Consider the following 144,179-nt stretch of genomic DNA (forward strand, 5'->3'; position numbering starts at 1 on the left):
AAACTCCCTACATTGCTGTGGTCTGGTGTAACAGTGTTGTGTGGGACGAGCAGTGCCTCCTCAGCCTAGCAGTCTGACCCTGCCCAGGAGTAAATGACTGCAGCGGCTATCAAGTAGCTACAATAGAAATTAAATGTTGCTGTTAACACACCTCTCCTCCCTATGATTCTCAGAATTCAGCCAGACAGAGCAGCTACTAATAGTTTTTCTGGCTCCTCTCAGACAGTCTTTGCAGCAGCAGTCCCTGATTTTAATCGGGCTATGGAAAGATGTTACCCTTTTCTGAACCATTTGTTAGACCTGCTCACCCCCTCAAATGGTGACACATGATTTTACGGCACAGAAGCCAAACATAACAAATCAACAAATAACTCGTGGTATCTGATAATCCAGGCGACATAGGTATATGATTGCCTAGAAACTTACAGGAAGACATTCAAATGCCGGGGTTTTTTGATGGTGACAAGCGCATTGTGAATATCAGGTTGCATGCTTTGGCTTTTTGCAGGAATGGAGATAAAGATTTGAGCCCAGGACATCTAGGGCTACGTCAGTTCAAAGGTCCCTGACAAGGGTTTGTCTCTGGGAAGAATGTGCTTCACTCCCCATTAAAATGGTCCTACGTGGAGACACCTACGCTGCGCCAGGACGCTTCTGCTGGGGGGTAAGGCTGGCTACGCCAACCCATGCCACCCTAGAGGTCCTGAATCCCCCATGAGAACACCCGTCATTCGTGGGTCATGAAGTCAAAGAGAGGCAACATAACCCTCTAGTCCGGTATCATGTGCAGCACAAGCTGGGTGGCTTATTAGTTTCAACTAGAGCAACTCTTTTTCAGAAAAAAACAAGCAAACAAGCCAAACATTTGGGACTTTATAATTTCCAGCAATGGAGAGCCCACAGCATCAGTGGGTAAGTTGTTCCAGCCGTTAATTATGCTGATGAAGTCAATGGAGTTACTGTAAACTCAAGTTATACCACTGTGACTGAATACAAAATTTGGCCTAGTTACCCGAAAAGAGCATCACTTTGAAGTCTCTGTCTGTCTTTAGATAAAATTATTCTCCAGCGGAAGATGCAGAAATGCAATACTTTTCCTCTAAAGCATACTACAGCAGTCAATCCATCTCCAGTATACTGCTGGAATATTAATAGCAAATCCAAATTGTACCCATGTTTAAGACAGTTAATTGGACTTATTTTATACATAAGTCTGTCTGTCATCGTTAGGGCTATATTGCTGCTGGCTGTGATAACATTTTTATCTGTTAACTTCCAAGCTGCTACGACTAACACCAGCTACTCATGAAATGAGTCAGCTAACTTTCCTTTTAACCGTTTGTTCTGCTCCCTGAAGGTGTTATGAATGTTGTGGTATGACAAGCTGGTTGACACTCGTTCCTTTAAAGCTTATGTAGCAATTTTATTGTCACAATAGGCTCTCTAAAAAATGGGGTCATAGTTTTGCAGCAGCTGGGCAAGAAACAGATCCTGCTTCAGTGTGAAGACCTAAGTGAAAACAACTGTTTTGATTTATTTAAAAAAGCATTTTATGATGGAAATTTGTGTTACAAGGTTCAGGTTTTTGCTCCCATACAAACAATTCTTACAGGTTATCTGAATTATCCAGAAACTGCCAAGGCAGATTTATACTTAAACTGGATTACAGGGAAACACGCTGCAAACCACTGTAACAAATCATTGCTAATCACAATCAACGGCAATGATTAAAGCTCTGAAATCTCTCCCGAAGTTGCATTAACGAATGAGACATCGCATGCAAATGGCACTGCAGTTCTTGGTCCCAGCCAGATGCTGTGCCTCTCGTCCCCCTTCTTGCCCAACACATTGGAAGGTTTTCCCTTGAGCCGATGTCCCGATAAACAGCTTTTCCATCCCAGGTGAAATCTCCATGGGAACACTGGGGACATTTATCCCCAGGGAAGAGGAATGCTGTAGCTCATTGCACCCTAAAAAGATGTTAACTCCCATAGACTAGTCACGCCCTTACTCAGGTAAAATATTTTCAGACTAGCTAACTTATCTCTTCACATGTAAAATGTCTGTGGTATTCTTCTTAACTTCCTGTGCCTAACTGCTGGTGCTATGGTTGCTATACATGGCCAAGAAGCTACACTTTCCCACCCCAGACGTGAACAGAGAGCTTCAGTATACATTTATCTTTTTTTGCACACTTCACAGAAATATTTTGAAGCTTAAGAAGTCTCTCGGATTATGTTTGGTCGGTGTTTCAATAATGTCCTGTGAAAATGCTCACAAAGGATTATTATTCTTTCTGGTCCGCAATGATTTACTTATTCCTCCAACTCAATGTTTGCTTTATGCTGATTATAAGGGCCATAAAACCATGGCAGTGAAATGCATAATTTCTAGGGGCTGCTCACTCTATTTGCTGGGAGAAAATGAGGAACCACACCCCAGAGGATGCTTCCCAGATGGAGGACTGAGCCTGCGCTCCTGGGGCTGCAGAGCTGCAGAGGGGCGACAGATGCAGCTGTGCCAGAAGCCCACTGCCTCCAGGGCTGGCTGGGACCGTGACGGATGCCCCTAGATATGTTCATGGCTGACAACATCTGAGGAAGGCCCCATACAGTGTAATCCTTAATCTGTCTCCTTGGAAGCCCAGAAAGGTTGATGTAGTTGGTGGGACATGGATGAATTTGAGCCCTTTGAAGTCAGAAGAGGATGACAGTTCCTCTGTGCTGCACTGGTGTGAACGTGGCCTGCAGGACAGAAACCTTTTATAATGTCCCTGTGTTTTATCCTCACCCAAACCATCCAAAGTAAAAAAAGAAGTCCCAGATTCCCCAGCACCCACCTTCCTGTGCCCCTGAGAGACAGATGTGAACATCTGCTGCCTGCTCTAGCCGGGAAGTGGAAGATGTGCCTACAGACATCGGTGCGTGAGCATGGGAAATCCGTGGTGTAATTGCTGAATGTCAAATACCAGTTTATCATGTTCTGTGATCCTTCACAATGTACACCCACTTTATATACTTCTTTCCTGTTTAGAGGAGAGATTATCTCAGCCCATAAACACCCCTGTAGCGTGATAGCTTTGTGCAGCCTTCCTCCATGTGCCAGAGGTAATGGTGAGGATGCCCAATGTAAGGAAACTTGTGCACCACAGGACCCGTCCTCCGGGCTGCTCTGCTGCTGAGTGCCCTTTTGAGGCCGTCTCCTCCAGCCTCTGCACTGCAATAAACCGTGCCCACACCGTGCCTGCAGCACTGAGAGCACCATCAGCTCAGCGGGGTTTCACAGCTGCTAGAAGAGGCAGTCCTGAGAAGAGATGTAAACACCTGCTTTTGGATGCTCCCATATGCCAGCAGAGCACAGATGTCCCTCAAAGGCTGGGAGAGGTGACCCAGATCCAGTACATTGTATCTCCCCAAAGGGTGTTGCTGCAAAGTGGTGCTTCTTGATGCAATTTCTTCTTAGTAACAGGAATGAGGTAGGTGTGTTTTAATGAAGAGCGGCTTTAGCTTCACCACGAGTCCCTGCGTGGGAGGATTGCTGTGCTGTGGGTGGCTTCACCCTACTCCTCTGCACAGCCACTGGCCCCAGGCACTGCAGGATCACCCCTCTGGCTCTGGCCAAAAGTCACCTGAAATCTCTCCTTGCTGATGGTGCCGGTGTTGGTGAAGGAGGCGATGAGCCAGACTGATAATTGTGTCTTCTGTAGAACAATAGATAAGCAAATATTTGAGGAGTAAGAAGCTAGTGAGAGGAGAAAAAGAACCTGTATTTCTCACAGTATCAGGATACTAGTGCTTGGCTAACAGGCCAACGTGAGCTGGGGCTGTTTCAAGCCAGAATGTTTTAACAGGGCAAAAGGGCCAGCTCGTCTTGGAGGCTGATCTTCTTCCTCCTTTTGTAAAAGTCAAAGGGCTGTCTCCCCAGTAGGTCTGCTTTGATTTAATACTCACCTGAAAGGAAGCAGGAGTGCCTCCACAAGCACCTAATGCTTCTGTGAGTCTACAATTCACCCCTACAAATGTGCACACAGTTCTGTGTGTGCCAGAGTTTCAGCTCATGGGGTATTACAGAGCAATTTCTGCTTCATTTTGTTCATAGTCTTTATAAGAATTCCCTATTTTTACCCTCAGCTGTTACCTACTGAGTGAAAGGGATGCACTTGCAGAGGATAGCAATCCCTGGCATTCATCCCAGGTTACCTGGATGGCTGCCTGAGAACCTTCATGTTTTTTCACCTTCATGAAAACTTGTCCCATGGTATAGCTTCTCTCAGAGAAACGTGGCATCTGACCCTAGCATTGCTCCTTCATTCCCATGAACAGTTTTATGGTTTGCATCTTCGAGGCTGGGTTCTTCTTTTCTATCTATCTAGTTCACAAATACTGCTGAAATGATCCTCTAACTCTGAGCTCACCGTGAGGTGCTGTGTTCAGCAAAAGCAGGTTCACTTTTCAAAACCTTTCCTGCTGCCCCTTGGTGCAGCATTGCTTTGCAAATCAGTGTCTCACTTCTAACAGTGAAGGGTCCCATACATAGTCGAGATCATGTTTCTGGCGCTGAACATAGCTGTCTTCTGAAAAGTCTCTCCTGCTCCTCTTTAATCTTTCCCTTTTTAACTGTGTGGGTTTGTGCATGGTCCACTTCTCAGCGGGTACCAGAAGCCCTTGTCTTAAGACTTTTGCAAAAAGGTTTTGCTTCTTTTAAGCGAAGCAGATCTTTGGAGAGCCAGACGCTGCTAGTGTGTGTTTCTTTCCATGCTTTAGACAGTATTCCATGCCATTTTTCATAAGTTCATTCTTGGTACTTCTTGCCAATGTCTTCCTGGACCCTCAGTTTGTAACCCCTTTCTGCACACATTGCTTTAAAGTAGTTCTTCCTACCTTCACAAAAAGAAAAAAACTCCTCTTACCATGGCCAGTGCATTCCTGGGATGCTTCGATGCCCTGGAATCCCTGGTTGCTGCTGTGAGGTTCCTGCTCTGCTGGTCACCCTGCCTCCCCATCGCTCTTTGTCCTGCCTCCACTCCTGATACGAAATCAGAGTTCTCTGCTGGTAGATAAGGTGAGCCCTGCAGCAGAGTGGCTAATGAAGATGAGTCTTTGTTATAATAACAGGTTAACAGGTGAAGGGAGCAATGTGAGAGGGGGAAATCTACCTTGCCTTGTAGTACCAGTACCAGCTGACCCCATCTGCAGCTCTTCCAAACAAGAATATTCTGATCTCCTAGAAACCATTGGTAATTCTGACTGTGGTCCATGCAGGCAGATCAGACTTTAAAGTCCTTGTCAGTCTTCTCTCCCTTTCCATTGATATCAGCCCATTTTCAGGTCAACATATTAATTTTTAAGTTGCTATTAAGTCTACAACACTGGCATGGTGTTTTGAAGTAAATTCAGTAGCAGAGGTTGAACAACACTCACAGATTACTGATTTATGTAGCTTTTATCAAAGTGAAGTACAAAGATGCTTTTAAATAATAGTCTTTTATTAATACCATCACTACTATTATTGCACAGTACTAACAAACATACAATTTTACATTTAGCTGCGAATTTATTTTAGAGAAGATTGTTTGCAGTTCCAGCTGAATATCCTTCTGGTTACGAAGTGGTGCTGTATATAGCATGGCTGCTGCCTTCAATTTCTTGTCTGGAATGATGTGATTCACCTTTGTATAAAGAAAATGCACGCTCTCTCTGTCTTCACTGCCATTGGGCACCTGTAAGTCACCTCAAAACTTAGCAATATGTGAAGGCTTTCCATCCAGAATTGAAGCAATAGTGCTAGCCAACACATTGGCTTAAAACACAGAAACTGCCTCAAATGTATCAGTTGATATCTGACATAGGTTGGATCAAGCATTTGACAGGCCTTAAGAAAAAAAAGGCAGTTGATTGACAATTGTGAAGGCAGATTACTTTTTTTAAAATACTGCTTTGAGGGAAGGCTTTCTTGGTCAATGTCCTGTCAGTGGTGTGACTATAAAGTTTGAGCCAGAGCCAAAGCTTGCCAACCCTTTTGCTCGTTGACTTGTTCTGATGTCTGATTTTGTGAGGGTTGGGATTACCCTTAGAGAATGAGCATGGGCTATTGAAGCAGCTGCACTCATACCTCTAGCAGCCTGCAGGAAGGGTGGGCTTTGCACCCAGTTGTGGAGGTGTTAAGGTAACCCGTGTTCAGGTCAGCACTAGCTACTCTACATTGTTCCCATCAAGTCAAAACAGAGGACTGCTCAGGTCTCCTGGCTTACAGGCCAGGCTTTGGATAACTGAATTTTCTCTGTCTGTTTTTCTTCCTCAACTACAAATAGAGCTGAAGGTGGTTGGCAAGGACCTAAACATTAGGTTTTAGATGCCTGAGTCATGGCAGGTGAATCCTACCCACACCTCAAACTGCTAAATGAAGCTGCACGCAGGCTCTTAAACGCCCATCTCCCTAGAAGCCTTGGACAGCACAAAAACAACTTGAAAGCCGCTCTTCCACCTTATGACTGGGAAGATTGCAGGTACTTTCCCCTTTGCCTGGAGATATTGTTAGAAGGCAGCAGAGGCCCGTTTTACCGCCGTAACAAGTTAATTAACTCCATTTTCCCCCAACTAAGCTGAGCAAAGGTTTTGTGCAAGCCACATGCACTATATTGAGAAACGGGCCTTTTCTCCCACGTTCTTGCTGTGCCCGCAGTGATATGGCTAACAAAAGCTGTTGTCTTCTCAAAAGGAAAATCATACTTCTGATTTTTTTCCAACAGCCTGGGTTGCTCTTTTGGTTTCTAACAAAATCGCTGCATTAGAAGAAATCCCCATCGCAAATTGCCTGCTTTCCTCACCAAGCCCTTGTGAATCATCCATGAGGGAACAACACGGCGCTGTTATCGTGCTGAGCGCAGCAGCTGCCAGGCTGCTCTCCTTGTCTGCTGCAAGATGATGCCCAACATGAGCATTCAACAGCTTTCGTGGGTCGTTCATATGACACTCAAAATTTTTGGCCTTTTTTTCCCCCAGTTGATTCAAACAAGATACGCCACCAAGGTTTTGCAAAAGAGGTTTCCAGATCCCTTTCCATAGCAGGGTTGCCTATGACAAGAAGTGTAAAAAGCTTCTGCAAATCAGGAAACTTCTTCTGCAGTGCAATCTGTGTAGGAAAAAGTTCACTCACCACTTTTTGTGCTTGGCTCTGCCAGTGCAGATTCAACATCTCGCAGCTTCGATTCCTGTGAAGCACTCTCAAAATATTTGTCACAGACTGCTTTTGCTCAAAACCTACGGGAGCAGAGCAAGCTGTGCAACACAGCATGCCAGCATGCTTGCGAAAAATCCCTTCTGGATGCCTGTCACTGCTCTGCTTAGCATTTACCTTTGCACTCACCATAGCCATTTTCTTGACCTGGCGTTTACCTCCATGGCACTTACCCACTTCCTTGCTCAGCTGTAGATCTTGTTGGCTAGCTCAGACATCTCTGCACATGCAGCAGTCTGCCAGCTAGAGAGTAACCCCACTGAGGAAGAGACGTGCTGATTTCATCTGACATTGGTACATGAATTTGATTAAAATATCAAAGAAAGGATCCATTGACGTAGGTGTTTTTGAAGACCCGTTTGCACGACTTCACAGACTTTACTCAAATAGATGTTTTTTCTGACCACCATAAGGAAATCTTGGGTTTGATGGTGGAGGAGGAGTCACTACCCATGCTGTAACAGTGGTGCTTGGGATGAAGAGTTGTGTAATCAATGTGCCAGTGCTCCACAGATGATGTTTTGTGAGCTGCTGAGCTACTCCGGCTGCTGATTTTACAGCACTAGCAACCGCTGAGTCTCCTTTGACACCTGCAAGTGGATCAAGCTGAAAAGGAAGGGTTGGATGAAGGTGATTTGGGAAACTGATTCTGCAGCCTGGGCTGTGTTAGGCCACAGAGTACTCTCTTGTCCCTGGAGAAACAAGAATCGAGGGCAAAGACACTAATGCAAACCCATAATGCTGCAAAACTGCAGTAGGGAAAAGACACATACCTGAAGATCTGTCAGAAAAGCAAACAAAAATGAGAGCTGTTCTGGTGAGTCAGAAATATTTGGCCATCACCGTCTGCAAGCTACAGCCTTTGAGAACGAGGCAGCTACTGAGAAATCTGATGTACTCAACCACGACATCTGCAATCATCTCCCCTCTCAGCTACCAGACTTTGATATCTTTTTAGGATTACAATGACAACTTTTTGGACTTCTTTGCCCTTGTCCTCTCTCTCTGTTGTCTTCTTTTCTTATCTCAGCAGTTAGGCCCATTCTTGAGCTACCTTCCCACCCTTCACAGAGACCTTCATGAGATGACTGAACATCGCCTTCTTCACTCTTTGTCCCTCTCTTCACGATGCCAGGTGTTCAGCACTGGTTAAAGTTGGTGCCCTGGAGGGGTCTGAATGATGTAGATGCCAACACTGTAAGATAAGTGTAAAATGCAGTTATTGTCTGTTGGTCATTCTCCACGATGACAAAGCTGGAGGCTGTTGGTGATGAACTAAGTAATCTCCACAGCGCTGGGGCTCCAGGTAAGTCCTTTCCTCGTGTCTGTGCTTTTTAGCAGGTTGAGACACAGGGCCTGCCTGGTTTGGGGAACTGACTTTGAACATGTTACATGCTGCTGTACAGGATTTTGGGTGTTGCTCTGGAGGAGGCTGTACATTGGCTTCACACCCTAAGTGCCCCTCTGCTAACAGAGGGGTGAGGAGGAAGGGTCTAGACAGGGTCAGACCGGTGCCTGTATTTGCACTCCTGGTTTAGTTCTGATATTGAAAAAAAAACCTCATTAGATTCACATGATGGAGCAGCAAAGAAAGTGCCTATTTGTGGAGGCTGAGGAGAATCCACAGAGATGTGGGTTGCTGTTATTTGTCTGAATGGCGCCTCCTGACATCACGAGTGGCTGGAAAGGCTTGTTCAGGAACAATGGAGAAGGCAGCTCTGCCTGGCTATGTTAAAGCCTTAACACAATACTTTCAGCATGTAGAATTGCATTTCTTGTCTTTCATGATAGAAGTCTTATTTTGCAGGAAGTTTCATGCACAGAGGGGGTAATGCTTTTTGAGTCTAGTGAGAAAAGTGTGCTCCTCCTTGTTTGCAAGGTGACTTTTTAAGCACACCACAACGATTTTACAAAGAGTAGGATTAGGTGTATATGTAGATGAGAAAAAAAAAAGCTGTAAGAAAAGGCTTCACTAAAAAAAAATAATAAGAAGATATCAACTGAAAGGAAGACACATCTGGCAGATCTGGAAAAGTAACAAGCAGTCCTGCTTTTCTGCACTGAAATTCCTGAAATGTAAAAATGCAGTTTGGCAACAAAACTATACAAGGCTTAAGTTTTTAACAAACCAGCATTTGTTAAGGGATTTTTAAAAAGTAATTTTGGTCCCTTGTCCATTTTATTTTGACTCCTGAGTCCTTCAAGTGTGTATCCAAATGCTCAGTGGCTATTACTGCTGGGTCCTCCTGGGCAGAACGCTAGCAAGAAGCGCTGAGGGTGCCTTGGCATTGATTCAGGTGGGTCAAGGAGAGAGCAGCTGGCTGCCTGATATATCACTTCATCAAGAGCTGTCAGTGGCTGGCATCCCTGAGCCTGTCACTTGATGTGTTTTGCCTGGCTGTTAGGGACGGAGAACCACGGGGCAAGGGCTCCTTTGCTGGCTAACTCCAAATCTTGTGTCTTTTTGCAGCACCTCCTGGCTTTGCTGGAAACACCTCAGGGATGCGCAGCCTGGGGGTACTTACTGTAGACTTGTGGGTGCTGCAGGGCAAAGTCAGCTGTGACCCAGGATTAAAGGGAAAAGAAATGATGACCAGCTGACACGTGGCAGAAAGCGAGGTGCAGGACCAGCTTTGCTTGACCAGATGAACTTCACTGCAGTGTAAACTGAGGACCTGCAAAACTACTTCCGACTGCACCAGGGGCAGGAGCTCTGGATCTGTTTGCCCATTAAATCTCCAGAAGGCACACTGTGGTGGTGTGAATGTGGCCAGGGTGATCCCTCTGGAAGACACCCGTACAGACCTGCCCTGGACACCTGCGGAGGTTGCTTGTATTCCCTTGGAGGCACAGCTCTGGAATGACAGTGCTTCAGTGCCTTTTAAGTATTCTTGTGTGTTCTTTGTTTCCCAAAAGCTCCAATTTGGGGTGCTTTGATACTCATCCTCTTCCTTCATACACTGGCCAAGTCTCATTTCTCTCCTTGTCCATGCTCATTTTCCTCCTCTCTATCTTTTTCCTTTCTTTTCTTGCTGGTTTTTCCCTTGTTGTGAGTTCTTTCTGTGATTTCCTTATCTCCCCCCCCCCGTTCCTTCTTGTCTTTTTTCTCTCCACTTACCCTTTCCCTTCTGCCCCTTCATTGCATTTCCCATTCTCCAGAGGCTCTGGCACCCATCGGAGAGGATAAGGTGTCCCTCCGAGGCTGTGCCTCAATGAACCAATCCCCACCCCAGCAAAGAGGGGATACCAGAGAGTCCAGTTGCTGTCTGAGACTCCACCTTGGTTTTTGTTTGCTTGGGTTTTTGGGGGGTTTTGGGCTTTTTTTGTTGCAAGCTGCTTCATCAGCCAGTGAGGTTGATAGCCACAACTGGAGCAAAGAGTGAAAGTGGGTGGCTTTCAGGGAGCCACTGCTGATTTCTTTGCAGCTGCAGCAGCATTTCTATAACATGTGGGTGGATGGATCTGAACAGTGCCACCATTTAGCCCTTTGCACCTGACGCACCTCGAGCTCCCTCCTAAATCTCCTTGCAGATCCCCATCTCCTTCTTGGATAAGAAAAGTCACCAAGCTGCCACCTGATACGTACCTTCCTATTACTGATCACGTGGCACAAGCTCGTCTGGTGCCGGTTGAGGTTCACTATTTGGGTTTTGGCAGATGCAAATGCAAAATTGAAACTACTGATTGCTCTTCTTATCTGTGTTCAGGCTGGTACGTGGTGTACCTCTGCCTTCAGGCACAACCTGCTGCTGGGACCTTGGTGCTTTCAGTTTCATCAGTATGTTCTCCTTGCAGGCCAACGTAAGCAAGGTTTGCATTTGTAGCAGCAGATCTCAAAGCACTTAAACTTTTAACTAACGGTGTTGTAATGGGCAGACATTTTTTATACCCATTTTACAGAGAGGTAAAAAAAAGCACAGAGTTACTTTGTTTCACAAGAAGAAAGAGAGTAGCTGCCTGAGGTCGTTGTCCTTCTGCTGTAGACATTTACACCGTCAGCAGTATTTGTACACTACAAATCTTACCTATTGAGCATCCTGCCCAAACACTGCCTCTGTAATGTGTTAGTCACCAGCAGCCTAGGAATATATATATATGTGTAAAAACAATGTCTTACTATTATTGTTTAACCACGTGTCCATCTAAATAAACCTAGCATAAAATGTATATAACAATACACATCTGTGTAGTGTATACATAATGCACTAATTTGTATACAAATACAGTTGTATACTCTTAAAAATATTATTTTCAAGCACAAATTCAACAATGGAAAAATATATTTGTTTTTAAAAGTAAGACTTTAATATGCCACAGTCTCCATGTTGGTTCTGGCTATAAAATATTTTTCTCTTTGATGACAGGTAGCTACCAGTTTTCCAGTGAAACAAAGGAAAAGAAGATTAAATAGTTGTCAAGCATTGCATTGTACCATGCCATGAATTTTCCTTCCTACAGGCTGAAGAGAAACCACTGATTATACCGTAACTGTCTAGCATCCTGTTTTTAGTTTGTTGCTCAAACACAATAAAATTATTTAATATACAAAAGCTATCATGTGAAGCCAGTCAGTTTTTCCTCCAGCAATATATCAAGGAAAACAAGAAATGAGAAACGCACCTGAAAATGTTGAAACATTGACCGTAGGATGTGGGAGAATATTGTAATAGATCGTATTTACGACAAAACAGAAACCCAACACCCTGGAAAACATACATACCACTTGAACTGTGTTTACTTCCAGGCACATTGGCCTTTGCATAGGGGTGGGCCGGGTGATTCAGCTGAATCTGAAACCTGATAAACTCTTGCCTTCTGTTTTTACATCACAGCCAGTGATTGCACATGACACATTAAAAACAGATATCGTTACGTAGACACTACCTTTGGTATTTATTGGGACAATCCCAGTAAGGATCATTTCTCGGGCATATAGTAGTTCAGTCTTTCACTTATGGATGTGTATATGTGGGTGTGAGAGAATATTTGTTTAAATGGCAGGCCTTGAGCCTAGATTGTGAGTTGAGAGATGAATTAGTGTCAAATATTTTCTCCAGTTTACCTTCTTCTTCTGTTTATGAAATGTGGCAGCAGACTGTGGTTCCCGGTAACGTATGCCTCACTTGAGCTTATTCAGTGAATATGGTTTTGTCCAAATGTTAAGTAAGAGCCCCACTTAGCAGGAATTTGAGCTGCATTAGTCACACCAACCAGCAAACTCATATTATTATTTCTTTTCTTTGACTGGAAAAACATACAAGCGCTTCTGATGTGAATTCTTGCACAAGGAAATTTAAAATTAAATTCCAATTCCTTCAAATAGTGCGACTTAGAAATGGTTTCTGTGAAACCTTGCCCTGAAATCTTAATTGTTTACATTTTTGCAGATGCTGAGGACAAATGAGGTATGAACAACATCAAAGGAAATTGTCCAAAAATACATAGTAAATATTTTTATTAGCTATTTTTAAAAAGTACACTTTTTTTTTTTTACTAAATCCTTTTAAAATTTATTTTACTAAATATTTATTGTGGCATTTCTTTTAAACCAGGGTGGTCCAACCTCAGCAGCCACTAGGCCTGCACTGAGATTTTGGGATCCCAGCCTCCAGCAGGTCCATCTCCCAGCCTAGAGAGCACAGTCCTGCCTTCACCCCTCCTGACATCTCCCTTTCACCCTTCCTCCTGGCAGCGGTGCCTGCTGAGCCCTGCAGCTGCTCCCTGCCACTGAAGCTGCTCTAGAGAAACTGGGGAACGAGGATAGGGTTGGCTGCTGGTTGTTGCTGTCCAGTTTGGAGACTTGCTGTTGATCGCTGACTGAGGAGAAGAGGAGGAGGAGGGAGAGGATGAGGATGAGGATGATGCAGCAGCTTCTGCAAAAGCCCTGCTTACAGCAGCCCGGCTTCCCATGGCAGGCAGTGAGGAGATGAAGGAGATGGCGTTTGACTGTTTGGGCAGCGCTCACATCTCCAACCATGGCTCCCCACCTCCTCTGAGAAGGGGTGGAGACATTCTGGGGGCTGGAGTTGCACCACACCCTGAGAGGATCCGGCAGTTCTCAACTCCGAAATAGGTCCAGTGGCCTCAGTCTGCCTGCCTGCCTGCCTGCAGGCAGTGCAGCCAGCATTTATGAAGCTCTCCTGACCCTAATTTCAGGCGTACAGATGCAAATCCAGAAGGGCCTTTCTGCCTGTACTGGGAGCATTCAGGACTTTCACTGGTGTGTAGCAGGAGGTGGAGCTGAGACAAAGTAACTTCAAACCCTTCACCAGCAAGTATCCTGACAACTATTTGGTGGTATGAATTTTTTTAAGCCTAAGGACTGAGACTTGGTAGCCCTGGCTTCAAAGTCTGTCTCTGCACTCGCTTCCTTTGTGCTGTCCTCTGCATGTTATGCGAGTTCCTGTTAGCCCAATTTCCCCCCTGCAAAGCAGGACTAATCATTTTGCCTTTCTTTTGCCATTTCTCCGCAGTGCCTGGTTAGCCTGTTAGCCCAATGCTGTGCGGCACGGCCTTTTCCTTACTGTTGAGCTCAGGAGGGCTGCAGCCCTTCTAGGGTGCAGAGGCGCTAGCATACATCAGGTAACAAGAAATAACGTAAAAGCTTGTGCCAGGCAAGGCTGAGTGCCACTTGTTTTGCTTGAGCAAGTCATCCCTTGAGATCAGTATCATCCTGCCTTTCACTTCTGGCTTGCACTGAGCCACTGGACACTTTTGGAGCCCTGAAAATCTAACGGACACAACGGCAGGAGAAGCGGCAATTACATGTTTTCCATGTGCTATAAAATGTGATGGGTGGGATTCGCTGGCCTGAAGGCAGCTGGCTGAAAATGAGTGTGAACTACTTGGACTGAGAGCCTGGCATCCCCGTGGCCGGTCAGTTCTGCCATCTGGGGTGGCAAGTCACCTGCAGGGGTATGTGTTTCCCTCCATCAACCACGGAGTGACCCTAAATGCAACACCCACCTCTACCCAGGCCAGCCAGACCCCGACCTGCCTGCGGGTGCTGCTGTGCAAGGCAGGAGGCCAAGGGCAGGATGGAAAGAGAGTAGGGGCATTAGTACCACCAAATCATGGTGAGGGATTAGGAGATCCTTACACTCCCTCTGTGGTTCATGTGGTTGATGGGGAGAAATGTGCACTTCCAGGAGGTAACTCACAGCAGTGAAGTTAAACCCCTGCTCTGAAACATGCTGCGGAGGGGCTGCCTTTTTCCAGCAGCTGTATAAGACTGGTTGGGAGAGCTTCAGGCGCCTTGAACTCCCTCAGCTGGGCAGTCCGAATGCCCCGTCCACCCAGGATATTTGGACATATCCTGTCCAAGCCCTGCTGTGTGGGGAGACCTGCAGCCACCCTGGGCTGGGAGGGTATGTGCTTAATGTGCCACGCCACCCTGCTGATACGCAGACTCCTCAGAAATGCGGACTGCAGGACAATGTCAGTCCCTTCTGAGAGACGCGGGAGGAAACCGGAGGTGCGGAACTCCCCTGTCCTTCCTCAGAAAATAAGCTTCTCCCAGCTCTTATGATACCAGGCACACACTGGTATTTCATCACTGCGTTTTGTTCTGTTAAAGCGTTTGTACTCTCTCACTGCGCACATACGAGTAGAAAAAAGTGCTGTACATAGAATATGAGTGCTTTCAACTTCATGTAAACTGCTGAATTCGATCAAAACCTCAGAGAATGAATTATACAGACAGTAGTAAAAAGACAGTATAGATCCTTTATTTTGGCTGCCTCGAGCCCAGAATATTAATAGAAGGCTGCACTTTATTCCGGTGATGATAAAAGGCAATCTTTGGGTCTTTAATTTGAAAAAAATACAAGTTGATGCTAAGGATGATAGGAGATATTGTATTGTAAAGGAGTGGAAAATGGGAGCAGGAGTAGGAGTAGAGAAATGAAAAGGTGGAGTGTAGGAGGAGGACTGTGGGAGTAGAAAATGAATTGTGGTGCATCCATCAGCATTTCAGCATTGTGGGAGATGAGATAAACTTAACACTGTCATTTGTAGATGCGGTAAAATTTCTTGTGCTGAGCTATCACCGTGCTGAGCTGTTTTAGGAGGGGCAAGCCCCCCTTCAGCAGCTGAATGGGCTTTTTTTTTTTTCATGGCAGCATGTCCTAAGGATGGCCAACGGTGTTGGGGTGCACTGGGAGAGCGGTGCAGGAGAAGTTACAGCACACAGCTTGTGTGGCCCTCGTATTTTGTATGGCATATGTGTCACTTCATTGATTTGACCCTAAAATTGGTTGACATGAAAGGATTAAATTCCCCAATACTTGACGGAAAGAAGAAATCCTATGAGGAAAGCAGAGGATCACGTACGCGTGGGCCGGCGCCTTACAGAAGGACTCACTCACCCAGCGGTTCTGCGGAAGTCCGAGCAGAATGCCTGGATTAGTCACCCCAGGAAACTGCACAGCATCATCTCATCGGCCTCCATCCTTCCTCCAACCCTCGGCAGACCTGGGCCCAGCTGATAGCACGCAATAGTCAAAATCCCCGTGGCACAGCTAAACTCTGCCTGTCGTGTTGTGAGTCATTGGGCTCCACTTGCCGAGCAAATGCAGCGTTTTGAAGGCTCTGGTTTTATCGCTCTCCACCTTTATGTCCCTCACCCCTCACTGCAAACTGCTCTCTCTATTCACTGCTAAGATTTGAGCTGCAAGAACATCAGTGACGTGGGGCACAAACATGGCAGAGCCCCACCAAGAAGGTGAGGTGAGCAACGGCAACACCATAGAGGGCCAAGAGGGGCAATACAACCCTCACCCTGCAAAATGAGCTGGCCTCAACTATGAATGCACCAGGGCTTCCTAAAATCTCCCAGCAGTAGCTTTCTTCCCAGTTTTCACAGCTGGCATCTGACAAAGGAAAGCTATTTTTTTTCAGCATCTGTGTGTACTGATATAGGTCAGGGAATAACATCTCCCTTTTAACAAAATAAAAAAGCAAGGAGTGCAAGATTTAAAAAAAAATCCTTAGAAGAAAGCCTGGGTAATAAATCCATTTCCTTTAGCAGGATAGGTGCCAGTCTGGCTCTTAGACCTTTTTTTTCAGATGCCAAGGAAAGAGAAAGAAAATGTTTCAGTGTTCTCGGGCACTTCTTTTGTTTTGGCTCGCATTTAAACATGTCCATTCGCCGCGCGGCCCTGGCTGCTTCTCACCATTATATAATCTCTGCTTCTTCAAGGCAGGGTGCTCTCCCTTACTGCAGGGCAACTACTGTAGCGGAGTTGTGTAACGCTGCCGGATAAAACTGTTCCAAGCTGAAACGTGGCATGCAAGTTATTAGGTTGAACTAGGACTATTTTGCCTTTCTTTTTTTTTTTTTAACTGAAAAAAAAAGGGGTTTTCCAAAATCTGTAGCCTAAACAATATAAATTTGTGGGTTGAATCCTTTGCAGGATTTGGAAAACATAGAAATGACTTAAAGGCAAAGCAACTCTGAAATTGGATGAGCAGCCAACCTATAATAAGGCATAATAACCTTTGGCATTTGGGAAAATAAACATGACAAACCCAGTGCTTTACAATTTGATCAGTTACCATGCACTTAGACGTATGTTGCACTAACTATATAGTTAGGTGTCATCGCATGTCTTTAAAAGTGTTTTCATAATAGACAGCATGTGTATGTAGACGTATGATCTGTCACTAAATTATATGCTGTGGGCCTAAATCCAGTCTTATGCTCTCTCCTTCATTATTGTTACTCATTTTCAGAAAATATTTTTATAGGAACAATGAAGCACATTTAAATAACATTAACACTCTCTGCCTCCATGCAGAGAGGAGGGAAGAGTAACAGGTTTCCTGGCTCAACGGTGACAGTTACCCCGCTCCGGTGGTTCTTTGACAGGCAACATCAAACGCCATGGCTGGTTGTGAATTCTGTGACTTACTAAGCCGTGTCTGAAGTATGCTTTTTAAAAAGCACTCCTCCTATTGAAAACAAAACAGATTTTCTAAAAGGCAGGGTTTGCCAGTTTGAACAAAGTGTTGAGTCGTCCCGGGGATTGTTTCCCTAGCTTAAGCAGACGTCTTCCTTTTCATTTTAAACAGAATTAACACTTCTGTGTTGCCTCGAACACGTATCTCTTTGTATGTTTATGGGCTCGGGAGGCAGAGGTGCGTGTCCCTGTAGCTGCTGCCTCTTTGGAAGGGGGGGAATACAAGCCTCAGTAAATTGTGTGGCCTTGGCAAACGCCGGGAAAAGTATGTTTAACAGCTGACTTGAAATCATCCCGAGCTCCCGTGCCTGCCCACGGAATACAACACCAGCTCAAGGTATGAAAACACGCTCAGCCGAAGCGGAGGTTTATCACTTCGGGAGGCGCAGACACATTCTGGCGAGGAGCCGGCCTGGAGGGAGGGAGAGAGGGAAGGGGGGCAGCTGTGGCAGCCCCCGGTCCCGTCCTACCGGCGCTGGGGGGCTGCCCCAGGACCCCCATGGGAGGCAGCGCCGCCGGGCTGCTGGTGGGAGCGGGGAACCGCCCGCACTCCCCCCTGCAACACCCCCCTCCCAGCCTGGGGATGCCCCCAGACCCGCGCCGATCCCCGGGGGTGGCGGGCACCGGGGCCGTCGGTGCGGGCGACAGGACCCCGCCGGCATGGACCAAAGCAAAAAACACTCGCGGGGGTATTTTCCGTGGCAACGCCCCCCGCCGCCCCCCCGCAGCTCGCTATGCGTGCAGTTCCTTCCTTCCCACCCGGCGGCCGAAGGGCGCTCGGTCCCGGCGGGGCGAGGGAGCCCCGGCACCGCCCGCGGAGCCCGGGGCTGCGAGGGGGCACGGCCGGCCGCTGCCCGCTTCCCGCCCCCCCCCCCCCGCCGCCCGAAAACAACCGCCCCCCCGAAACAGCACGGGGGCACCGGCACCCTCCTGCCAAACCGGCCCCGCGGCGGGAGGCGGGCGGGCGGCGCGGCGCTGCCATTGGCGCGGCGCGGGCCGTCCCTCCCCGCCGGGAGGAGGAGGAGGAGGAGGAAGGCTGGAGGCGGGCCCGCACGGGGCGGTCGCTCCAGTCGGTGCGCGCGGGGCGGCCGGGTTGCTGCTATTGCTGCCGCCGCGGAGGGCAGGGAACCGGGAACCGGGAGCCGGGCAGGGGCAGGGGCAGGGCGGCGGGGCCGGAGCCGCCAGCGGTTGTTGGCGGCCGCGCCGTCGGGGCCGCCCCGGTCCGCGCCCGGAGCCTGTATGGGGCGGCGGCGCTGAGCCCAGCCGCCCCGCTGCCGCCGCCGCCGCCGCCGCGCTCCCGCCCCGGCCCCGCCATGGCCGAGGCACCGCAGCTGGTGGACATCGACCCCGACTTCGAGCCGCTGCCGCGGCCCCGTTCCTGCACCTGGCCTCTGCCGCGGCCGGAGTTCAACCCGCCCAGCTCGGCCACCTCCAGCCCGGCGCCGTCGTGCGGCGGGCAGCCCGAGGGGGCGGCCGGGGCCGCGGCCGGGGCCGGTGGTGCCGCCGCCGCCGCCGCCGCCGCCTCGGGAGCGCTCAGCGCCGACTTCATCAGCAACCTCAGCCTGCTTGAGGAGAGCGAGGACTTCGCGCCGCTGCCCCCCGCCGCCGCCCCCCCGGAGGCGGCCGCCTGCCGCTGCGGGGACTTCCCGGCGCCCGAGGCCGGCTGCCGCCTCCACACGCCGGGACCGCCGCCGGTACCACCGGTACCACCGCCCGTGGCCGGTCTGTCGCCGGGCCCCGTGGCCGGGCAGCCCCGCAAGAGCAGCTCGTCGCGCCGCAACGCCTGGGGCAACCTGTCCTACGCGGACCTCATCACCAAGGCCATCGAGAGCTCCCCCGAGAAGCGGCTCACCCTCTCCCAGATCTACGAGTGGATGGTCAAGAGCGTCCCCTACTTCAAGGATAAGGGCGACAGCAACAGCTCGGCCGGCTGGAAGGTGAGGGGCGGGCGGTGGGGGACTCCCCGTCGGAGGGGAGGGGAGAGGGGTCCCGGGAGGCGCGGCCGCCCGGGCCGGGAGCCGCCGCGGTGCGAACGGCCGGGCACGCCGCTCTCCCCCCCCCCCCCTCCAACCCCGTGCTCCCCGCCGCGCAGTTTGCAGCGCTCCGGCTCCCTGTTCTGCCGGTTTTGGGTTTGTTTATTTTTTTTCTTCCTTAAAATTGTACTTATTTCACCCTTGCTAAGGGGAAAAAAACGGTTTGCCCTCCCCCCGGTGGGGCGCAGGAGGGGCCGGGGCCACCCGCCCCCCCCAACTCTCCGCCTTCCCCCCACCACTCCCCCCGTCCTGCCCCGCAGAAAGCAAAAGTTCACGCCGTGTCACGGCGCCGTCCCCGGGCAAACCCGGCGGGAGCGCTGCCGCCTCCTCCGGCTCCCCTGGGGCGGCCGGTCGAGGCCGGGCTTCGACACCCGTGTCGTGGGGGTGGCCGTCGGGCGCTGCGGGGGCACGGCCGCCTCCCCGGGGGCTGCCCGGCCCGGGGGGGGGTTGCCGTCGGGCGGCGGAGAGGGGCCAGAAGCAAACAGGGATGGGGAAAGAGCGGAGGCAGGACAAGGGTTGCAGAAATACCGTGTGTTTAATGAGTAAGCCGCTGTATTTGTCTTGATGGCTTTGTTAAACTTGGGTTGCGGGAGCGTCTTTCTCCTGTTAAATCGTGGGACAGAGCGTCCTCCTGCAGCGCAGGCTCTGTCGCCGTTCAGGCGGGTGGCAGTGACCCGCTGGCGGTGGGGTTTTCTGCTCAGCCCTGCGCAGGCTGGAGCTGAGCGGCTGGTGCTGCTCAGAGCCAAGGCCGAAAAGCCAGCTGCTGGAGCACTGCCTCGCCCCCGGGTCCCCGGGGACCCCGCGGGCACTGGCCGCCCTCCCGGGCAGGTGGCCCCGAGCCCGGCGCCGCTTTGCGTGTGGCTGCGTGGCCGCGCTCGCCCTCACCCACCGTGACGGTGGCTGCGCGGGGCCCGTGGTACCCTCCAGCTGGGCATCCCTGAGCGTGGCGAACGCTTAACGCTGCGGCGAGCAAGTCCTCTTCCTCCGAGGCCTCTGTCGAGAACGTGTCGCCCACCTGTGCCCCCGCTCCCGCGGAGGTGGAGCGCATGGTTTCGCGGCACTGTTGCATGAGAGCGTTGTCAGAATAAGCTTTAGCTGTCTGCGTAAAGGCAGAGCCTCCTCCGCCCTGTGAGGGATTAAATGATGGCAATAAACGCGTGAGGTGCACGCACCTAGCACGGTATCAGCACGTCCGGGTGTGTTCGTGACTTCAGTCGAGTTGGGGCCAGCCAAACTCTCTGCTTCGCTTTCTAATATCTGTATTATTTGCCTTTTTTAAGGAAGAAAGAGTCAACTCAAATTGCGTATTTATGTATTTTTAATTGCATATCTAGGAACGTTTGTTATATAAGATTTTTGAAAATGTATTTTTTTTTTTTTTTAGAGGTAAGCAACATCCTGCTAAGGAAATGCAGGTTAATCTTAAACTTGCTTTTAGGTGAAGGCTTTTAAGGCTTTTAAGAAAAATTTGTTAGTTTCTATCGATATGTTTGCCTCAAAAATTTAAAGGATAATTGTCTGAAGTCATCTTTCATGAAAACCTTTCATAGGAGTGAAATGATTGATAGCTGTCAACTTTTAAATAAGGTAACTTGTCACTTGAAAATGCTGTGTTGTTTTTTTTCTGGTGGTATTTCAGTCTCCTTGAAAAAAGCAAGATACTTCAATTTCAGAATGAGTAGAAGAGAACTGAAAACCAAACAAACCAAAATAAAATCAAAGCAAAGAACTCCCAAATTCAAGCGAGCAAGTAAGAAACTCTGCTAGCTGTGTAACTTATTGGGTGCTTCCTATCGTATTGCTGCTCTTCCTGTGGTGCTTCAGCAAGTAAGATGCCTTGCACTCCTCTTTCTGACAGAGCGAGCCCTTCCTATGCCCACATAACTCCGCTGTGATGGGGACAGCCGTTACCGGTACGATTTTTGGCTGTAGTACCCCCTGGTAGGGTGCAGTAGGTACCCTGCCACTGCTAGCGGGTAAATACACATGGGCTCACCTACCGTAATTAAGTAGTTACTGTGTTCTGCGTTGGGCACATGTTGCCCTAATCCCTTCCTTTGGCTGCGTCACTGCCAGGCTCCTCAGAAAGTTATGCGCTTGCAGGTTTTACCACTTCAGCGAGATAAATGCAGTGTCTCTTAAAACACCTTTTCAGGTTTAGTTACTGGCAGCCACCGGGTGTCAATGCCATAACTGATCTGGTTGAGGCGTGCAGCCTGTTTGCCTTGTTTTCCACGGCTCAGCTCGAAGAAGGATTAATTTTTTTTTTCTTTCTTTCTTTTTTTATTCCTTTCTTCCCCCTCCCCCCAGTTTGGGAGCTGTTGGTTTGTTTGTTCCTTGGGGGTCTGGGACCCGCTGTAGGTGCGGGCACAGGGCTGGGAGCGAAGCCTGAGTCAGCCGAGGGCCCCGGCAGAGGAGGAGCATTGCTCAGGCGATGAGCACAGATTAGCGGCGGATTTTCCTGCTGACAGAGGGAGCGCAGGTTCGCATTATAGCCTGGCACTGGTTTAGGGCTGGGAGTACCTTGTGCGCAGTTGTTTCGCAGTCTGAGAAAGAGAGGGTGGTTCTCCTCTCCCTCCTCCCCCCCCTTAAATAAAGCTTCGAGACACTTCTTGGAGTTTGCATATTTGTAAGTGCAGCAAGACGCCTTTCAAATTATACACACAATCTATGAAATGCGCAAGAAATTAAAAAGACCGTGCGCTTTCTGCATAGGGGCAAGGCTGTGTTTCTCACCCAGAAGATGAGGGCTAACTGCTCTAATGCTTGTGAATCTGTACTGCCCTGATTTAACATCCGATGTTGAGCTGCTTTTTCATTGTTCACTGAATAAAGAAGTTTAGCGGTGTCAGCATTATCTGTTGGGAGCTCAGAATAGCATCCAAGTTCTTCCCAAGTAAAAACTTTCAAATAAAAATAGCCTTTTAAATAAGAGTCAAAGTCAAAGGTAGTCACATAAAATTGTCAGTAGTAGCTTATTAAAGTAGGTAAAATTGTTCTCAGCTATACATATGAAGTATTTTATTCCAGACTTTCTTAGCACAAACTCTGCTTTGTAAACACCCCCCCGTGGAACTCCAGGGGAGCAAAGTCTGCCTGACCCCCTGCGCAGTGGCTGCCTTGAGTGAAGAAGCACTTGAGATGTGCTCTGCCAGACCTGCTCTATTGTTGAATGTGAACAAGTGCTGATAGCGACCAGAATTGCTCAGAGAAAGCTGAAGCAAGACCAAGATCTGTTTCAGAGATAACAAAGAAATTGTGAAAGTTGTATGGAAGACTGAAACTTCTCTCCTAGAAGTAGTCAAGTGAAAGCGACGTCTTCCCTTACCTGTGCTAGTGGGAGGCATAAGGCTTAAGACAGTCTGTAGTCCTCCAAGAACTTCACTGCAGCTGTAGATAACTCTTCCTTTACTCAAATCTGATAGCTTTTTGGCTAATCACCGTATATAAAATATAAAACATCTCTGTGCTGTGCATATTTCACCATGTCTGTGCTTCATGGCAGGATTGTTGAGATTTATCATAAAAGGAGCTATCACGGTTAAGCTGCCTTGAATGGGCTCATACTTTTAACCTGCTTTTGAAATGGGTTCAAATGAAAACCTGTAATTTTTCTGAAACAGAAGACACAGCGTTTTGGTGACACTCATCTTGAGGTGGATGGGTTGTTTATTTTTCACAGTGGCAGGTGTTAAGGTCGCATGGGTATTTTCACCTCCTCGACTTTTAGTCCCAAGGAAACTTGATCACCTAAATTTATTTTTTGCTGAAGGAATGAGAATAGATGACATCTAGCTGCAGAACGGTGAATGGGTGTAAGCCCGAAAGCCTGAGGACAAAACAGGTGTGGGACTTGTGCTTTCGGTGGCCTTATCATAGGAATACTCCGCGGTCATGACTCTACACTATAGTGCATCAGTCTCCATGCAAAATAAATTCTGGATTGCGCTGTGTTTGGTTTGAAAGCCACATGTAGCATGAAGTGGTTGAAAGACTTTGAGAAATCAAGAATAATCTTTACAGAAGTTGTCCAAAGCTTTTGAGTCTAGATCAGTGAACAATTTAAACCTTGGAAATGTGTACAATTTATTTAAAGTGAAATGACTACATCTTTAAGAGATTTTTATCACACATTTCTTTTTCTACATGGAAATATAACAACTGAAGATTGCCTTGAAGAATTGCTGTGTGTTCCCTCAATGCCTGCATACTTGTAGGTATTTACCTCTGTCCCTTTAGGTGCTTCCCCAGGTGATTTGTGGACCCCGCTGGCATCATGCGTTGCATTATACATACAGCACGCACACATGCATATGCAAGTATTTACATTTGGTTTTCTATTTCGACATTCTGCCAGGTTAAATGCGATTACAGTCATACCTTTTTACATGCGGCACTAGTAATAGCTTCAACAGCTGGAAGCTGTAGTTGCAGCTGCTCTGCTGCGACGTGATCTCGGCGGAGGCATGCTCGGAGAAATGGCCAGAGCAGTTCCAGTGTCTGCCCACCCCATTGTGAGTTTTACTGTTTAGTGGCTTGCATACCTGCTCACTACCACTGGAAAGTCCTTTGTAGCAGCCTTCCTCTTCTGTCTGAGTCACCCACTGGCATTTCGCTTAGCAAGTGAGAAGCTTCAGGTATGAAAGTTCAGCTTAATCTTTGCAGGTGCAAGGTGCTCTCCTCGCCTGCACCCGAATAACTCACGGCGACGCTGTATCGCAATGCCAGCTAACTGTTTGTTCCTTTTAAACTTAATTCTGTCTCTCCTTTTATGTTTGCCCTTTGGACCTCAGCCCTTGCTTGAAGGAAAAAGCCCATTCTGGCCTCAAACCTGTGTGTTGCTGCACCGTTTTTGGGGCGGCGTCTGGGCTTCCTGGCCCCATCCCACGGTGCTGCAGGCAGGTTGTGGCTGGGGGGGACCGTGCTGCCTCTCAGCAGCCGGGATGCTCAAGATGCCCTCGCTGCCTGTGGCTTGCGCTGTCTGGTGTGACGTGTCCCAGTGTTTGTGGGTGGTTTTGAGCTTCCCATCAGGGCCTTGAATTGTGTTGGAAATACTCTTAATTTTCTTTGCCTGTTTTCTGTTTGCTGCCATGTCTGTTCAGTTATTTCTATGGTTATAGGAAAGATTTAACACCTAAACAAAATGCCTGAGCGGCTTTGTCTACTGACATAATGAACTAAGTTTTCCTGAAGTGCCTGACTTTAAAGAACTTCAACCGAAGTAACTGCTCTCTTTACCACTGTATTCCTTACAACACGCTCAGCTGCTTTCTCAGTATCATTATTTTTGCATCACTTTATACTGTTTCACAAGTTGCCAGTGAAGTTGGTGGTTTAGGGAACTAGGGGTTTTGCTGCCTGGGATGGAAAGGGGAAACAGCGGGGTACAAGGGGATAAAGATGTTTAGTTAAGGTATGTGAGGGATTTTTTTAAATACAGTGATCAACAATAAAATATACAATATTTTTTGTGTTTTAGATTTTTTGTAAGACTCCAGAAATTATGTACTCTTGAGATGTCTGTTCAGACTTTTTTCAGCTTCCAGAGCATAATGCTACCTAAATATATGCTCTTCTGTTTACACAACTGGTGAATATTTTGTAAAATGAGTGCTTGGCTTTTGGAACAAAAATGCTGATACATCTTGCAGCCACAGATTTGTGAAGTATGTAGGGCTGTGGCTACAGAGATTGAACCTTCAGACCCTTCTGTTTTGGGAGAAAGTTAGTATATGAAACAAGGATTTCTAGTGGGAATGACTTTATAATCTTGAGTAATGAATATTGAAGTAATCCAGGTATCTTCAGTATATATAAAGAGTTTATTTTCCTCTTTCAGAAATATGTAAAAGATGGATATATTTACTTTATTGTCAACTGCTATGAAGAAGGAACTTCAAATTCACTGATGCTAGCTGCAGCTAGTCATAGTTAAACATGTGGTAGTACATACTAATATTTTAATGAATTTTGTAGCATTTTGTTTGTAAATCTGGTGTGCCAAAAGGGGTTTTAGATAGTGGGGAAACACTGCTCTGTGTGGTGATAGTCTGCACTTCAGAAATGGATGAAGTGTGCTGGGAAGAGTCACATTTTGAAGAATAGCATCTCTGCTGCTCCACAGAGAGCTTCAGCCTGAATTAAATTGAGTATGAATTTAAGTATTATTTCTAAACATATTTAGTAAATGTTATTCAAGTGTGTTCGTCAAACAAAGGTGCTTCATTCCTGTACTGTAGTTTGTGATATGCAAACATCTTAAATTAGCAGTGTAGCAGTTATATCATGATGTTTCTTGGTAGGTCTCCATTCCTAACGGAGGAGGTGGAGGAATAAAAAGAGCTAAGTCAGCTGCTTTTACGGGATTGATGATTATCTGCTAAGAACTTAGTTAGGCCTCTTGCTTGTGCTAGATTTCAATAGTGGATACTAATCTTTACCAGATCACTTAAAATAATACCTAGGGAGCCAAATGTATTTAGTTTTCAAGCACTTCTGCAGTAAACGGTAAAGGTTTAGCAATGCTTTGCTTTGTGGTACATGGGACCAGAAGTGACTAGGTTTAAAAATGTAGTCACTGAAAACCACCTGGGATTCTGAGAGCTGCTGCATTAGACAGAGATTAGAAATTTGCTGGAGGAGTGGAGAGCAACACTCAATTTGCTCAAGGCAACTTACTGTTGTTAAAGGCATCTTGCATCACTATACAGTATCAATGATGTTTTAGTTCTGTTTGAAAATACATCTTATTTTAGAGTTAACTTAAAGGTACAAGTGTCCTCTTGTTCCAGCCTTAGAAACCTAATTTTTGGGAATGCTAGGAATCCATGCAGCTGGAATTGCATTCGGTCCTGTTGCTGCTTCAAGCCACTGTGCCAGGGATGGCTGTGATGGCATTTCTAAGCAGCCCGTGTTTCTCCGAGTGCTTTCCTGGTGTGTTAACTGCAGCCCAGGCTCACATTGGTGTGAGTGTGTGGGGCTCCTTTTTAATTTTGTTAAGGCTGTTTTTGCAGCATAGGTCTAAGGGGTGTAAGCCTGGCACTTGCGTACTGGAGAGAACGTACTATATATGTGTGGGGCATGGTCTCCAAAATAGTATGTATTCAGGTTTAAATTTGGGTTGATTGCCAGAAAAGTGCTTGCAAGCAGAGGTGCCCTTAACTTGCAGTATTTGCCAACTGAATCATATCTCCTAGATATGCTTTGTAATATGTAAGAGCTCTTACTTAATGAGAATCTTCAATTTTTGTTTTTAATATCTGTCATTCAGAAGCCACTTCATGCCAGGCCTCCATGCTTCTCCTGCATCAGGACGTGAAAGGGTGAAGTGGGCTGCTCTCTGCTTCGTGGATGTTGGCGTCTCCCTCTAAAAATGTTAGAGACACACCCCCCCCACACCCCCCCTTTTAATTTAGTTTGTATCTTAATGAGATTTTAATCATGGGCAGAAATTGGGAAATTAAAAGCTTTTTTAAATGAAATCAGCGGTGTGTATACACGAAGGAGTTCTACATGTAGGCAGCCTTCGTGCTCTCCATGGAAACTGTAGTTTTGGGGAAAGCTGAAGGTTTATAAAGACAAGGGATGCAGGGGGCAGCCGCTTGCTGGTGAGGCTAACCCACAGCTACCGCAGCTCGGTAGCTGAGCAGCCGGGGCACCGCTGTATTGCTCTCCTGCCGATGTTGCAGAGGAGCAAGTGAGCAAAAGTGCTGTCTCTATCTGGGAGGGCGCTGCACCGCTGCTGTTCACCTGGAGCTGGTCTTCAGTCTCTGGGCCGGAGCCGGCTGCGCGTAGATGGGCAGCAGCTGCTATGTGCAGGCTGATTCCCCGGCTGCCCCTTGCCCTTTCTGCTGGCAGATCCATTTTCTGGGGAACCTCTGTTCTTGCCGATGGTCTCTGCTGCAGTGATATGTGCCTCCTGGCATAGGCAGAACTTGTGACCGTTTCGTTTATATGTTGACCTATTTAAATTATACAATTTAATTCAAGTTTGATTTGTTTTCCTTTTTTTTTCTTTTCTTTTCACAGTTACCGTGAGCGGGCAGCAGAGGGTCTTTGACTTTGCTTTCTTTTGGGAAGGGGAGCTCTGGAGCATTGGAATGCGGACATTCGTTTTGTAGAAGAATATTGACGTGAATTGCGTGCTCCTTCCCCCCTTCCTAAACAAGGGCTATGTGCATAGTTTAGAATATGGACTCTAATTGTCCAAATACTGTTGGCAGTCTTGCTTGCAATGAGAAGGTAGCAACTTCTTCAGTTCTTATGCTTAACTCCAGAAACTGTGACGTGGGTGGAGTTTCACTTACCCATCACTGACTTTTCAAACTACGCAGTTAGATAAGACTGAAGCAACTTGCTATAAATGTGGTGACTTGTTAGACCGCATTTATTGTGCAAATGAGCTTACATCCTGCAAGATCAGCAGAAACTCTTAATGTTTGCCTGGATGGAAATTAATTAAAATTTGGCGACTGAAATTAAAGGAATGGATTTGTTGCCCGTTGTGTTATATGAAGCTGCCTTTCAGTTCCCACAGTGGGAGTTAGCGCAATTGCAAATGTTTTTTTGGCATGTGTGAGTTTCAAGTCTGAGTTGGTGCTAAATTCTGGCGTCTGTAGCCTTCTTAGATTTAGACAAAACTTGTTTCACTTCGTCTGCTGCCCTTTAATATATATTAAATGAATATGAAGCTGCTAACGGGAGTAAGGATACTAACAATCCAAAAATACGCTGCTGTGGTGGTGGAGGAGGCTGATTTCCTTGTAGCTTGCATTTGCTTAAAACTGATTTGAGTTAATCTGCTAATTTGAATGTAATTGTTAGAATAAAAAAAAAATCTACCTGTGCTGTGCATATCTCAGATATATATCCAGATTTAAATTTTGATTGCCAAAAGCATACTTACAGACTGAGAGATCTTTAGTGTTTGCCAACTAAATTATATCTTATAGCAATGCTTTGCAATATATAGAAACTCCTAATTAGATATTCAAAAAATGAAGATGCTGTTATTCAGAGATCCTTCATAGCAGGCCTCCGCAGTTCTCCCCTGTCAGGATGTGAAAAGATTTTGTGCTCTGTGCTCCTGCTCGCTGTTAACATGTTGATTTCTCTTTCCAAAAATATTCTCTTCAAATGTGAACCTTCAAATTAAATTTAATTGTTTGCAACCCCCACAACCCCTTCTCCCAGAAAACCTGGCTCTGAAGGCATCTTGGTGGCACGCTGAGGGAAGAGGGATCCTTCCTGTTGTTGTCTCCCTTCTGGAGATGTGTAATTAGCAGGTGTAATTTGTAACTATTGCTTAGTCTGCCTCTTCTTTCCTTCCCCCCTTTGTCCCCTTTCCCTGCAGCACTGCCCTGCGAGGCTCCAGCATCAGAGTGCTGCTGGGCTGGATCCAAGGGCTGCTCCCAGCTGCCCTTAACAGCAGTCCTCTCAGATGCAAGCCTTGGAAGGTGTGAAGAGGTGGGGAGGTGTGAGAAGGCGGCTTTTTGGGAAAGCCTGGAGCCTGGCTTCTGGCCCTGCTGCTGCGCATATTTCTCTGGGTGTTGGAGCTGTGACCTGGTGGCTGCTCCGTGCCGGAGCTGAGCCTGCTGGCGAGGTCCTGCTGACATGCTGCTGTGTGTTGGGCCTGTTCGTGGGTACTTCTCTGTTTGCTGCTCAGGTGTTCCGGGGGGGGGGGGCTGTCAGGGAAGGGAATCACATTTCCTCTTAGCAGTTACAGGGAGAAGTTTGTAGTGATTCAGTGTCTTCAGAGGTTCAGGTGAGGAAAGCAACACTTTTGCTGAAGTGAAAGATTCATGATGGCTGTGCTGTTCCAAAATAATTGTTTATTGATTAGATTCATTAGTATTACTGCTGGTTTGGGTTTTTTGTTTTTTAAAGAGCTTTGTGGTGATGTTAAGGAAGGTTAAGTTGCCAGAGCCAGATCTGGCTCAGGTATGTGCAGTTGCTGTTTGCCTGTCACCACTGCTACGCTTGTCCTACTTCAGCCCTGCCTCTTTGAGCTGAGCTCTGCTCAGCTGACAGATCTGCAGCTCAAACCAGAAGCTATTTGAAATTCAGGGTGAGGATACAGCCTCATGTGTGATCTGATCAAATTGTGTTATACAATTCAAACATAAATAAAAACGAGTACATATTTTTATCTAGCTAGATGTATTTAGATCTTGATTAATATCAAGAAATCTACAGTAAAGGAAGCAATACCAAAACAGGTGTAATTTTTGTTTTAGATGTGAAAACCCAGAGTGTGACTGCATGTTTAACTCCGAGCAGCTTCACTTTTTCATAGCTGTTACGGTATCTTGGCCCTGCCATCCTTGGGATGGCATTAAGGCAGAGGTGGAAGGCACTTCTGTGTTTTAAGTGCAGGTGGCACAATGGTTGGAAACCTTGGAGAGGGCTGAGCCAGGAGCTTTCTCTTTCAGCTCAAGTTGGGGGATTTTTTTTCTGGCCTCATTTCCCCTTTTTTCTTGATGAATATACACAGCCTCTGAGTAAAACTATAGTGTCAGACCTTTATGGTTGAGGGTTTGCCTTTGCTGCAAAAGCTGAGCATCTCTCTTAACATTGTGAGAGTGTATATTCTAGCCAGTGGAGTATTAACGCTGGTCTGGTCTGGTCCCTGGTGCTGTTGGTGTGTCGCACCCTTATGCACAAATGTAGTAAATCTAGTAAATGCCTTCTTGAAATAAAAATGAGGATGGGAGTTTAAAGCAGTATTTTAAAACGCAGCCTGTTGCAACTGATTTTGGGAAAATAAAGAGATGCTATCTTAATGCAGACTTTTCCATGCTTGTTAGGAAACTTGAGTCGCTCTTGAATAATCCAGTTTGTTCAGTCTGTGAAAACCTGATACTGCAGTCTTGCCTATTTCTTCTTTACAGTTCTGTGGCAATGACATAGTAATAAATATTAAAAGGAGAAACCATAATCTTGTCTGCTTGCAGTCCAAGCCAACGCTAGTCATTCCCTGATGCTATGAAGTCATCCTTTGCTTTGAGGTTTCTGAGACGTTGCTCCAAACGCCTGCTCTGCGTGAGCAGTAGTGGCATTAGCGAGGGAGTCCTGGTGTCCTCCTGCTGCCTCCGACCCCTCTTCAGACCATCCTCCTGTGGCCGAGGAGACCAGTTCTGCAAAGTCCACCCTGTCCTTTGACAGTCGTCCCTCCTTCCCCCTTCTGGAGCTCTGGAGCAAAAATGAAGATGTAAATGAATTTGCAATGATTGCACAACCCGGTTATGCAACGAGGGTGACATGGTAGCGTGTACATATGTAGAAAACACATTTTTGAAGAGATGACGTTAAGCGCAGTTTCACCACCTTCTCCCCAAAGATGAGGGCAACTCTGTTACTGGCTTCACGCCCTGGTTGATTAACCTGCATGCTAAAGCACACAAAATATTCAACTTCTGTTGGATGAGGATTATTGTTGATGGAGCAAAAAAATAAGTTGGCTCTTCTGGACTGTTTATTTGGGAGTTTTTTAGCTTGGGGCCCAGAGTCCAGGTAATTTACGTACAGTAGTCAGTCCTGCGGCAGTGTCCTGCACTATAGTGAGTTTTTGTACTGTCAGCATAATCTGAACCATCTAAGCGTGAGTTTTGTTTCTTTTTTTTCAAATGAGTGATGGAGTTTCAGTTGGAGGCATTGTGTGCTAGTCCAACAGGTCCGTAAGCGAGTGCTCAGCATTCCCTGCAGCTGGGAACCCAATTCCTTTAATTTCTCTGGAAGAAGACGTGCAGTACTACTGACTCCTCTCTTTTGTGTGAAGGAGTGGGACTGACGGCACGCTGTTTTAACTGCATTTTTGGGGTAGGCTGACTGGTGAGGCTGCCTTGACACTGGATGTGATGCAGGCGCCAGTTTTGTCACTCCCCTGGCGAGTTACCCTGCGTGCCATGTGGGCTGGTGGGCAGTGCTGCCCTGGGAGCCTGGAGCGGGACCGCAGCTGAGCAGAGGCGTGATGCCCCTCAGTGCTTTCGCTCACCCCCTCGGGGGTGTCGGTTGGCTACCTGTGTCCTCCATGGAGCTGGGGGACTGCAGCTGGGGCTGGGGGTGGCTCCCTCGGTAGATGTTATTACCGAGCAGCTTCTTGCAAATGTCTTGGACATAATTGCTGATGCCTTGGGGCAGGGGGTAGACTTCCTGAGGTCCCTTCCATGTCCTCAACTGAGCAGATTCACGTTCAGCTACTGGGCCTGTGAGAAGTTGTTCTCCCAGCTAAGATGTGCAGTCTCTAGAAACTGAATCCATCCCATCTCACCAGAAATGGCTGGTGCTGTCATTAACATGATGTGCAGCGGCTCTTGGCCTGACATCAGCTGGTACTTTTTTGCTTATATGTGGGAAGATAAACATTTTTGTCCCTCAGTTGCTTCCCTTCTTGCTTCTGTATTAATTCCAGGTAGGTAGAACAAATAAATGACGCTCTCTTCATACGTAATGCTTATTGCTGATTGAAAGAAAAATTCTGCAAACTAAGCAAGTAGACTGACCTGATGACTCTTTATGACAGCTGCCTAGTTTAAGTTAACATTCAGAATATTTTTATCCTAGTTTACTCCTTAGAGGCTAATAGAGTGCTGCTAGAGTAATTTTCAGATGAATCATGCCATCTGCCATGCATGCTTTGCTGTTTCAGCAGTAGGGGACGAGAGGGAATATGTACATAAAGTGGTCTGAAACAGTGTGTTTACATTCACTATAAAACTAATTTAAGTTTCAGAGCTTTTTTTTTTTCCCAGCAGGCATTTTGGTTGTCAGTAGGCTTTGGTTATCAGTTTAACATGAGGCTCTAGCACTGATACTGCTTTATTGGGTGGTCGGTGCCAAACTTTGTAGAGACTCATAAGGTGCAGGGAACGCTTGATCTGGCCTGCTAGTGAGTTTAAGTAGAGCATTGCAAAGTCCTTTTTTTGAAAACACAGTTCAAATGTTGACCCTTGAGATTGCCAAACTGAGTCAGCTGTAATTTGCAGCCCCCCTAGAAATAAAAAATAGTAATAAAAACCCCTGTAGACAGATGAAACTGGAGCGGGTGGCCTGGCAGTGGAGAGGGAAAGGTTGCTTGTGGAATTAGTTCTTTAGGGCTGATGTGTGAGACTTGTTCTTCCAGGAGCCCTTCTGAGCCAGGGGAGGAGTGTCCCCAGCACGCAGCCGTCTTACCTGTGGGAAAGAGCAAGCTGGCATTTGAAACCAAAAATTCATAACCACAGTGGAGCATTGGACATGTCGTGTCCCATCTCATGTTTTGTCCAGAAGCAATTATTTGGGAGACTAGCCAGTCTGTTAGTAAGGCTTATGGGTTTGGATTTGGGTTTGGAGAGGGCTGGAATCGTAATCTTAGAGTTTGTAATTCAACCCTATCCCATCTTTGAGAACAAGCTATGATATTAGATAATGCTTTAATTATTACCAGACATAGTAAATTCTTCTGTTCTAATATATTAAAAGGCTTCCCTTGCTGCCTGTCCTAAACCTCTAATTTTCTCATAAAGTGATTTGGCTGGTGAACTGGTGCACTGAAAAGTACTAATAGATTTTGTGCTTTGTTCATGACTTTAAGCTTTTTACGAGAATTTTTCTCATCTGCTTGGTTTTAGTGCCCTGACAAACTGTATTTGAAGAAATTGAGAGCAGAATATTGAAGTGTGGAGCAATTAAAGTGTTTTCCTCCCTTTTCATGCATTTCAGCCCCGCCCCTCAAGGGAATGGTATATCTGGTGTCCAGAATTAATTATGTGAGGTCAGTTGAAGGTCTGAACAACAGAATGCTCTCTTTTTCAGGCAAGAAAGACAATTTTTAAATGCCAGGAATTAGAAGCAAAGATTGCTTGCCTGTGGAGAGGAGTTGTTGCACCAGATATCGAGCTGACATGCAGGCAGATCTCTGCTACCCTTAGATGAGGATTAGTTTATGCCCTCAAGCAAATGGGTTATTAACTCTTGTAATTTTATTTTAGCATGTTTAACAACAGATACCATTGTTTATAAAACCCATTTAATCCTTTTTTAATCACTGCAAGTTATTTTCCAGTAGTTATCCTGCAGCCATGGGTTCCAATGGTTAGTTATTTACTGAGCAAAGCATAGCATTTGTCTGTGTATTTTTTAAGTCATTCTTTAATGTCTTGGTTTAGAGTTTAAAAAAAAAAAAGTAAAATAAAAAAAGTTGGGCCTCTATTTCTATTACCTTCTCTTCTCTCTTCATTCCCCAACTCTTCAAGTACCTGCAGCAGCCCCTTCCTTTTGCTCTTTACTGTTTGGACTATCTCTGCTGCATCCTCATTACCCTTCAGTTTTCCCTGGCCACTGCTGTTGCTGATGTGAAACACCAGCAGATAATCCTAGCAGGTTTTTATTAGCTTGGGCTTTGCTCTGCACCTCAAGGCATTTATTGATAAATAGGGGCCTTGTATTATGGGATGTATAAACAGGAGCATGTGACTACCCTCTGCATTGGATGTGAGAACATAGGAAATAGCAGTGGTGACGTGATGCTCTTAAAGGAGGCAGTGCCTTTTCTTAGAGCCAAGGGTACTGTGGAGGAAAAGGTGGCAAGCTTTCAAGTGTGCAGGGCGTTCTTCATGTGTGAAATAAAAGCTGTCAACTTCAAAACTAGAAGTTTTGAAGAAGAGAGAAATATTTTCATTTTCAAAGATGATCAGAGCAAGAGCATCATTGGCAGAAGGGGCACCAGGGGAGGTGCCGAGTGGCTTTCCCCAGGGGGAGAGAGATGGAAGCTGTTGGAGCTTGGAGTGGTTGGTGGGAGGTGAGGAAGAGAATATAACCCACCATAGTTATTGGCATCATTGCTTGATCTTTTCCCCATGCTTCCTATCTACTCCTGGGGCAAGAGATGGTATTTGCTGTGTTTTTTGCTGCCATGCCATGCAGCGCAGTTACCCAGCAGATGAATTGATGCTGAAGCCTGTCCTTTGGAAACCAGGCTAAAGCAAAAGTGCACCAAACATCTTAATTTTCAAGTTATAATCCAGGTTGAGACAGGGGTAAGAAATATTTACACCAAAAATCATGTCCCAGGTTAGGTGTCTTTAGCTAGGCATGTTGTGTCGAAGTAGCAGCAAACCGCGCGTGCACAAAATACAACTCAGCCAAGGGCTTCAGGCCTGTTAAACTAGCCCATCTCTGACCCATGGCAGTGCCGTGGCTGCGGAAATTTCTTCTGACGTAGAAGTTTCCAAACTGCTCCAGTTGTTCTGCTCAGCAACAGGGTTTAGTAACACACCCAGATGAATTTGCAGCTGTGGCCCAGGGCGGCGTTTCGTTTTTGCGAGCCGGCTCTCGCAGCGGCATCCCTGCGGTGGCCCAGTGGCTGGAGTCCCTGCCTGACGGCAGCGCGAAAGGCTGCGGATGCGGGCATGATGGGGGACTTTGCTGTGCTGCTCTCTGTAAACTTTTGGGGTGGCTGACTTGAGTCCTGTCTCCGTTGCTAGAGGTCAAGGAAACTGTAAAGGAGAATTTTGCTCTTCTGGACTATGAATGCTTGGGTACAGGTGGATGGCCCATCTGCTCAGAAAGAGAGCCTCAAGCCTTTCCAGGTTTGATGCTCAGTCCTGGCCACTGTGCTGGGATCTTTCAGCATCTTGCAAAATTCTGTCCTCTCCATGCCAGCCAGTGGGACACAATGCAGCAATGCTGCCTTGCACGTGGGGGTAATTTTGTGCTTGCTCAAGCATGTGTCTGAAATGGGGTGCATGTATAAGCCACTTTCCAACGCAGCGTGAAAAATTAGGAATGCAAATGAGACAGTGATAACACTTATGTCTTTCTGGCTGTAGGAGCTTTGCCTCTTGGCTCCGATTAAGCCAGTGTTTAGCCTGTGAATTTTTTTTTTTTTTCTTTTAACATTGGGAGATATGCTATTACAAGAGATTTTGCCATTGGGGCCAGATGGCATAAAGCGAATACCTGACTGACTTGAAATAATTTGATTAGTCTTGTCTTTTGCTGGGAGAATCCCTTGCTGAGGCCTATCCCAGGGATAAAAGAATCATGTGGAGGAGAAATTGAAATTGCCAACCAAAGCTTTAAGTTTGTTGCTGTTAAGTGACTGTTAAATGAGCTTTGCTGTAGGAAATGTGCCTTTTCCTAGAAATGTCTTTAACGTGGTCTGAATTGTACTGAAATGTGAAATTTCCTTCCAAATTTAAAGAAAAATAAAAACGAGAAAGCAAAATATGCTTTTATTGTCAGAAACTTTGGTCGGGTTTATTGCTTGTGCTGCTGATCTGCTGAAGTACCACTTAGACTGAATTTTATTACAAGAGGAATAGAAATAGAGTAGCAAAACATACCTGTACTGACCTGAATATTCCCTCTCCCCATTAACACCTTTTTTTCCTCTGCCATGTAAATCTTGCATTAAGGTTCACATAGGTAGCACCTGTAAGAAAAGTAGATCTTGCTTACCATTTAAGATTTGACTTTCATCTTGTACTGGTAACTTAAACTGGCAACTGTGTGTGTAACTGCTGATAGGAACCAGTTGTGCGAAAATCCGATGAGGTTCTGAGGTTCCTGTGCAGCATCGAAGCTTCAAAGTAGGAAATAGAGGTTTCTTCTTTGTCCCTGACCAATTAGCTGGTGTGTAGACCACAGTCCTCTTCTGAAATCCCTGTGAGATTGCCTGAAGTTAGAAAGCCTAATAGTTGCCTTTAGTTAAGCCTAGCGGTTCCTTTCCATGTGTTGATTCAAAGTACCTCTTGGTGTTGCAAGGGAAGCCCTTGGGTAACAGGAGAAGGGAAAGAAGACAGCTAGATATGAAGAGGGCTATGTAGTCTACTTTTAGCTTAGGAGGCTTGTCTATTTGGGATTGGTAGTTGATGAAGAATAGGTTCCTGCTCTAACTGTTCACATGGAGAAACTTTATCAGGGATGGTGAATAACTCCCTAGAAAGGAGGCAGCCCTTGTGAACAACCCCAGAGGTCCTTTTAGGCTCAAATTATGAGACACTATCAGTTTAGGGAAAAGGCCAAGGGACAGTTTCAAGTGTTGACAAAATAACCTCATCAAATTCAAGCCTGTAGTCCTGAGTGCATGGACTGACATGGTGTCTCAGGCCATGTTGTTTCCAGCTCATGTGAGGACTTTGTATTCTGTCTCCTTAAGGGATTGGCTCAGTTTGCCCTGTTGTGCAGACGTTGGGAGTTAAGGAACCTCTGGGTTTCTCTCTGTACAGCCTAGATTTTGGCAAACTGATTTGGAAACCAAGCTCTCGGCACCTTCTTTTCCATACCACAGTGGCCACTAAAGGACTGGGAATAAGGTTCTCTAAGAAAGAGTAAAAAAGCAAGAATCTTCTAGTCTGTAGAGAAGTCACGGGTATCACATGCAGTAGCAGCAGTCCGCTCCTCCAAGGAGGTGGAAAGGTCTTACACGGGGTGTAACCAGTGCCTGACTCCCTGCTTGCCAGCACTGGGAAGGCTTAACTCTGGTCTCTTAAAGACTGAGCACAACAACACAATTCACACATAGCGTAGGTGTGTCTGTTCTTTCAGATAAATAGCATCACTTTCACGCATATACAGTTTGAGAGGGTTCTCCCCCTTTTCCATTTTGAGAGCAAGACCGGGGATACAGAGCAATATGCTGTGTGTCCCGGTTGCGTATGGTGAAATATGCTCTTTGAGCCAGAGATGGCTGGGGTGTCCGTCAGTCTCGGGCTTGCCCACTCCCAGGACAGACGTAAGAAATATCTGAACTACAAGCTGTTTTGTGCTTCCTAGAAAGTCTGCAAAGGCTGGATGGTTTCAGTATGGGGACAAAGGCGATAACGTGCCAGTAACCTCAGCGGGTTGCAAAGAAATTTCCTTATATTTGGGAGTAGTAGAGTTTTGAAAATCAAAGCAAACAAATGTGTTTTGGTTGTGGTGTTTATAAGAAAAGGCGAGAGAGGAAATGAGAAGACTTTGAAATGTGAGTTAAATCGTGAGTGCCATGACTTCTTGTGTTTTTCTTGTTTTTTGCTTTGTAAAATCCCTCTTTCTCTTGCTAAGGCTTAGTAAGGAAAGTTTTACTTTCTAAAGAGAAGACAATGTGTGTCACAAAGAAAAGGAATATCTTGAAGGTACGTAGTCTGCTACGTAACGGAAGGGTTTGTTATGGAGAAAAACTGCAACAGTAAGACCTTATAGGATTTCCTATTAGTTCAGAAAAACAATATTTACCTGGAAGTGTGAACTCTTCAATAATGTTGTAAATGCAGATGATAATAAATTAAAAAGATACAGAATTAAAGTAACATTATAAACAAGATGCAATTAATCAGAAGGTGACTTGCTATTATTTGTATTTAAGAAAACAGCTATTCCCTTGCAGAAAATTAAATTAATAAAAAGAGTTAATGGAAGACCTTGTGTAATTCAAAGCTTATGTGCTTTTTCCAGCTTTGTTGTCCAGTACAAGGTGTGATGTCTGTCTGCAAGTCTTGCCTTTAGACACATGTGTTCTTTTCCATGATCTTTGGGTCAGAAGGAAGAGATTTTTTTTTTTGTTCTTAGTGGTGCAGGATAGAAAAGAGAAGACTTTTGCTTTCAGAAGTGCTGTGTAATGTCATTGACTGGATCTGTTCACATCACAAGCCAAAACGGAAATAAATTAAAAAAAAAAAAAAATCCAGAACCTTAAAATGAACCATGCGTCCTGCATTTTTAAGGGTTGAAATCCAAAGTGTGAAAGGGATTAAAAAATTCTAAATATGTCTGTGGGGTATTTATAAATCCTAATTTCTTGTCATTCCAAAAGCTGTGTGCTTGTGCTTCCCTGTAGTGTTGTCATCAAAATTGTTTTGATTTACAACACTTTTTAAAGCGTAGCTCTGATGTAAAATGTGGCCCCAAAGTTATGGAAACTTTACTCAGTTTAGAAAAAAACCTTTAATGAGTCACTAGGCAGTAATGAATCCAGCTTCTGTGCTCATCACTGTAATATTCATTATTATGGCTGTCATAAAACTTCACACCCCCCCCCCCCCGCCCCAGCCCCCCACCCCCCCAAAAAAAAAGAAGGTTCAGCTCAAGAGTGAAGTAGCCTCACTTAGGATCTCTTGTTTTGCTCCCGGTGGGTAGGAACTTGGTCAGTCCAAGCTCTGTTGTGGACCTAGTGGACCCCACCAAGGGACATTGTTTAGGAGGGGCTGAAGGGTGCTGTGAAGTTTGGGGGCCAGGTACTGGGGGCCTGCAGTATTTGGGGGCTGCAAAAGATAAAGGAGTGAAAGTAGCTAAGTTGGAAAGGGGGTGCAGATTGTGGGGTTGAGGTTATGCCCATGGGAAGCTGTGTGGGACGTGGTGGTGGTGGTATAAGTCTGCAGGAAACTGGCATGGCTTGTTGTGCTTGTGTAGCTTTAGTGTATGAACCTTTCACGTGCCAATATTTTCACTTATTTTGACATGTATTGAACAGCTGAGAGGAGCAATTGCAAACAACCCTGAATGTACCAGAAACCTCCACAAAATAGTCTAAAGCCTAGGGAGGCCAAAGAGGAGAGGGGTTTCGGTGTCTGTGGTGGTGGGGCAGCTGAGGAGGTGCACAGGACAAAGGAGAGGGCTGGGGCTTTGTGGGGGCTGGTGGTGGAACCTGGAGCTGAATCTGGGACCGTGAGTCAAAGTCCCATGACTCCATTGCAAGACCATTAGTCCTTTTAAGTAGCTGCTTTAAGGGCTGCCAAGAATTAGGGCTGATGGATAGCACCAGAACAGAACTTGAATTATTTGGGCTTTTCAGCTAGAAAGCAGCATGGGGTGGAAAGCAACACTGCAGTGTGCCTCATAGGCAAACTCTGGCATGCTAAAACATGCATGGGAAGAAAGTCTGGCCTGCTGCAATTGTAGCTTGGTCTCCTGACCACTGTTACCCAAAGGATCTTGAGGTTTTAAAGGTCATGATAAATTTGAGTTACCGTAGCGTGCTTAAGAAGCTACAGAAAGGATATGCAAGAAATGGAAACCGTTTATTTGTACATTTAAACTGTACATGTAAAAAACTTGCAGTCAAGAGACACCACTTTAAAAACAACTTTATACCTTTATCTGCATTTTTTGTACAGTATTAGACTTTTGGTCATAAATAAGTTAGTAGTTATTGATTACCACTTATTAACAATAGTACTCTGGGAATTAACGTTTGCTTTTCATACTCCAGTCTAAAGCATTAGTTTACAATTTCACAGAATCTTGTTCTACACACAATGCAGAAAAATGTCAGGGTTTTTTCCTACAATGAAGTATTGGAGAAATTTTATATTCTCAGTACATGTTATGTTAATTTAAAAACTTTGCATTCTTTGTATGTCTAATGTCAATTACTCTATATTTCAAACATGCAGAGTCAAAAAGCTTGCAATTCTTTGAGACTGATATTTCCCCTGGAAACAGTCAGGCCTGTCTTTGTGACGTTCACCCCAGACTTGTCCTTTTACAGTTTGTGCAAATACTGGTCTATTCATGTTTTCTACTATTTTAGGTATTTTTCTTTCTTTGTAAAAAATGGATGCTACTTAAGACTTACATATAACTTGCTTATAGATTTTTCAATATTGTTCTATTTTTTCTATATTATTCTGTGGTTTTAAGTGTTATATGTATATAGGCCACTCTGTGTGTATGTATAAAACTATGTGCTCCAAATCTGAGCTTGAATTAGGCATCTTAATATGTCTGTGCTTTTTGTCTGAGTCCATAACATAGTGATGCTTATTTTCCTCTACTTGTTACAGTTCTTTTCGTTTTCAGATAGTGTAAGGACTGATTGCACTTTGCTTGCAATACTCCTACTATTACATATTTCTGTGTTAGGTAAAGGATGAGTATTTTTTGGATGCTCATGTTTTATCTGTCTCTTAATACTCTTCAGTGGGACAATTTTTGTTCCTTGTACGTAGTGTTTGGGCAGACCCATCAGAAGCAGGGCATTATTTGCTTGCTAGCAATGCATGAAGCAAGAGATAGCACCGTTCCTCTGCAGTTTACAACCGGAGGCCCTGAGTGTGCAAATGCACGACAGAGCAGTTGTGAGCATGTTGCGAGCATTGGAACCTGATTAGAGACAGCTTCTTGGGAGCAAAAGTGCAGGTGAGGTTGGAGCCTAGACCTTTACCTCAGCTCAGGCAACCCGTTGTTTACAGGAGCCAAGTGGTGGAATCACTTTGGCAAAGAGGCTATTTGTCACAAATTACATATTCTTTGGTTGTTTGTGCAGTATTTTTTCTTCTGTATTTTTCCTAAGGTATTGTTTTTGCAGACCATGTTGAAAACATGCTTCTTTTTCTTTTCTAATTTGATTGTAATAAGGGCTTTGTTAATCAAAAATAAGTGCAATAAGGCAGAATGACTTGGTTATTTTTACATTTTCCTGTTTTAAAAAAAAAAAGCCTCAGTAAGTGAGCCACAATGAGCCGTGATGTATTTCCTCCACCAGGATGGAAAATAAGCCATTTATTATTTCAGCTCTGACTCACAGTGAACCTGCTGACACTGAGACATTTTATAATCATAAGGAACAGGTTAGGGCAGTAACTTGGATGCCAGGCTGGGGATTACCTACTTATTACAGTGTTTTACAACCTGGATGCTTTAGGTTTTCTGGCAGAATGTCCTAAACCTCACACTAAACACCACGTTGTTATTGTACAATTACTGCTTGCAGGTCTTGCTGTAGGTGGTGCCAGCTAGACAGATGCCTTCATTATAATTATCCTTTTTACTATATATAAAGATTTCACCCCTTTAATCCATGTAAATTTTACTGCTCTTGAAAGTGACACTAATAGTTACACTTCTCGCCCTTCCTCCTTGTCCTGTGTTGTTCCTAAACCGACCGGGGCTGGGCTTGCTCAATCCAGAAGTGGGAGATTTCCAAGGAGAACCTGGCTCTGCGGGAAGCGGCACTGATGACTCAGTAGACAGCACTGGTGGTCACTGCATAGTCCCCTGACACAGTCTGCAGGAACAGCTAACTCCAGCGTCCTGGCCAGTCTCCAGCTGAATAATTACTTTCTGCCTGCCTTGAATTCCTCTGCAGTTTCAGCTGGAGAAGTTGAGCTTAGTTTCCCTTCTTATAAACAATCCTGTAGTGTTCAAGCGGAGTGGCTGCTTCATTGCACCTTTGAGGTAACTGTATTTTGACATCAGGTGAGTGACTTTATCCTCGCACTTGTGTACAGCCTGAGAAATGCTCTGGTGTGTTTTTTGGATGGTAAGTCCTGGCTTTCGTTCTTTGTATTTGTGAAAGCATCTGTCTCGTCATGTTTGGCGTTTGTATAAATAACTTCAAAATATATGGCCCAGGAATAAAAATAACTAAAATTTTGAGTGTTTGACTGGCCAAGCCAACTCCTAAAGGTGCTCCTTTTACTATGAAATGTATGACGGATCATCTTGTACTCTACTTTTTCAGTAACAGCCTGTGAATGCTATTGCATTTACTGATAAATGAGGGCATCTGTGAAATTCATGGCCTTTTGATAGCTAAATGTTGAAAGATGACTGAGAAAGAGATATTGAGATCCTCATTAGAGAATGAGCTAAGAAGATTCTTCCCACATAGTTATTTAAGTATAGTAGGTGGTCTCTTGCTCTTTGATAAGCATCGCAGTAGATGAGATGTCTCTAATCTACTCAAACCCACAGGTCCATGTATACAGTGAATCAGAGGTAGGAAGGTAGGTCAGAAAGTCATGTCTACTTTGAGAGTGTCTTCAAAAATAAAAGCGTAGCCAGTGCTCTGCTCTGGGCCTTGGTGTCTAGGCAACCTCATCCCACCATACCGGGAGGAAGGCTGGCTTGCTCAGGCAGGTGCTGCACGCCTTTCCATGTACTTCCATGGCCTTGCCAATATTTCATTGCTCTTTCCTGTAACAGCGTTAACTTGAGGCCAGGTGCTTCCTGGGAAGGAGGTGGCTGGTGATCCAATAGATTGGGTACTGCTGATCAGTTGGTTTAATCTGCTATCTGGCTAATGTGTTCCCTGAGCTGCGTAGCTGAAAGATTCTCATCTCAATTTGATTTTTGTCAGTGGGTGACAAATGGAGTGTGATTCAGATGTGCCCTTACACATTTAACACAAGCAAAAGTTACTTGCAAGAAGCAAACTGCAGGTAGTAGAACTGGCTGACTTGACTAAAGATCTTGGCCCCTGGATTTTGTGCTGGGGCCCGTGTGCCCAAGAACTTGAATTGGTTTTTTATGAGGAAGATGGAGAAATTAACTTCAGAGTTAAACTTAGGCTGAGATTTGCTGTTGAGGTCATCTGACAGAGACCAGATAATCTTTTGCTTGCCAGGTATTGAGTACATGTTTGAGTAAAAATACTAAATCAAGATTCAGTGAGACTTCCTATGCAAAAAAGAGCTACCTTTTTGCCAGTTATTCTCCTGAAGGAGTTAGGCTTTGTGTGATCCACTCTTAAACTGCCCTTTAATTGCTTCATCCTGTCTCTTCTTGACAAGGAGTCTACTCGTGTCTTCTTGAAGCCTGCTACTTAACGGTGGCCTGTAGTTAACCATGAAATCCTCTGATCAACACACATTTTACTCTTTTGTCTCTTCCCTCCCTGGGTGCTCAGAAACTACACCAGAGTTGCAGCGTTTTTGTCTTGCAGTATTGGATGTATGCAATATCGGATGTTTGATCAGAGTCAAAATAATTGGTCACTTAACCAATGCAGGTTGCCTGCTTAACTGTGCAGGGTAACTTGAGGAAGGCATCAAAAAGACTGCCTGGTAGGTTTCCATAGCAAATTCTGCTTGGTGATTAATTTTAAATCATCCTTAGGGAGTATGCAGTACCTAATGTGTTGTCAAAATCAGGATGCAAGAAAGCATATGGATTAAAACTTTGTGGAAAGAGTCAGATAGTTTCAGGCTCCTTGGAAATGGCAAAATGGGAGGTACAGGCAGGTCCTCACAGTAGCCCAGGAACTTTCACTAGCTGTGTTGAAGCTCTAGTTTGTGTAAGAATGTATGACAGCTGAAGGCACAGACTTCCTGAGAAAAAAAAGTGACGATGAACATATAGTTTTCTTAATAAGTAAATGTTAATGCTAAACATCATAACTTATTGTATGATAGAAGAGATAGTTATTGGTGTCTTTGCTTTCCTCCTTTTTTTTTGAGACAGGGAAGCTCTGTGTATGAAGTGTGTCTTTTAAGCTGCATCTTCATAAATGCATGATCTCAGCATATTTGCATGCAGCAGAAACTAAAGCACACATTCAGTGTAGTTCTCCTTAAATTGCCCAAGAATCCAAAATCTCACCTGGTTTTGTGTAGGCTTGTCAGCTGCCAGTGCTGTGCATTTGCACAGATCTTCCAAGACGAAGAGGAAATACTAGATTCTAGGCTAAAATACTGTTGTATCTAGTCTGAAAAATCACAGTATGGGAAGAGGTTATACAAAATAGACAAACTGAAAGGTGATGTGGGCCCGAAGGGAGAATTTATATTAAGATTGCTCTATTTTTCACATGAAGCATGTTGGTAATGTCAGTTACTTTAATGAATGATTATTGGGGTTTTTTATTTGGCCCAGACTCATGTTGAAGGGAAAATTGGAAGGTGCAGGTTTTGAGCAGAGTTTGGTTGTGCTGTTTGCAGAACCAGAGAATCATAGAATCATTTAGGTTGGAAAAGACCTTTAAGATCACTGAGTTCAACCATTAACCTAACATTGCCAAGTCCACCGTTAAACCATGTCTCTAAATGCCATGTCTACACATCTTTTGATTACCTCCAGGGATGGTGACTCAACCACTTCCCTGGGAAGCCTGTCCAATGCTTGACCACCCTTTCAGTGAAGAAATTTTTCCTAATGTCTGATCTAAACCTCCCCTGGTGCAACTTGAGGCCATTTCCTCTTGTCCTATCACTAGTAACTTGGGAGAAGAGACCAACACCCACCTCACAACAGCCTCCTCTCAGGTAGCTGTAAAGAGCAATAAGATCTCCCCTTGGCCTCCTTTTCTCCAGGCTAAACAACCCATTCCCTTGGCCACTCCTCATAACACTTGTGCTCTAGACCCTTTACCAGCTTCATTACCCTCCTCTGGACATGTTCCAGCACCTCAATGTCTGTCTTCTAGTGAGGGACCCAAAACTGCACACAGTACTCGAGGTGTGGCCTCACCAGTGCCAAGTACAGAGGCACGATCACTTCCCTGCTCCTGCTGGCCACACTATTCCTGACACAAGCCAGGATGCCGTTGGCCTTCTTGGCCACCTGGGCACACTGCTGGCTCATGTTCAGTCGGCTGTTGACCAACACCCCAAGTCTCTTTCTGCCGGGCAGATTTCCAGCCACCCCTCCCCAAGCCTGTAGCGTTGCATGGGGTTGTTGTGACCCAAGTGCAGGACCCGGCACTCGGCCTTGTTGAACCTCATACAACTGACCTCAGCACATCGATCCAGCCTGTCCAGATCGCTTTGTAAAGCCTTTCTACCTTGAAGCAGATAAACAGTCCTGCCCAATTTGGTGTCATCTGCAAACTTACTGAGGGTGCACTCAACCCCCTCATCCAGATCATCAATGAAGATATTGAACAGGACCAGCCCCAATACTGAGCCCTGAGGAACACCACCTGTGACCCACTGCCAACTGGATTTACCCCCATTTACCACCGCTCTCTGGGCTCGGCCGCCCAGACAGTTTTTAACCCAGCGCAGAGAGCGTCTGTCCAAGCCATGAGCAGCCAGTTTCTCCAGGAGAGTGCTGTGGGGAATGGTGTCAAAGGCTTTACTAAAGTCTGGGTAGGCAATGTCCACAGCCTTTCCCTCATCCACTAAGCGGGTCACCTTGTCATAGAAGGAGATCAGGTTAGTCAAGCAGGACCAGAATAGGATTAACACGCAAATGGCACTGGAGGTCCTGTGTGAGAGACAGGTAGCAGGTTTGGAGGTTGAGTTATGGTCGGTCGGGGCGTTCTTTGGGGTTATCACAGATTATGCGGATGTGTAAGTAGGAAGAGCTGTCTGAGTTAACAAGGTATTTAGAGTAAGAAGTTACACTTCTTTGTGTATGAACAAAGAACGTATAGTAGATGTTCTTGGGGGTTACAAGGTGTTTTTTAAGTAAGATTGTCTTGTCAAGATACATTGTATTTTCTCTGCTGTTGTTAACTTAGTCTGGCTGTAGCACTGCACTGCATGTTTGCTTCCAAAGTCCTTTCCTAGGCAAGCTACATATCCAGCTGAGAGTGTTCTGCTTGATACTTCCCTTTAAACTTCAAAAGACTGATGCAAATAGTTATGAAATGGCAAAGATGATGTTGCACATGTTTTGGGAGAAAAAGCGTTGAGACAAAAAATGAGAGTTGCAGGACTAAATTCTAGGTACTTAAATCCAGGTTAGTAAATAAAAATGTAGGGGTTACTTTTTCCCTTAGATGCACAGTGCTGGATAATGAGCGGCTTTATAGTCATAAAGCAGGAATGTACTGATGATTAACACTACTTCACACATACCAAGCCTCTTTCTACTACAGTTATATGATATTATTAGCCTCACACTTACTATGAAAGGCTGGTTTAAGGCTAAGAATGAATTATATCCTACCAACACCATATTCCCATCCTTCCCATTCCCAAGCTAGATTTGTATTAAGCTCAGGTACGCAGGCCTTTCTCGAGCCATTTGCTTTATGGTAAGAATTTTTGTTGAGAAATTGTAGCTGAATATATATGTATATTTTACCCTATATTTCTGGGGAAAACTTTGAAGTATTAATAAAAACTTGAAATTTTCCTCTAAGAACAAATATTTATAATTAGACCAGTTGTGCTTCTGGATTTGTCCTATATAGAGACTGAAAAAAATCTGTGAGCAGTATTTTGTTAAAGCTTATTTGTGGTGGTTATCCCAAATATGTAATAAGAAGGGTCTTTCTAGGAATCATATTATTTCATTAAAAAGACTACAGTGAGAGCACTGAGCTCGCAGCACAGAGAAAACCCAAACCATAACATGTCAGAAACCATGGCATGGTCCTTATTGCCACTTTGTCTCCGCTGACCTAATTTCTTTGAGCAATTGCTTGCTCTGTGAACCCAGCCCTGAATATCAAGCTAAGAAACCTCTGTCCCCCAGGGTGATATCCATGGAAGGTCAGAGAAGAGAGCAAAGAAGTCTTAAGCAGTTGTATTGCAGAAAGTATTTAGGTGTGGTTTTGAGTCGTCTTTCTTTCTGGGTCATGGAAACAATTCTTTTTAAGTGTATTGCCTGCACGTGGTGCTTTTCTTGGGATGGAGAACTCCATTGCTTTGTGCAACTGTGCCCCCTCCCTTTATTTAAATTTAAAATTGGCTTGTTCTTTCTTGCTACAGCATTCCTGTTACCTTCTCTCTATTATAAAATACACACCCTGAAAAAGTTGATCCCAGAAAGAGGTTCTGCATTGCAGTTAGTAGCATTTGCTTTGAGAAGTGGACCTTCTAATGATGGTCTCTACAGGGCCGGGAGAAGAAACCTCCCTGTGTCTGCAAACGCCAGCCCTTGCGCAACTCATGCAGGGATGTTGGGGACCACTATGGCATGGGTGAGACTTGCAGGGTGATGGCTGCCAGTGTTATCTGACCAGAGGCTGCAAGGACCAACCTGGTGCCCAGATGGCTTATTTTACTTCTCCTTTGTACAGCCCTCTGCAGCATCAGGAGGAGCAGCCTGCATTTTGGTGGGAGGAAAAACCTCTTCAGGTGCATCAGTCATCTCCCCAGCTTTGTTATACTGCAGTAAAAGAAGAAAGCCCAACTCTCAGTGCTGGTACTTTGGCCCTATCCCACTGCCTGCTTTCCCCATGGCAAAGCAACTATCACCAGCTTGGTGCTTTCTTCCCTGCTGCAGCAGCCCGAAAGTTGCCTGACCACAATTAGGGATTGCAGCAGGGCAAGGTGGAGGATGAACAGCTTTTGCGGAAGGACTGAGGCTTGGACAGATGCAGTTAGTTGAGGCTGTATTTGAGAAGATAGGCTGGGCATGCTGCAGTGGGAAGGTGTGTGAGGTAGATGGATGGAGGATGTCATGCTGCAGGGAATGGAAAATACCTTTTTGGGGCTGTTCTCAGCTTCCTACTTACCAACCTGGTAATGCCACCAGATTCAATCTTGCCTACGCTGTTGAGAAACCTTGAGCTGGTCCTATGCAAGTATCAGTCACACGTATTTTGTCTGGGTGAGGGTTTGATGCCAGAATTGCTAATCGGATCAGGAAGTCTGGGTATGCTTTTTTCCTACAGCAATGTGTGGGCAGAATGCTGTGCCTCCCGCTCCCATGGGTGATTGAACTTGCCGGGTTTTATAGCTTTGAGACTTTGGCCTCTATCACATGTATCAGCATGAAAGTAGCGCCAGGCTAGAGCTTCTCAAAGAGGCATTTATGTGGGGAGGCTGAGTTCAAAACCACCCTTGGAGTCGCTGGCTGCAGTAACATGCTAGAGGGGCTGTAAAATATAAGGGAAGCTGCTACCAGAAGTATGAGGATATGCACAGTCAAAGCCCAGTGTTTCTGCTGGGAATTCTCTGGGCAAATGGGAGTTTCGATTGAAATGGGGTAGAGAAACACAAGTGAAAGTTGTATTTTTATTCCAGTATATATAGGGAAACAAATCAGAAACTCTGCTGTTGCCGGAACGGTCATCTTATAGAGGATTTTAAACTCATGTTTATATTGGAATTTCAAACCCTATAAATAAATGACATGAAGTTAGAAATGTGGAAAACGGCATAGACACATGACCAAGCGTTTATGAACATCTGTCCCACCCCAGACCTGCAGTGCAGCATGTGATGTTGTTTCTCCTCTAGCAGAAGGTGAGGGGGGAGAGAGCACAGTCACCAGAAAGGAGTGAGCATGACTTGGGTTAGCATAGTCTGAAATCCTCTCATAAGGATTGCTTTGATTTAGAGCACACGGTACTCTGAATCGTCTAAAATAAATGCATTCATTTTTTAAAGATCCCTTTAAAGTTCACTCCTTATTGCATGATTTCTGTTTTAGTCAGTGTTTAATGGTGTTGGAGACTGCAGCAGCTCTCAAATGCACCATAGTCCCTTAGAAGCCACAAGCCTGTGTTTTGGTTTGGCAGATGCTTTTCTTTAATGGACTAACTTGTTGCCACTGCTGGAAGTCATCTTGGGAGCCAGAGAAGTCTTTCCTCTACAGGAGGTGGTGCTGAATTTTTTCCTGACTCGAGCGAGAGAGATGCCTGAATTCCTCGCGTGGTGCTAAAACATTGCGGAGCAAAGCCTGCTGCGAGCTTTGCAGCAGTGCAGAGCCAAACAAAGCTGACTTTTGTAAGTGCAAATCCTTGAGATCTTTCGTGAATGCAAACGTCCCGCAGCCTGCGCTGTACAGCGGTTCTTCACGCCACTGCGTACTTTGATTCCTTTAAAACAGTAAAGAGCGAAATACATTTCCTCCTCCTCTTCCCTCCACCCTCTGAAACTTGTAGCCCTGAGAGGCCCGTTGCCGGCCAGGGCAGGGTCCTGGTCTCGGCATCGTTTCCTGCATGAACCTCTGCCCTCCCGTCTCGGGGCACCATAACTCTGCGGCCAGGCTGTCACAAGCTCTCTTCCTGCGATTGTTATCCCGACATCTCCCCTCCAGTTTGTTTTACAGCACAATGATAGTGAACGCAGGGAGGAAGGAGTGGGGAGGAGCTCCAGTCGTAAAGTGATTTCTTCCCCCTAGTATTGCTGTCCGTCCGGGGGAAGCTGGGCCTTTCTTTCTCACCCGCTGGGGGAAGGCCTGGTGTACGGGGCGGGAAGCAGGCGGTACCCCGTGGCAGGGGATCCGTGAGATGGAGCTGATGGGAACGGGAAACGCTTGACCCATCAGGCCTAATGTCAGGATTAAAACAATTCACCTGAGTGCACTTATTTGCCCACAGGCTCTGTTTGCTACCTGACCGAAGCTAAACACGCCTTTTAAAGTGGATTTCAGAATATAAAAATGGTCTTTACTGAATTAGGCCTGAGATCCTTCCACTCCAGTCTTTCCTCTGCCTGGGACCTATTGTATTTAGAGTTCAAGATGAAGGCATGCATCTATCCAGTGAAGCACCTTCACATTCAAGCAAGGCTTTGAATTTATTTTGTGGAAAACATGAAATTATAACTTCAAGAAGATGGATAGCTGGAACACACTGAATTTTCAAGTTACACATGCATCTTCATAAATATTGCATTTTAATTTTCTTAATTTGTCATGTTAGATCAAGTGAATAGCAAATAATGCTAATGGTGTGACATTGGGCTCCTAAAATACAATGCAGTCTATCTTTCATTGGTGTGCATAAAATGCTTGTTAAATTTTACAAGCTGTGAATTTTCATCAAGAAGGTACTTGCTGCTATTGAAACTTTCAGTCATGTATCTTGTTAAGAGGAAGAAATCACAAAAACATTAAATAAAAAAGTGAATCCCATTGGCTATCTTAAAAAAAATGCAGTAAGAATCTCTGGTCTTTTACAATAACTTTCACTAAAACCATTATAACTTTCTTAGAAATAATGTCTTGTGTGTACTACCTCAAGTCCTAGAAGCAAGGAGGCAGAATAAGGCTGACTTGCATGTGCAGACATATCTGCAAATAGCAGTAAGGACAGAGTTCATTCGTCAGCTGTGAACAGGCCTTGTGAAGGCAAGTTAAAATACTACGAGTCACTTAATTTAAACCTTTGGTTAAATATGAAGTCGGAGCAAATGTGATGCACAAAAAGCAATTGAAAACACATGCCAGACAAAAATATTCTAGAATTCGTGCGTTAGATGAAAGTAAGTTATTTGAGCCTGCCCCTGCATATTCTTTTGGGGGTGGAGAAGGGGAAAAGGAGGTGTCACCAGCTGTTGTACAATGTAAGTCTGCAGGATGCCTCATCTGAGGATATATGCGCACATATAAGGATATGTGTGTATATATAAATATTAGTGTTTTGCTGCTAATTTGCGTATGATGTGTTTATATTAAAAAAAACCCCAAAGCATGTAGAATGGCCAATACACAAATGATGGTGCTGCTGCAAAGGCAGATGCTTTAATTGCATGCAGCCTTTAGGAGGCATGTAACATCTATATGCTAAAATCCTGTTTCTCCAGCAGTTATTCTCATGTCATGGTTGTAAAAGTGGAGCAAATGCATTGTGTCATTGTCTGAAGATTAAGGTGAATCAGACTTGAGACATTTTTACTGGTGACGAGGTCTTTCTTTTTTGTAGTGTTGCTGCTAAGTTTCCACTCATACAGTTTTTTTTTTTTTGAATAGAAACTTTTGTTGCTCTTGTCTTTTCTCTGTACCACGGGTCAGAGTTATTTTCAGTCTCCTGCACATGGTTTAATGAAGCCCATTTTCATAGGAGATCACTGCATAGGAAATACGCAGTAAGACTAAGTAAGACTTAGACAGCTGTGCTATACAGGGCGTTGTTTTCTGTCCTTATGGGGTTGGCACTGGATTTAATGCACAGCCTAGGAGAACTATTTTCAGTAATGTCTACATAAATAACTTTTCTTTAGCACTGTGAATGGAATGAAGGTATCCCAAGACCCAATTTTCATGCTTACTCCATTTCCTCTATTCACTTTTCACTTGGTCATTAAGGATAGAAGATATTCTGGGAACAAAAAATCATATTCATGGAATTGGAGGGAGGAAGAGGGATTTTTCACTGGATCACGGGCTGTAAATAAGAGTATGCTATAAATTTTGCAGGTAGAACGATCTGAAGTGCCAGAGCAATGTTCACGTGCAGTGTTTTAAAGGAAACTTTGTAGAAAACAAGGCTTCAGTGTGTGGTGCTGTTAATGAAGCCACTAGCTGTTTTGTCCAGAAAACGAATGCCCACTTTGAGTTTTGCCTCTGAAGTGTGGTTTTCTGATGCATAAAGAAGCAAATGTTTTGAAGACAATCCAGTCCTCTTCCCCATGAAATTCACTATGGTTTCTCAGCATGGTGGGACATTGGTGCAGAGTAGATCCTTCCAATTTCTGTCTCCAGATCAATTATGATTTCTGGATAAGCCTTAATGGATAGGTATAGGTGTATCTGGGAGGAAGACTTGTTTCCAGTGTAGTATATGTAGTACATACCCTCCTCAGTCTCTTGCCATAGTCTGGTTGTCCTGGGCTGTCAGCTTTTTGGGTCACTGACTCTGTAAGCCTCTGTGCCTGGCACAATGAGGCCCCTTTCTGCTCAAGGTCTCTGGGTGCTACTGCAGTACAAATATTTAATGATAAAACATGCTTATCTCCCGCCAAAAATCTGGCAACATCCTTATCAAGATATTATTAAATTGTCAGTTCAACCATATGCCGAGCATTTTAGGCGAGCAAATGTTCACGCTGGCTCTCGTGCAATATGTGAAGACTTGGAGAGAGACAGGTGGCTGTGTTTACACCACCAAATACTGCCCGGTTCCTTACAAACAAAAAGTTGCATTAAGTGACTCTTGCTTTATAGCAGCTTAAAAATTTATGGACTTGATATGCTTGAGACAATGTTAATTTGATTACACTTAAAATGTTAAGTGTAGGTTGGTGGAACCTATATGGTTTGCTTATTAAAGATGTCTCTGAATTTTGCATGACAAGGAAAAGGGAGAAGTAAATTTATCAGACAATCCCCACAAAAACCCCCACCCTTGGTTATGAAAGTATGGTTTAATAGTATTTTTTCTTTCAGGGCAATTAATAGAAAAATGCCTTCATCCATAATTTTCATTACTTCTAGTGTTTGCCATTGATAAATGCTCAGAAAAATCCTGGTGCTTTTTTAGATGCACTGTTCTGCCTTTTCCGCTTTCTCCAGATGACATCATGTATTATCTTGGTTCTTGGAATACATGAGCTCTAAGATCCACCAAGTAATTGTCAGCTCTTTCATTTTATCTTCAGTTTGTCTCCTTTTTTTTAGGAGTGAGAAGTGGGGATGTTGTTCTGTCACTGTACTAGCATTTTTTCCCACACTTTTATTCTTGGAGGGTAGCCTGTCTGGCAAAAAATCAAAATAGTCTGATTTTGTGAACATGCTTGGAATTTTCTTTCAGAACTCTGTAGTAATACTGCACAGTCTTAGCTGTGGTTAATCAAAAAGATGTTTTGATTCATTTCATCGTTGAAGATTTTTTTCTCTCCTGTGGTTTTGCTTTAAAAATAAATTAATAAATTATTGTGAAAGCTATCTACTGTGGCAGCTATTTGCATTTCTTTCATTAAGAATTATATTCTGTTCTGGGGGTCTGCTACAGCTTGTGGGATTTGATTCCTCTTCTTTTTTTTTTTTTTTGTAAGGATAGACTTTGTACCAAACTCCTGTAATGATAAATGAGAGAGGAGAGAGATGATATTTCTTCTTGTCTTTATCTGTTGATGGCATATGAATGCATCAGGAGGTAATGAGCTGAAAAAGAATTAGAATTTATACTGAACATTTTCTTCAGAAAAAGAAATGCTTTCAGAATGCTTAATGCAAATGAATTTGAAGGAAGTTGCTGATCTGTCTTTATTGATGGGTACCACTTTGTAATAATTCTGCTTTTTCTGCCTGTGTCATTTTTTGGGGAGAGAAAAGTTCACATGCCAAAAAGTTTATAAGCATCAAGAACATTAATACTTCCAATCTTTGATGCTGTTTTAGGTGAACTTCCCTTACTCATAACACCAGTTGCTTTTCCAACATCTTCACTATTTTTCTGATCCATATATTACTTGCTTTGCAGTCTTTCTTTTGCTGAAATGAGAGCCTCTGACCATAAAGCTGTCCTGCAGCTCAAAAGTACCAGGAACAATGTCACCTAGCCCTCAGTTGCCTCCTAACGGCTTCCTTGCAGGTTGAAGGTAGAAGAGCTGGACACTCCCAATGACAACGCACCCCAGATCCTCTCAGAGGAGCCTTGTGGCTGATGGATGTCCCTGGGGCATAGAGGGAGTGAGGAGCGGCTTGCTGCTCTTTAGAGCAGAGCTCCTCAGATGTATGCTTATTGCTGTCTTCTGGGCCTTTTAAGGGTGATTTAAACTTTATCCACATGGTAGCTGGAATACAGCCTGTAATGACTGCGTCTAAGTAGAGAGGTGGTACTATCTCCTCAATCCATCCTGTGCTCTATGGAGAAGTTGTTGTTTGACTACTGTATTCTTCAGGGAAAGTCCGTTGTCCCACTGAAACCTGCTCCAGAGCAGTGTAAACTAAAGCTGTGCTGGGCCAGCTCTGTTTCAAGGGGTGGACAGAGTACCTTGGAGCTGCCGTGACATGGTTTTGGAAGGCTCGGACAGTGATGAGTCAGTGTCCAAGATGGTTTGGGAATATGAGGCCCCTTGTAATTTTCCATTTAAGTATTTGAAAGTCTTTTATGCTTTTCATAAAATACAGACGGTGCAATTGCTTTGGAATTGCTGCGGGCCAAGTTGTCAAAAGACCACAGAGGCAGAGTGGATCAAAGTGCTGTTTGAGACAAGGTACACAGCCATCCCTCCTGTGGCAGTGCCAGAGTCTCCAGGGTATATAAGATGACCATCAGTGGAGACAGACTAAGGGAGGGATTACAGAATTGCAGGGTAGTTGAAGCAGGAAGGTACCTCTGGGAGATAGTCTAGACCAGCCCCTTGCTGACAGCTGGATCTGCTAGGGCTGTGCTCAAGAGCAGGTCCAGATGGGTTTTGAGTATCTCCAGGGGTGGAGACTCTGCAGCCTCTCTGGGCAACTTTTGCCACTGTTTGATCACCATCACAGTAAAGGTGTTTTTTCTAAAATGGTGATTCCCTAGGGAAAAGGGGAGATAGTGCCAGGGACCTGATGATGAAAGACCAGGGACCTGGTTATGAAAGCAAACGACCACTTTCAGTTTTGGTAAAGGGTCTGAAGCACATTTCAAACAAAGTGGAGATCCCTGTTGAGAAGCCAGAAGCCTCTCTGTGTTTGCATTTTGTCTTCTAACCATGGGAAAAGCACCTTTGCCATGCTTGTGCCCATTCACAGTGTGGTTGCAAAGACGGCACCCCATATCCCGTACTGGGCCATGCTGCATCCTGCCTAACCACCTCCTACCCTCTCCTCTGTCTATCGCATCATATCTATGTGTCTCATCTTCACTTTCAGGGCCTCATTTAACCTCCTGTTATTTTCCCTTCCACTTTTACTCACTCCTGTGATGTTCATACAAACCTCTAGTTTGCTTGTGGTACCTGTCTCCATTCCCTACTCGATTCATCGGTACAAAACCCATTTTGGTGGCCTCTTTTGTTGGAGAGAAACCTTCCACAAAACTGCTTCAGTATCCTCGTTCAAAAGCTCATTCAGGTTTAAAGGTCTTGGTAAGAGGCTGGGTTGCTGGCGTGCTCCTGTTACTCCCTTGCAGATGCAGGTTCCCTTACTGATTCCTTGTTATGCTGCTGTCATATCACTGGTTGTCTGTTGCTACGTTCTCCTATCTCAGGTTGTAACCCCCTGCCTGCAAGACCACCATTCTTCTCCCTCTGCAACAGGCCCAGTAGAATGGGACACAATCCTTATGTTGATGAGATAATCTATAACACGAGAAAATAATGGTAGTTCTATGACATAGAGACCTAGTTTGTTATCTAGGCGAACTTGGATGAACAGCTCCCTTGTGTAGAGAGCCCTGTGGTCCAAAGGGTACAACCAGGTTTAAGGATTAAAGTAAAAAGATATAAAAGGGGACAACAGAAAAATCTTAAGTAGTCTTGTAAGGTGACCTCTGTTAGATGAAGATGTCTGAACACTTCAAAATGCTACAGCCTGGCCTTGGTTTGGGTGGGAGGGGAACAGCTGTGGGGTGATTTGATACCTGCAAAGCTGCTCTGCATCAGTTTGGGCAGGATTACTGAGGAAGATTGGCCAGATGAAGCCCACAGAAAATAAAATAGAGCAAGGTTGTTTGCTGAAAATTTTGGCATAACTCCATGTGCCTGCGCTCCAGTGTACTCCGTCCCTGGCTTTGGGGCAATCCACTGCCCAAATCATTCCTGTGCTTGTGGTGGCATGAAACTGCCTGTGGTTGGGCTCGAGGCAGGGAGAAGTGAAGAAGTTGCTGATGAGTTGATGAGGTCCTGTTGGCTTTGGTGTCATGACGACCTGAATTTGGGGACCAGTGGTGTTACCCTGTCTTGTCTGTGGTTGTTTGTAATGCAAAACACCCACCAGTTGGCAAGTTCAGGTGGCTGTGAGTCTAGTGACGGCCAAAATAAAGTTTTTAGAAGATGTTTTTCCCTTTTGAGAGGTGTAGTATAGGCAACATCGCTGTACAGAGAAGGTGAGTGGTCTTGTTGCATTAACATAGAAAACGAATTTTTCTTTCTTTCTTCTTATAACGTATCATCTATCTGTGGCCTAAAGCAGAAGTGTGTTCTTGCTGTGATTGAGATACTACAGAAGTAAATGACACTGAAGTTAAATGGATCAATTTAAAAGTAAAGTCACCTTTATAGTTGGATGCAGTAAGACATCTCATCACAGCTGTGCTTAAGAGCTTTACTAGCAATTAAGCAAACTTTGAGATATGTTAGTAGTCATACAGACACAGCAACAGTTAAATGTTGGCTTTGAATATCTGATCTCTTTTTCAAGGGTTGCTCCCCATTATGAAATAACTTCAGACTGAACTGAGGGTTAGTGATGCTTTATCATTAAGATTACTGTTACACTGTCGTCTCTAAAATGCTAATTTGAATGTACTTAGTATTTTTAAATGGTTAGAATTTCTAAGAAATATGTTTGTTCCTGTTATTTTTTTGTTCTTATTGCAATGCCCAGATACAAAATTAAGAAAGGTGATAGAAGGCGATTCTTTTGCTGTTAGAAGTTAAGCATATAAGAGCTCACTTGCTTGTCTTCAGCTGCTGTATGGACAGGAGGTTTCAGGATGAATGTGAAGCTGCTTGTGCCTTCCTACAGCTGGTATTTGCATGCACATACGTGCTTCAGGGGTCTGTCTTCCGCCTTTCCCCATACCAAAGGAAGTAATCTTCAGTTTAGCGGTTTTTGAGCTCATCCAATTTTGCTGAACTTTGGCCCCACGTGAGATAGGAAGGGAGAAGGATGCAATAATGTCTGTCTTTGTCATGTTGCCATCTCTCCTCTTTAGGAGGGAGCCTTATTCCCACCTCCCTTGAAATCCAGAGCTTCTGAAGCAGAGTTTGCATTGCTGCGGAGTCCAATAGGACTGCAGAGTTGTCATTTGATTTTGGTTTGTCACTGAATGGCCCTTCCCATGCTTCTCTTCTAAAGAAAAAATATCATGTGGAGTTAGGGCTGTTCGCTTATCACTAGCCATTGAGTCCCTGCAGGTCATCTTGTGCTCATGTAGGTAGGCCCTTATTCCTTATTTGAACTGTGCAAAGCTCATGTTTTGTTTTTCTCATATAACCTATTTTTTCAAGAAAGAAAAGAGAAGGTCTTTAAAGAGAAAACTTTTTTTTTTAAACTGTGATAGAAAGTTTTGACTGCTTTTGTTTGACAAAACTTTGAATTGGCATGTAATACTTCTTGTCCGGAGTAAGCAGGTTGTTTGATAGATCAATGAGTGCTTATTCAAATACAGTAAGTATTTGTGGCAGAGAGCCTTGCCTGTGATTTCAGGCATATCTTTTAGCAGCAGTGATCTGTATGGTCATCTGCAGATTCTGTCTAGTGATTTGACCTGCTCAAAACAAAGTTATATTGGATGAGCATTAATTCAAGCCTTCTTGTGTGTGTGTGTCGTCTTTAAGAGAAATTTGCAGTGCAGCTTAAATAAGCCTTAAATGTGTTGAAGCAACAAAAATTGCACATGACTATCCAACGCAAATAAATGTATTTGGTCAAAGTAAGATGAATATGATGGAGAGCCAGTAAAATGCTGGAAAGTGGTTGAGTTTCTAAAGTCATCAGCTTGATTCGTTATTGTTGACTTTTTGGGGGGCAGAAACTAAGTTTTGGTCTAATTGTCACTTGAACTAATTATACGTTGAGAATAGTGGATACTCTTCTCTAGAAGACTGGTGTGGTAACACCAACAGCTTTGGTTTTTCTTGAAAACTCAGGATCATAAGTTGGAAGCTTACACTATGTCAGAGAATGAATTAACTTCAGTGTGTGGCTTTGTAACTACTATAACCAAAAATAGAGGTGTGTACTGTATCTGCTGATGTTATGAGGTGCTGAGTTTGTTTTCTGTTCCTCTTATCACATTCCTTTGGGCTCTCTTGAGTATGAGTATGAGTAAGCTTTTAGTTTAAGCTCTGATTTTTATGTAATCTCTTAAGCTTAAAAAAAAATAATTCATTAACTTCATCTATGGAGGGAAATGTGGAGGGGAGGAAAGGGAGGGCACTGTTTGCTTTTGTGCACCAGACTGTAATGCTCTCTGGTATCATGAAATGTCATTATCCCATTCTTGTTTCACTTCTCCTTCCTCCGTATCCATATTATATTTTTAAGTCTTTTATGCAAAATACATCAAGCCAGTTATTTAATCATCTTAACGGAAAAGTTTGGTCTCAGTTGAGTGCTGAATTTCAAAAAATTCATATTAGCTTTTTCATTTCAGCCTAGAACTGTTAATGTGTGCCTGCCTCCTACCAAACATCATTCGCTTTGCATAGCCTTTATGAACAGTGTTTGTATATATGAAGTTGGCCATTGCCAAGGAAGACAAGCTAATGGTGAAAAGGTTTGTTGAAGACTCTAGATTCTAGGGATCGGGAATATATTGACTAAACATGTCATTTAAAACAAGGATCCATTTTCTTACTCTTGTTTCAGAACATCCTGGAATTCCCTATCAGGTCAGTAGCTATTGACAGTAAAAACAAAAAAATATGGTAAACATGGTTGTCTGGTTGAGTAAGTTCTCAAAACCAAACAGAGCCCTGAAAGCAGTGTGTCTCAAAACCCAGGAATTATTTAAAAAGAAGTCAGTACTGTCCAATGAACTTCGTTTCTGATTCCCCTTTAAAATGTGAGGAGGAGAAATAACCTGCAGTTTTAAAATTTCTCCAACCCTGTTTATAAGAGTAGTCTGACATCTGTTTCTGCTGTGGTGCAGTCATGCTCCAGTGCTCCCGCCACTGAGGCATGACATGTCTCTGTGCCTTGGTTCACGTGGCGCCTGCCCTGGTGCTTTGGGGAGGACGAGTGTTTTGGGGGTGGTCACAGCTGTGCCTTGGCAGGCTGTGAGACCTGACCAGCATCCCCGACCACAGGCAGTGATGTTCCTGGCCCTGCTTGATAGGAAGGGCTCTCTCCTGCTGCAGGTCAGAGCCCCTGTAGGTGGTGGCCATGCAATTTTGGGGCTGCCCTGATGCTCAGGTTTGAGTCCATCGGCAGTAAAATGGCTGGTCACACCATAGCGTGCCATTTCTGGGTTACGTGGCCAGGACGTTGGACTTGGTTGCATTCCCCCAGTCTCGTGTATTTAGCTGAAGCTCAGACTTCAGAGGCTTGTGGTTAGCAAGTGTCTCGTGTGTGTGGTGAGGGTGGGACCTTGGGGAGGGACTGCCGTGCCCTGCTAAGTGAACATCCAGTTTTTGTTTGAATTTAACTCTTATTTTTGGAACCATGGGTGACTTATTCCTGGAACCCCGTTTTTCAGAAACCCATCTGTACGCAATGTTGCCAGGATTTCTGGTACAAATATTTTGTCATTTGCTCTTGAGACAATCTGTTGTTTCAGTCCTGGATGAAATTTTGTAATATGTTGCTTGAGATATCATGGAAAAATGTCTAAGTGGTGGTGTAATGTTCTAGGTGAAAACATAAGGTTATAAATTTTCTTAGTAGAAAATTGATTGGGTATATCAATGAACAAAATCTATATTTTTTTTAAAAAAACACAAGCCTCTAGTGCCCCTGTTCTTTCCATATCTGATTGCAGCAGTTGGGTTAGGTGTGAGCCACCTTTATTTTCCAAGGAATATTTGGAGTTCTTGCATTTGGTGGTCATTTTGCTCCACCTTTTCTCACTGATTTCATTGTTCAGAGCATTGTGCCTGGAAGCCCATTTGGTTTAATCTGGTGTGTGTCCCCCTCCCTGAGACAGAACTCACTCCCTGCTCTGGTAGTACCTCCCTTTAGTGTATGGACAAAATCTTGCCTTTGCTAGACAATGCTATAGTAGAAGAGTTGGTGAGAACTTTTAGAAGTTGGAGGTTAAAACCAAGTCTCAATCTTTACTTTTGAATGACAATTCTTTATCAGACTTGTGTGATGCTGGACAAATCTCTCCATTTTCCCCCCATACATATAGGTACATAGATGGTACTTTGGTATGTTGTTTTAATAACAAATGGCAGTGTGCTACAAATAAATTTCTTAGGGAACCTAGTGTGAATACTTTTGAGTCTAAAACCAACAACATTGGGTTGTCAGTGTTGACCTTTCTGGTGTTGCCAACAACGTGCTCTTTCCTTGGGTGATCCTGTAGGGGGCAGAGGAAGGTATTGTAGGTTGGTTGCTCGTAGTAACACCATGAGTAACTACATCAAGGGGTAACTGATGAAATTCTGTTTACTTGGATTGGTTTTTTTCACTTTTCAGTCTTCAGATGTTTGTATTATCCTCCTCTTTTTCTTTCAACCCCAAAGAATGAAATGAAATGAAATTCCCCTGATAAGGGGAATGTCAGGAGAACTATTTTTTTCACTGAATGGGAAAGGGGGAATAAATGCAGTTGATACTGGAGTATATATGTTTACTTGTTCTCATGGCTCTCCTATTTAATTGGCAGTCTCTGAAAAGTTAAACCCCCAAACTAGCAAATGGTTTAAGATTTAAAATGAATGGAAGAAAATTCTCAGTCTTTCAAAATAGCCTTCTGGAGGTGCATCTCATGGAACCTGCGGACAGGCAGGTCCAAAACCTTGGGAAACAGCTCCAAGACGCTATGGGAGAAAACTTTAATTGAGAGTTAGGTCAGCTTTGTGCATCTGGGAAAGCTGTTGCAGATGAAGTTGCTAACTTTAAGGAGAGAACAATCTCCTCCCGCTCCAAAACTGGAGCATGAGTTGAGTAGTTGCCAGGTTTATTTTGGCAGAAGCAGCATTGGAGGTGGTGGCTGGTGCTAAAGGTGTGCTAAGAAAAGCTCGTTTCTTCAATGAGCAGCTTTAAGTTTGAGAAAGCTTTGCATATTCACAACATTCATGTAGAGTCCTTACGAATACTGTTGCTTTCAGCACTCACCCGTCTTCCTGTCCCTGTAGCTGGGCCTAGGAGCAGGCAAGCAGTGCTCCTTACTTGGCCATTGCCAAGCAATTCTTTCTCCTGGTGCTTTGCTTGCTCTTGTTTTGCTCTTTGGATACCACATGCCTGGCAAGCTTTCAAGCGCTGGTAGCTCCTCTGTGCAGGAGAGGTGGGCAGGTCTGACAGCACGTAGCTTTGCTGGTGTACTTAACTTTCACTTGTCTTCTCCCTGCAAAATAAATAAATAATTGACGCGTGAAGGGGAAAAGCGTGGGAGGAAAAATGTCAGGAAATTCAAAGGTGAAGCTATTTCCTCCCTCAGTAATATTTTTCTTCTGCATGTTGTTTCTTCTCTTCAAACAATGGGGTGAGTTTGAATCCATTCTTAACTATCAGCCTTGCCATTGTTTATTCATAAATCCTTTCATGTGTGTGACGGACCTCAGGAAAAACCCACACTTCCATTGTGAGTCCTCTGGGCAGGCTCTCTGTAGTACAGTGCCAGCAGAACAGAGCTCTAATCCTTCTTTGGGGTCTCTGTGTGCCAATGAATTAATATTAATGGTGAAGTATATAATGTGTGTGATTTAAAGGTGTAGGCTGTGAAATCTGATAACACTGTCAAAGCCTAGCTTTTAAAAAAAAACAACCATCAAATAGGTCAGATCCTCAGAGCAAGGTTTTCTGATGTTAATTACTTAAGCGTAACGGTGTTTGCTAGCTTTTTGTGTGTGTTCATGTGTATGCACACACTTGCATTTGGGGGAAGGGGTGTTTTGCTGAAACAGGTGAAAGTTAGTTCTGTAGTATAAAACAGGAAGCAGATGGGTACTAATTAAAGCCCTGTTGATGATAAAAGGGTGACTGAGCTTTTGAAGCAGCTGCTTTCCTAATTTTATACATAGCTGGTTTGTACTTGATATAAAGAGCCAGCCTCCCCACACTTCATTGTTTTCTTGAAGCTGGAGGAAGTGCGTGTGCATGTGCGTGAGTGCTGCCATGGCTGAGGGATGGTGCTTGCAGCGCTTGCTGTTTGCTTCCTTCTCTGTGCTAGAGAAAATGGTGTTTTCCGAACGTCTGACAAAGTTGGCAGGCACCTTTTTCGTCTCACTCCTTTCCACACGCGAGTAGGCACCAGGTGGGAGGGAGCACCTGTAGCAGTGGTGCTGTCGATAAGGGAGGGCAGCTCACTGCATACTGCAGGTCTGTGTGTCTCGACTCATCTGGGAGAACTGCATCTGGGAGAGAAAGCTATTTTTCGTGGCTGTTTGTCATTGCTCTGTTAGACTTTCGCAAAGTGGTTAAGAGAGTCAACAACCAAAATACCAGTGACGGTGCCAGTCTCCTCTGTGTGTGACCCACAATCGTTATTATGGTCTTTAATCTTCACAAGTACTCTTTATACTGCCTTTACTGCTTTTTTTTCTTATCTTGGGGCTTGTAGGATGGATAATAAACTCATCTTCCAAAAAAAGGAAACAAAAAGATTGAAACATGTTGTACTGAAATACAGACAAAGGAAAAATAGCAACAAAACAGAGCAGATCTTCATACAGTAGAACTAGCAACGTTAATGGCAGTATTTTAATGCCCTGAATAGAAAATGATAGTCAGACATTGAGAAATACATGATAAAGTTGCTGTTGACTTGAGTAGGGTAAGTTTTGTCCATAATGAATATATTGAATGGTTGAAACCTGCTTACCAGCAGCTTTTGCTACTGGGAATTGGTGTGGGGATATTCTCCATTAGGGAAAAGCACCAGTGTTCAGTCCTGGCATTGGAGACATTGTCATTCCAGTAGAAATAAAGTAAACTTGGAGTGGGCAGGAGGAGAAAGAGGAGGAAGAAAATTTTGGTCAGTGAAGGGCTTGAGTCCAGTAACATGCAGATTCAGGGCATGGCAGTTGATGTATGGAGGAGTAGCTTCTATATGGGGAAACTCTTGTTCCATTGGCCACGTTTCTTAGTGAGCAGTGCTTGGGAATCAAGATTACGTTTGGCTGAAGCTCTCATAGGGATGCTTTCTGGGTGTCTACTTGAAGAAGCAGCCTTTCTGTTTTGATGCTGCTGCTGAGGCTGCAGGTTCCTGATTTCATTTGAAGCAGAAACAGCATAACTTGAATGGGAGCCTCTGCTCTTACCACCCCATAAGCCCACAACTGCCTCGGAGGAGCCAGACAACCCAAAAGTGTTCAGGGAAGCGTTGCCTAGTTCAGCGGCTGATGCTCCTTCCTTCGGTGTCACCGAGTGACTGGTATCTACTGTGGCTCATTGAGCAGCTTTGATGAAACTGCTGTACAATGCGAGTCATAGTGCTTAAATCCTTCTCTGTTTATGCTGTTAGTGGAGTTGTTTCCCCCCAAGTCTTTTCACTCTTGTGGGAAGACGACCACAAACTGGCAGCGCTTCCTAACCTAGGACCTGCTCTTGTTTACTTCCAGCATGTGAGGGGCAGACAGGTCTCTCCATAGGAATGATCCCAACAGCCTCTTGCCCCTCATGGAGGAATGAGAGGAGGCAGCTGAGGAGTCCCTTCTTTCCCTGTCCTTTACTAACATTGCTGATGGGTTTGTGGATGTCCCCTTCTAAACTGTGCAGTTCTCCACTACTGCATCTCTTCCCAGCTCCTGGTAGCTGAAAGGACAACAACCAAAGTGCATGGAAGTGGTCCCAAAGTGCATGCAAGAATGGCAATGTTGCCTTCTCCGCTGGACAATGTCTCTCAGAGGATTTTCTTACTGTGGAGTCATCTGGGTTGTCTAAATTTCTGCGTATGGGCTGAGCTGTGCTGCATCACCACAGTCAAACAGTTTGCTGGAGTTTACCAGGTGCCAGAATCTGGTCTGGGAGAGCTTTCCTTTGTGCACAGACTGCAGGGTTATGAATTCTGCTCTGCAGTATTGGTTTCTTAAATGTTCTGGTCTTTACGACTCCTCAGTGTTTTTCAAGAAGCTGTTGCTGTTTGAGTGTACTTTGACATCGTACTTGTGTTAATCTCCTTTGGCCTTATCCTTTAAATCAGCCTTTTGACAAAGTCTGGGGCCTGGGTTTAATCTTAGGTGGTTCTTGCTCTTTTTCTAGAGTCAGCAGCTTAAAATTGTCTATTTTCTTCCTGTGGTGCAGGTGTATTTAAGCCAGGATTACAGGAAGGCCAGTGCAGTCAGAGAAAGGACACTTGACAGCCATTACCTTCACTAGCTGCCTTCTGAGGGATTTTAAAAGTATCTTGGAGGCCCTAAGAGCCTGTGGGCTTCAAGCTGAGAACAGCTATAGTAGAAAGGATGTGAGTTTGCCAATAGACTTGATTAAAAAAATTAAAAATCTCTATGGTTAATGCTGTTTGAGAAGTGGGCAGCCTCTGTGGCCAAGCAGAGGAGTTATGCAAGCTTATGCAAAGGTTGCGGTGCGCCTTTAGCTGTGCCAGGAAGCAAGCACCTTGTCACTGCTGCTCTCTGGCAAATTCTTTTTTAGGGTAAAAGGCCCTTAAACCTGCTTTAAACATGTTTCTGTGGCTTTTATTAGCTAGCCATACTGTGTAGAAATTGCTGCAGCTGGGGGATTTGTACAAGTCACAGACTTCTCTCCAATTCTCCTTACGGGTGAATGTGTATCTTAATGCTTTGGTGGATCACACTCAGTCCTGAATGTTTTCACGTTTGAGTAGTTAACACAAAAATAGATGGAAATAGGTGAGAATTGTTAAAAAATTCATTTTTTGTGTTGAAAATACCACTTAACTTTTTCAAAGAGCTGTAGAGCACAGAGATTTGTGGTTTTGTTGTCAAAATTACTCAGCTACTACTCTCCTTGGAAAATCAGTCAAATGTGTTGAGCGTGTATGTGTGGGGGGGATGGCAGCTGCTGTCAGGCAAACTTTGAGCAAGATAACTCTGAGCTTCCTTATCAGATGCCCCAGAGATGCCTGGCGTTGAAGGAAGTAGGCAGCGGTGGAGGAGTGAATGAGGGGTCCTTGAATAATTGATGGAGGAGGAAAAAGGAGGATTGAGCCCATGTCCGTCTTGCTAGTTTCCAGTCTTTGAGCCTGACACGTGCAATGCTTTTTCAAGTAGTAGGTCCTGAACTCAGCTGATGCCTTAAGAATTTCATTAAAATGAGTATGTAAGGGGATACTAGACCCTGGTAAAACAGTAGTTGGTGCTTATATATCTTTAAGTTACTAGGGTCAGATCTTTCACTCGTTGCTCCAAAGCTGAGTTTTGGAAGTACCTTTTTTACAAAGCCAGTCATGGAAGAAATTTTCTTTCCTTCAGCTTCCTCTCCTTTCTAGCTAAATGAGGAACATGTAGTTAAATCAGAGCAGTTGTTAATTGTAGTCTTTTTAAGAGATACAAACTTAATCTTGTAGCAAACAACAACTAGCTTGTAAATGTTAAGGTCCAGACCCTGCCCTGTAAGCAGATAATTAGTCTGTTGTTGTCTTCTCTGATTTTATTACTTCTGTTCCAGTGGGGGGAGTAGGGAGTAAGGGAAGAGGAAAGAATGGAGAAGGGGTAGAGTAGGTAAGCTTCCCAATTATTATTTAAGGCCAAGCACTGTGAAGGGGGTACGTTCAATATTGCTCAAGTGTTAAAGCAGATAAACTGCAGTTATTTGTGTTTACTCTCAACTTTTACCAGTGGTTTTTTGAAGCTTCAGATACTAACTTTGTCATACAGAGGCTCCTGTACAATATTGCTCTATTGGAGAGGCTGCTTTGATGTAGCTTTGTCAAGCTGACATACCTAAATTTAACTGAAAATACAAGTAGAGAATGATGCCTGGTGCCAAGCCTGCCATATGTACAACTGGCGGTAGGAGAAAAAGGGAAGAAAAATTAATTGATTGATGGACAAGGTCTTATCTTTAGGAGAACTATCTTCATCCCAACTATTACTGCTCAGTTGGCAATAATTTGGCTCAGCCCAATCCCCAGTTGCTATGTTTCAGAGGCTAACATAGCAGCTTGGGAAGTTTACAGCTAGAAATGGTCCATGAACTCTTCTGATTTGCAGACATGCTGATCTGCTTTTTCTTGCACACCTCTTTGTGCTTTTATTTAGTTACACGTTTGAAATTTGGGGATGGGGAAGGAGTAGTTCTGTTGTTGCTGGTTTGCCAGAAATGTTCTGCAGGTAAGTTGGTAAATGTGTTCCACGCCCAAAAGATGCATACTTTTGGATCACTGTAGCGCACTGAGGTTTGCTTGGGTAGACTGTAGGTGTCTGTGGGGAGAGGGAGCTATCTTGCCAAGCACCTTTATTTTTGAATAAGAAGTCTATTTTCCTAGAAAATAAGGTCTTTCAAAGTTCATATTAGGGGGATCCAAAATAAGGTGGTTTTAGGTGGGGTCATTCACTCTGCCTTTCGAGAACAGAAAGAGTTGGGTTTTTTGAGCCTGGTTTTTGAGCTTGGAGGACTTCATAGAATCATAGAATGGTTTGGGTTGGAAGGGACCTTTAGAGGTCATCTACTCCAATCCCCCTGCAGTGAGCAGGGACATCTTTAACTAGATCAGGTTGCTCAGAGCCCCATTCAGCCTGACCCTGAATGTCTCTAGGGATGGGACTTGAGGCATGAATGTGATGTTATGTCAAAACTCAAACTCTTAAATTTTGAACATTTATTTTTCACAAAGATGGCCAAAGGAAAACACATAGTGAAACAGTCATGTTTCTTCTCTCTTATTTATTGGGATTCCCAAGACTTCTCTGAAGGAGGAGAGGCGGAAATCCTGTTGCATGAGAATGGAATGCTTGAAAGATGATGTCCAACTTCACTCTGTAGAAAAAAATCCTTAGGAAATTCCTGAAATGTAGTTCTGTAATTTCTACTTTGGCACAGAGACTGTCTTGTATGAATTGTGTGACTTTCGGAATGATGTCTCTCTTTTTGCTGATCTAGAGGGCATATTCTTAGGGGCCATGGTGGGTTAGTAAGCATGTCCACAGCAGACCATGATCCTGATGAGTGACGGGGACAGCATGTAGTTCAAAGTCTCTTTTCTAACTCTCTGCCTTAGTGTCAAGGGTGAACGTAGGCAAACAGTGCCTTGCTGGGGCTCTGCCTTTTCAACCTGTGCTGCCTGCAATGCCTGGGTGCATGTGAGCTGACTCCAGAAGAGCTTTGTTGGTTTTCCAATGATTTCAAAACCAACCTTCAGCAAATATGGTTACTTTATATTCTGCTGGGTATTTTTTTATGTCCTGTTTCTTGCTCCTTTTTGTTTGTGTTTTGTTCTGACCATGTTTGTGAGCCAAGTCATAGCTGTGTTTACAGGTTGCAAAGTTGTGTAAAATTATGAATTATCTTCTTGCTGTTGTAAGTCAGCAGCAGACAGGAAGAAAGTTGAAAATACTGAATAGGCAGCATATTGCTGCGTAGGCACTTAATGTTGTTACAATGTGATATAAGTTAAAATATTGCTTATTTCCTCTTTGCTGTTCAAAACAACCTGAAGCATGTTATGACCAGGATCTAAACAATAACTGAAAAAGTAAAAACATTTGTTTTAACAGAGAAAGGCATGGCCTGCCAAATACTCTGTGTAATTTATGACTACATGAATAATCAACAAACAAAATACTTGAAAACACCTGACTTTCTGGGGGAACACTTTAATTTCTTTTTAAAACAAAATGAAAATGTGGAAACATTCCCTGTACTATCTTCAAAATTGAATATAATCCAAAAATTAAACAAGAGCAGCAAGGGCTGCAGTGTCTGCTGGAGTTTGCCCGCAGTTTAACGAATCTGTGGACATAAACCCATAGGTGTATCCATGACCAATTATTATAAAACTTTATAACCAAACATGGCTTAATAATATTGGAAAACAAGCCTCAGTAAACATGCTTGCTTTTTCTGTTTCATCCTTGTTTTTAAAGAAGCCCTTATGTGATCCACAGAATAAATAACTTCCTGTCTCTTGATAGCTATTGCAAATGACAGCTCCTACTGCTAACATTCCTGCTATTTTTAATCTGATGTAAGTTTGTGTCCTGTGATTTTTTTTTTTTTTTGAAAGGAGTGCCCCATTCTGACCTAGGAAGCCAATTCTCTCAAGAAAAGAGCTTGCGCATCTTTAGAGCGGTACAGGGAGCTGTGTTGTCTGAACATCTGTGAGAGGGAAAACTAAACTGTGGTGCTTAAAAGAAGCAAAAGCAGGCAGGAGGAGGCAAATACTGAGCAAGTCCCTGCAGAGTGCATTAAGACTTTCTTGTTGCAGCCCTTTGAATTGTGTTAGGACATTTTAGCTCAGTGTCTTGGCTGTACTTTTGCTGTAGCGCTTTAGTGCATGTTTGGGGAAAGCTAGAGGAGAGCTCCTCTGCTGTCCCCACCTTTGTGCAGAGGCATGGGAGACCCATGGCAGCCTTTGTGATTGAGAAGCTGGATGTTGCAGTCCTTAAATCTGAGTGACTAACCAGGCAGGCTTAGGCTGCTCAGGTACCCACACACTTTTCATTGAAGGAGGATGGGATCAATGATGGTGGTTTGCACCAAGCGAAGATTGTGACCTCCAGGAGGAGGGAGCCTAATCTGACAGTTGGTAAGAGCTTTTTGAGTTTGTGAGATTAGTGAAGGGGGGTGGGAGGCTTTTCAAAACAGTGTTTTCTTCTCTGAACTGATGGCAACATCCTTCCTGGGACACCTTCTGTTGCACCTGGCCGTCCCCAGTGCATGCGGAGGCTGCTTGTGTCAGGCTCTGTCCAGGGGAATGGGAGAATGAGTGAGGTCTTCTCCAAGCAGCCGTGGTGAGGCCAGTGTCCTTGGTCCTTGCATATATCAAAAGGAGAGAAACAGTAACGAGGGGAGATTAATTAAACCTAGTTGGCAGAAAAAAATAGCACCCAAAATGCCTAACAAAGCTTGTTTTTGCATAACAGCATCCCACTCCAGGAAATGCCTTAGTTTGTGTCCAGCATGGTTCTGCACTTTTCTAGCACCAGTGGCATGTATAAAAGGTCCCAAGCCACAACAGTGTTGCTTATCTTCCTTTTTTTTGTCCTCATTGTAATATTTTTGTTTTTGTTAAGAAAAAAAGGATGTTTAGGTATTGCGATGAATGCTGATACGCCAGAGCTCTTGGGCTACCCTATTAATTCAATTTTTGACAATAAAACATGCTTTTCTCTTGTCCTTTTTACTCTTCTTGTTTGGGAAGGAGGAAAGCAAGTAAATAAAGAGCTGATGGTTTAACTCACTGTTGCCAGATGACATTCTATGGGAATGTGGACTTGCCAGTATGTAGATTGTAAATAGTCCTTTGATTTAGTAAGGGTCTGTTAAGTACAGAGCACAGCCTACAGTAGTGAGGGAATAGGAATGCTTCCAAAACTGGTGTGAGGGAAGAAATTACCCTTTAGATTTCCCTACTCTGTGTGCCCAGCTTGCTCTGAGAAATAGTACTTGCCTCCTGAGGCCTACTAAAAGTTGTGAGCGTGTCTGGGGGTAACTTGGTTCAGAGTTGGTGCTACATGTTTTGCAAGATTGAGCGGCTGTGGCTTTATAATGCTGAACAGATGTCATAAAACCCACTGATGAGCGCCAGCATTTCTTGAAACTGCAGCCTGGAGAACGTCATGGAAAGCAGCATTTGAGGGGAAGACGCTGGCATGAACAGTGCAGCCACCCATCAGGAGTCCTCTGAGTCCCAAGACCCTGTTGTGAGAAAATAAACTAAAAACTCTTCAAGTATAAACCATACCTTTTGTGAAAGAGGGTGGCTGCAACTGGCCAGACAGTGGAGAGGGGCAATGCACACACGGAATATAGCTCAAGGCTATAATGAGATTTGGATGAGGGCTTTTTGGGGGCATTGTAGTAGTAAATCATGTTATATAAAATCTACTAGGCTATGGCAGCAAGCTTGAATTGGAAAGAGCTCTTCAAAGAGAGTGTGCTGATGGTCTGGCATGCTTCTGTGGTGGCGGAAAAAAGTACCAAGGCAAACTGTGTTCAAAGAAACTGAGTAGAAACACAATACCTGGTATATGTGCTGCCTTTTTAGGATGTACAGAAAAGGGGTAATTGGGAATTGGTACTTGCTTCTTGTAACTTTGGAAAAAAGAACACAGAAAAAAATGAACAAATATTGCCTGCATAAGGCAATATCCTTTGTCTGTGTGTTTGTAGATGATGCAGTAAAGAGAACTTAAATCAGATCCTGTTTAAACTGTTTTAACAAAAATTTAAGAGCTCTATTTTTTCTGCTAATATTTTGTGAACAAGAAAACGATATTTTATTTTCTTTCTATAGGTGAGAGGTAAAGGGAGAACTGGCTAAAGGAAAAATAAATAGTAAAAACAGTGGTTTTATATACTGGACTGCACTCATGTACAAAAGAAACTAAAGGAAAGAGAAATGTCCCTGTCTTATTTCCTCAGTTTCTCTTGGTTACTACAGCAACATCAGATATTTACAACATTAGGTGAAATCCAGAGAGTTGTTGTTATTTTTAAGTTGACGCAGTCCCCTTACAAATGTGAAACTTTTGGCATTTTTACCACTAGATGCAGTAAAGAATCTCTGAAGATAAAACAAAAAACCCACTCAACTGTCCTATTTTCCTTTTTGTAGTTTTGGAGACTATACTTAAATTTTGCTAGCCTATCCTTGCACTTGCTGTAGTCAAAATAAAGATCAAATGCATAGTGAGATGTAGCATAAGATATCATTCAGCCTGTAAATGGAAGGCTTTGCCCTTCTTTTTACAAGACTTGCAGTTTCCTTCAGCCAGGGATTTCCTGTGGGGCACAGCTAACCCTGCTGCAAAGGAAGCTTGCTGCTTTCATTGACTCTTTGTTTCTGAAAAACTAGTATTCAGTGACACCCATGTCTGGAGAATTTGGCTCCTTTGCTTGCTAAAGGAAAAGGCTCCCTCTGCTATGCGGGTGCAAGTGTAATAAGTAGACTTTTTTTTTTCTTAATCTGCACAAAGACTCAGTCAATCCAATTTTTTACATTATTGCATCTGTACATCCCCCTTGGTATGTTGCTTCTCAAGGTAAGAAATAAGGACAGGCTTGTGGCTTTCCTGCAAACAAGCAAGCATCTCTGCTGGCCTTGTCAGATGAGTTCGTGCATTGTAGGAGTCGCGGGCGAAGTGCTGCAGGTGCACGTGGCTCCGTCCATGGATCCATGGCTGCAAGCTGGCAGCTGCTCCTTCTCTCTGTCCCTAAGTTGAGGTCTATGGCCAGGCAGTGGGTGTTGTTGCAGATGAAATAAGTCCTCAAGCCTCTCCAGCCCGTGGCCAGCCTATGGGCAGCACCGCGAATGGGGCAGGTGTCGTGGACATAGCCCATGTCTTCAGTGCATCCTGCTTTGCTTTACCAGCTTCAGTTTTAAGTTATTTTCCACTGTTATGGGTAGGCCATTGGTTGTCACAACCTGATGGATTTACAATCATTCCAACCATTGAGGTCATCAGTGATTTTGTGAAAGCAAATAGTCTTGATCCATGAAAATGAAGAGGTGATGTGTGGCTCCCTGGTAAAGCATCCGTTTGAAACCAAACATTTAGGGTTAGGTCTGCTTGTGCCTTTACCTAGGAAAATGGAAAATTACTACTTTGGTGGTTATGCAGAGCTTTTAACATGTAAAGCTTATGTGAATCCTGAGTCAGGGACCTTTCAAATTGTTTCACTTACCCTATTAAAGCTTTTGGAGTAATCAAATCTATTTTTAATCTTCTCCCTCTCTTTTTTTTTTTTTTAATTTCTTGGAAGTTCTCTGCATGTCCACAAAGGTCAATGCAGAAAATGAGCCCTGTTTTCGGACTACGATGTTTCTCACCTCTGTGGTTTACACTGACACTTTGGCCTATTTCTCACTTATTGCTTCGTATTGGTGAGAACATGTTTCTAGTGCTTCTTTTAAGATGATCTGCTGGTCTAATTGGTATTCATATATTTAGTGTATATAACATTTGTACCTCTTCATTAGAGCTGACAAATGTCAATAAAAGGCTGCTTAGTTTTAGAAAGAAAAAAAGGGGGAAGCTTTCTATAAACAGTGCTGTAGTCTTTGTGATGAATTGGGTGTAACCGTGGAGAGTGGCAGAGGTGAAGCAGGCTGTCTGTTAAACAGGAAACGAGTGATTAACATTTTTTGTCCTACTGATCATAATTATTCCCACTGGCTGAAAAAAAATAAACACCCTTTAGTCTCTCTTTACTATAGTCGCAGAATAAAATTTTAAGCTATTAGTCATTCTGGCATTGTATGGATGAACTGCTACTTTATTACTCAGCTTATTTATTTATTTTAATAAACTTATAATTGTGATTCGTGTTTTCCTTGCAACAACCTGCTTGTTCTCTGCATGCTTTGCCTCAAACCGTTACCACTGCTGTGGTGCCTGTGTCCCCTCTACAGTTGCATTCCTGGTTGCTGTGTTAGAGCTTGCAGTGAATAATTGTAAGAGAGCTACCTGCCCGTCACAAATAGCGGCAGCCTTTCTCATGGCCTGTTGCACTACAGATAATTTTAATGGTCTTAATCCTTTTGGTGAACACACATAGCAGTGGTGCATGGTGCTAATCTTGGCTGCACTGTCATTCGGTGTGGCATTGGCAAATGTGCAGGTGTTTGCTCGCTTACCTTTCATGAACAAAAGATATATTTTTCTTGTACACATGATGGCTTATATTCTGTGGGACTGTTTTGAAAGACATTAATTATATCCCTGACCTCTGATGGTTTATTAATTGAATCCTTTATTAGCTTTTCTATGATAGCACCTGGGACTGATGTCAGGACACCCAGGTTATACGTATGTCCTCCTGCTTTGCTGTTTTTGCGTTACTGACGCAACTGCAGCACAGGCTGCTTGCAAAGGCTGGAGGTCTGAGAGCGCTTAAAGAGGGAGCAGAAGAGGCCCCAGTTATAGGGGCATCCTGACTTTGAAATGTTCCTCTTCAGTGAGGCCTCAGTGTTGGCCTCCTGCGTCACTAGTGAACTTGGGAAATGCTTCTTCATCATAAGCTCTATATGTACATGTGCATATATATATATGTTCCATATTTGTGGAAAATGGAACTGTTCATTTACACCTATTTTCCATCTGTTGGAACAGAAAGCTTGCATCATCAGTTTTGTAAAGGCAGTACTAGGATTTGACTGGATCACCAAATATATACTTACCCCTGCTAGCTTTGAATCTTGCTCACCTGATATTTATTTCTTCCCTTATTTTCTACACTTCACAAATTTTGTTTTATCCCGATGGCTTTTTTTTTTATTTTGTAACACTCTGCTGCCTTCTTCTTGTTGCCTTTCTTTCACACCTGAAACCAATAGCTTTTAGACAAACCTGTTGGCTGTCTTGGCTTCCCTGATGACTTTACCAGAGGAGGAGGAAGTTCCATTTGACAAATCCCTTTTAAAAATCTCACAATTTTCATATGCATCTTCGTCTGTTGTTTTTCCTAATCAGTGTCACTTAGTTTCCTCGGCTTTGAAATGCTAGCAAATGTTTATATATTTGGTGTATGCTGTGTTGATATTATATCATGCCTGTATTGTGGTTATAGAAATAAATGTATAAAACAGAGTATTGGCACCAATACAGATGATCGTTAACCTGGTTGTGACTCTGTCTCTCTCTTGGAGGTACAGGAAACATAAGGGTGATCATAAGAAGTTTTGATTGGGGGTCATCACATCTGAACAGTATCCAGGAGTGTGCTTGCCCGGTGTGTGTATACTTCCGATTTTATGCCTTACCTTTTAAATTTTTATTTTTTTTTAAATGCTCATTCTTTCTAAATGCCCTTTCTTTCTAAAGTAGGCAGGTGTTATCTCATTAGAAATGTCCAAACTGCCATTAGGGAAAAGTGTTTCAAAGGAGTCTGCCTAGAATGACGAGGAGGGTGTCTGGGGATAGCAGTTGGGAATTACTCAAATGCATGTCAGTAGAATTGTCAGTTCTGACACGTAAGTATGCACAGCCAAGTCCCTTAAATATCAATGTCTGGAGCTGTGCATATATTTTTCTGTTACTACATACCATGTTCCAGCAGAGAAAGCTCCAGTGGTTGCGAAATCCCATCCAGTCCCTTGTGCCATATGTGGCAGCAGGATATAACCTGGAGGATAGCCAAGCCCCTTTGGTGTCCAAAGCTTTTTAGTCTTCTACAGCTATGAGAAGGAAACATAGGAGAGTATAAATCCATGGACCTAACTGCAGAATATGCAGGACTTAGATTAATGCCACTGACATGTGGTCACAGGACACCCCGCTCTGTGCAGGAGAGACATGTATAGCAACCATATAGTGATAACATAGAGTCTGTCCCATTCTTGTACATTAATGCAGGGGACAAGGGATGCATTGCTGAAATCTTATCAAAGGAAACCACCTATGAAAGTATGTCCATGTTTGGAGATGGTGTTTCATGGGTGGTGTCTGGGAAGGACTCTTGCTATGCCACCATCTGTAATGCAGAGCATAGAGGAACAGTGCAAGGTCCCTCTAGTAAGACTGACGTGTTTCTGCACTTTTTCCAGCTGACACTTCTTAACCATGTAATAGCGCAGGACAAAAATGAAGTAAAACAAAAGCACCCCCTCCCAAGAACAAAGGACCCAAAAAAGCATGACCTGTTTAGGAGGAAATCCTGCCCTTCCACCTTCATGCAGCTGCAGGTGGCAAATCGCCAGCATCTTCTAAATATGACTCTTTGACCTGAGGCTAAGTGACATGCTTTCTGTCCATGCTCTTATCTGACAACAGGGAAGGTTTCTGAGCTGTAATCAAAGAATGCTGCAATTGGGTGGCAAAGATAGCTATTTAATTAGCATTTGAAGCCTCTGATGCTGCAGCCACATGTGCGGTTGTGTTGGTGAACACTGTAGCATCAGGAACGCTTTGAGAGAGAAATGTGGCTAAGGTTGTTTTATGAACAATTGTGCTATCTATTGACCAAGTGGTTTTGGGTGTCCAACACTAGCTCTGAGGCAAACCTGAGCTCCGTGTGTAGTATCTACATCTGAACTTCTTGTATCGCATAGTCATTAGGTAAGACAAACAGGGTTGCATTACACCAGACTGCTGTACCAAAGGAAATTCTGGTACATCTGGAGTTGTCAATGTTCTCTTTCCTCCTTAGCCTCCTCACTTTGCCCCTGCCAACTTGGCAGGATGGTTGGAAACCACAGAAAAAGCGGGTGCAGGCAGTGTAACTATTCTCAGCAGACCTGCTTGTTTCACCAGGCATTGTCTAGCTTAGCCTTGTATAGTTGCTATGGGGTGCCACTTAGCACAGTTAGCGGCGGCTGCTGCTGCTGGCTGGCTGTTAATGCTGAAGGAACCCTGAGCAAGTGTGGTGGTGAGCTTGCTGTCCTTGCATACTTTCCTAGGAGGTCTTTTTGTGACTTCTTTTTAGAGTGGTGTTTGCCACTGAAGCTCTGAGAGGAGGGTGATTTGAGCATCTGGACCTGCTATAGAGTCCCCATACACAGACTGAGAGAGGTCTGATGTCCTCTGTAACAGCGTATGGAAATCCTGGGGTCTTCCCTTCTCTGCTGCAAAGCTTTTGCTTTGTTTTGTGTTTTTTTTTTTCTCCACAGAGGGACTCTGCTGGTTCTGAATTCTGCTGTAAGCTGTCAGTAACATGGCATGCTAACACAGCTGGCTTGTGTGCTAGCCACCACTGATAATGGCAGACACCTCTCAACAGCAATGATGTTAGCTGATGGGTCTCTGAACTTCTCTCTTACCAGTTGTTAACCCTGACTTTCTTGCCAGGCATGTTCCTATTGTAATATTCTCAAATGATCAGTTAAAGTAAATAAATAAGCATTCCTCCCCTTCTCTTTTTTTTTTTCTTTTTTTTTTTTTTTTTAATTATGATTGTCTTAGAGGGTCATGGCAGAAGCAGTCTTGAGTGCCATATTCCCTGAAAGTTTCTCTCCAGCTTCCAAATCCATTTAAGATATTGTTTGGAGAAATCTGAGAACTACAGTCAGATACTGCGCCCCATTCTATATTTGCAGCCATTTCAGCTGATGGTAGTGCAAGCTGACTAGCAACATGTGTAGACTGTCCCCTTGGATGAGGTGTAGGAAGCAGTGGACTGCTGAGATGTCTTCTGAATAAAAAATTGGTGGGCAGTCATTAGACTGTTAATTTTAATAGAAATGCCTGACCTGTGTATTATGGAAGCTGACTTGTTCTCATGGCCTCTTATGACCTCCCACTTTGTTACGGCTGCATCTGCCTCCAGAGGCCAACTCCTTCTGCCTTTGTTACTAGTTACTGGTGAATTGCTTTTCCGAGGTGCTGTGGTGTGCCTTATTGCAATACCGTCAGCATACCCACCTTGGTAGCAAATCTACTTGTTTTTGTAAAATGTATCAGCTGTTACGTCCATTCCTTGCTCTCCCTTTGGGTAGCTATCACAGAACTGTGGCTGAATGGGTACTGTCTGTGCCTGTGTGTACGAGGGTGTGAGAGACTGTGGGCACTCATAGGTGATTTTACAAGCTTTGGGTCTTGCGGCTGCCTGGATACTCACAGATCCACAGTTAGATCCTGCTTGGAGAGGTTTGCAGTGGGGTTAAACAGGAGCCCTGTAGCAGGTGCTGTGCTCTGCTCCCCTCTCCCTTGCATGCTCCAAGGACTAGGGTGGAGGAAAGATGGTCTCTCTTCAGTTAAGTACAGGCCTATGATGTCAGGTTTAACAAAGCAACTGTGTTTTTCTGTGTTTCTCTTTAGTAAAACACCAAAACCAATTTACTGAAAAAATTAAATCCCTCAACCAGAGGGAAATTTTTCACACTGAGGACAGTCAACCATTGGAATAATCTCCCCAGGGAAGTGGTTGACTCGGCCACGTTGGACACCTTCAAGAGTCATCTGGACAGGGTGCTGGGCCATCTTGTCTAGCCTGTGCCCTTCCTAGAAATGTTGGACTAGATGATCCCTGAGGTCCCTTCCAACCTGTGATTCTATGATTCTGTGAACTTTAATTGTAATAGCAGTATGATTTTTTTTTTCCAGCAATAAGTCAGGTTAAACTGAAGTTGCATGTTTTAGCATGAATGTCTTTTGGGTTTAAATACAGTATTAGATATCAGCAGAGCTACTTGCACTCAAGGATTAAATATTTGAGACATTTGTTTCTTTAATTGTTTTAAAATGTTTGAATTTATTTGTTGCTTAGAAGAGCAGCAAGCAGGGCTGTGTGGTTCGACTTTGGGAGATGTTGGAATTGCACCTGAATGATATAAATGGGTAGATTCAAAGGAATCGTTTTCTTGGCTTCACGAGTATTATTAGCTGGTATGCGCTCATCACATTGCATTCACCAGATACTGGTTTTGCATATTTTGGCTCTTAAATCAGCTAGTAGAGATAAACATATCCACGGTTCCTGGTCGTGCTGAAGTATGGCATGAAGTTGGTTGCAGACCAAACAGGAGCAGAGGCTCTCTGCACTTTATCTCAAAGGCTGAAACTCAATCCCAGCAAACACCCCACAGGTGGCAGCAGCCCTGCTGCCATCCTGACAAATTTTTGATAAAATTCCAGCGCAGATGCTCTCAGAGCAATTTGGCATGCGTCGCCGCTGCGTAGAAACCCGCCTCAAACTGCGGCCGCTTGCTTCTCGCATCATTCAGGCCAGGTTTTGGGAGGCTTTGCTTCGAAGTCCTGCTGAAAGCCATGGCTGGAGGCGTCTTACAGCCTGCCGGGGCCAGCGGTGCCGCCGAGCGCCCTGGCCGCTGACAGCCGCTCTGCTCCTCCGGCTGCCAAGATCCACTGCTGAAGCTATACTTTTTTATCAGGTCATGTTTGCGTCTGGCAAAGATTTGTAGACACAACATCATTACCAGCAGTGCATATTTTCACAAGATTTACCTCTTCAACACTTTTTCCAAGTTAGTAAATCATAGCTTCTTTAATGTCCTGCTGGCTGCGTGAAAAACAGGAATTTATGTAACAAGCTCTGGGCCGCAAACCTTTTCCTGTTAGGAAAATTTTTTTTTCATTGCTGGCAGAGTTAGGAGACAGCTCTGTTACTCAAAGAGCGACCTCAGATGTCCTCAGTACAATAATACCAGATTATAGCATTTTTGATGACTAAGGAGTAGCAGTGATTTCTTAAATATTTAACACTTCTGTTGCAGAGAAAGAGGGAACTGAGCCTTAGCACGGTATTTTCTCTGCCTGATGTTTTGTGTGTTTGATATGCCTGTTTTGATAGTAAACAGTAAGCCTGAGCCAACTGGGTATGTTTACAAAATACAGTAAAAAACCCGAACTGGCGCAGGAGGTTTTTTAATCAACCCACGTGCAGAACAACTTTCTTGCAACATTTCTAAAGCTGGATTTGTGTCAGCCAGGGATTCGGCTGTGTCCCTCGACTGGAAACAACGGGCTGTGCTAGGCTGGCCTCACAAGGCTTCTCGGTCAGCCCTTGTGGCCGTGGGCAAGTCCAAAGATGGATTTTTGAGCTTACCCTCCCGATGTGTTACCTGCATCTGGTGAAGATAAAATTTCAAGGCCTTCCCTAACACCCTGTAGCTAGAAAGAGGATGGGATTTTTATTGCAGGCTTACCTAGAGTGAAAAGATACAGTCCTACGTTAATTAGTTAATACGAGAGTGGCTTCCTTTCAAAATTGAATAAGGAAATGCTCAAATTGTCGCTGGTGTTTGTTTAACTAGGATAATTTGTTAAAAATGCTTCTTTGGAGGGGAAGGAGAGGTTGGAAAGGCCTCTGAGGTTAGGCACATGGTTTGACTCCTTGCTGTGCTGGTTGGACAGCAAGCTGCCATGAGGCCACATTCTGCCATCTTCTGCTGTTGAAGAGCACCTTGTGCCCCTGTTTGGGGTGAAGCTGCACTGCTGGGGGGAAGAGTCTCAGGGCCCTGCTGTCTGTAAGGTGTTATGGGACTGTAACACTTCCTCATCTGCTGAAGGTCTCCTCTTTGACCCCAGTGTAACCATTCCTGTTGAGCTCTGCAGGTTGGCTGGCTGGCTTTCCATGGTCCACAACATGTCCTGGCCCTTGCAGGGTATTTGAGCCTGTTGTCTCTGATTTGAGCTGCGCCCCATGAAATGACTGGTTTCACCTGGCATGCCTCCTTATGGTCTTTGCTCTTTTTCTTCTGTCAGCTGGATGTATAGGCAACGGAGAAAGATGTGCATCTTTGAGAAAGCAGATGTACATGGGAGGACAGGTAGAGTAGAGAAGGTGAAGGAAGATGTTTCTGGAGATGCTGTCACAGGCAGCACTCTGGGTTGGGAAATACAGCAGAAGTAGCCAAAGACCAGAGCAGTGGGCTGTGTCCCTCATCCTCTGGTTTGCCTCACAAGGCATGCAAAGCTCCATGAGCTGCATCATCCTCATGGTTTGGTGCTGTGTTAGGTCTTGGGAGTCAGGTTAAAAACTTAAAAGAAGATAGATAGGAGGAAAAAGGTGGGAAAACAGGAAAGACAGAACAGTGTTTTTATAGGTGTGGCAGCCATTTAGTGTTTTGAGATAACTGGCCTGCTGGTCAAGATCAGCCTTACTACTGCTTTCTAGAAACAGCTTTTCCATTTCTGCTTCCACAAATTCTTCTTTAGACAACCTGCTAAAAATGACTATGAATGGAAGGCAGCTAATGCATCACTGATTTCTCTGCCACTGAGGTCTAATTTCTGGTTTACCCATTTCATGTGTTGTTTTGTGGTTCCCTCCTCCTTGTTCTGCATGAATTGCAGTCCTAGCACAGACCATGGGTCCCCATGTAGACTGTGCTACTGTCCCACCCTCCTACCAACATCTGTGGCTGCCTGGATCATCACTCTCTGAACTTGTGGCCTTTTGTTAGCAATTATGTCAAAATATAGGACAGCTTTTCTGTTGATATAATGTTCTTTACATGTGCTCAGCAGAAAATTACATGAGGAAAAAAAATGTTTATCTACAGCTTGGTTATGCAAAGGGTAGTCTCTTGTTAACAGGTCAACCTGTGGGCTTGGATTTTGGATTTTTGGATTTTTTTTCTTCCTTTTTTTTTGATTTAAGAACAAAACATGAAACATTACTCATGGCTCAGGAGATAATGAAAAGCTTCAGTACCTCTGGCCAGTTTTGGCACAACGTATCTTGTGCCCTCAGGTTTTAGAAGAGTCAATTTGACATACTAAAATGTTGGTTTTGAAAGAGAACGATAGTTTTAAGATTGAGGTTTTAAATGCATTTTTTTCTATGCTGTTTGCATTCCTTTCTCCCTTATGATTTCTTAGGCAACTTGTGAAGTTTGTTTATAAAAAATAGACCTTAATCCTCAGCTGGTTTTCTATATGCATTTTCTCATGTAACACAAGTAATATAAACCTTACTAATGTTCAGTGGCAATACTTGGGCTGGCATGTTTGCAGGGTTTAGGGATATGCTTGATGAGATGCCATTATAAGGACCATAGAAGAGGATCTAGCGTTCCTGAAATTTGCTTAAAATAATAAAAATATAAATCCCTAAATGCAATCAGGTTCAACTTGTTAGATGAAGCTGATAATGAGATCTTCAGTCATCTTTTGGTCTTCTGGTACATTTTGTCTCCTTTATGAGGAATTTGTATTTCAGAACAGTTCCTTCAGTATTTTAACTTGTTATAATGTCAGATGTGACCAGGCCACATGACAGACAAATCGACATAGCAACTCTCCACAAGCTCGTTTCAGCCAGTTCTGAGTGGTGTGCTCATAAAAGGTGTTTCCAGACTGGCGTGTTTTCCCATTTCATGATTATCCCATGTTTTCTAACAAAATGGGAGTATGTTTGCAAAGACAAATATTAGTACACCATAAAAGCAGCATGTTTTGTCCATTTCTTACACCTTGTTTTGTTTTTCAGAATTCAATCCGTCACAATCTGTCTCTGCACAGCAAGTTTATCAGAGTGCAGAATGAGGGAACAGGGAAGAGTTCCTGGTGGATGCTCAATCCTGAAGGAGGAAAGAGTGGCAAATCTCCTAGGAGGCGAGCAGCATCCATGGATAACAACAGCAAGTTTGCCAAAAGCAGAGGCAGAGCTGCCAAGAAAAAAGCATCCCTTCAGTCTGGTCAAGAGGGAAGTGGTGACAGCCCCGGATCACAGTTCTCGAAGTGGCCTGCAAGCCCCAGCTCTCACAGTAATGATGACTTTGATAACTGGAGTACATTTCGACCTAGAACTAGCTCTAATGCTAGTACGATTAGCGGAAGACTGTCTCCTATTTTGCCAGAGCAAGATGATCTTGGAGATGGGGATGTGCACTCCATGGTATACCCATCATCAGCCACCAAAATGACTTCTACTCTACCCAGCCTTTCAGAGATGAGTAATTCTGAGAACATGGAAAATCTTTTGGATAACCTTAATCTCTTGTCACCTAATACGTCAATGACTGTGTCAACCCAGTCTTCATCTGCTACCCTGATGCAGCAAACACCAGGTTACTCGTTCGCGTCCTCAACCACAAGCATAGGTTCACCAAATCCAGACTACAGGAAATTTACCTATGCTCAAGCTAGCATGCCCCAGATTCCTATGCAGACTCTTCAAGACAGTAAATCAAGCTATGGATCCATGAGCCAATATAACTGTCCCGCAGGACTTCTGAAGGAGTTACTGACTTCCGATTCTCCGCCGCACAATGATATCTTGGCATCAGTAGACACTGGTGTTTCCCAGGCAGGTGGCAGGGCGCTGGGCCAAAGCGTGTTAATGGTTGCTAACTCGGTGATGCCAACTTATGGCAGTCAACCACCCCACAACAAAATGATGAACCCTAATGCCCGCCCTCACCAAGGGCATAACCAGCCAACACCTGCAGTTAATGGTCGTGCCTTGTCACACACAGTGAACACCATGTCACATACTTCAGGTCTAAATCGCTTGTCGACAGTGAAGACTTCGTTACAAGTGCCTATGAGTCACCCGATGCAGATGAATGCCATGAACCCATATGCCCCTGTTAACAGTTGCAATGGCTACGGAAGGGTGGGAATTGTTTCCCTCCACCAGGAGAAGCTTCCCAGTGACTTAGATGACATGTTAATTGAACGGTTGGACTGTGACATGGAGTCGATTATCCGTAATGACCTTATGGATGGAGAAACATTAGATTTTAACTTTGACAGTGTATTGCCTAACCAAAGTTTTCAGCACAGCGTAAAGACAACCACACACAGTTGGGTGTCAGGCTAGGATGTAGTAGGAGGTAAGCTGTGCTTTTTATAATAAATCTGAAAAACAACTCAAGGGAAGAGATGTCAAAATGCTTAAAATCTGGGTGGTCTTCTGTGCTGGCATGCGAAGTGCCTCTATTACAGTCAGTCACTTTCCAGTCCTTTATTAGTTTGTAAATCAAGTTTGCACTGGTGCATTAGGATTGCCATGTACCAACTACTGTTACTTCATGTGGAACACTAATGTTTTGCCATTGATATTTCAAACAAAAGATTTGCTGGTAACTAGCAACTATTGATTTTTTTCCCCCTGTTTAAGTTATCTTAAATCTAGTTTGAGCGTATTTTAATAGATGTAACCTTTTGTTGTGAATGTTAATTTGTTCTTTTTGTTGTTTTTTTTTTTTCTTCCTAGGCTACGGTTAAATTCTCCAGACTTGTCTGACAGCAGGAACTGAGAAAAGCAGTACAAAGATGTCCTTCACCTTCCTTTTTAATTTTCTTGACAAAACTGTGCACATGCACTGGGTTTTTTGGGGGTCTTTTTTTTCCTTTTTTCTTCCTTTCGTCAGAGTTGGCAGCAGACAGAGTATTTTCCTGTACAGGATGTTTGCCCAAGGTTTGCAGGTTATGTGCTGCTGTAGATAAGAACTGTGCCATTGGAAATTTCATTACTCTGAAGTGCCAAATTCACTACACCATATAATCACAGCAAAGACTCTTACATCATGTTGTGCTTTCGGTTTTGTACAGTATGATCTGTAGAAGAAGAATTGTTTTTTAAGACTATCTATCTGTTTTGGTCCAAGAAAAGTTTATAAACTTTTGTAAGAATACTGTGATGATCTCATGCCCTAAGTAAGTTTAACCTTCATTGATGTTACCTGTGTTCTTATGAATTGAGATAACTGTGGACTTGCCTTGCAGCAGTATAAACTGCATTATTTTACTCAAAATTGCCACACATTTCATATGGGAACAGAATAGCCTGTTAAATATGATCCTACTAAACTCACTGACTATTCACAGCAAACAGTAGGTTAAATGCCATTGATAAGTTACCTGTATTCATGTAAATTTATGCAAGTATATATCTGGATTTCATTGTCAGACTAATACTTTATTGTTGGACTTAAGATAATTTTTGGAATACTTTCCAAGCTATTTTTCTTATAATTAAAGTCTACTTTTGTTACATAGGCAACTTAAAAAAAAATAAATCTGAGATCGGCAGCATTCACAACCTCTTCATTTTGTACAGTATTTTAACTGGATTAAGTACATGTTTTTATAAATTTCCCTAGCACTTGGGAGTGCTAATAAAGGAAAAGCTTAATAAGTATCTTGAATACAAAACATTTCTGTCCCTTTTTTTTTCTTGTGTGATGTATAAATATAGACAACTTTATGTTTAGGAAATATTTAATCAGTTTTATATATGCATTTTTAGAAGTGTCATCTGCTTCTACTATCATTTTAACTCTGACTACCACAAAGTGTTAAGTATTCATTGTTAGATGCTTGTACAATGCTTCACATTTATATTTATTTCATGGAGGTCTCATAATGTTTGTGCACTCAAGAGCAGGACCTTTTGGAGAAAATCCATAATTTTAGAAAAAATAATGACAAAATTGTCATTTGTCTTAATTAGCACTAGTTTTAGGGTCTGTCAGTGTTCCTGTTGTAATGCAGTATGTTTGAAGAGGCACAAGTGCTACTTTTCAGTGGGAGGCTAAAACTTTTGTGACCCCACAGGGCAAAACATTACTCTTTTTTTTTTTTTAAATAAGAAAGATAAAGTAAGTGGCAAAGTTATACAAATACGCAAGCTTTAGGGTAGGAGAGAGCATTAATGATAAAGGCCTTGTTCCTGTGGAAAACCTGCTCTTGTTGGAGTATGCACAGCGACAGCTACCTGAGCATTTTTGGGATTGGGTCTTGGATAAATGTTTTCTGATTTTTTTGTAATCACATAATGCGGTTTTCATGGATCTGTGGATAATGGGCCTCACCTGTGTTATAGAAGTCCTTGGAGCTTTTTTGTGTACTGACAGGATGAACAGTTTCTGTGCTAGGACTGGCTGTTGTGAAGAAGGGGAGAAATAAATATTATTCACTGATTTTTGTTTTGTCTATGTAGCCCACAACTGGAAAATGTTCTAATTGAAACATATGTTCCCTGTAGTGATTGCATGTGGTGGAGAAAGGAATGGGATGTGCCAAGAAAATGAAGTTTAGTAGCAAGCCATATATTTAATGATCCTGTTATGATTTTTCTAAGGCTCTGCAATGTATTTATTGATGTGCTAGCATTTAGCTCCCTGTTGGGCTTAAATCACTACTAATTACAGCTGGTCCTACTTTTTGTAGATATCTTATTATAGTTGTCAGCAGTTCCAGAGGTTGATGTAAAGCTGTCCTGTGATAGAGGATCTCCCTCAGTGTGAAATTGGTCTTTGAACTTCTGTTGAGCAAAATTAAATGTTTTTAGTGCTGAAGCCTCAATGAAGCCTCCTGCTTTTACAGGCAAATATCTCTAAACATCTTCACCATCAATTTCGTAGTGTCTGAGACTTGATGGTAAATCCTGGCAGTGGAGCAAGCGGAGAGCTCACATATGGGTTTCTGAAGATCCTTCTTTCTGCTGCGTGTGCAAAAATGTTTGCTCCCAAATGGGCACTGAATGCATAGGCCAAAGTAGTCATAAAATTCACCTCTGCATGCAAAGAAAGCAGTACTGAATGCTATATTCCATGGGGTTGCAGCTGAATATGCTACATTTAACAATATACCTCTTGTTTATTATTTACTGCTACTGTATAACTTCCTGTATACAGATATTTTCTTCATTTCCTTTTATAACTATGAATAACATAAATGTAGCCGTTCCTTAATTACAACAGTCTGTAGGAAACCCCTTTTAATTCTTGTGAGAAAGCAGTTGTAGATAATCAGAGGTTTGGACTGTGTGGTCAAATTTCTTTTCTTTTTTTTTTTTTTTTTTTTTGTGGTGCCATTCTAATATTATTTTGCAATTGTAATTCTGGAATACTGTGAAGTCTGGTGAAAGGGCACGTTATCTGCCTTGAAAACAAACATTATGTGACCTCTAGTAATAAATCCTTTTTTTAGTAAAAGTACCAAGTTTCTGGAGTAACTTAGTTTGTCAGAATTGTTGTAAATGATTGGTTTGTGAATTGTGCAGATGATCTTACCTATGCAGCCTTGTTTTTGACTTTTTTCTGGTTTGTACTGTTATTAAAAGTTTATTGTATTATAGAGCTGTTCAGATATTTTAAATATAAAGATGTATTGTTTCCATAATATAGCTATATGATATATGTTTAGGTAGTAGATGCATTAATTGGAAAGCTCTGCTTTGATAAACTGACAATTTGCCTACATTATAAGCAAAAGTCATATTGCTTATTATCAGCTTAAGTCAACAGAGCATCCCTAAGAAGAGAAGTTAAAATTGGACCAATTATAAAACAGTATAAAATTTGCACTTGTTAAACCACTGGATGTATGTTATTACTTTTTTATTTTTTTACTGATTTGAAATTCCTATTTTCATTATGAAATTGCTACAATCCTTAATTTATGACTGATTTTAAATAAGGTATTCTCATGATTATTATTATTATTATTTTGGTAATCATAATGTAAAATGCAGCATGGTTGATGCAAACAAAAAGCAAATTACTTGGCATTAAAACTGGCCTCCTTTATGAGGGTGTTCCACAAACCAGCAATATCGTGAGAGATTGGCATGTACATACTGCTAGTTCTACTTGCGAGTGGTGTGACAGCTCTTCAACGCTTCACTGCTCTGACTTAGTCACGTTGCAAAATTAAAATTCATACGTGAATATTTTCAGAAAAAAGTGCCTGATGTACTTCTACAGACACACGAGAACAATCCCTGACAGTTTGTTGTATAAAGCCATAAATGTATATAAATTATGTTTAAAAGGTTTTGTGTCCTTTCTTGTATACGGAGAATGAGATTTGTACCAGGATTCTACTTGTGATTAGTAATCCTTCTACTCAAACGTTGTTGTAATCACTTTCCTTACCGCGTAATCTTTTTAATGATGATGATCCCATTTGGACAATCCTGATGGCATTAGCAATTTTATACAGAAAAATACCTCATGGTACCAAGTCTTGCCTGGCAAGGTGATACCATATTAACGAGCAAACACTAACTGCAGAATAGTTAACAGATTTTCCATTACTTGGTATAAAGGAATTTCTCTCTCCTGGCATTGCTTCTGGAATTCGAACTGTAGCAGGTAGAGGAACCTAAGAGGGCTGTGTTACCAGTGTTTTAACACAACATAGTGTGCTAAAAGTAACTTGTTTACAAGTCTTTGAAACTAAACGCAAGAAGAATCCATGCCTGACTCTTAGGACTCGTGAGAGGTCTTTGTGTAGAAACGCTTTGTTACTGGAAGCTGCATTAGGCAGCATCAGACCGTGTTACCAGTGCTTCAGCAAGCCTAGTTCAGAGAAAATTACAAAAAAGTCCTTTCAGAATGGGTATTTGTAAGTATAAGCTCTTAATAAAATTGCTATGACATGAGATGGTAATTAGTGTATCAGAATGTTATGTAATACATTGTTAAAGAAGAAAAAAAATGGGACACTAACATCCATCAAACTGCAGGAAAGAATCAGTCTTTTACTCCAAATTACACATTAGATCCTAATGCTATTAAATGTGGGAGGGAGCTGGCTTCGGAGAGACATTTTGCTCTTTCCTCTGCTCCCTCTGTTAAAGTGGGACCGTTCACAAAGTCCTCTTGGCCCTCTTTTTCCTCGTCTTTGCCTCTCGCCTTTCTCTGCCCCTCCTGCCTTCCTGAAGTACGTACCTTTTCTTGGAGTAAGGGTTTTTTCTTTGCTGAACATTTGGGCTATATAGGCCAACCTGCATGGTGCTGCTCCTTTTGCAGCCGTGCTTTATGCTGCGGCGGCAGGAGCGCTGATGTGAGTGGAAAGAGCAGGAATGTCTAGTTTTTTGGTGTTGGGTTTTCTTTTTTTAATTTAGATTGTGTTTCAAAACAGAGCTGGAAGAAAGGAGGCGAGGCTGCCAAAACAGACAGCCAATAACGCCCACGCCACAGTAGTCTTGTGAGGCCCAGATCCCTGCTTGCCTGCAGGTGGGGAGGGAGAGGGGTGGCAGAGAGCAGGCTTTTAATGAATTGCTGGCAAAAGTGCCAGTTTGATCTTAAAGCGAGCAGAGGTAGACCTAAAGAGCATGAAGGAATGTTGCACATAAAGATAGGAATATTTAAAGCTATTTGAAAAATAATTTTCCCATGTACTTTGGAGTTCCGTCTCTATTTTAGCGTTGCCCGTTTTTCTTCAGTGTATGTTTTGGAAGGGTTTTTGCACATTAGGGGAAGCTGAGGATATCTTCTGGCATTTTGAAAAGCCTGACTTCTGGAATGGGAGGGTTGTAAGATCCAAAGATACTCTCTTTGGGTGTTTGCGAAGCTGTTGGAAAGGATGTGCATCTAATGGGTACATGACTAGTTACTGCTGTCAGGAGTGATAGTCAAAGCTTGTCTCTTGGGAAGGGACCGGCTAGCGATTTATGCCACTCTGGCAACAAGGGATTTGATACTGCTGATCAAGCACAGAAACCTCAAAGCATCCTTACGTTCTGAGTCAGTTCTGCATCAATGTAATAAACATGTTTTTTCACAGAAACATCAGCTATTATGTCACGTCAATTGATAATCCAATTAAAAGTACAAATAGCATTAGATGTTGCGGCCATTTATTGTGCAGCTGGTGTGCAAAGATGGATTTTGTGAAGACCCTGAGAAGGAAGAACTTGCACTGAGCAGTGCCTGTGGTCATGCCTACTGCTGGAATTATATGCAAATCCCTGTTCATTACCTGGTGATGTTTTGCCTGGGGTAATGTTCTGGCATGTGCCAAAATGATAGCTAAAATGGGGAGGCAGGGGCAGTGCCCCATCTTACATTATTTTGTTTTTCTACTTGCTGTTGGACCCTGGGGCATTCAGAAATTTTGCATGGATCTGTTGTGGGTAAACTTCTTGGCGTGGGTGTTTATCACTGAGGTGATGGGAAAAGGGATGAGGGCTTGGTGCAGTACAACTGGAGGAGCACTGCAGGAAGCTTCTGATGGGTGTAATAGGGCTGTGGAGTGAAGAATCTGTCAAGGAGCTTGTTCATAACTTGGAACCTCAACATTTTACATCCATTTCCTGTGTGCTCATCTCTACTTGCTCATGCCATTCTTAAATGAAGAGGACTTTCTGAGTGGTTGCATTTCCGTCTCAGTGCCCCAGGGTGACACTACCTGAGCAGGCAACTGCCCAGAGCTTGCACAAGAGCTTTGCTGAGTTTCCAGGAACTGTGGAGTTTGGCAGGAATGTCTAAATTATTTCTGAAATATTCAATCAGCTACAATTTTGCTGAAGTCGAGTTCAAGGAAAAGCCTGTTACAGAAGTTGATGTATATGCATTGGAAATGGAGAGAAATGAGAAAATCTGCAGGTGTGATGAGCTGTTTCTGGGATGATGAAGCAGGGCAAGTGGTTGCTTCGAAGGGCAAAGGAGGCTGGATTTCTCTGGGATAAGGGTTCAATGTAGCAAAGAAGGACCTTCTATTCTGTTAGATTTTGAAGTTGTGTCCAGCAGCAGCCGCAGATGACACAACATCCTGGGCTGATGTGTTGCTTGGGTCCTTTTGGCCAGGTGAAAACAAGTATTGAGCTGTGAAACCCTGTGACAGCTGGAGTCTCATTTCAGTAGCCCAAATAAGTTACCACTTCCTGCTCCTCCCTTTCTTCCCCCTTCACCCCATCACTGAAGGTGAGTGTAACTGTTCGGGGTTTTTTTTATATCTTTCCACCCTGCTCAGAGGAGTTGGGCTAAGCAAGGTCTTGTGTCCTTCTTTCAGCCTCAGTGGTGATGGCTGAGTTGTGGTGAGGAAGTTCTTTGCTTCCTCCTCCTCCTTCAGCCCATACAACAGACCTCTCAATGCCCAAATGAGGCCCAGAGCCAAAGTTGATTCACGCCATGGATGACTCCAGGGGCCCTTTGGGGTGGGAAGTCTCATCGGCCTGTGGCTCTCCCGCCGGGAGGCTTCTAAACTAAAAATAGCCTGGGGGTGGCAGGGAAAGTCCTGGGGAAGGGTCTTGTCTTGCGGCCATGCAGCTGCTCCACCACTGGCCCTATCCCACCCTGCCTCGGTGTCCTTTATCCCTTGCACTGAGCCTTGTTGGTCTGCAAGGCAAGGCTTTCACAGGAGCACTTTCTGAGCAGGGTTTCCACAGCCCAGATGTCTCATTCTGCCACAGGCAAACTCTGCTGGTGTAAGACCATGTGTTTGGAAGTTTTATTTTCAGCATAAAATGAGAAGTGCTGCTATCCTGCCTACAGTCTTCTTGTGCAGCTGGCTGTCTTCATCTCAGTGGTCCTGGTGTGGTAGGTACAGCAAGCCAAGAGCCTGCTGGTGACTGAGCAGCATGCTAGGCAGATGGGGCTAGTATTGGCTCCAAAAATAACATAATAATATTCGATATAATTGTGTTGAATATGCTGGACTCCAATACAACTGCTGGGAGGCGTGTTGCTTAAGTAGGACTGAGTGCCAGACAAATGAAGTAAAAGAAAAAATAAAAAGATGATGCTGGTATTTGCAAGGGGTCCTAGAATGATCATGATCAGAAGAGCTGGGTTTGACTTCCACACAGGCTAGCTTCACAGAATGTGTAACACAGACTTGGTAGCAGCACGGAGTGATGGGGGGAAATAGTGGCGGTGCTGGAGGGAGCTGTGCTTCACAAATGTGGCTAAGTCAGCAAGCGTGTGGACACAGGTGATCAGTGTAACTTATTTGGATTTTCAGTGGCTTCACAAATTTTCCTCACTGAAGTTCCTGGGATAACTGGGATATAATGGAAGTCCTCTCAGTGCCTACACTTTAAAGGGTTGCCCCTCTGAATACAAGTAGTACTTGGCTTTTCCAAACAGGAAAGCTGCTGTTGCTTTCCTTCACGGACCTGCGCTGTTCAATTAATTTGAACAATGATCAGCAGAAGCGGCTGATGACCTAAATTGCTAAGTGCATCATTATACAGGATAGCGATAGGATTTCTTGCAAGTCTCAGCTGACAATTAGCTGACAAAAAGACACAGTAGAAGTAAGAGTAGGAGAAGAGAATGGAAAACCTCTGTGTGCTACTGCTCGCATGCAAAATGCATCCATATCGTGAATATTACATGTTGTTTGGCTTTCAGAGTGGGTATTGCAGGGCTACAAAGAGCCAGGAGCAGAGACTACATAGAAGAAGGGATGAGTGAGAGTGGATATAGATGAATGAGGTGATAGAGGTTTGTAAAATTGGAGAAGGTGAATAGGAAATGATTAATCAGTGTTTCTCGTGACAAATTTGGGGGCACCCAATGAAATGATCAGGCAGCAGGTTTAAAACAAACAAAAGGAAGTACTTTTTCACACAGTACACAATTAAAGTTTGGAACTCATTGCCACGGGATGTTGTGGAGGCCAAAAGTATAAATGGATTCAAAAAAGGATTATACAAATTAATAGAAGATAGGTCCATCAGTGGCTATTAAATACAATGCTCCGGATGCGGCCTCTAGATCAGGAAGTCTCTAAATGGCCGGTTGCTGGAAGCTTGGAGCATATACCAGGGAAGGGATTACTCAGTCCGTGGCCCGTTCCTTATGCTTTTTCTCCTACGCATCCGCTGCTGGCCACTGTCAGGGACCGGACATTGGCGTAAGTGGACCTTTGATCTGACCTTACAAGGGTGTCTTCACAGTCTAGTTGTGCTGTGAATAGGTACAGCCAGAAACGGCTGCCCGACACCCTTCTGTGAGGAGGTTTCAAACATCCCTGTGTCGCTTTCCAGTTCTCTGTCAGTGTTCATGGACTGGCTGTCTCTGTGTTGGGGGTCTTACTTGATACCTTTCACTGGGAGGCATCAACTGAGATTATATTCTCACCGTAATAAACTGCCATGTAGCAAATGCAAGATACCTAGTTAGATTTGTAAGCTTTTAGGGCAGAAAAAAGTGCACAAGTAAGACAGAGCAGGGAGAAACAAAATCTCTGTTCTTCCCAAGCAGCTCTTCCCTAGCAGCTCCGTGGAGGCTGTGGTCAGGGCAAGGATAAGATAGTGTGTTACAAATCCGAGCCTCCCTTCCACACCCATGACTAAAGCACTACTTTATTTTGCTTATGTTGGCAGGTAAGGGGTTAAAGTCATTCATGTGGGCATATGAAAGCCTTTCAAAGATAGTCAACGGTGATAGTGGACAGTGAGCCTAGCAGAACCGGTCTAGAAGTAATGGTGTGTCACTGGTTGCATCTTCTCCAGTGCTGACAGCTGAGGTCAGCTGGAAGAGAAATGTGTGTGAAATATGCAGTTTTATCTCTTTCTAAATATTTTAGTGATGTAGAATGGAGTTCTAGTGGAGGACAGAACAGAATTTTGTTGCCGGATCCATAGTTTGAGCTCTTTTTTTTGTATGTTAAGGTAATGATACCAGCTTCTTAACTCGCTGTAACTGATTAAGAAATGCTGACCTAAAGATGCAAGGAAAGGTAAGGCTTGTTATCCTCCGTTTAGCTGAGACAGCCCATAATAGGACTTCATGCGAAGATACACTGAGTAGACATTGCAACTGAGTCTTGAATGCCGGCAGCTATAAATACTGGGTGAGAACGAATTTATGCTGTAGCTCACCAGTCAACATGCAGGAAATCACAGACTTCACTCAAGTGTTGAAAATATAATGCTAATGGGCTACCATATGCATTGCTAACGTAGCTTTCTTTCCTTAGATCTGTGTCCAAAGCTGCTTCCTCTGTGAAGCTTTGAAATGTGAAGTCTGATCAATGCTGACTCTTCTCAAAACATTCAAAAAGAATTTTTAAGAAAGCTGTCACCTCTGTATGTTCTCCTTCAAGAGTGAGTGGTTATTTTCTCTAAATTTTCACCATTAAAAGAAAATTGAGACATCTAAACCTCCATAAATGCAACCTGTAAGTTGTTTAAATTAACTTAAAATATGGCATCTCAATTGACTGAAACTTCGACTTCTTAATGTATTTCAAATTGAATAATATAGAACCATGCATTTTATAAAGCATTGGTTAGGCTTTATTATCAAACTGATCCGTTCTTTCTTCCCTGTTTTTTCTCACCCACCTTCTCCTTAGTGACAGGTTTGGCAATGGCTTAGTGACACCCAAATCATGGGTGCAATGTCACAGACTGGGCATCCAGAGCTCCTTCCTGTTTATATTGGCATCTGTTATTATTTAGTAGCTTAATTAACTCACTTTTATTAGTAGCGTTCGCAAGGTGTGAAACATTTTCCAAACATGATTAAAATATTCCTGTTCTGAAAACGCTTGCAACTGGCCATTTGTAGTAAGCAATGGTTTTTGTATGACTGGTTTTGAAGGCAGCTATGTCTCTCCTCAAAGTTTCCTACTTTGTCCTGAACACTGTTTTGGCTGCATTAGCCATTAGCAACATTAAGATGTGTTGAGGTCATTATGAGAGCTTCAGGAAGCTCTCTGCCACCCACTCCAGAAGCTGCGCAGATACTCCGAAGCTATTGGAAATGCAAAGCGAAACATGTGAGCCTACTCCCTCTGAATACTCTTAATTTGGAGGTGGTTTGTTTCAACTTTTCTTTTTTGTTGTTTTTCCTCATGTGCAATGGTCTCGTGATATTTACCCAGTTACTGTGGCTCTGTGGAGAAGTGGTGGCTTCTATTCAAGCAGAAGTTATGACTTCTGGCACCTTTGGCTATGTAAAGGGAACCCACAACCCAGCTGGCCATGACAGCTCCCTTATTCACCGCGTTTCTGTGCATCCTCATAATTGGATCAAGGAAGGCCTCATAATTCCCTAATTTAAAAGGCAATTGCATACCAACATTACAGTTGCCTTTTGCGCATTAGTTAACTGAGTGATGATACAAAGCTGTTTCTGGCAGCCAAGGGGATGAAATCCAGCTGGCAGATCTTTTGGCGTGGGGTCTCAGGCAGGCAGCCCTGCTTGCTCTGCGTTTCTGGTGCTGCCGTGCTGATTGCTGGAATGTGACTCCTACCCATGGTGCAAGGGGAGAGCATGAACCCTAGCAAATGAAGGCTTGCCTAGCCCACAGCCAAAGCCTTAGCTTCCCCCAGCTCTGAAGACTGCTCTGCTTAGGTAAGTCGCTCCTCCACCGCAAGCGCTCAGGAACTGCCGACCAAGAGCCCTGAGCCCTCCCTGCTGACTGCTGCCTGAAGGGAGCAGTCCTTGCAGTATGCATGATGGCATTGATCTTCTGTTTCCTTTTTAAGCATTTAGTTTACCCAGTTGGAAAGCACTCATGAAAGGCAGTAGGTAGGATTGCCTCCGATTCTGTGTGTTCAGGTTCTCAGGGACTCTGGCGGTGCAAAAATAATAAATCATGCTCAGCGGCTGTGAGAGCAGCCTCTAACTTCAGTGGCACTGGAAGCCATGGGAAGGGAGCAGCCATGTTTACTCATGGTGCTCTCTATCTGTTGAAAAAATGGTCCACTTCTCCAGGCGACTGTCATTTTTTAGGGGAGTGCTGTTTTAAAACTTTTAAAGTGCGATTTTTAAGGTCAAGACGCATTTACCATGTTTGAAAATTATTTGCTTATAGCTTAGATGAGAATGGATTCTGATATATTGATAGGAATAGATTTAATGACAAAGGAGGGAACTTTTGACTTATTTTTCTCAAGATGAGACAAAAGCATGTCTCTGATCAGTGAATTTAAATTAGAAAAAAAAATCTGTACTCCTGCATGCTCTTTTGGATTATAGACAAATCTGAAACACATTTTAGCTATATATTTGAACAAGGCACATCTTAGTTATTAGGTCTCTATGGAGAAATAGTCGACTTGCTTTAAATATGACACAGTCTAAAAGAAATCCAATAATGTGGAGCACATATATGAACATAGTCCTTGTCAGGTGATGGAAATCAAGGGGCACTAGGCTTCTGGGTACCTGTTTTTTTCCATGTTCCTGTGGTCCTCCCCTTTTTGAAGAGATTTATACTGCTACTTATCAGCATTTTATATGGAAGAATGGGGCCCCACTGGGCTGGGTGTTGGAAAAACGTACTCCAGGAAATCATCTCTGATTTGCAGCCTTTATGGTCTTTGTTGTGAAAAGGGAAGCAGTATGGGAAGAGTGAAAACAAAGAAATTGATTGGTAGCACGCTGCCAAACAGTGTTATGGTCTAACACTTTCATAACTGATTTTGCTGTGCTTAGCAAGAGAGAAGCTGAGGGGAAAGGAAACCAAAAGGACAGGAGTTGCAGAAAGGAATGGAGGTAAATGAAATGGGTTTTGGGAGGACAGGTAAGAGCCAGGTGGAGAAAGAAATGGGAAAGAGCAGACTCAGTTGCTGGTCAGTGCAGGACAGAGAGAGCTGGGAAGAGTTACCAGGCATTCAAACCAGTGGCTGGGCAAGATGTCCCTGGTCTGAGAGTTACTGTGGTGCAGAAAGCCAGTCAAAAATTGCTGGGGGAGCATGAGCTCAGTCACACGTCCAGGCAACACAGCTTCTCAGCCTGTGTGTCCCATGTGGCAATGTATGCTTTTTATGCCAAGCTGATAAAGAACCCAAAACAATGAGCTTAATGGGGGTATTCATAGCTGAATGAATAACTGTAATATTATGGAGTGTATTAACAGTCCTGTATAACATGAATAGCCTAGACTGCATATGGAGAGTGTTTGGCCACGAGGCTGATGGGATCCATAGACTCGCAGCTCCTGGAGGAGTGATTAATGGTATTTGTGTGGCCGATCACGTGTGAACCATGAAAGTGAACACACTGTCAGTCACTGGAAGAGTCTGACACCAGGTAGAGCCATTCTATGTGCAAGCGTGGTACCTGTGGAATTGAAACGAGGCAGATGGCAATGGAAATAGAGATTATTCAGAACCAAAAGCAGCGTTTGAAAGACAAAAAGTTGCCTGAATCCCTAGGGCTACAAGCAGGGAGATATCTTGGGTTTTGTTTCCAAGGCATCAAATCTCTTCTCAGATTTTGCTAAACACATCTTTGCTTGCTGTATCACCTTCTTATCTATCACCTATTTGCTCACAGGATCAGGGTGAAGCAGATGAATTTGTGGTGTCTAGGGAGGCAGTCTCATGAAAACAGTGGATGCAGGCACCCCTCAAAGACCTGTTGTCAAGGCCATGTGGGGCTGGTTTTCTGCCAGTCTTCATGGAAACTGGAATTGGGACTCGTGTAGCCAAGTGCTGAGTTTTGGGATAGGACCATTAGTGGTCTGTGCAAACTGTCAGTCACCTGCAAAAACAAACAGCTGAAACACACCTTTCAGCTCCAGCCAAACCCAACGCTGTCTGAGGTGCCACACATTAGTGACTGCAGAGCATAAGAGACTCCGGCTACTTGTCGTGGCCCTTTTGCTGACCATGCAGGGCAGCTGCTCAGGGAGCTGATTCAGCCAAAAAATAACTTGCCAGAAAAGAGATCCTGGGAATTAAGAAGCTGGAGAAGAGAAGCTGGGGCTAAGAAGTGGAGCTATGCTAGGTCAATTTTTCCTCCAAAGCAAGGCACAAGGAAACCCAGGCATTACTATCCAGCCTAAAAGGCAGGTGCTGAGACCTACACCAGTGACTACACTCGTGAACACAAGTGAGAGTGAGCACTGGCCAAACAAGGAAGCTTTCACTCTTGTGAGAACCCCAAAGGACCATGCTTTAAATATTACTTCATCCATGCCTGCCACACAAAAAAGCCAGATCCATTTGATTAAGATGACTCCAAACAGTGCTCCTCATACAGAAGATTTGGAGTAATTTGTTCTTTTCATCCTTTTACCAACCGATTTTGGTTGAGAGTAAGCTGGCTGGCAGCTAAATAAGTGCTGAAGCTGAAACCTTAAAACTGGAACACAGTTGTGAATTTAACAGCTTAAATTTTCCAATGAATGCAGTCAGCCCTGCCTGACTTGGGGTCTAAACTTACTCAGGGCATTGAAACTCCCCAGTGCTTGTTCTTCCAATGATGGTCTGAGCAGTCTAGCCCCGTTTACGGTGCTAGCCACCACATTCCCATTCGTTTGAGAGAATTCATGACAATTGACATGCCCTCTCCACTCACCCTCTCACCCTCCGGTGGCTCTAGTCTACAGTTTAACCCCCTAGAGAAATTAGTAGAAACCAACAGATGCATACTTCACAGTATAGAAGGATTTCTAGGAGGGCCTTTACTTTTAGACATGGATGGATCTGTGCAAAATAAGACTATCTGTATGTAGTCCGATGCTCAAATTTATTCCCAGCTCCTCGTAATTCTTTTAGAGAAAAAGTCTGGAGGAGAGGACTGAGGCTTTTTCCTCCTCCTGTTCCTTCTCCATCCCATCTTTAGACTGTGTAGTACTGTTCCTTTTTTTGGAGCCTGTGGTTGGTGTACAGTGGATTTCACTTTCAGAGAGTTCAGCTTCTCCTTGCAATGGTCAAGCAGCCCACAACCAGGTGTAGCAAGCTGCTGTTTCCAGTCTAAGGACCTGTTCAAACATGACTTTGTGATAAGGCATGAGCATGCCCGTAACACATGATACTCAAAACAGGTCACTGTTGGGATATTTTGCTGTGCTTTTATTAAACTGGCTGATGTCCTCAGTTTGAACTGTCTGGTTCTAGCAATAAAATTCAGCAGCTGTGAAGTCTATCAGGTGCTGAGGGACCTTTCAGCATAGGTTAAGCCCAATGTCTTTAGTTCTGAGTTGATCAGCTTTGGAGACTTCATGCTATAAAACTGCATTTGTTGGAAAACTTAAGCTGCTAAATCCACAACTGTGTTCCAGTTTTAAGGTCTCAGCTTCAGCATTTGTTTAGCTTCCAGCCAGCTCTCTCTCAGATGAATAGGGCTAGTAAAAGGAAGAATTAAAAAAAGAGATAACAAATTACTCCAGAGCTTCTACACCATGTCCCCAAAGCCATAGGGGTGCATACCTATTTCACAGGAAATTTTAGGAGCTCAGTTAATGATAGTTTCTGAATGCTTTGCGTTCTTCAGATGAAAGAACGTATATATGCCTATGTGTTGTTCCTACAGAGGTCACTTAGGCTAGAGCTTCTCTCTCACCTTTGTGCACACAGTAGGAGAAGGGCTGTGTGTACAAGTGCCTTGCACAGGAGAGCTAAAGGAGCCCTATGGCCATTCCCTGATATTTCTGAGGAACTGAGTTGATAAACACAGCAAGTGTTTAAGTTAACTTCAAGTTTTGGGCTCAGAGCAAACACAGGAGAAAAAAAAGTGCCTGAAAAACTCCTCAGCCTGCAATAAAGTATTTTTTGTCACCTGGCAAAATACAGAAAGCAATCAGACGTCCTCTGTTCTGAGCAACTTTTCTTAGTAACACTATCCTCGCTCCTTGTGGTGGCTCGACCATTTGTTAGTGGATTGGATTCTTGTTTGGCAGCTGTTCTGATGTGGTATAACAGTGACCCAACAAATCTGAGCTATGTGCTGTATGGAAGAACAGATTTCTCTTGGTAGTTTGAAAATAACCATGTCACTTTCTATTTCTTTTCCCACTGCTTTATTATCTTTGTTCCTAGGGCTGCCGGGAGAGTGAGAGTCCCAGACCGAAGCTAGCATGGACAGGTTAAGCTGATTGTTTGCTTCTTGGTCACACGTGGGACTATAATAGCCCTTGGCTGGGTTTCAGAAAGCAAAGGTGTGCAATTCTGTGGCAACTCCACCCCAGCCAGAGATGAGGGGATTATTCTCCCTAATTTACAGTAGTGAGAGCAAGCATTCCTTCCCACAAAGTTGCAACACAAGACGTGAACTGGCCTAGCTAACTCCTGCTTTTCATTCAGCTTCTGCTTCGTGCCAAGATGGAACCTGAAGAGCAGAAAAACAAGCAACTGGTGTGAATGTTGTTATTAGAGATTCTAGGCTGGCCTTTGTAGGTAACTTCTTTAACAATCTCAGTTTTTACCAGAAGCATGGACAAACCGAGAAGAAATGCTGGCAAGACCTTATGTCTAATTACTGAGCCTAAATTGACAGTGCTTGCAAAACAATTTAAACAGTCTTTTTTTATATGCTTCTGCTGTTGCTCCTGCCTCTCTGGGTTGAGGGAAATGGTCACTGCTTCACAGGGGATCAATAAACAATATCAACAAACCTTGCCTTTTTTTCCTATACTGTATGTTGGCAAACTGGTGACTCTGCGCCACTGCATGTGTCTAGGTGGAAACGGCTACTGTTCTAAAGCAAGGGGCTGCTTGGTGAAGAAAGGCAGCAACAGCCTAGATCCAAGTGTACTGGAGTGAACAGGTACCTCTAGCTTGCTCATTGCTGATCAAGATGCAGGCATATATGTGAAAACTGTGTGAGTGTATACATATACACGTGTTATACACATATATTTACATATGTGTTCACTAGCCCACATACAATGTTTATTTAAGCCTGCATAGCGTAGCCATTGTTACATGACAATAAGCAGTGAACAAAGACTGATGGTGTAAATAAATGGAATTGCTCATGTGAAGAGTTCAAGCTGCCTTGCAAGAAATTTAGCCAAGCATAGATTGATGGAAGGCCAGAAGGAAGCATTGCAACAGTGCTGCCTGACCACCTGCATCATGCAGCCCATGGGAGCTGTCACAACAGCACAGAACAGTAATGTCCCTTCTGACCCTGGTTTAGATGTCATTGCTGAAGGAAAATCTACTCTGCCTCTTGGTATGTTGTCCCAGTGCTGACAAAAGTGAATTTGACTCCATTAGGCAGGGTGGGTTCTCTCCCTGCCAACTTCAGATCTCTCCAAAAGGGATATCTAGATTCAGGCTTGTTTCCCTCCACCCCAGATTCTTCCTCTGGTCAGTGAAGAGGTATAAGCACTTTTGCAGTATGAAATATCTCACCCAAAGTTAGACATCTAAAATGGGTGTAGATGAGCTGCATCCTGTAAGACTCTATTTTTGTCTGTTGTCTATAAAAGGAGCCTGAAGTAATCAACCCTGCTGAAGATGCTGCACCAGGTGCCTAACCTCTGCCTTCAACCTTTGAATTTTTTCATTGTACTTTCTGACAGAGTGGGTGGATTTCTCTTGCCTGATAAACTGCCGTGATTTTCTTTCTTAATCTTCTTTGAGGAACAAATTGGAGTGATTGGCTGGAAACTTTGCAAGGCACATCTTTAAAACCCTTTAATCATTCTTTGCGTTCCTCTCTGATTTCCAGTGTTCCCCTTGACATCAGAGCTGAGTACACTGATCCAGCAGTAGTCGTATGATTCCTACCATGGATTTAGTACAGGTCTGTTCACACATCCAAAGATTGCATTTGTGTTTTGGTCAAAGTGCAGCACTGCAGGTTTGCTATCAAATCATGACCTGTGATCTGTCAGAGTCATGGATGTCTGACGGGATTCTCTGCCTATGGAGCATCCCTTAAGACAGTTACATAATGATTATTGCCATTGATATTTTGACAATACCGGTTTTGATTAAAATTATCATACATTTTATTGATTTCTTCATCTTCTCTCTTCCTGGTCCAAATGTTAGTGCCCATCAAAATACTTTATATATAGTTAAGCAGTTCTACTATTCCATTGCTGCTATGAAAAACTGTCATGTTAGGACATCAATTTAATTTGATAGGATTCGTTTTCCATAAATCCATGTTGAAGATCATTAACTATATATAATTCTACATTGTTCTCAACCCTGTTGACGATTACTTTGTTATTTTACTAGGGTCAGTATCAGACTGATAGAATGGCGTTGACCTATTTATTTACCCTTTAGCCTGGGGTACTAATATGCCATTACAATTTGTCCACGCTCTTCTTTTTTCAATTTTCTTCCACCCTTGAGTGTTGAGGGGTTTTGAAGTCCTGACACACCTCTGTCTTCAGCTTGCCTAGTATCCTGCCTAGTACAGCACTAATATTCAGAGTGGAGTCACACAGAAGTGATAGCATGAAGGAGTCAGAAGTATAAGCATTTGGACTGTCTTGATTATCTTACTCCACAAACATTGTTGCTTAAGAGTTGTAGTGTTAAGGGTTTTCTTCCTCTGGTAACATGAAAATGTTTGCTGGGAAGCTTGGAAACTAGGCTTTAGAACAAGAGAAGTGATTTCAAGAAAAGCTGTTGTTTGTCTGCAGATCCATAAAGGTGAATAGTTTTGACAAAAATTTAAGCCATGTATGGACTGTCTGTATTATTAAAGCCTAAGTTAATGGTTAGTTTGTGGATCCTAATGGTCTCTGAGGCCACGGTAAGTACCCTTTGTATTTCACTGTGATATCAGATTTGCCAGCTGCAGTGTGATGTCTTTCTTATATGGGGAAGATGCTATGATGCTGATGTGCATGCCAGGAGTAGCACACCTTCTTCAGCCCCTTTGAACACTGACCCTTCACTCCATGGCACTGTCTCCTACTGTGCAAAGGATCACAGCACTCTCTTCTTTGACATACCTCTCAAGCCACCAGGTATGATGGGCTCTGCTGCTACATGCCTCATAGCTCTGGAATGGTCCATGCGAAAAAAGCACACTGGGACAAGGTGTGTGGAAGAGCTGCTTGTTTGTTGTCCTGGGGCTGAGCTCTTGAGAGGAATGACCTGGGTGTCCTCAGCTGTTTGCGGCCCAGAGACTTCTGCAAAACAGGACTAATTATCACAGAACAGTCACTTAAAGGCACTGAAAGACATTACTGTTTGCTGCAAAAAAAAAAAATAAAAGGGTGCGGACCAAGATGTACTGCTAGACTTTTGGAAACATAATTAAAAAGCCATCTACAATGTAAACGGCCCTAGTAAAGTTGTCAGAGTCACTGCCAACAGCCAAATAGCGAAAGCCAACCTAGCTTATGTTAGCCCACTGACTACATTAGTTTATTGTCTTGAAGTTAAATCCTTTGCAAAGGAGTTAATTATGATGTCGATATTGGTTTTTACTTGTGCCTTTGGGTTATAAGGGTGTATCAGGCTAAAAAGATTTTGGAGACAAAGGAATAAACCTATAGACCTGTCTGACTGTCGATTCTGGGGACAGCACAACTATCCAAATGAAAAATATCCTTCTAAAGGTATTTTATGATAGAAATGGAGTTGTTTAGCGGGAGGAAATGGATATTATCCGGTGGAAGCTATTGCCAAGGTCCTTCGATTATTCACAGAATCAACATATTCCTAGCTCTAGGGAGAGGTACTCCACCAAGCAGGGTTATAATCTAGGAGCTATTTCTCTGGGAACAATAGGAAATTCAGAAATGTCAAGAAACCTGTAGAGGGAATGGAATATTTGCTCTCCAGGATAGTTGTTTGTGAAAAGCTTGGGTGCTCTCTGTGGGAGGCTCCAGGCATGTCTCTGCTGGCAGAATCCAAAGCTCATGTCACCCCGCACACCTACACAGCAGGATGCCCTTGCCAGCTGAGGACTCCAAGTCTGGAGGGAAGCCACTGAAGTTGGACCTGTGTTGTGTGTGTGAATCAGGTGGACCATTCCCTCGGTTCGGCAGAAAGATGGAGGGCTAGTAGAGAGAGCCTGCTGGTCTGGGATAAGGACTGGTACCACCTGGATCACTTCTAGCTCACCATGTTCAGTGTTGATTGCCACATTGATGTCCCAAAGCAGGAGATATTAGCTCTGATGGAGAGATGATGGAAAAAGCAAACCAATGGCAAGGGTCATTCAGGGATTCCAAGAATCTGCTTTGAAGAGCGTGTCAGCATCTGACTTCTAATACTTTTAAAGACTTCCTTCACTCAAAGAGGGGCTTAAGACCGCCTTGGTGCTGATTTTCAGAGTAGCAGCTAATTGTGCATGTTGCAAGAACCAAAATGGGAAAAACACCGCTAAAACTCATAAACCCTATAGAAACTGAGGGCTTGCTGGTGCGCATGTAGCTCTGCTGTGAATTTTATGTCTGCCTGTAGATCAGAACAGGAAGCAAGACTTTGAGAGTTTTTGTCAGAAAACCTCAAAGCTTTTGATGGTATTATAAATGTCAAGTATATTTTAAAAGGAGGAAAGTACCAGACTCTGTTCTGTACAAGACAATAGGGACTTTATAATATTACAGGAAGCTGCATGTGAGAATTACAGAGAAGTTAAGGTCTGTGGTATTAAGGCACTGTAATAACTGAGCTCTCAACACATTCAGTTTATCCTTCTTTCAGTATATTCCCAGCCACATGCAGTATCGCACTGGTTGAACTGTGGAATGTAGACGTGTCATTTAAAAAGCACTTAAAAAAATTTTTCCCCTAAGTTCCAGTCCTCCTAAGTGAAAATGTTGAAATAAAACAATCAAAACTAAGCTGTTATGCTTGATTGTACATCAGATAAGTTGGTCAGTAGAAAGCATTGTCTTTAGCTGCTGGTTTTGAAAAAATGGGAGAAACAGCGATGTTAGGAGGATGGAGAGCGGGAAGGTAGACTATTTCTGGACCCCACACAAGAGGTGAGCTGGTAATTTTTCAGGTCTCAAAGATGTTTGAAATAAGCAGGGAAGTAAAAACTTCTGCCTCTGGATATGTGCTGAATGTTAAAATCTAAGATTACAATATGCTTGGACACACTGTAGGAAGCTCAGAATAAGAAGTGACCCTGAAAATACTTCAGCAATCTGCCACTCCTTTGCTGCTGGCCTTGTACCAATCATCTACGATCCTGTCTTGGCTGAACTGAAGCAGAACCTATTATAATCCACCCAAGACTAAATTGTCTGTAGATAATTGGACAGTGGAGAGACTGAATTATAAACTACAAATGTATCCATGGGAAAATATAAAAAACACATTAAGGAGTCCTGAACAAGTGTTCTACCTACATTACTCAGCAGCCTTTTAAGAGTGTTTTTTTTATTCTTCGTTTCTTACCATAGACTGTTGTGGGGAAGATTTCTGAGCTGATAATATACATGGCCCAAAAGCACTATGTCAAACCTTTCAGATTTTTTTTCCACTTGATACCAGTAGGCTAATGTTGATGGTCTATAAAGATGAACATGTGACATTTTAAAAAATTCAAGTTGTCTTTATAAGCTGAGAGAGAGAGAATACCAAGTGGTACGGGCTACCAGAGCCCACTGGGGCTACTTCTAGGTTTTATTTTGCTGCTGTGAAATGACTAATCAGTCTAATGAATAGTGGGGGGAGAAGGTATCCTGTAAACTTAAGGAACATCTTGCCATTCTAAAAACATGTACGAGCTCAAGAAGAAAACCCCCTTTGTCACCTTCTTCAAGTACTATCCTTTCCCACTAGCCTTGCTAGAACATGCCAAATCTCCCAGACCAATAAATATGAGAACAGTAGATGTGGTGTCTCCTTGGTGGACTCGGTTACCTGCTCTGCCCTGCTCCTCGGGCACTTGTTTGTCCCTCTTGCTATTCCCCTAGTGACAGAAACAATGCCCGGAAGGGGACTTGCCAGCCTTTTCTGACAAGTCTCAAAACTTGCCTGTCTCTGTCTGCATTTGTGGTAATTTATAGCAGCAATCTTCCCCGGTCTAATCCAAAGCCTACTGCAGCCAGTAGCATGCCTGTGTGCCCACAGGTCTATTCCTGCAGCTAAACTGAGGAACGGGCATTACGGGTCAGGGCCTAGGGACTGGAAACAGACATATCAGAGGGAGGTTCTTGCAGGTCAGTAAAGATGGGACTCTGCAAGAGGAGCACTTGAAGGGGTAGTTTAGGTTGGTATGAATTCAAATTCGCTTCCCAGCTGATGCCAGTGGGACTTGACGGTGTGCTCTTTGTATGTGCATGTATAAGTGCTTCTCTGAAATGTCTTTTGTTGGTAGGGAAAGAATAGCAGAGAGTAGAAAAAAGAGCATAATTTTAAGAAACTATTTTGAAGCATTGTAAAACTAACTTCCTTGTAAATCCAAGAAGTTAAGTTTCACAGAGATATTTTGATGATTTACACTTGCAGATTGAGATTTATCATGTCAGCGACTTGCACTTGCTTAGTATTACTTTCCTAACTGTGCTGAATCTCTGTATCTTTAGGTTTTATTAGTCAGATCAAATTCCTGGTGCCTGGAGTAGGATTTGTGTAGGCAAAGAACAAGAAAGATTGAAGTCTGGGTAATCATTATTATTTCAGTTCTGCTTTCATGCCTTCAGAGGTCATAAAAATCATCCCTTGGTACAGATATTATTTTTCACACACTAAAAGGAAAGATTAGAGTAGGTTTTCTTTTTTTTCTCCTGGACTTAGTGAAAGACTTTCAGGAAGTATATTTCCCTTTCTCAAAACAAAAACATGGAGTGATTGAAATGCAGGGAATCATTTTCATATTGTTCATTTCCCACTGCAGCTCAAACAGATTGCACTTTGGAGCTCCCCAGATCATAGAGGTTTTGATAATGTCAAAGATATGCTCAAGATCCAGTCATCCTTGAGTTAAAAGGATGCAAACTGTATCTAGCAAACATGACATTTCCATAGGAGATTTGAATTGGTTTGCTTTTGTAGTGCTGTTGCAAAACAGGCACACAGAACCACCTCACAAGAAAAACAGAGGCATCAAGAAGACAATATACCTTCCTTCCTGAGGCAGATATTTCAGGAGTTGGGGAAACACAGCTTCCTGTGTTCTCACACAGATTTAGATAATGAAACTCTTGCCTGATTCAGAAAGAATAGAGCATTACACAGTTGCTTGAAAATATTACTATGTTATTGTACACTGTGCCATAGCATTCAACTACCAGCTGTAGTGAAATCTTCTGTGTACATGTCCTAGAAAACAATCATAACCCCTAGGCCACGACCAGTCTTTCCGCAAGGTATTCAGGCTGGGATGGGAGGACCTGGAGAAGAGTGGCAGATGGGGGGGGGGAAAAAAAGGTGTAACAATAAAGAACATAAAGAGGTTAAAAATGGCTGGTTCATGTCTATACTTTTAAAGATGTGATTATAGGTGGAGCTAGTAGTTTGATTATCATTAAAGTCATGTGATACCTTGCAGCTCAGTATTCTGTTCTTGATTATTACTCACGTTCTCAAGGCTCAACTATGTAGGCTGAGATTTTCAGTGCAATATGCTACCATAAGGTAAGTATAATAGGCAAATAAGACCAGAATGGCATTTTTTTCCCTCGAAGAAGAGCTCAAGGTAGAGTAAAATTTTTTTTTTTAATTTATTATTACTTTAGGAATATTTTTAATGCTGTCATTTCCATGTTTCCCTCTGTTTTGTCACAGAGATTCAAAATACAGTCGGAAATGGTAGCTTTTCTATCAAAGATGGCTTTTTTCCGTCCTTGTGAAAAATCTCTCCAGGCTTGATCAAGTTATAAGCCCCATACCCAGCATACACTATACTGTACAAATAGATGGATCCACCTCCAAATTTCTTTCAGTCTAAAAGCAAGATGAAGTGAGAGGCTAATGCGATAAAAAGGATCAGGAATGTACATGGCGGAAGTGGCTACACACATGGTGATGGCAGAGATTGCATGAGTCAAGTCTGTTTTCTATGTATAAAGAGACAAACAAATATTCTTCTTTCTTTTTTTCCCCTCCCTCCTGAATTTCTGTAAACCTTTTTACCCCTGAGAGACAGAGCTGGAAGCCACAAAGAGCCCTCACAGGATGGCCATGAGTCTTTGAGCCAGAGCAGAACTTAAAACTTGATGTTTGAGGTTCATTTGGCCACAGTGCGGTAGAAATGTTCAGTGTCCAAGGTTGGATGTGTTCTTCCCCACGTGAATGAGGAGAAGGGTGAGAGCCTTTTCTCTTCATACAGGAGCCTGACCTGAGAAATTTTAGCTCCTTCTCAGCGTCCTGATGAAAAATCCACTAAGCAGGCATGCTGTGCTGCTTCTACTTCAAAATAGCCACCATTTTTCCCAAGCATGGGAGAACATGGAGAACCATAACCACTCATGCTAATGTGGATTTGGCAGTATGATCTGAACACCTGAGGATTTCTCAGTGCCATATGGCAATATTGCGGTATTTTGGGAAAACAGGAGAAAAGGCAGGCCCTGGATGGAAATGGATTCCTAGACCTCTTGAAATATTTTCATCACTGCTGATGCATCTATGTCAGAGAAATGGGAATTTTTATCTTTCATTTGATTCATGTCAGAGCCTTGCTAGAAAGCAGAACAGCTGTTTTCAAGCGACTTGAGTTCATATTCAGTTGAAATATTTGATGTACATAGTGGTGAGCAGTGCTGAGCAGCTTTTGGATAAACAATTTGTCCTGTCTTTGAGGGTATTACCATGTCGTGTTTCTACCTAAACGGAAACAAGACCTCGCCGAAAAACAACTACTGAACTTGGGTTAATGGCAAAATCATGGAACTTTAAAGCAACTACAATCAAAAGATTGACTCTGAACAAACTAGCCAAGGTAATGTAAGGCTGCACCAGTGATTTGTTGGTGGGAATGTGGGTCTCTGGAGGATGGGGTACCTCTAATTTTAACGGGGGGTTCTGCTAGCTAATTCCACTGTAGAATGAAGGTCCCTGTTTAAATTTTCTTCTCCCATTTCCTTTTTCTCAGTTCAACAGAATTAGAACTGATGTGTAAAGTGCTTATATGACTAGGAACAACAGTAGGAAACCCTTTGTTAACCTTAATTTCCCATCTAATATTTCTCTGCAGCGTCAGCCAGTCTCCAAGGAGATAGGGTTGTTGACAATAACTTCAAATTGCTATGTAACTGTCAAATTGTGCAGCTTCTAAAGAGCAATTTGTTAATTTTGCCCCTGCTCATTTGTTGGTGGTTGGTGGTTTTTTCTTTTCCCCAGAGATCTTGCAATATCCAGAACTTCTCACATCTCTTGAATGTTAAGTAAATGACAGATCTGAGTTTCCTACCTAAGAAACAGTGTATTTCTATCAAGGGCTAAATCCAGCTGGTTGCTGAGAATCCTGCGCTTTTTAGGAACTCAAAAGAAGGTGAGAGCACTCAGTACCATATGAGTTACACAGTTGGTTGCAATATCTAGAATTTGCCTTTTAAGATTAAATCCTAAGCTATGCAGAAACCCAACCTGACAGCATGAAAACCTGAAGGTGTCCAGCATGATACACAGTCCCATTTCTGGAGGGCATTGAGATGGGTTTGAGAGTCCACACTGCTCTATGGAATGTACCCAGAAGCAGCACGCGTATTCTGTGTCTGTAAAACTCTCTTGGAAATTAAAACACCCCAAAGCGTTTGTTCAGTTTTGCTGTTTTACACAGTCCTGTTGGTGAAAGAACCTCAACAGTTCGTGAAGGAAATGTCTGACTCAGCGAAACATTGACTTTTCTAAACGTATTTGGTTCAGCAGTTGTAATCTTCCAACAGAGCCTGTGTCGTTTTCCTCACCACCTTTCTCTCCTACCTGAGGTGCCTGCTCTCCAGGGCTGTTGGTGTGATTTTCATTCTCCTGGCAGGAAGGAGCGTTGAGACTTTGAAAGTATCATGCTTACTTTTCAATCAGGAATGGTAAGAAGGTGGTCTTCTCAAGACGTTTCACCCATTGCTGAGGTAGGAAAGCAAAGCAGAGGCCCAAAATAAGACCAGGCCTTACCTCTATGGCAGCAGAGCTTTTCCACCCCCTGGAAAGGTGACAGCTGACAAAGAAGTAAAGCACAGTTATAAATTGTCATTCAAGTTCCATCTAACTCCATGAAAAGAATGTAACTTCCTAAGAGCTAGATTTTATATGAATGAAAACACAGTGAGGTTTAGTATTTTGGTATTTTAGCTGCTCTTAGCCATTAACTAGATTTATGGAGGCTGGAAAATTCACACATAAGTTTTGGAACATCAACATACTCTTGACAAGGAGAAATAGAATACATAAGAACATGAAAAGAAAAAGATGCAAGGTATGGAACAAAACAGGGTTGAAATATTCCTTTGCTTCACTCCTGAAGGAAAAAAAATGAGGCAATTCATAGAAACAGTGACTCAGAGCAGTAATGATTAGTGAAAGAAATAATTAGTTTATGATTAGCCTTTTTTCCTGTGTGTTCTCATGTTTGGGTAAAGCATATTGTTCTTATAAATGTTCAACGGACATTTATCACATCCTCTGTCATAATTATTAGTTACAAGTCAAGTCTGAATGAAAACAAATGAAAGAAGTGTTTATCTCACTGTGGATTCTTTCTGATAATGTCTCATGAAATTCTTTCCATCTTGTACTTGCGGGAACTGAAGGAGCATTTTGGCCCTGGGACATACTGGGTGTATTACCATCGTTAATTGAAAAGAACGTCCCTGTTAACTCCTCTAATAGTAGAAGAAAGAGGCCAGTTTCATTCCTGGGAACTTTGCACTTCTATTGTTTTTGCACAGTTTTAAAATTTGAATTGTGCTTATTTGAATTATACAAATTATACATTTAGTCCCACTGACCTGCTCATAAAACACCCAAAAGTGTTTCCAAGTTTTCTACTGGGAGAGTTAAGCTTGGGTGAGTTTCTTCCCAGTATGAACTTGTTTTCCAGAAGGGGAAAACCAAGAGAGGAGCTAGGATTCCCTCTGATGGATACTCAACCTGGGAGGTGTGGGACCAGCATTTTGATGAGTACCCTATTGTCCCAAAAAATGCGAAGAGATGAAGCCTCTGGCACTACTGCTTATTCATAACCTTTCCAGCTAGTGGTGTATTGGTGTTGGGAGTTGTACTGGGTACTATCAGAGAAAGGAAACAAACCCATTCAACAGAGAACGGGATTAATGCTATTTGCATGTGTTTGCTCCCAGAGACAAACTGGAGTAAGACAAAGAGGGCTAAAAGGGGGAGATCTTCACAAAAGCCTTGTAATGGTCCCTTCTTTTGACCCTTGAGGTAAAAAGCCTGTGGATTTCAGCAACAACTTTATCCTAGTTTGCTGAACTGGTCTTTTATTTCTGAAGCCAGCTGTCTCTGGGCAACCGAGATCTCTCAGGAAAGGTCTCCAAAGTTGCCTGAACTTCTTGTTTTACTTAATGTTTGGATAAAATGTTTGAGGATTTTTTTTTATTTTACCCTCTAAGGAGTTTTTACCTTAGGAACAGGCTGAATCAACATTTTCCGTGAGTTTAACAAATGCAGTACATGAGCATTTTGTAGAATGTCTGATAATGAGGAATGGACTCGATTGCTCTTCATGCTCTTGCGTGAGAACCACTGGAGACCACCGTATGGAGGACTGGGACACTGTAAGTGTTTGAAGAGAGATTAGGTGAGTTCAAGCTGATCATGTGAGTCCTCCTGGGCTTTCACTACCTCTTTGTTGCAGGGCTGCTCTGGGGGAATACTGTTCTGGGGGAATAACTGGGGGTATACAGAGAGGGGGGAGAGGAAGCAATTTCAGGGGAACAGCTCATGGTTTGGACAGTGAACCCCAGTGACTGGCTGTTAAAGGCAGTCTGCTTTGAAGGGGGAAGGACAATTTCACAGGCAGGCCCAATAAAGCTGCTTTTCACCCACAAAATGTGCCAAAAGGGAATGTTTTCTTTATCTGCATTGAAACCTACCAATCAACAGGAAACAAAGCACCAGATCAACAGATTTCTGTGGCAATTGGTCTAAAGCCAAATGCCTTAAACTCTCTGCAGTTTTAGAAGTCTCAGGAGCTTGGTTTGGTCTCCTAAAAGTAGAGCGCACCAATGGTAAAGAATGGTTTCTTTTTTAAACGAGTCTTCTCTCCTTGGCATTTTATGAAACATCCTTGATGTCCTTTTAGACTCCAGCAATACTGACTTTTCAATGAGTTGTTATGGGGTGGGGTTGTTTAGATGTAGGGATGGGAAAGTTGGGAGACTGAGTGTAAAGTCTTAAACTTCAGGGAAATCAAGCCTACGCTGCAAGCTTGTGGTTTAGATGGCCGTTAGAGCAGGTTAGGTAGACATTATATACTCAGAACATAAAATCTGAGTCCTGCCAAGCACAGTGGGCTGTTGTGTAGCTGGAGGATTGAGTAGGTCAGATAGTCTGCAGGTGATTGTGCTTGGGCCCCATAACATGTCTGTGATAAAAGGATCCACCTCTGGGACTCATTTGCTTGTCTTGCTGCCTTGGGACCTCTGTATAACCCTACCCATAACACCATTCTCTGGTTTGGGGGGGTCACTGGTTTGCAGAAGTTTGGTGACGGTAGTGTGCAAAGGCGTTGGGAACATTATTGGGTCTGATTCCAATATCTTTTCTTGCACACTTTTTTCTGCAACTTCTTGTGACCTTGCTTGAGAGCAGCTCAGCGATTCCTCGCCCTGCATTCATTTTGTCCTGTATTCAGCATCTCAAAGGTGTATTTATGTGACTGGTCATGCCGCTTTGCCAAGCCAAGGCCAGGACCTGCCTCTAGCTTATACAGAAACTCAAGGGGAAATGTATGGATGCACCCCTGGATGCTGGTATGGAAAGGGGCCCTCAAGGGTGGCAGCCAGCAGTTAGAGGGAGGTGCCAACCAAACTCCCAAACAGTCATATGTATATGGGGATGAACAGAGTTAAGCATGAACCTTTCATCTTTAAAGCCAGCTGCTATTTAGTTTGCTTACTTTTGGAGATGTTTCCCCAGCAGATTAATTGAATTGGGAAAAGAAAGCAAAGTCTTCTGGTTTTAGGCCACAGCCACTCTGGAAAAAAGAGGGGAGAGAAAACTATTTGATGATGAACTATGTGAGGCTGAAATCAAAGGAATCTGGGGAGCAACAGATTTGGCCATAGCAGCGGGTGTTCCCTGGTGAGTCTGTGGCATTGCACCAGTTTGAAATGGACAGACCCATATTTCAGAAAATATATTACATAATGGCCCTTAATTAGACAACGTTCCTGAGGTGAATGAGCTGAGATTACTTTCAGGTCACACTGCTTTCTTTTTAATTATCCAGTCCTTGCTGAGCTGAGACTACTGTAAAAAATATTTTTCTCATGGTATTTCAGTATTTTTCTCCTGGTCTGAGCAGAAGAAGCAGAGAAGAATGGGAATCACATAAATTTTTCTGGAGGATCAAAAGAGAATAATTTGAGTTTTTGCACAGAAGTTTGAATTGCTTTTTATTTTCTATGAGTTTATTTTCCTTCCACCCTGGCTCTGTACACTGTGTACTTTTGCCATGGTTTAACCCCATCTGGCAACTAAGCCCCACACAGCCGCTTGCTCACTCCCTCCCAGTGGGGTGGGGCAGAGAATCAGAAGAATAAAAGTGAGAAACCTCGTGGGTTGAGGTAAAGACAGTTTAATAGGTAAAGCAAAAGCTGTCTAAGCAAGCAAAGTAAAACAAGGAATTCATTCACTCCTTCCCATCAGCAGGCAGGTGTTCAGCCATTTCCAGGGAAGCAGGGCCCCATCCCGTGTGATGGTTACCTGGGAATACAAATGCCATCACTCCCAACTTCCTCCCTCTTCCTTCTTCCCCCAGCTTTACATGCTGAGCATGACATCATATGGTATGGAACATCCCTTTGGTCAGTTGGGGTCAGCTGTCCCGGCTGTGTCCCCTCCCAGCTTCTTGTGCAGCCCCAGACCACTCGCTGGTGGGGTGGGGTGAGAAGCAGAAAAGGCCTTGACTCTGTGTAAGCCCTGCTCAGCAACAGCCAAACCATCCCTGTGTTACCAACACTGTTTTCAGCACAAATCCAAAACATAACCCCATGCTAGCTACTATGATGAAAATTAACTCAATCCCAGCCAAAGCCAGCACAACTTTCAAGATAATTGTTTAAAATCCTATGAAATCAACACATAAATTGTCTTAAATGAAAGGGAATATTTAAGTTTGGAGATGGTTGTAGAGCATCATGATCTAATTACAATAGTATTTTTGAAGGATAACAAGCGTCAAAAGAAATAAACTGGATGTTACGGAAAATAAAAGCAGGGCCAAGAATCTAAGGCCAGCCAGAGAAATTAAACATTGAGGCTTTTCCTTTGGAAGGTTTTAAATCAATTTAGTGTTGGTGAAAAGTGCCAGATTCATAGCAGAGGAAAATGATGCCTTTTATTTATTTACAGGCAAGACTGGCATGCACTAGTGGCAGCATCTCTTCTTTAGACTATCACTGTACTTCAACACTCAGCTGAACTGACCACCAGTAAAAGCAGTTGAAAAGTCCTTCTGTCTCTCTTCCCTTCTGTCCTCTGAGCTTGCCAGCAGCCTGACTACGCTTTACTTTTGAAAGTGGTTTTGATTATGTGGATCTATCCATCAAAAGCTATGCTGACACAAACGACTCCTCGCATTCAAGTCCAGGAACAGCTGTCAGACAGTTTAAAAAAAATCACAACTTTCTTTTTATTTTTTTATTTGCATGCAAATTTGAATGCCTGTGGATCAAGAGATAGACTGGGGACAGAGTTGCTTTTTTTTGGAGTGCACAGTTCACGTCTTGATTTATTCATGATGTATTTTCATCATGCTTTGGGGATAGCAGGCAAGGAGACCCTCCACAAATATTAGCTGCCCTCCAGTAAGGCAACATGGTGAGTCAGCTAGTAAAAGAAAGTGGTGGTTTTCAAACTGCTTGCAAAGAGTACAGATTTTTGATTGCAAGAAATGCGTCTTTCCTTAGTTTGTCAGAGGAGCTTTCTTTCAGGGATGAACCTTCAAAACTGGCTGATGCAGTAGCTGCAAACTTTGTACGGTGCCTGTTGGAGTCCCTGTGGGAGTCCTCAGGTGGTAAGTTAAGTTGGAAGATCAGGAACTGTTCCATAAAATATAATTTTTTCATGAGGTTTTACCTCCTACAGAATGTACAAGGGAATCCATTTTTTCTTGGATGTTCAGTGAGTAGCTGAAAAGAGAGTCCTTTCATAGGGCCCTGGTTTCGGTGGCGGGGTTTGATCTCAAGGTAAGGCATGCCTGGCTACCTGGCAGCCTCTTTAAAGCCCATCTCCTTTCTAAAACACACAGTTCAAAACATACTATGGTTCATGCAGAAGGTGTTGAGGTATCAAGCATGTCTCATTTTGAGGGAGATTCCCAATCCTTTTGGGCTCAGACTCTGCATTGCTGGCTGTTAAGAAATCAGGCCAGGGATGCTTAATACCTTCATGCCATTTGAAGAGTTGCACGCAGCAGAGGGGAAAAAGGCAGTACCCATCTGCAGCTGCAGATGACACAGCTTTGAATCACCAGGGCTAATGGAATCCACTGACTAACTGGGTGTTTCCAGTAAGCAGCCACTTGCCATGGAGGTGAGGGAAGGGAAGGCGTCTGTCAGGAGCTTATCTCTCTCTCTCTCTGGCATGTGCTACCACGGATGCTGCAGCATTTAGCCTGGGATAAGGCAGGGCAGTTGTGTAGAGCCTGTCTTGTGCCTCAGAGTCCAGGGCTTGGATATTAAAACAAAGGCTGAAAAGGAAATGGTGATCTGGTTTGAAAATGAAACGTGATAAGGCATTGCAAGGAAAGAGTGGAGGGGAAACTAGTGCTTAGATGGCTGTTCTCGAACGTCTGAAATCCAAGTCCTAGGAAAGGGACAAAAATAAACAGCAGGGTGAGGGAGCTCCAGGAGCTGTTGCGGCCCCAGTGAGGGTGAGGGAGGGGAGGCTGGGGTCAGGTTTTGTGCTGCCCACTGCAGCTGGTGGTGGGGGAATCCCCACTCCTTATGTGAGCATCCCCCTTGGGTGGCAAACCCCTTCCTGGAGAATTTCTGCACTGCATCAACCCAGGCATACTCCCTGTGGCTTGTAGCTTTGGGGAATTACTTTACTCTCTTGAGGAGAGAGAGAGATTTATTGCAGGCAGCCCTCGTCCTGCAGAGCAGCTCAGGATGCTGTCCCAGGGCAGCTGGCTGGTAAGGGCTGGTACCCGGAATGGGAAGGGCCGATGGCCAGCAGCCTCCCACGGGGAAGCGTTCTCATGCAGAAATGTTACCGCTGGGTCTTTAAGGAGACAGAGATGGCTCCCTGCAGAATTCAAGAGGAAACCATGAAAGTATTCCCCCTGCCTCCAATAATAAACTTGAAATGGCCAAAGGAAGAAGTACTTAGCACTCGCAAAATGTTTGGCTTGTTGAAAAACCCTGGAGACAACAACACTTCACTGATTTGTATAGCGGCTCTGCACTGGTAAAGGACTTGCCAGCTTTTATGCACTGCCCCACCAATCTAAATTAATTTGTGATCTTTGGGACTGACTCCAAAGGTGATAAAGCTGGTCAGCTTTCATTTCCTCTCATTCTTTCATCTCTCTCCTGAGGCTGCCTTCAATGGAATGTAATGAATTGATTTTATTGTTATCCCTGATGATGAGATGCCATGGCTCCAGTGGGAATAGAACAGAAACAAGGAGTGTGGTTTTGTTTTTTTTTTGTTTTTTTTTTTTTGTTGTTCCAAACAAGATTTAAAGGATTTTAATTTACTAGGACTGCCTTTTAGGGAGACTGCATTGCTGTCTGTTGATCTCTCTTCCTTCACGTAGAAGCTGAGGCTTCTTTGTGAAGGTGGTGTGAAGCTGGACCTCTGAAACTGAAGCTGCTGTTATGATCCATCCCTCCTCTGCTCTTGAAAGAAAATTACAGAGAGTGGCTATCAAACCCACACCTGGATGTTTCTATGAGGGGCAAAAGATAATTTTGTTGAGACAAAAAGTATTTGTGCACTGCCCATATACACCAAGCAATCAAATAAATAATTTTAAACAACCTTTTCATGCATTTTTTCCATGCACCTTATAGAAAACTTACATTACTTTTAATATTTCATATTTTCATGTTTTAAGATTATTTACCAAGATCTACCTGTAGTCAGCTCTAGATCTTTGCCTCTCTGCACACTGGATTTTGGCTGGATGACTTTGGCACTAAAGCAGAGCATTATAACCAGTGTCACTAGGCTGAATCTTCTGAGGTTGTCAGTGATGTCAGAGAGACTGGCAGCTGTTTCACAGCCGAGGTAAAGAGAGATTTACAGGTCTGGTCTCACTCTTTTGAATCAGAGTTGGCATCTCTGCTGGTGCTTTAGTAAGGAAGAGTTTTACTTGTTTCTGCCTGTGAGACAGGATCTCTTTGAGCATACGGAAACATCTCCTCCCAGTTTTCCAACCTCCCAAGAGAAAAGAAATGCCTTAAAGTCGCCTTACACTTCTCTGAAATGTGCCTGCATTATGCCAGTGTATACAATAATACCTTTGACTAGTTTGCTCTCCAACAAGTATCCTCTAATGTTTTGGTCATATATCAAGTGATAAGGCAAACAGTGAGTCTGAAGACTTCTGGAGGTTTTTTTTTTCCTCTTTAATGTGATGTTAGTGTGAGATTTTATAAATGCTGAGGATGGTGAAAAAAAACCCTTACATAAAAGCCCCTTATCCCAAAACAAAAGAGCTTCTCTGTCCATCCAGTGCCTAGTTCTGTCATACTATAAGCTCAGGTATTTGCAGTAATGGTTACTCTGAGATTGTCTACACAAGGAGCAATAAATGAGGGGATTAGTCAATAAATAATGGCTTAAATGATTTAAGTATTTAATAAGTATTGAATTATTTAAATGGTTAGGGATTATGTAACCTGCTCCTCCTACCATTTTGCTCTGAGGTAGAAGGATTAATGAAGGTTTCCTACTCCCATGTACCTGCCCAAGATAATTCATCTGGTAATGTCTCATAACCCTAACCAGCAGCAAGCTTTACAGCCTGTCTTGCTTCCTCTGCCTTCACTTCTTTGTGGATGCTTTCAGTAGGTCTCTGGTTGTCTATGTGCCTATGTTGTCTGTGTGTCTATGTCTATATCCTGTCCTAAAAGGAAAGGAAACAACATTGCCCTTGGGAAGGCCTAAATGGAGCCGCAGAGGGAGCTGGTGTGAAGCACCTGGTATGTTATTAAATGCATACCTAGGTGGGGCCTTTCTATGTTATGAATCTCCAAGTACTGGAGGCAGCCATCCTTTCACAAACTGACTGTGCCCCATCTTGGAGCTAATTTCATTTTTAACCCCTTTCTGTTGAAAGCCTGTTCCAGAGTCAGGCCCCAGCTTTCTTCTAATCACCAGACTGAATATATCCAAGCCTGATTTACATCCAAACCCAATTTACATCTTTGCCCTAACACTGCCTTTTATCTGCAATAACTCTGCTCCTTGCCTGGTGCTTTCAGTCATAGGTACAGACAGGAATCATAAGCTTTCTTATAAACTCAACTCATATGATGGACTTTTAGTGTCTCTCATTATCTTAGCCTGATTTTGTACTTCACTACCTCTTCAAGGTGAAACTAACTTTTCTCGGGTATGGATGACTGAATTGGACATGCAAACATCCCTTTCCTACCCACCAGAAAGCAAAAAAATCTCCATCCACATCAAATGTAGAAACTGTTTGTTAGGAGTGGAATAGAGAATACAACATCTTTATGCCACTGTTTTAACCTGTGACTTGACTACACCTTGAATGCTTAATGTAGTCCTGCTCTCCTTAGGTGAGAAAGGGTGTATTGAAACTGAGAGTAGGGCAGCAGGAATGATCAGGAATATGGAGTGATTGAATACAGGGGGCCTGTTCGGCCTGGAAGAGAGGCCGCTTGGGAAGATATGATAGAGGTCTACAAAATTTGGGAAAAGGTTGATGTATATTGACTGTTCCTTGATTCATCCCACACAAGGATTAGGGACAACATGATGAAATTATTGGGAACTACGTTCAAAACAAAAAAAAAGGGTGTGATTTTTCAGGTGATAACTAGTAAATGTGAGGCAGTCCTTTCTGTAGGACACACTGGATTAAAAGAATTTACGCTGGCTCAAGGGTAGATTGAGAATTATTTGGAAGAAAAGTCCATTGTGAGTTGCTTAATAGTCAAACCACAACTAGTGAAGGAAATCCCCTGAGCTGAAAATGTTTCGAGGCTGTGAGAGTATCAGAAGGAAGTCTTACATGTGCTTGTCCTATTCTTATTCTTCCTGTTCTTACTCTGGGCACTGCTGAAGAAAGGGTAATGGACTAGGGGGACCCTTGGTCTGAACTAGTATGGCCATTTGTATCTTATTGCCTTTCCATGTTGCACCACTTCTTCACGCCATGACAACAATTATCTGTCTTCTCTGCCATATCCTAACATCACATTTGCTTTTTCTTGTAGTTGCATCACTTGGTAACTTAAGTCATCCTATAATTAACTAATGCTCCCTACTTCTCCTCCTCCTCAGTCATCTCCAGTTGATGAGTGCTCAGCTTATGGTAGCAGTTGTCACTATTACTTCATCAATATATGATCTTGTGTGGAGTATCTTTGGATTTCATCCCATTTTTATGCCTCCAGTCACCTTGGTCCTCCAGTTCTTGCCTTTGCAAGCCTCTCCTAAAAAAATGGGACCTGTCTCCTTTATGCTATGAGCAAATATCAGCAGCACACTTGCTTTGTATAATAAGGTCACTTGCAAAAACATTAAACAAGATGGGCCAAGGCTGCTCCCTGAGTAATTCTATTAGTAGCTTCTCTACGGATTGATACTTCCCCTTTTGTCAAAACTCACTGCTGTCTCTTCTTCACCTACTTCCTTCCCACTTCAAAGTTCTGCTATTTGGGCCTTGATTTTGCACAACCTGTGCATGTGGAGGACCTCTTGGGCTGGGCCTTCAAAGACAGCTAGCACTGGGTTAACCCTGCTCTACCAAAATCAGCTGCAGTCTCCCCATGCCTTTAACTTAATTTCTGGTGGTGATGGGCTAATATCGCAAAAAAATGCCACTCAGGCATTTTTTAAAGAGAAGATCTACTTTCATAGCCAAATATTTTTCTTTCATGAAAAACACGGAAAACTACTTTAGATTAAAATTATGGTGTTCACTTCTTTCCCAGTTAGAAAAATGACACAGTGGCACTTATAACCTTTGCTTCATTTGGTTCTGAACTACATTTGCCTACGCAACATTAATTGGTGGGCTGTGGTTAAAGCCAGAAGGCTTTGCTCTCTCATTGCTATGGCTGCATGTTATGTGTGTTAAATTACAGGGACACTGCTATATTCCTGCAAGTTAAGAGATATTCTTAAGGAGAACAGACGACCATTAAAAAAAGAGTGAGTAGAACCTGATTATTTTGCTGATGAAGATGAGGGCAACACTTGTGAAGATGTCATCCTCAGGGACTGAAGTTCATTTTGGATTGGCATTGCAGAAGTATGTAGCACCCCAAGGTACACTGTGGTGTTGGAGACGATGGTTCCAGGGACCTGATTTCACTGAGAAGCAAACCCCTCCTGTACTTGGTTACCTGTTTCCTTCCTTCCAGCCTCTTGGGTACTTCTCTCTGTTGTGAGAGACATTTGAAATTGTCTCATAGGTCTGTGTGTATGTCCTGTGCAGTTATTTCCGTGCACAACAAGTAAAGCTACTTGAGCACTGGCACTTCAGGGGTTTGTGTTAGAGGAATGTGGCAGTGTAGGCACTTCCAGAAGCTAATCCAGATTATTCCGGATGCTCATTTCCATATACCTCTCCTATGGGGTTGCTCCTAGCTAAATTGCAACCCATCTTTAAGACTTGGTTTCTTAATCTGCAAAACAGGACCAAGAAGTAGTTTCAATCTTTAGTCAAAAAGTCAGTCAATGTCGCTCTTCATCTCAGCAGAATGTTCTGTTTCTTGAAAAGCAGAGCTTTAAAAGAAGAAAGTTTGGCAGACCTGGGGTCTGCAGCCAGGTAATTACTCCCCAAATCCTTATCTACAAGAAAAATGGACTTTCTATGGAGTTGCCATGAGAAGTAATGTGGGGCAGGACAGGAACTGTAGTCAGAAAGCAAATAGGATTCTGTAAAATTTCATCATGCATCAGCTGCTTTTTTGACAGGAGCATGTAACATAATTGTGCTTTAAAAAGTGAGCCTGGTGGAAGCGTGGTTAAGGAGGTGAATGTTCCAGAAATTGCCTGCATGCACGAGCAGAGCTGCAGGATGGCTGCCCTCCCAGCTAGCCCCTCATTGTCTTGCCAGCACTGCTCACTGTATAGACTCAACAGCATGGCCCCAGGGAAAACTAAATTACTCGGAACTTATCAAGAGGTTTCTCAGTTACTTAGTTATTATAATGGCTCACTTGTAATTTCCTCCGACCTGTGATATATGTGTTTGTGTTTTACAGAGACTTGAACAATGATATTCACATTGATTATAATTGGATAGACTTAATTGGTGTAAGTGGACAGAATGCCACAGGTCTTAGGATGTGCATCTTCAAGTAACAGTGCAGGGTCTATAGTTTAAACCATCTGCCTGCAGAGAAAGGGAATTTACTGTGTATGCTCAGTAATTAGTTGCTTTCTAGCTGTTCATTAACTGAATACAAACCTGTCTCTTTGAGAACACTTACATTTAATTTCATAGAATCACAGAATGGTTTGTGTTGGAAGGAACTTTAAAGATCATCTAGTTCCAATCCCCTGCCACAGGCAGGGACATCTTCCACTAAACCAAGTTGCTCAAAGCCCCATCTAACCTGGCCTTGAACACTTCCAGGGACTGGGCATCCACAGCTTCTCTGCTCAATCTGTTCCAGTGCCTCACCACCCTCATAGTGAAGAATTTCTTCCTTATATCTAATCTAAATCTGCTTTCTTCCAGGAGTGTGATAGAAGCTGTTTAGTTACATTATTTGTCATTGCTGATGTGCATGGCAAGAACTGTGATTTTACTTTCCTCAGTTTAAAAACAACTGTTTGGAGCATTTAGTGCTAATGACACTGATTTCTAAACAACTTTAGAAACAACATTTCTTCCTCTCATGTCACCTGGTCAAGGGTGATTTACAATTATGCTTTCAGTAAGTGAATGAGAAGGAGTTATGTTTTCCTCCTCTACTCATGGCAATGTCTTTTGCTCATTGCTAAAGGAAGTTCAGCATGGTGGCAATGTCTGAAGTGTAACAATCCCTCAGCTAACACTTAGCACTTATCTCATGCTTTTGTGTTTGTAGATTTCCAAAGAGGGTAAATATTTTCACCTCTGTAAACGAGGCCAACAAAGACCTAGTAAAGTGAAGTGATTTGTGCTGGAAAGAAAACACACTCTTCCTGATGTTTATGCATTTGCCATCACCTCCAGCTTTTTGTGAATCACAGCCTAACTGCTTCTAAATGAATTAAAGTGGATGGTGCTCAGCACCTTCTGCCTGAGGTTCTTTATTCTTAGCTATGGTGAAGCAACACCTAATGGAAACAAGCTTTGCAAACAGGCACAAAACTAAATCTTACATGTAGGGTAATACATAAAGTTTACACATCAAGACAATTGGGAAATAAATGGTAAACTTCAGGAACAGATGCAGTCTGTCAATATGCTTGAGCAGTAATCAGAGAAACAATGGCCACACATGTACTGCCCCGGTTAAGGTATTCCCAAGGGTTCTCCCAGAGCTCTTCTCCCTCTTCTCCTCTCCCCCCTGGAGTGGATGGCTCTAAGAGACACCTTCTAGGTCCCCATGACAGCCCCTCTGGTGATGTCTGCTGAGCTGTCAGAGGGCCTGGGTTGATCTGGGATCATGCTACTTGTGAAGGGTAATTACTGCTATTTATTGACTGATGCAGCTGAGGGGCTGGGATCCTGCTTGTTAGTGGACTGCTATGTGGATTTTGCCCTGTAATAGTGGTCCCCAGCATTTCCTTTTATCTAGCACTCTTCCCTCTGTACCCACTGTGACACATGGGTAATCTCTCTGCAACACCATGCAGGCTATAAAGGGTCTTCCCAAAACTGTGATCCTATGCATATCTCTTCCAGATGAAGAAGAAGGTATGGGATTTCTTGCAGGGCTATGTGATTCACATAGGTGATGGGCTGCCTTGGCATGGTCTGAGCAGCTTGCTAAGGGTCTGACATCAGAGAGTTTTTTGTCATGAGAAACACCCAACAATGTCTGTAGGGGTAAGACCAAAGGTAGACAGACAATTCTTCCCAGCAGGCTCAGAGTGGGCAGCTAAGGATGAGGATATGAAGGGCAAGTGCACACTTTCCTGGGAAAGCTTTCCCGACTTCCAGCAGTATATCTGTCTAGGCACTTCCCCAGTTAGGAGGGAGCTGAGTCGTCTTGTACTTAACAGTTGTCAATAGATTATTTCTTTTTCCCAAGCTTGTCAGAAGTTTTCACAAGTTTCATGAACTTGTTTGGTTGCTTTTTAAACTCTTTAGCATCCACAGTAGCCAGTTGTGAGGAGCGCAGCTGAACACTGTGTGTGTGTGTGAATTATTTCCTTTCACTTGTTTGGAATCTGCCATCTGCTAGTTTTGTAAAATGCTCCCTAGTTCTTTGCATATGAGGGAGAAAAAATAGGAAAAGTTCCCTGTTTTATCCATACCACTCAGGATTTGATAGATGTCATCATATGTGATGTCATGTTGCCTCTCAGTCCCTCTTTTTCTGGACTGAAGTGTCCTTGTCTCCTTGGATATTGCTTATACAGAAAATGCTTTGGTTTTTTGCCTTTACATCAGTCCTTTGCTCTACCCTTTCCAATTCTGCTGTATGCTTTTTGAGATAAAAGGGCCAAAATATGCCATAGTAGTCAAGATGTAGCTACACCATGACCATGTCTTGCTTGTGCTAAAGATATTTTGTGTAGGCCTGAAAGCATGGGCTTCCTGTGCTACAAGACGTTCACGCAACTGTGTGCACTATGCTGCACAGCTTTGTGTGGTCTCTGTTGGCTCTACCTTTCTGTTGGAGAAGACTGTGTGAGAGCAGATGTGACCAGAGAGCACAAAATAAGAGAACAGTGTTTGCAGACTTTCCTACTTGGTGTAGCAAGGGACATGTTCGCTTGGTAGGCTGAGTCGTCTCCAGAGACTGGCTAAGCAGGTGGTGGCTGGGGAACAATGCCTGGAGGGTGGTGCTGGGGGCACCATAACAGGAAAGTGCAGCACATATACGGATACCTTCTTGCTCTAAGCAATCGCATTTGATACCATCAGCAGCCTAAATCATTGTGGGTGCTGCTCCCTCGCTTCCATTTAATCCGTTGGCTAAGACAGATGAAAACTCTGCTTAGAAGTAGATAAAATGATTTCATCCTCTCCACTGATCATGATGTAATGAAGCCGAATTCTTTGCTCACCTTGGGTGAAATATAGTGCCCGTTGATGTGTCCTGCCTTAGAACAACTTCCTTATTCTTCCAGCTAGTTAGAAAAGTATGCTGGGTTTGCTTTTCTTTTGAAAAAGACAGGATAAGAGGAAGAAAACATCTCATGCCCATGCACAATGTTGCCATCTTACCTTGCTAGCTTAGATTTTACTTAGTAAACCAGACCTTGCCTTGGAGATGGGGACCCGACCCACTGTGCCTTGATCTCATTGTACACCATTTTCATAAATACTTGTAGTAATAACACAAATTAGGCATACCATCTTTTCTGCAAAGCATAATGTTAACTGGGAAAAAAAAAAGATTAATTATTGAAAGTAAAGAATGAACTCTGTGGTGAATCAGCTGAAACTATTTAAGGACACTGTAAGAATTATTGTTCCAGATTAGGTCTGTGGCAAATAGTTGTCAACACTAGGATCATTAATACCTATTGGACCTATGCAGCAAGAGGCCTGTGTATGCAGAAGAGAACATGCCTGTCACATTTCCTAGTTATGCAAAGGAAGTATTCTATCAAAAGCTTAATTTAATCAAGATTTTATTTGATCGAGTAGTTCAGATCACTTAGTAGAGCCCATTTGGTAGAATATCTGCAGCTTCATGTACTGAAAAATGTACATCTTTACGCATTCACCAGAAAATAGCTCCTAACTGACACGACTAAAATTGATTCTGCTGGTGTGTTCCCTTGAAGAGAGTGTCTTGGATCATGGGAATGGATAGTGCAAGCTGTTGGCCAATTCGGATGGGTGCTAGGCTTGACTCTAGGTCAGGTGGATCACAGCCCTTTTCTATTTCTTTGTTTCTCAATCTGTAAAATGGGACAAATGAATTTCTGTGCAGGAGGCAGTTAATGCTGTTGCTCATATCAGCAGGAAATGACTTTTTTCTTGACAGTTAAATCCACCCAGCTGAGGCCGTTCTTGGGTGATTCTCACAGAGCTGCTATGGTGAGCAGCTGGCTGAGGTGGAAAGCCTCCCTCAACGCTGGGGTCTCTGCTTTCCTCATGCCTGAGGCATGCAAAAGTCCGTCTTGCAAAGGCACTGCAGACACATCTCCAAGGGTTGTTTCCAGCAGTGCTGGAAACAGGACCATCCATTCCTCTGTCACTGCAAGGAGTGGGGTTTTATGTATGCGTAACTTCAGCTGTGCTCTGCCTGCCCAAAATAATACGGTACTTTTTTTTCCTACTATCACATGTGTTCTCTAGATGTATATATTTCCACATAAATACAACACGGCTTCTCTCACTAACACAAACCTTGAAAGTCAAAGTGGTAATTAGGAATAAGTCACTGGGAGCTGCACTTTATTTTTCACCCCAGATGACACCTGCAGACCATGCCCTTCCTGGGTAAGAGGCAGGAAGTCTTCATAACCCAGCACACCAGCTACATGCTCATCCGTTCTGCACACTATTAGTGTGTCTTTCCTAAAAACACATTGTACATTTGTTTTGTACAGAGGCGGTGGGGAGGGTCTGGCTGTAGGCAGCAAACAGCAGCCATGTGATGGGTTTGTCCACAGCACTGAGGTTTGTGCCGGTGAGGTTAGCAGTCTTGCAACTTCACCTCTAAGCTACGAAAGGTTTCGTACAGTAACTTGTCATATGAGTTTGCATCAGAGCTGATATTCACACAGATAGTGTACCACACGTAGAAGCAGGTCCTTCATGAGATGTACTTCTTTTGTAACAGCCTCATCTCTGCTGCTTTTCCCAAGCATGTGATTGGCCTCTCAAAGCAGTTTTGTTTCAGCATCATGCCTTTCTCTGGCTAGACCTTTTAATTTGGCAGCATCAGACAGCTGAGGCCTTAATGGGGACATTTTCTAATTTTCTTTTATTGCTGTGTCTCTTTTTGCTCCTCCCAGCAGCAAAGGTGCTTCCCTCATGTGTTTCACCAGATAGAAGTAGCTTATTTGTATTCTCAAGAGATACAGACCCTCAACAACTCATGGAAATACATCTTCTAAGGGCCCTGTGTGATGGTTCTCACAACACCCTGCGCAGGAAATTCTGTTTCTACCAGATGACCAGGGTAGCAAAATTTGCTACTGCAGGCTGCTGTCGTGTTCTCATTGCCTAAGACCCTGAGGCAGCCACTGGCAATTTGATGGGCCAGAGCACAGATCTGGGAACAGGTGAGGCTTCCTCTGTTTTGTTATTTCACAGAGATACAAAGCAGGAATAATTTCTTAGGGGGTGAGCCCAGTGCTGTCAAAGCTGCAGGAGCACAGACTGCTCTGGCAGAAACTTTTTGGCCAGTACAATCTCTCTCAGGAGGATCTTGCGTCAGGCGCAGATGCTGGACCACTCTGTTGTGACAAGGTTGCTCCCACAGCCCCTCCCAGCCCTGTGGTTTCTGTGGTTTTTCAGGTCTTCTGGCAGCAAGGGGAGGAAATGTACTTGCTTCTCAGCCTGCCTCCCCAGAGCTTGCAGGCATGGTCCTCAGACATGAAAAAGTGTGCGTGCTTCAGATAGCACGTTAGGGGCTGGGTCCTCCAAAACGGGCCAAAGGACTTCCCCAGGCCCTTGGTGGCTGCTCCTGCTCATGCAGGGGCTGCATTTCAGCTCCTTTTATCTCTCTGTTAGCAGCATAGCTGTTTTTCGGAGACATGCCAATGGGAGTTCATGGTGGCGAGAGGAGAGCTTGTCTTTCCAGTAGCTGCCCTTTGTGAGATGAAGCTGGTTCTGTCATGCAGGGAGGGCTGGAAAGTGTGGCACAGACCATCCTGGCAACTGGCAGTGTTTGCTTCTGAACTCCTAGGATGCCATGTCAGGAGAGGCAAAGGCATGACCTTAATGCCAGGATAGTCTCCAGCTTCACTGCTCACGTGCTAGGGAATCTGTATTTACAATGCATTTATCCTCTCCCTTTCCAGCTCCCTGAAGTTACCTGGAAAGCTTACTGCTGCTGGGGAGCCTTTTGCTTTACCTGTGGGGTTGCTGCAGGTTGGGGAGAAGCAGTAGAAGAGGGGTCCTGGACATCACAGGGATATAAGACTGTGCCTTGAGCACTATTGTGACATAGAGCTAGTTGGACATAGGGCTTTTCTTCATTTGACCATGGCCTCCCACAGGACCACAAGCACCACACTTGGGCTCAGGCTCCTAGTTTTACAAGTGGGTAGGAGATCTCTTCTTTTTACCTGTTCCAAGCATAAAGACCCCTTCCATTAGGAAAAATCTATAATGCGCAGGGTAAAGTTCGGTATATGGGATACTGTGCAGATATAGTTTCACTCACAACCATTGGGTACCAAAAAAATTTGTTCACCTATTATTTAATTTTTATGTGACATCAGGGTCCAGAATCAGACTACAAAGATCGAGGAAGGGAAGGAAGAGTAGTGGACAGGACCGTATGTCTATTTTGTTGCCTGTCCCAATCATACTGAGGGAATCTGGCCCTTTTGTAACAAGTGGTGCCTTTAATCTGCCCTGGCAGAAGAATCTGGTCATTAATTTTTATCTAACAGTGTGAGCAGCGTGGGGTCTGGGAAAAAAATGAGTGTTCAAACTGTCCTGCTTCATGGCAGCAAAGAGAGAAAGCATCACAAAACAGAGGCAATAAAGGATGTTTACCTAAAGATTGCTGATGTGAGGGATGGACTGAGATCTTCTCTCTGAGCTGGGAACAAATACCTGCAGCCGATGGGATGGAAGAAAGGGAGGAGATAGATCATTTGACTAACACGGTATTTGATACTGAGCAGATTGCTTCCACGGGGTTACTGTTTGCCATGATCACTAGGCTTTACCATACTCTTGCTGTAGGAATGAATGGGTATGTTTATGCTAAGATGCTTAGCATATTCTAGCAGCTCTTTATAAAGATCATTATCTATAATTAGGTAAGTGTGTGTAACTGTTATTGCTCTTGTGCTAAAAATTGCTGCAAATGGAGCTGACGAGGAAGAGGATTATAATTTAGACATCAGATAATTGAACTTAATTTGCTTAACAGAACTACTAGTTGTGGCCACTTGAAACAGTAGGTCTTAAACTCAGGAATTAAATGCTTTTCTAAAAGTATTTAGTGTTGCTGTTCATATCTGTGTCAATATTTCCACTAGAGATAAGTGGTTTTGTGACTGAAACTTAGCATATGAAAATGTCAGTCAATGCACTGCTGAGTATAATGGTCCTGATCTTGCCTTTTCTCACAGACATCTGAAATTAGAAACAGACTGCCCTTTCCTAAACTTTAGTCAGTTCTGCTGAACTATGGTGAAGTTCACTGGTCCCTTTCACACTGATCAGATTTCCAGGCAGGGCTTAGTGGTGCATTTGCTGTTCCTGTGGTCACAAGTGTGGTAGTAGGGGATTCAGATGTGGCTAATAAAGGTACCTATGAAGTTAGCGCCTCTTCCCTAAAGGCTGACCTTCCCCTCTCCACACAAGCCTGGCCTTAGGTCTAGATTTCACCAACTGTTTTGTGAAAGGCTGTGCTGCCTTTACTTGCTTTCAGAAATGAATTGTTAAGTGGATGTAACCATCTACAGTATTGTCTGCTGCATTGCATTGGTACCCAGGTGCCCTTACATTTCCTGAACCCACTCTGGGGCCAGCGCTGCTCTTGCATGGGGTGACTACCACGAGTGCAGTGTGCTAGCATTGCAATATGTGTGATGGACTGTACTCAGGACTATGTGGGCTCTGGTGCAGCCCAGACTTGCCATAGACATCTACATGAAGATGAATTTTGCCCTTACTCTCTGTATCCCAGGTCTGTAGCCTGTTCAAATGCCTTTTTGATGATCCTGATGCACTTCTCACTTCCAGAAAGAATGGACCCAGCTCCCATTCTTTCAGACCAATTATTTTTAAATGCCTGCACTGAAGTCTTAGTTTTGTCATTGAAAATTTATCTGGATCTTTTCTGCTTTCAATTTTATTCTGGCAAGTCTGGAGTTGGAAATTGACTGCTTGTCTTAGTCGCTATGTGAATGAAATAAAAAAATTAGCTATGCTGCTTATACAGAGCTGACAGTGTGTAATATCTGGGGCTTAGTGTTATCCTCCGGGTGTTGAGTCAGTGCTGACTAAATAGTTGTTAATTTTCTTGGGTTCCTGTGCTGGAGCCTAACCACTGGAGCATATAGGCAGTATGGGCTAACAGGCTTCATGGACAGGCCAGCAGTAGATGCCAGTGACCCCCAGGGATGCTGGCCTGCTGCAGGCTGAATCCTCTGCAAGCCTTGTGGCAAAGGCACGATCCTAACACCAGAATGAAGGAGAAATCTTGTGAACATGAACCCAGAGTTTTCATGGGAGATTATTCCAAGGAAGGGGCCTATATGGACCAAAGCTCTGTCACTGAATAAGCAGGCAAGGCATGGCATGAAAGCCATAGAGACAGGAGAACAATACTTGTCATGGTACCTTTCTCGCCATCACCGCAATTATGCATAAGGCCTTGAATCTAAAGGTATTTCAACAAAGTTCTCTTGCTGTCTTGAAAATCATGGCTACTGAACCCAGAAAATCAAATCCTAAGCATGCCCACAGGATGGGTGCTGAGCTGCCTTCAGTCATGAGACAGATGGTCTCCAGTCAAACCTTAAGTGTGTGCATAAGACAGGAGTTGGTGAAGGCTACTTGTCCAGCAGGTAAGAAGAATCAGAACCCTGGCAGTCAAAAGCATCCTTCCTCATGTTCAAATTCTTCTCTTCAATCTAAGTAACACGGTGAACTGCTGCCTGTGGAGAATTATGGGGTGAGGCTTTCTTAATCTTGCCTGTTAAACACTGTACAAATGGGTTATGAGGAGGATTTGATCTTCAATCTCTTGTCTCTTAGAGGAAAGTCATGTTGAGTAGATTATAGAGCAAATCACCAATTGACATGGAATAAGGGAAGATGAAATGAAATAGCTCTAGCTAGAAGCCTACCCCAGAATGTCTGAAAGCTTAAGAGGAGATGTGTTTAGTCTGCTCCAGCTCAGGTAGAAGAATCACCTACAGATCGCCAGGAAAGTAACTGGGGGGATTTATGTGCAAAGATAGTTTTTAAAATACCATCTTCTGAGAAAATTACACAAAAGTCTTCTGAGAATATATTCTGCATATACGTTCTTGCTATCTCTCCCCTCCCAGGCCCCAATAAGTTTTAAATCCATTATCTAATTTCAGTCAAATTTAACAAATGGAAAGAAGTCTCAAAGATACCAGATTTCTTCAATGGCCATTACACTGTATAGCCTGGAGACCATGTGTAGCTCCTAGAGCCATTTGTTTGCTCCACTAGAACAGGCTGATAGGCTTAGGTGGAAGTCATGAGAGAAGCTGGACAGCTAGTGAGTGTATGAATGCTAACTGTCCAGCAGACATGCACTGCTGATCCATTTAGCCTCTTAGGCTATGTGTGTCCTGCTACTACTATGTTTATGTTTTATCTTGTTGATTTCTACCAAAAAGATCCCCATGTAAATAAACGTGCAGTATGGGTGGTAAGGGGACCAAGATGCAGGAGTAAGCGTGGGAGATAGGCTATTAGATTATGGAACAACCCTTATATACCTTAAGCACCATCTCTCTCCTTCGTGTTTTTGCTAACTTAAGTGAATATCAACTTAGCTGGTTTCCAGGACCTCTTTCTTTAGACAATCCATGCACTTTGTGCATCACATGCACTTGGGGATGAGGATTCCACCAGAGAGCAGGGTGCTGTGGGGTCAGACATTGCAAAAATAAGCATTGAGTACCTTTGAGGACATAGTCTGAAGTGAATGGTAGAATGAAGGATGGGAACACAAACATTTAATCTAGAAAAGTTGCTGCATACTCTTTTTTTTTTTTCCCCCAGCAATGGTTTCGTAATGAGTCTTAATGCCCTGATGAGGTGTGGCTGTGGCAGGGAATGCTTCATCAGCCAGCCTGAGCTATTGCAGCGTAGCAGAGAAATGACTGAAGACATAACTGTCTGCTCCAGAACCACTGTGTGTTACCATCATCTGGGGAAAAGGGAGATGCACTGAGTATCTTTTTGCAATAGTCATTGTTGGCTTATTGGCTTGATTATTCTCCTTAGATATGTATTCACTCAACAGATCACAGCAACCCCAAAGAGATTAATTACGTGTATTTTTAAATTCCCTAAGTGCACATTTGCATAACTAGCATTTTTAAATATTCATAAATACATATTTGCTTGATAGATTGTAGCGGCATCACTTGCAGCTTCAAAAGAGACCTTCACTTAATCAAACCAGAAATGTTAATCATGTCTTGAGGCTCAGCCATATGATCAGCATATTGTGGCAAAATAAATACATTGAGCATCAGCTGGGGCACAGTAATTGAGTGCGTGCTCCTACCCTATGGCACATGTGAGGAAATCTGACCCAGCTTAACCCCCTGTTGCTGTGGTTTAGCCAAGCCTTCTTTGCATTTACTACAGACAGAAAGCAGACTCATACATAACTGCTGTGGATTAGCTCATTTGCGAGGAGGGGTCTGCTAGAACAGCACCAGGGCTGAAGCAGCGCAGAAAGTGAACCATATCCTGGGCCGCATCAAAAGAAGCATGACCAGCAGGTTGAGGGAGGTGTTCTCTGCTCTCATGAGACCCCACCTGGAGTACCGTGTTCAGCTCTGGGGCCCACAACATAAGAAGGACATGGACCTGTTGGAGCAGGTCCAGAGAGGGGCCACAAAGATGATCAGAGGGCTGGAACACCTGTCCTATGGAGACAGGTTGAGAGACTTGGGGTTGTTCAGCATGGAGAAGAGAAGGCTCCTGGGAGACCTTATAGCAGTCTTCCAGTACCTGAAGGGGGCCTACAAGAAACATGGAGAGTGACTTTTTAGAAGGGCATGTAGTGATAAGACAAAGGGTAATGGCTTTAAACAGAAAAAGGATATATTTTGATTAGATGTAAGGAAGAAATTCTTCACTACGCTGGTGGTGAGGCACTGGAACAGGTTGAGCAGAGAAGCTGTGGATGCCCAGTCCCTGGAAGTGTTCAAGGTCAGGTTGGATGGGGCTTTGAGCCACCGGGGCTAGTGGAAGGTGTCCCTGCCCATGGCAGGGAGTTGGAACTAGATGATCTTTAAAGTCCTTTCCAACCCAAACCATTCTGTGATTTGGATTAAGTGGATCCTGCATCCTTGCTAGCTCCTCTTTCCCAGTGACAGAAGCCTTGCAGGCATGCCACCATGGACATTCCTGGACAGGATGTGTCTCCATGGCACTCCACACCCTCAGCCTCACAGGCTATGTCCACAGTGTTAAACTGAAAAGTCCAGGATTGTCTCTACTGCTTAACTCATTCCCCGGCTCTTTTTTGAACTCCTTCAATGATTTGTCTCCAAGACAGCAGCATCCAGGGAACAGCCCATAGTGCCCACCAGGAGGGTAACAAGTGTGTGTGCCTTCACCCTACAGTTATCCAGTGCTATCTCAGAGGGCTACATATCCTCAAATGTGCCCACATACTTTCTTGCCACCCCAGGAATACACAGCTCTCGGTGCTATAACACTGTGCCTGGGGTGGAGCCAAGTCCTCACGACTTCAGATATTTTGAGTTAAGAAAAGCATGAAAAATAATAATACTGTTAAAGGGGACCGTGGTGACAGAGATCCAGCGTCACGTGCTGTGTAGTACAGACATAGCCTGTCTGCTACCGAGGGGCTAGTGCCAAAGCATCATGAGTGTGGGCTGGTCTGTACATCCCTCCACCACTACAGTATAGACAGAGCTACTGAAGCTGATAGCAGCTGAGGGGGCTTGTATCTCAAATGCTGACCAATGTGCGGTTCCCTGTTCCCCACTCAGCCCGGCTGTATGCTTACTTAATGCTGGTTGCAGGGAAGTAGTCCTGATTGTCTTTAACTTGACGGAAAGGGGAGTGTAATTTTTATTCATGCAAGCAGATCATGACCAGGTGTTACAACCAGAAGGGCTTTCCCTCCCACCCCGCCCCAGCTTTTTCTTTGTGTTACTATATGAAGAGTCTTTGCAGTATCAGAGCAAGAAACCTCAAAGCAGGGTGACAAGGAAGTTAACTCCTTCTGGGCCTGCCTGCAAGGTGGTGAGTCAGACATGAAGGGTGGTCCCTTGGCAAGCAACTGAAAAGAAAAAGGAAAGATGACAGCTGTCCCCACCAGCTGAGTTTTGAGCTCAAGTTCAGGGAAGAGAGGAGCATGAATTCATTACACACAAGAAATGCCAAAGTTTACACTTGCACGTAACAGCTCGTGGCTGGGAAGTGGTGGCCCTAGAAATGATTAAGAAGTGCCACTCATGATGTGGGTCTGGTGGGAGCAGGGTGCAGGGGGAAGGCAGAGGGGCAGTGGTGTCAGGGGAGGGAAGGAATAACACAGAAAGAGGGAAGGAGGATGATTCACGTACATCAGCACCCTTGAGCTCACAGAGAGGGTCCCCAGCGCACCCAGTCCACAGGTGCATTTTGGGCGCAGTAGAGGCTGCGTGCCCACACATCTGCTGTGCTGCCCTGGGTGCAGGCTATGTGGCACCCCGAGGACCTGCCAGCTTGTGGGGTGTTTGCCTGGGAGGAGGAAGGCCACGAAGAGGGAACCAGTGACCTGAACTTGTGTGTGATCCCTCCTCACCAGACCACATCCCTGTAACCCTGTTCTGCTGAGTCAGTGTGGGACACGTGCATTTTAGTTTTCTGCTGGGTGATATTGCATAAACTGTGACATCTACGCCAAATCAGCTTCTTCCTGCCTTGGCAAGTGGGAAGCGAAAGCCTGCTTGTCAGATTGCTCCAAAGCCAACCTTATGTCTCAGTGCTTGTATTTTGAAACACTTCATAGCATCACATCCTCACAGAAGTGATCTCCTGACTTTAATCCTTCAGGGCAAATTAAATTTGGGGTCCAAGTTTGTTTGGGACTCAGTAGTTAATAGTTGAATTTTTAGCTGAGAAATTATTGTTGTGGTCTGGTCCATTGCAAATAAAAGTCAAAATCGTTTACAAGTATATAATTTTATTTAAAAATGCATGCTCCTTTATGGCTGGATACCAGCCCCCTGCCCATTAGTGCATCCCCTGTCACTAGTCATTTATTTTGGAAAACCACAAATTCCAGCCGATCATAACAACAGTTTGATCACTGAGAAATAAATAAACTTTTTATAGTAGCTGAAAGCCAATCTTAGTGGGTATCTGTGTTTGAATAAATTTTTATCAGGAACCCACTGGTCTTTTGAACCTCAGAGCAGAGAATGACGGAAGATCCTGAGGCATCAAAGTTTCTGTCCTTTGTATTTCATTGCCAACGGTTCCTTTTTAGAAGGATAAAGCCACCTCTATTTTTAATTGGAGCTGCAAAGAAAACCTACTCCTGCAGTTTTGGATGAGTCAAGATTGTGGTGGCAATGAATGATTAATATTAATTCCTGCTTCAGCGGTACTGAAATAAGCACCTTATGTCAAATAGGGAAAACAACCTTACGTGGAAGAAGTTGATCTGACCTGTTGTCAGCGAGGAGCAAAGGGAGAAGGGAATACTGAAGCAGATTTTTGCTCTGTACAGGTTTTGTGTCTGCAGAAGAAGAATCTGGAGGCTGAGAGTTACCAGACCCATTAATTAATCTTTGAGTTCCCACTGACTGGCTTTGCTTTGGACCTACCTTTTATAATTTTGCTGGGGCTGAACACATAGCAGACCATAGAGCTCTGACCCACCCCAAAGTGTCAGATTTGCAGGTGGGCTGTTTTTCACCTGGGATTTAGGAAGATAACTTAATGTCAGTTGTTCAGCGTACCCTTTGAGGAATTTGGGACTTTCAGCCACTCTAAAACCTCCTAAGTTCCTGCCTGAACATATTTATTTTTATCATTAGCAAGTAATTATGGTGCAAGAAGAAAGTGTGCATACTTATTCTTTCTAAAATAAGTTATTTACTAGCCCTTATTATGATAAGGAACTGGCTCTGGATGACTTCATGGTGGGAAGGAAAAAGACAACTTTAGTAGTTTCTTTTTCTTCGTTCCCTAGCTATTAGTGCCAGGGCAATTTTTGCTGTTCAGTACATGGAAGACAGACCAGTTAACAGCTCTAGGCTTATAATCTTTAGTTATATTTTCAACCAATAAAATTTAATAACCCTGTCTAACCATAATTTCTAGGTCTGTTTATCATTGAGAAATAGGATTTTCTGACAATCTATGGATTGGTAATACAAAGCTTTTATTAATTTCTAGTCATGCCCAAACTAAAATTAAATAATTCTTCTTTCTAATTTTTTCCTTCTTGCAGACTCAGTGGTTTGGGAAAAATAACATCTGTGGAGAGGTGAGGACCCTCTGCTTTCCCTACATTCAGATCTGGTTGTTATTCCTTTTTGTGTTTAAAAATGGTGGCTGGGATGGGATGAAGGATGGAGATGACATGGGGGCTGCCCCAGTGCCTGAGGGAGAAAGCCTTTCTGCTCAGCCGGGTGCTCTGTCCCCAGCCAGACAGGGGCCACTTCAAGGCCGGATTGCTCAGCTTCGGGCAGCAAAGCCTGCTCACCCAGGTTCTCCTGCACCCTGGGCTGTGCTTCCTCCCAGGCCACACTGCCCCAGGACATGCAGGCAGCCGCCCTCTTTGCAGCCCTCTTCCAGGTAAACACCAGAGCCACCGCACCCTGAAAAATCAGCCTCCAGCTGGGGACAGCAAAAAAGAGGTAGTCTAACGTGCGACTGAAAAAGCACAGGCTGAACCATACCTGTTCTTTGATTGCTTGTCCTTGGTATCCCGGAAAGGTTGAGTTTAAAGGATTAGGGGATGCTGCCACAGCTTCTCCAGGACACAGCGTCAGTGCTGCAAAATGAAGGGGTCTAACAGCGAGTCTTGGCTGCAGCCAACTGTAAGCCTTTTTTAATGATCATGTCTGCAATATGTGAATACTACCAAAATGCTGACTAAGTTCCCACTGCCAGAAAATGAGAGGTTCGATCTAAAACCTGGGGCACATTATTTGGAGACAGTCTTGACTTCAGTTTTCTAGGTCCTTGGTGAGGGCTCCACAGGGATCTTGTGGATGCAGACATGCATATGTGCACAAACACACAGAGACAGAAAGTAGACCCTTAGCCAGGTATTAGTTCAGTTTTTCTCTAGGACCTACCCTATTGACACATTCTGATCACATCTACCAAAATTAAATGACGTCCCAGGCTGCCAAGACAATGACTATATGGCCAAAACCAGACAGAGCTCCTCTGAATGCACCATGCCTTTGTGGTTACAGCTGTCCTGTAGGAGAAGTGGTCTGACATGCCCCCAGGCAGGAGAAAGTCTTGCCCAGGGGTTCCTCTGTTCACAGGGAGTACTCTGGGCAAGGGGCTCTCGTATCACCTTTCTCCAGCTGAGTCTTGAGGAGGCAGGATTGCCATGTTGTCCAAGTCCTGAAGAATCACAAGGGGGTGAGGAGCCCTTTCTCTACTCTGGAGTCAAGCTCTAAACCTTCTTAGAGGTTATATCTTTGAACAGGTTACAGGCGTCCCCACACTTTCATGCCATTTTCATCCTGCCGTGCAGTAAGCCCTCATCACATCCTATCTAATTTTGAACACTTAAAGGAAATATCTACTTTAGGAGCCTGGATGCTCCAAAATTCCCCTGTCAACAGTGGTGGAAGAATGAAACCTCTGAGAGCAACACAGGTCCTGGGCGGGCTTGAAATATCTGTCTTCCTCCACTGACTAATGAGGTCACTATCCATGAAATGCCTGGTGAAGCAACGAGGGACTTCAGTTACATGCCTGAGTTAGAGGGGAGTGAATTCACCACTGAAACCCACTGCAGTGTTCATCTGCTCTCACTTCTGGCTTCATCCAGTTCTTCCTTGGGGTTGTAGGATTTTCCTGTATATCGTAGCCTCCCTGCACGTGTTTGAGCCTTCACACAAGCACAGAGCTTGCTGATTTTCTTGACAGATAATGGAAGCAAAAAAATAGGTGGCTCAGTGGGATCTCTCAGCCATCATTTGGATAAAGACCAAGTGAGTGCTAAGATCTCAATAGAATAAAATTTTAATGGAGGGTTTGTGATTGAGACTTGGAGGTTCTGTTTGGTTTTTTTTCTTCTTTTTCTTTTTTAACTCTCATTATCTGGTTTCCATGGAAAGATTTTTCAATACAGAACAGCTTCAATATTTTTCTTACAAAAGTTAACAAAGAAATAAGATGCATCTCTGTCTCTTTCTTTGTAAAGTCAGGAATCTCAGGCACGAAAAATTGAATTAGCCAAAATGGATTAAGTGATCGGTTTCTCCTGGCCTCCATTTTCCTTCATAAAATGTGCACACCAAATAAGAGCTGCTGGTCAGAACACCATTGGAAATGCTTTTTCTCATGTGTCATTAAGCAACTGCTCTAGTTTTTAGCATTAGAAGTGCCATGCACAAAATAAGCATGCATTCACAAGGCTGCCTGTCACTAAAGTGATTTGATTATGTTGCAGGGAGTGCCAGTTTAAATTACAAACTCAGTAGGCCTTCTTGGAAGCTTCATTTTGCTCATTGGCAAAAAAACTTGGAATATATATTTGGCCTAATCCAGTCTAATCTGATCTGTTTCACAATGCCATCTGGATCTCATCAGGGGCTGGATGCTTTCAGTATTTGATTCAGAGACTTTTTTTTCTTTCTTAATGGCTATTCTTTAAGAATTAAACATTTTGGATAAGTGTTGGCCCCTGTTTATTCCTATTCATTGTGTGGAATATATCCAGGAGCAGCCACTGAGATATTTATTGCTTCTAAGGAGCCAATAGCTAATCAAATCTGAATCAGTTGCTATCAGTTTTTGCCTTGGGAGTCGCTCAAAAACATTTCTGTATTTTTCAAGGATGGTGTGTTCCTGACCAAATGTTAGGCCTAAGTAAGCACCTGGTGGATTTGGATGACAGCACAGCATTATCTCAAAGCATTTCTCTGTGACTGATATGTCTTCCAGTAGATGATCCTACACACTGGGAAGAAAAACTTTCTAATGATAAGGGTAGTTATGCTCTGGCACAGGTTGCCTAGGGAGATGATGAAATCTTCATCACTGGAGGTTTTTAAGAACAGGTTAGACAAGCAGCTGCCAAGAATCGTTGATGTGTAGTCAATTCTGCCCTTGGGCACCGCTAGATGACCTCCTGAAAGCCCTTTGAATATTTTAATCACTGAGCTTAGAGCTGAACAAAGAACCAATCAATAAGAAATCAAAACCAGGGAATTGGAACAAATTTTTTGTTTGTCTAAGAGTTAAAAGTATAAGTAGAATAAAAAGCATGCTTTATGTATGACATTTAATAAAAGAAAAAAAATCTGAATCATCAGAGGAAGAGGCATTTACAAAGTTATATAACCAGGAAGTTAGGTGCAAATGTGGGGAATCCTCATTCCACAAAAATAAATAAGGGAAAGCCTAATTACTGTCTAGAGATTTAACTTATAGGGCATAAAGGAGAGAATGAAGTCAGAGAATGTGTTTTGAGCTAGCCTGTTCAAGTATATTTAAGGTACACAAGGATACCTGCACTTCACCTCTTACCCAGAACTTTCAGATATAGATGGCTATGTATTCCAGAGTCTTAGACCCATCATTTAATACACAGCATGATGGAGACAGAAATTTATTTCACAACCCTCTATATAGGAGCCTTTCATTCAAAATATATGAAAGAAATAAAACATTATATTGCATCCCAGCAGGCTCTGACGGCTTAAGGGCACCAGAGTGTGATACTGAAATACAGAACCAAGATTGTTCATGTGGCAGTTCAGAAAAAAATCACCTTGTGCAGAAAACCAGGAGGTCTCTTGTGCTAAAATATATTTTTCTCCAGGTCCAAGAGCATAGGATGACTCTCACCTTTATCCTGTAGCAGCAGAACTTCAAGTGCAGGCTCACTGTGCACGTGTCCCATGCGCATGTCTAGGGTGGTGGCAGGCTTGGAGTCTCATTCAGGGATATGTTAGACATATTTCCAGGATGCTGTATTCATAAAGTGTTTTTAGTAATAAACACTGACCACTAGGCTAATCCGACAGCCCGAATTGATGCTAATTGTTTAATTGGTGGAGATCATAGATTACTTCATTTATACTATAAACAATGAATGCGCCTTGCTTTGCAACCTACAAATAAACCTAAATGAAGACAGTACATTACAAACCATATATAATGACAATCTTTAGATTGAATTAGAAATCTTCTTTTATCTGAACAGTAGACCTCCAAATGAGCTTAAGCACTGTGCCTCAGTTTCCCATCAGGCCCTGCTCTGCTCCTTGTCCTCCCCTGGCCTGACTGGGCTCCAGCTGCTGGGCTCTCCCTGTGCTGCTGCAGGGTATTTTTTGAACAACAGCTAGTCCTGACTTGCCTGTTTGTTTTTTTCCCTTTTCTTTTTTTTTTTTTTCCTCTCTTTTTCCTTTTTTCTCTCTTTTCCTTTTTCCTTTTTCTTTTATATCACTTTCCCCCCCGTCTCTTTCCCTTTACCTCCCCTTTCTCCTTCCTCATTCCTTCCTTTCCCCTTTCCTTCTCTTTCTCCCTTTCCTTTTCTCTTTTCCCCTCTTCTTTGTTTCTCCCTACCTAAGTTTATTTTAAGTGGCAACAAATTACATTAATTTTCCCCAAGCTGAGTCAGTTTTGCCCATGATCCTAACTAGTGAGTGATTTCCCTGTCTTTATCTTGACCCACAATCTTTTTCATCCTATGTTCTCCCCCCAGTCCTGTTGAGGAAGCGGATTGAGGGAGTCGCTGGGTGGGTGTCTGGCAGCCAGCCATTGTCAGCCCACCACACCCCCATGGGACACCCAAGCAGAGGGCTGTGGAGCACTTAAGGCATTTGGTCCTATGCATGGCCACCTGCCTGTGAGATCCCTCCTTTTAACCAGTGCCAGATGGAAATCACAGTGCCTGAGTGGAAGGGGGCCCTGAGCTACCCGAGAACTAACCTGGCACAGAGGAGAGCCAGGTGGACTCCAGCTGGTGGAGCAGGGCTGCTGTGGGTGCTCAGGCATGAGTGTATGGCTGTGCTGAGGTGGAGAAGGCAGAAGTGGGTGCCTGTCCCTGTCACTTTCCCTCCTGCAGAACAGGTTGTGCCTCCATGATGGACTGAGGCAGTTTGGAGGTGCAGACCTCTTTCAGCATGGACAAGCAGAAAGCACTCACTTGCTTAGGGATTTTGTTCTTTTGCTGTATTCCACTATTTGTACACGTATTTTTTTGGTAAGCTCTAAATAAAGAGTTTCAAAACTTAAATCTCCTTTTAGAAATGGTTATGTTCCTTGCCTGACTAAAAGTGTTGGGTGTCACCATGGTTTTGTCCTGCTTCTTCTCACCCATCTCTCCTTGCTCCTGGCTGACCTCAGGAGGACTTCTGCTTCATGCGAAGCACAAATCCACGTTAGCAGGATGAAGGAACCAGGTCCTGCACTCTCAGAGTGGCTTCTCCATTCCCAAGACAGGGCTCATTAGTGTCATTAGGGCTGCTCAATTGCGTATGTCCTCTCAGGCTGATCCAGCAGCAGGTTTGAGACATATGGGTGTAAATGATGCAAAGGGAAAACAAAATGAAGGAGAATCATGTGCTAAACACCACAGTAGTCATGTGCTAAACATCACAATTGAGAGTTGTGTATGTAATACATAAGTCTCATAATTCAGGAGGAGATTTTTGTCACTTTTTATTTTAGGTGGCTGCTGTTGCTTGTTTTGTGTGAAGGCCACAGAAGTAGGATGTTGAAGAGAGGTTTGGGTGGCGGGGTGGCTGTGCCCCAGCAAACCAGAAAAGGGATGAAATTTGGTGTTTATGGCTGAGGAAGTAAGATGGCACAACTTCACAAGGAGAGAAAGGCAAAATTTGACTGCATTCAAACATCTTTATGTGCTTACTGAGGGGTTCTGTGAGGTTAATGAAAGGTGCTCCAAAATACCTGTATATTAATGTTCAGTTACTAATTAAGTTTTGACATGCAAAGAGGTATCTGTCTCATTCTGACTGGATGGGGTATTTATGTTGGCTACAGGGCCTGCTCACTTGCAGGCACAGCCTGAGCTAAGATGTTTCTGAGGAGTCTGATGGAAGTCCAGGCGAATGATTTTTGCTTCAAGAAGCAGATTTTGGCCCCGTGAGACTTCTCTGCCTCTTTAATCCCTACTGTTTACTTTTTTTTTTCTCTTTTAACAAGCAGAAAAGATTTGAACAAAGTACCCTCATTCTAGTGCAGATCGGAATATGATCTGTTTTGCTACTCACTAGCATGGTCAAAAGCTCTCTGTTAACATTTCTGAGATGGTGGTGTTTCACCACACAGATTCTTCATTCTTTCTCATATCACTGCTTTCTTTTTTGGTGCAAATTACAGAAGTTTTTAAATCTAAAAGGCCCATTTTGAGGGGCCAGATTCATGACCAGCCAAAATGTATAAACCTTTATTTATAATTCAGAAATGGAATAAGTAGTCAGAAGCAAAAAAGGAGTTATGAATTTTGTTACTGGCCAGATCTGGGTCCAGAGCCTTAGCTGGGGTGTGTGAGCAGAACATCTATTTCACTTAGCAGATGCATATCTTTATCTTGCATAAGGTGATGGTCCTATCCCTTTTGTTTCGCTCAGCAGGTGTAATGGCTCGTCTGTAAAGCAGAACAGCATTTCAGTCAGGTTTTCCTTCTTCCTTCAACATAGTTTTCAATAATTTAAAAAATTAATGAGCTATCAAATTGATTTCAATTCAATAATAATTCATCTAGATAATAATTTCCATTTCAATAATTTGAAATCCTTCCTCTTACCCCATCTCCACCCCCCATCTTCCCAGATATATAAACCCTATTCTGCCTTGCTAATATCCCCTCCAAACTTTCTACCTTTCCCTCAGTGTAACAGTCAGTAGTATTTACACACACAGTGCCTTCTGTCCCTGCAATGAACCTTGAATTCCTGTTCTGGAAAATCCCTACTTGGGCCTGGCCCCAGATCCCACAGTAAGGTAGGAATCAGGACTGGTCCATGGGCTGGCTGCAGCATCCGTGCTGTGCTTCTCTCTAGCTCCTGGTGTGTCAGCTAGTCCTTATAATCCTCAGAGGGATGTCAAAGGAAGGGAAAAAAGGGTGGGTGGGGTGAAGTCTGGATGGTCTGCTCTGCTTTTCCCTCCTTTTTCATTATGAGGACCACTGAAGTAGAGAATTCTTCAATCTGTTTTTTTTGCTTTGACATCTAAGATCCTTGGCTTTCTGGACAGAATGAACAATCTATTTTTATTTGTTACTTTTGTTTAAGTTGGAGACACTTAAAATATTTCTCCCAGCATGTCAGTGAACCTCTTTTTATTTTATTGGAAAAACATTTCTATAGACTGACAATGTAATCCGTGTTGTACTGATTGATCAGGTTCTTCCCTTGGTTCTTAGCCGGTCTTTATACAGACCTCCCATAGACTCACTGAAATCAATGTGAGGTAACACTCGGGGTTTTTTTTCTTATCCTTTTATGTACTCTTATACTTCTGAGAACTCGTTGTACAATGAAACCACACTCATTAGGCCAGACCTAACTGACTACACAAATCTCAGAACTGTGTAGCAGCAGGTCTGATGGGAATTTAGCTAATTAGTGACTAAAAAGATGTCACGGTTTAGCATGAAGTGGATAACCCATCTTAATAAATGGAAGTGAAGTGCAATGCGGAAGAAGCATTGTTGCAACACTGAAAAAATATTTTAGGTGTTTCCTTCTTATTTGAGGGGTGTCAAGAGGTAAGACAAGGGATAAAATCACATGTACTCAGTGGTTCATGAGCAGGGTGCTCTGATCCTGGCTTCACAGTAGACCAGTGGCCCCTAGTTATAGACTGCACTTTGTCTCATGAATCTTTATAATCAGTTCATTTTTGTACCAGCATTTTGACGTCATTCATCTGGTACAAATGCAATTTTAATACTGTAAGATTTAGACCAGAAGCATCTTGGGTGTCAAAGAGGAAACCGATCTTTTTTGTGATGGAAATTTGAAGTTCTGAATTATCAAAGATATGGATGTGTTTCCACTCAGTTTTATAACCTGCACAACTTGTCATAATCAATGTGATAACGGGGGTAAGAGGTGATAGATTTGTTTTACAATCTGTTGCTCTTGTAAACAAATGATCCAGTAATGTAATTTGCAAAGGCCATTAAAATGAAATCAACTGCTTTTATAGATTATGCATAATTATTGCTTTTAATTAGCAAGCAGAGCTGGGCCATATATAAGGCTTAGATCAATTGGATTACTTCCTCCAGCTCGTCTTCCATATTAAGTCCCAGGCCTTAAGAATTGGTTGTATCTTAAACCTATTCCTATAGTTTGAAATAAAGCTGCCAGTGTCTATTAGGTCTCTTGCTGCCTTTCATACCTTTTAAATGTAAGGTTTTCCTGGGGCGTGCAAAGCTTTGACACAGAGAAAATCTACTGAATCCTGCTAAGGGAATGTTTTGTGGTACCAATAAAGACCTACGGAAATGAGGACCGTAGCGAAAGATCAAGAAGGAAATAAGAACATTAAGAAGCAGAGCAGTAATGAAACTGAAGACTTAGACAGGAGGCAAGGAAAGTCAGTTGATTGCAAGTACTGAAAAGTAAACAAGAAACACTTTGCGCAAGGGTTGTGTGTGAATGAATGTCTAGAGACAGGAAAGATGGTTTTGTCAGTTGGGTCTGTGCCCTGCCACACAGTTCTTGGAGCTGATTAGGTCAGGTACCTAATATTTCTGTCCTTTAGTTTTCTATCTATAAAACATAGTTGATAAAACCCTTGCTAACTCACCAGGCTATTTCGTGACTCATTCACGCTATTTAGAAACAGGGTGTGGAAGAAGGGGCACCAGGGTGGCAGGAAGAAGGGAAGAAACAACCAAGACTAAACAGAGAAAAAAAGAGAGGATGAAGCTTCTGGAAGACTGAATTAAGCCAGGCCAGGGGAAATCTGGCTGGTTTGTCAGCCTCATTATGGGTTTTTCCTCCAAAGATATCCCCATGCTCAATGTGGCTGCCTGCAGTGACAGCTGCTTTGGGGGGAGAGGGAGGGTGGGAAAGTCAGGGCACTCAGCAGTTCAGCTTTTGCTTTACAATACACTGAAGTCTTGTTGAAAGCAGGGACACTTAAGAGAGTCTCAGGCTGTGGCTCTCCCTCAAGGGTCTTATGGATTTAACTATTTGCAACACTAAACCCTTGTTTCTTTTCACCAACAGCAACCAATGCAAGCTACGGTTGTTTTTCCCCTCTTTCAACCCCTCTGGCTTCCCTTTCAGCTGACACTGAAGATTAGCTTCAAGCTCTAAGCTGGTAAGGTCTTTGAGGAAAAGCTTTAATGAGGATCTGATCCTTTTAAACTCTGATCTAATTACTGTTAGAGCAATGTTTCTATTTTGGGTGCTGCAAACAGATCAAGTTTACATGTTTGAAGGTGGCACTCTTTGGTGGACAAGAAGCAAACCCCACCCTGTAGGTTAAATAAATTTTCATACATAAATAAAAACATGAAAACACCTATGTAAAGCATCTGGCATTATTTCAGAAGAAGTTTGGGAGCCGATCCTGGGGAACTTTGGAAATACAGAAAGATTTTTTTCCCGTTGCTGTATTATTGGGCGAATGGTAGCAGACAAGATTTGAGGACACATGGGGTAATCTATTGAGTGTATCAGTAGGGAAGAAGGGCAAAAAGGACTAAAAACTACAGACCCAGCCATGAAGAGTGCTCTGGAGTGCACAGAAGTATTACCCAGAGCATGATCAAAACCTCATAGACTCTAACTCAGTGATAACAAAGAAAGGTGAGGCTGAGTCCTACAAGCCAACACTTTCACTTGGTCTATTGCCACAGCTTCAGTGTTTTGTGTGGTTTTATCATGTGTTTTTACCACTCTCGGGATTTGAATCTGTGTGCTGATCTCCAGACAGTTTACAAAGCCTAGCTCCCTGCTGTTCTTGTAACATGCACCAGGCAGCTTTGCCCATCGCGGAACACATGTATGCATGTACCTGTACAATGAGTGCTGAGAAGACCTATCATAGAAGATCTATCCGAGCTGCAGATATGGACATGGTCGATGCACTGCATTTGCCTGAATCTCTCCATGCTTTCTTCAAGAGATGGAAGAACATTGCCTGCTTTCCTGGCTATAAAACTGTCAGTCATTGCATGGATCCCTGTGCTGCTGTTTGGCTTGGCTGGCAGCCTCCAGAGTGTGAAATGCTACTACTGGCAAGCCAGGTGTGAAATGAATTTGTCATGTTCTGCTTAATGGGGTGTTACTGTAACTTCAAACCTTTGTGGTGACCACTTCTAGGTTAACACCCTTCAGTAACTAACCAAAACACAAACACTGAACAGGAGAAATGTTAAAATGCTATTACAAGCCATGGTTTTGTCCAATTAGCAGACTCTGCTTTGGTCTTGACTCAAGTGGCTTGTCTATATAAGGATGTATTAGTCATTTTCTTTTTAAAATTTTTTTTGACCATAAAAACAACAGATGTGATGCTCTGTGGTCAGCATAGACAAGAATGATTCATAGCTAGGCTTATTTAAACCTCCACCAGAAAACTATCCATCTGAGACCCTCTCCACCTCTTCCCCCTCATTCCAGACAACCAGAGCCAAAAGCTCTGGTCACATGATACATCTCAAAATTCATCAGCGGTTCTCTCCATATGTCTTAGTTTTGAGGTGGCCAGGAGGTATCAGCTGCTCCTGCCTACTCTTTTGGGACTGCATGGACTTTAGCAACACTAGGATAGCAATAGAGAAGAAATTCTTGTGCAGTGATGATGCGGGTGAGCAAAGGAGCTGTTATGGCTGAGCAAGGATCAACTCACACATGGTAACTTGGTCTTGCATAAGGTGACAGGTTTGGCTCTGATATCTGTTCTGTAGCCGTCTCTGGAGCTATTCAGCAATATGCCTCCTATTCTGGGAGGAATTCAGCTAATGCTGAAGTCAATGCTTTCAGCTGAGGATGTGGGAGAAGGATGGGCTAAGAAAGTAAGAAAAGGGGCTGTGAACATGGAGTATGCAAGAGGTCAGCAGCCAGTGCTCCTTCTGTGAAGTAATTGTAGGAGAAGCTGAAAAGCAGGAATCGAGGGACTGTGGCTGTGTGTGGAGCAGTAGGGGTTTGGGAAATAAAAGAATCAGAAATCCGGTTATGCATGGGCTGGGGGTCTTGTCTTGGGGAGCTGGCATTTGAAGGTGGGTAAGAAGAGAGCTTCCACAGAAATGGGCAGGAGTGACGAAAAGGCTGTTATTCCATGAGCATTTTGGTGGCAACACTGAGGCATCTTGTCAATCTGCGTGGAATTGCCTGGCGCCCCAGGGAAAGTGCTCTGCCCAGGCTGGGATATGTCTGCACACCACTGGGTGCTGTACAAGGAGCTTGGTCTTGCTTGTGAAGCAGGACTGGAATTCTGGGGCTGTATGTGCTGTTTCCCTCTTCTTAGTACTGATGTCAGGACACTTATCCTGTGACTTCAGTAGTACCTGGCTATTTGGTGGCCTCTGAGACCTTTACCCTC

The 144,179-nt window shown here is 43.6% G+C and overlaps 1 protein-coding gene across 1 annotated transcript; it reads left to right on the forward strand.

Moving 5' to 3' along the window:
* Positions 1-18,250: 18,250 nt before the first annotated feature.
* FOXO1 (forkhead box O1) lies at positions 18,251-85,554 on the forward strand. Its single transcript, XM_064440941.1, has 3 exons — positions 18,251-19,132; positions 80,258-81,605; positions 81,989-85,554. The coding sequence occupies exons 1-2, from the start codon at positions 18,509-18,511 to the stop codon at positions 81,590-81,592; spliced, it is 1,959 nt and encodes a 652-aa protein (XP_064297011.1). The 5' UTR covers positions 18,251-18,508; the 3' UTR covers positions 81,593-81,605; positions 81,989-85,554.
* Positions 85,555-144,179: the final 58,625 nt, after the last annotated feature.

Source organism: Phalacrocorax carbo, chromosome 1, assembly GCF_963921805.1.
Source record: "Phalacrocorax carbo chromosome 1, bPhaCar2.1, whole genome shotgun sequence".
NCBI classification, from domain to species: domain Eukaryota; kingdom Metazoa; phylum Chordata; class Aves; order Suliformes; family Phalacrocoracidae; genus Phalacrocorax; species Phalacrocorax carbo.

Excerpts from the sequence above, each read along its gene's own strand:
- FOXO1 (XM_064440941.1), top strand. The coding sequence starts at position 18,509 with ATGGCCGAGGCACCGCAGCTGGTGGACATCGACCCCGACTTCGAGCCG. Across the intron at positions 19,133-80,257 it reads ACAGCTCGGCCGGCTGGAAG|AATTCAATCCGTCACAATCT; the intron begins GTGAGGGGCGGG and ends TTTGTTTTTCAG.